A 121,896-nucleotide genomic window follows, 5' to 3' on the forward strand; every position below is an offset into this window, starting at 1 on the left:
GGTAGAGAAATAGCTCCTCCCCAGGTTTGGAAGGACTTAGCAATGGCAGGGAAGAGAGGTATGCTTTTAGGTCCTCAAATGCTTGTTGGCATTCGGCCATCCACTCGAAGGACTTCTTCAATGTGCGGAAGAAAGGTAGGCATTTGTCTATTGCCCTTGACACGAACATGTTCAGCACCGCTACCTTGCTGTTGAGGCTTTGCACTTCTTTAACATTCCTAGGTGGTGCCACCTCCATTATGGCCCGGATCTTGTCTTGGTTGACTTTAATGCCTCTCTGAGACATCATAAACCTTAGGAATTTCCAGCCATTACCCCAAATGCGCACTTGCTTGGATTGAGCTTCATGTTACAGGAATAGAGGGTGTCGAAGGTCTCCTTGAGGTCCTCCAAATGATGATCTTCCCGTCGGCTTTTCACTAGCATGTTGCCCACGTAGACTTGAACATTCCTTCCAATTTGATGTGCAAACATCTTGTTCATGAGCCTCTAATACGTTGCTCATGCGTTCTTGAGACTAAACGACATCACTTTATAACAGAATAAGCCTTGACTGGTGATGAATGAAGTTTTCTCTTAGTCAACCTCGCCCGGTCTGATCTAGTTGTAACCAGAGAACGCATCCATGAAGCACAATAACTGGTGTCTTGCCGTTGAGTCCACCATGATGTCAATCCGTGGGAGTGGGTCCGTGAAGTCTACATACATCCTTCACTTTCCGTTGGCCTTCTTAACCATCACCATGTTAACTAGCCAATCAGGATAGTATACTTCCCTTATGAACTCTGCATCCTGCAACTTACAGACCTCTTCTGCTATAGCTTTGTCTCATTCTTGGGCAAACATCCTTTTTTTCTGATTGACAGGGGGAAAAAAGGGTGATACGTTCAACCTATGAACCATAATTGAGGGGTCAATCTCGAGCATGTCTTCGTGGCTATAGGCAAAAACATCCTGGGTCTCTCTTAAGAAGGTCACGAGCACTTGGCGAACGGGTGGACTGGTGAGGGTGCTGATCCTGGTCGTCCGCTCAAGTCTGGAATGATCAAGAAGTATCTCCTTCAACCCTTCAACAGGCTTTGCAACCATCTGCTGCTCCTCTATGCTAAGTGTCTATAAGTGGTCGTCCATCTCCAACATCGCTATATAACACTCGCGTGCTGCCACTTGGTCTCTAAATACCTTTCCTACACCATACTCGGTGGGGAACCTGATCATCAGGTGATAGATTGAAGTCACGACTTTCCACGAGTTAAGGGTAGGTCAGCCTAATATGGCGTTGTAAGCAAACGAGCAATCGACGACAAGGAAAGTCACATTCTTGGTGATCTATTAAGGTTAATCTCTTAACGTCACAAGTAGTGTAACTGCCCCTATAGGGTATACTTTTGTGCCTCCAAAACCGACAAGTGGTGCATTAGTCGATACAAGCCGTTCTTTCCCGATTCTCATCTATTGGAATGCCAGGTAAAAGAGGATATCAGCAGAGCTTCCATTATCGACTAGAACCCGATGGGTTGTAGTCTCTCACTCGTATGCTAACAACGTCAAGGTCGTATTGTCCTTGATCTGCACTAGGACCTGATCGATCGGGGTGGTTAATGGGGTGAAATTCGTAAACCTTCCAGTGGGCGATTTAGAATGCCTATCCTCCTGTCAGTCTCTAGTTCTAGTCGTCTTTCGTTCTCTATCCTGCCAAGCATCTTCCTGCCTATCCCTCTTCTTGGGTTTTTCCTCTCAAGCCAGCAATGCGTCTTCTGTATTCATGCACTTAGTGGCTCAATAGAGTACATTTGACATGATTTTTGGGTCATTTTTGTATAAGGAAAAAAAAAAAAAAAAAAAAAAAAAAAAAAAAAAAAAAAACCTACCCCTTCAGCAAGCCTTTGGTAAAAGCAGCGACACGTATCTTGTCATTAGCTTCATCTATTGAAAGGGCTTCTTTGTTGAAGCGCGTTATGTAGGACCTCAGTGTCTCATCCTCCCGTTGCTTGATGCTCATCAGGCACACAATGGACTTCTTATACCTATGCCCCCCGATAAAGTGCGACACAAACTGCGCACTTAACTCTTTGAAGGTACTAATGGAGTTGGGTGTCAATCTGCTGAACCATACCCTTGCGGGACCTATCAGTGTAGTTAGGAAAGCTCAGCATATGATCTTGTCCGGAACACCTTGTAAGTGCATGAGGGTTTTGAACGACTCCAAGTGATCCAAGAGATCCTTAGACCCGTCATAGGCTTCTATTTGTGGCATATGGAACTTTGATGGAAGGGGGAACTTCTACTTGATGGACCAACTTGTCGAGGTCGTTTGACACCCGTCCCTTGAAGGCGTTCATCATGAAGTTCATCCTCTCCTTCGTCATGCATCTCTGCAACCATTTGTGGTGGTGTCGTATCTGCGATGAACGGACGGTTGGTGTCTTGTCGCTCTTGTCTGCTTAGGGCATTACTGCCCTCTGATCCTTCTCGGTCCCCTCTTTCGGCAGTGTGTTGAAGGCTAGTTCCCTTTTCCTCTTCTCCTTGATTATTGGGCTCAGCGTTCCTTTGGTGCAGCTATTCTTCTAGGTCGTGGTTTTGCTTAGTGAGGCATTCCACAGTCGCAGCTAGGGTCTGTACCTGCCTTTCAAGGGCAGTAATGCGTGGTTCCTCTCCTTAATTGTTGTTGGTTGTCATCGAGCGAGTGAGTACCATACAACTCTTTGTCTGGGAAGTGGTAATATGGCCACTATCGTTCTTTCCCACAGACAGCGCCAACTGATGATGCCAAAAATTGCCAGTGAGTCGCACGATCCTCACGTGCTCTAGACAGAACCTATGAAACAGAAACAAAGAAGACCTTACAAAGAGTACAGGGTGGAACCAGTCAAATACCCTCCGAAGGTTAAATTTGAGAGAATTTCTACAATTCTAGAGTGCCAGAGTTGGGAAAATTACGCATCCTTTGATTTGTGAGGGCTTTTGGGTTTTTATAGTAGTGTAGAGCTGACCTTCGTTTCATGGTGGAGAAGGCGTTTCCTTGTAGAGAAGATTGTCATTAATACTCGTGTTTTATGGGATCCTTTCATTGTAGAGATTCCTTTGATTAGGGTTGGGCATAGAATACAAGATATTTCCATGTATAGACATTCACGAGAACCAAGCCAGGTCACATTGGGACTGTCAGTTTACTTGACCCGTCAGTCTTGTGGTCCGTTGTTGCTTTGCTTCCCATGAATGCGAGGCAAACGAGCCTCGTCGTCGTCCACCTGGTAGGTGCCGTCGGCCTATCAAAGGTCCCCCGTCACCATAAAGCTGATGACCATTAAAAAAAAATAAAAAATAAAAACCTTATGCCTTGCATGTTGAAAACGTCCCCATCAAGTAAAAAAATCTAGCGCTAAAACGTACATTATCAGTAAGCAAACCATCAAAGGACAAAAACTTACTGTCATCAACCAAAGTTGTCATAAGACCACAATTAATTCCTCCCTCAATTTTTCAATTATACAACATTTTAGTCTGTTTTACATGTAAAAAAAAGGAAAAAAAAATTAATTAAAAGCAATAGCAACAGAGTCTTCAATCACATTTAGCAAGACATGGTTTGTGCTCTTTATGTAAATGGATGATGTTATCACTCACCAAGTAACAACTGCAATAACAAGTACACTGAAGAAAACCCAATGAACTTAATACTTTAGCTCAAAGCATAAAGAACCTGGAAAAGAAAACAAGATAAGCGAGGATTAGTGCTACTGTTTCACCACTAATAAGTTCTGGTTGATAGTGGTGGTGGAGTTGAATAAATAAGAAAGAGAATGTGTTTTTATTAAGTATGAAAGTTCAAATAGTGTAAAAACACCCCTGAACGTTTAGACCCCCAATTTACAAATTAACCAGTTTAAGCTTTATGTCAAACAACTAGTGTGTGGAAAATGAACAAAAGCTATAAAACAACAATCTAAGCCAAATTAAAATCACAACTCACAGCAGATAATAAAAGGCAAAGATAAAAGGGAAGGAAGATGCAAACACAAGAACAACACACGATGTGTTATCAAAGAGGAAACTGAAGTCCTCGGCGTAAAATCTCTCCGCCGCCCTCCAAGCGGTAAACAATCCACTAAAAAATGTAGTTGGGATACATGGATAGCAATAGACCCTCCAAGCCTAATCTACCCAGTGCACCTAAGCCCTCCAAGCTTCTTGCTCCAACGAGGTTGCGCTGAACCTATTTCTTTTCTAGCTTCCCAGATTCCGCTACTTGACCATAGCATCAACCAATGTAAATTGGTTCCTTCCTAACTGCTTCCCAAAACACCAAACAGCCCTCTCACAATAATGGATATGGTGAGAAAAAGGTTTTGGTAAAATGCCTCTCAAGGATTTGACAATGGAGAGGAAGAGAGTTGAGGAATTTGAAGAGACTCTTATGTAAAGATTGTAGATGAATCAATCTTGTTTTACTCTAAGGTTTCTCTCTCAAAATTCTCTCTAGAAGTTCTCTTTCTTTTGTGGGTATAAGGGGTATTTATACTAGGGTGAGAAAAGAATGTGAAACGTCAGGTTTTTCAAAACAGGGGTGGCTCGCGGCTTGGACTCGCGGCTTGACTGAGTCGCGAGTTCCAGCCGCGCGATAACAGAATGGTCAGTTGTCCTATTTTGTCCTGTAGTGCTCCAGCTAGCATGCCGCTTCAACTTCTGGCATGCTTGGCACGTGTGCTGCTTCTGGCGGCTTGCAGCCGCAAGTCACCCGCGAGATCAAGCCGCGAGACTCTGTTTTCTTGCACACTCTTGAGCATTCAACACTCTATCTCACTCACTACCCTTACAACAAACTCACCTAAATACAGGGTTACTAATTGCTAAAATACAAGCAAATTTGGTATGGAATAAAGCCAACAAAATGGTTGATTAATTTCAACCTTACAAAGTACTAAAGAAAGAGTGTGTGGTCTGAAAGTAGCGGAAGCAAAAGAGATTGCTTCAAACACCGAATTCTGGTCTGCCAAATCCTAACTGGTACAAACTTTTTAACTTTTGCTCCTACATATAGGAAAAATTGTAGGACCAGCGCCATTTCAAGGACCTCTATGGCTAGCCAATTCTCATTGGACCAAGTCACCAAAAATTCACAAACAGATAGATTGAAAGATATGAAAGGTTGGGGTGGGGGAGGAGAAATTATACTGTTTTTATGTAGACCACGTCACTTGTCTATCATTCCACTAAAAATCTTCTACTTGTTTAAAATTACTGAGTTAGTAATTAATTTCTGTTTAAAAAAATTTTCTGACTCAGCAATTTTAAACAAATAAGAGTCTTTTAGTGGAATAGTGAACTACGTCACTTATCCACAATAAGAACCTTATAATTTCTCGTGGAGGAGATTGTAAATAGCAATGTTTCCGAGACAATAATTTTTGTAATAATTTTTTATTATAGTTGAACTGACAAAATTTTAATGATTATTATTTTATTTTAATACCACTTTTTAGCTATTATAAAAAAAAATGTAATTTTTTTTTGTCTTTATATGTATATTTTTGAAAAATGATTATTTTTAGTCTCATATTACTTTCAGTTTCATTTTTATTTTAAATTATTTAACTTTTAAGTTTTTAAAAATAAACTAATTTTTTAATTTTTTGTTTCAAGTAAATAATTTATCAAAAATAAACAATTCTCGAATACAGTACATGTAGCTTGTATTACTTTATTTTGATGAGATAATCCACCCCTTCAGGGCTGGCTCAATAGGTGATGCAATTGATGCAATCACCTAAGATCCCCAAATAAAAGAAAGTCCTCACTTGTAAAAAAAAATTATATATAATATATTTATCTATATATTTTAATTAAAAAAAATTTAAGCACTTTTATTGGTCAATAAAATGCATTAAAAAGACTTCATTGTATCCTAAAATGCAAAAAATTAAAAATTGAAAAATAAAAATAGTCAAACTTCAGCTAACAAAATTAAATTTTAGGAGACAAATTTATTAACTCATTCTTGAAATATGCTAAAATCAAAATTAATACCAAACAAACTCATTAATAATACAACGTAATTATATTGAAATATGCTAAAATCGAGATTATAAATTTCAAAAACAAAAGAAAAAATCTCTTATCTCTCTAACTCTCCATCTATATTCTTACCTTTCTTTTCTTCATCTTCATCTTGATTCTTTTCTTCATCTTCATCTTCATCTTGATCCTTGATCTTTTTCCATAAACTTTTCCCCTCTCTGTCTTTCTGAATATGAAGACTTAGAGTCATTTATTTATTTATTTAACTTAAATTGTATATATTTTTAGTTTATTTTATTGATGGGAGTCCCATCATGGGACACGTTTTTTTGCCAGCACCATTTTCTACTTAAGACATGTTTTTTGCTTTAAAACTTAGCCATAAGATGATATTACAGGCCGCCTACTGGCCTGCTCACATGAGTGACATCTGCACTACACAGCTGCATAGTGCACAACTGTGCAGTGCAGCCCATACTCCATAGTTATTACTTAACACGGTTTCTCACTTTTTTTTTTTTTAATGAACACGATTTCTCACTTTATCTATTATTATAAAAAAAATTTTGATGGGTGTAAGGGTGAAAGGCCAGGGAGCCCATACCTATGTATATGTTGGGGTAAGGGCCCAGTCTGAGGAAGAACTCATCCTCGGCCAGGCAAGGCCGAGGACAAGGGGAATGGTCTGCCGTTGAGAATGACACTCCGGACCATTCCATGGAAGATGATAAGTATTAAGAAAGAACATAAAAAAGGAAGGCATGGAAATATCTAAGAGAAAGCTGCTACTATTGCATTAAATGCTCTGCAACTAACTGAACCATGTTTTTCAGTCTTTACAACCACTCCCAAAGACTTTGGGGAGGGACTGATGGGACAAGTATTAGCACTATCAATCTAAATCTACACGTGGACGATGGAAATGAGAGAAAGATAGTTTAAAATAGAGAAGAAAAGAAAAAAAAGGGGGGGGGGGGAACAAAATCTAGAGACCAAACTTGTAACAAAGTATTACCAACAACATTTAAGAATCAACCTCCTCGGGTAAAATCTGAGGACGTCTCTTCCTAGTAAACCTATGTTGTCTTTCTTTCTTTATCATCAAGACCTATTAGTCGATCATCTGATTCGCTAAGGTCCAAGTTTCCAACCCATTCTCTACAAATTCATTGTATTGGGCTCATTGGACCAAGACTCCATACATTTTGGGCTTGGGCCCCAAATTGTGACCCTACAATTGGCGCCGTTTGTGGGAACCTGGTGTTTTAGCGAGTTGAATGCTCAACATACCGAGGTGATGCAGCGATATATTGACCATTAATGAAGGAGACCATTTTGGCCGTGGTGCATGCTACGCAGAGGCTAGCTCCATACGAAACTATATTGGGGGCTTTTAATATCAAATATATACCTCATGCCTCGGTCAAGGGCCAGGTTCTCACGAACCTGGTGGTCGAGATCGTTGAACCCTCGCCAGATGAAATGACAGAAGCACAACACATAAATGCAAAATTAGTTGATACAGTCTCGCTGCGTGGGATCCTAGCTTCGTACGGAACTATATTGGGGGCTTTTAATATTAAATATATACCTCGTGCCTCCGTCAAGGGCCAGGTTCTCATGGACCTGGTGACCGAGATCGTTGAACCCTCGCCAGATGAAATGACAGAAGCACAGCACATAAATGGAAAATTAGTTGACATGGTCTTGCTATGTGGGATCCTTTGTCCAGAATGGTACATGTTGATGGCACTACAAATCAAAGGTGATCCAAAGTGGGGCTAGTTAGGCCATCTCTTTAAAATGCTTAAATAGAACCTAACGCATGCCTGAGTCCTCGGACCAGATGCTTGGGGGAAATTAACACTAGGCCATCTCTTTAAAGTGCTTAAACAAAACCTAAAGCATGCTTGGGTCCTTGAACTAGATGCTTGGGAAAAATTAACACTAGGCCATCTCTTTAAAGTGCTTAAACAGAACCTAAGGCATGCCTGAGTCCTCAAACCAGATGCTTAGGGGAAATTAACACTAGGCCATCTCTTTAAAGTGCTTAAACAGAACCTAACGCATGCCTGAGTCCTCGGACCAGATTTTTTAGGGGAAATTAACACTAGGTCATCTCTTTAAAGTGCTTAAACAAAACCTAACGCATGCTTGAGTCCTCGGACTAATTGCTTGAGGAAAATTAACACTAAGTCATCTCTTTAAAGTGCTTAAATAGAACCTAAGGCATGCCTGAGTCCTCGGGCCAGATGCTTGGGGGAAATTAACATTAGGCCATCTCTTTAAAGTGCTTAAATAGAACCTAAGGCATGCCTGAGTCCTCGGGCCAGATGCTTGGGGGAAATTAACATTAGGCCATCTCTTTAAAGTGCTTAAATAGAACCTAAGACATGCCTAAGTCCTCGGACCAGATGTTTGGGGGAAATTAACATTAGGCCATCTCTTTAAAGTGCTTACCAGATGCTTGGGGGAAATTAATACTAGGCCATCTCTTTAAAGTACTTAAACAGAACCTAACGCATGCTTGAGTCCTCAGACTAGATGCTTGGGGGAAATTAACACTAGGCCGTTTCTTTAAAGTGCTTAAACAAAACCTAAGGCATGCCTGAGTCCTCGGACCAGATGCTTGGGGGAAATTAACACTAGGCCATCTCTTTAAAGTGCTTAAACAAAACCTAATGCATGCCTAAGTCTTCAAACCAGATGCTTGGGGAAAATTAATACTAGGTCATCTCTTTAAAGTGCTTAAACAGAACCTAAGGCATGCCTGAGTCCTCAGACCAAACGTTTAGGGGAAATTAACGCTATGACATCATTATAAATATTGAACAGAACCTTAGTATACGATGGTCCCCTCGGATCACTTACTTTAAATTCCACATTTTTTTATGGTTGCACTGTTTGCAGTATAGAGTACACAATTATTTTCTTGATTATTTCTACATAGTTAACTTATTTAAAGCTAGCGGTCGGGTGCCACTGTCGGTTTTGATAAAGTCAGGGAGACAACTTTCTGTTACCGTCAACAGCATCAATTCTAAGTCCTATTTGAGGGAAAAATACCAACACACCCATTCATGAAATAATTATTGCAGAAAAGGAAAAATTCATAAAGTAAAAGTGCAATCCTTTTTTTATTATTATTAAATAAAGGAAAAGTACATTATACAAAGTGGCTTAGGCAGGCTTGTTTCAAAAGCTAGCTATAAAAGAGAAAGCTCATAGGAATGGTAGATCCACAATCTTGTTCTAGCAGCAATCGAGCCAATATGGATGGTACCGGCGATGAGAAAGAAGAAGAAGCGGAAACGCTTGATCCACAATCTTATTTTAGCAGCAATCGAGCCAGTATGGATGGTACCGGCGATGAGAAAGAGAAAGAGGAAGAGGCAGAAACGCTTGATGGACCCCTCTTCTCCTAACTACAAGATGTTCTGCTATCAAGGTCGAGAAACAGGAAACTTGTCTATCCTTGTCCTTGTTGATTCGCCTAATCAACCTTGGGTCGTTTTCACATCTGTGCACACATGGTATATGTCGCCAGGTGAGACCCAGACTTTGTCTCACCAAAAATCTGATGCGATCTACACCTGCTTTGGGTCTTAGCTGAAGGAGGAGGGACTTCTTTCTTGCTCGGTTGAAAGGAAGGAACGTCTTTGGCCTCTGCTTCCCTTGCCTTAACTGCATCATCCTAGATCTTGGCGGCATCCTTGGTTTCTGAGGAGGGCTTGGTTTCCTTGCCCTCATTCTTGTCCTTAACCACCTCACTCCCTGGACTTTGATCACCATCTTGGCGGGGTCCCTGGGAATGCCTAAAGGGTTAAGAACTTGAGATTCCTGCAGAACTCAAGGATCTGTAAATGAGGAAGAACAATTCCCCCAAAGGTGTCTTATATAGAAGCCAAAATCTAGTGGAAATTAATTCGTCCGAATTTCAAAGAAAGAGTTACGAGCAAGATAAATCCCGCTCAATTTCCAAAGAAATCCTCAATCGTTGGATCTACGTCACTTCGTAAAGACATTAATGAAGGCACGCCCCGTGTATCGAAAACGTCAGGAACGCGACTTGGATAGACTAAAAGATATCTTGCAATCAGAAGTGGTGTAAAATGGGCGCGAAGGGGCTACTATCACATCGAGATCCTTCTTTCCTCCTATGGAGAAGAAAAGGAGAATCCCGAGAGGCTATTGTGGGGGTGAAAGACTAAGGAGCCCATACCTATGTATATGTTGGGTCAAGGGCCCAATCCGAGAAAGAACTCCTCCTCGACCAGGCAAGGCCGAAGACAAGGGGAACGGTCTACTGTTGAGAATGACACTCTGGACCATTCCATGGAAGAGGATAAGTATTAAAAAAGAACATGACAAAGGAAGGCATGGAAATATCTAAGAGAAAGTTGCTACTATTACATTAAATGCTCTGCAACTAACTGAACCATGTTTTTCAGCCTTTACAATCACTCCTAAAGACTTTGGGGAAGGGCTGATGGGACAAGTATCAGCACTATCAATCTAAATCTACACGTGGACGGTGGAAATGAGAGGAAGATAGTATAAAATAGAGGAGAAAGGAAAAAGAAAAGGGGAAACAAAATCTGGAGACCAGACTTGTAACAAAGTATTACCAACAACATTTAAGAATCAACCTCCTCGGGTAAAATCTGAGGACGTCTCTCTCTAGTAAACCTATGTTGTCTTTCTTTCTTTATCATCAAGACCTATTGTTCGATCATCTAATTCGCTAAGGTCCAAGTTTTCAACCCATTCTCTACAAATTCATTGTATTGGGCTCATTGGACCAAGACTCCATACATTTTGAGTTTGGGCCCCAAATTGTGACCCTACAATGGGTATTATTATAAATTATTATACCAATTAATAATTTAATGTGTATCATATCAACTTATATGTATTATAGTATACTAATTTATTGAAACATGTATTAAATTAATTTTATTTGTGCAGGTTTAGACTTTAAAGTGGTCACAGTTTTAGAAAAATTGCAATAACCAGGTTCTATTATTCTACTATGTCACAAGAAAGATTAAGTGGATTAGCTATATTATCAATTGAAAAAGAAATGTTAGAGAAACTTAAATACAAAAATTTACTTAGTAATTTTGCATCTTAAAGAGTAAGAAAAATAAATTTTAAATAAAAAATTTAATATATATATTATTTGATTAATATTTAAATATAAAATAACCCATGTAAAATTTTCGCCTAAACCCAAAGTTGTTAAGTCTGCCCTGCACCCCTTTAAATAATGGTAGAATTGACGTGCTTGTGTGTTATTATTAAAGTGCCTAACAAAGTGGACATTGGCATTGCGTGAGAGTTTGTGCTTGTCCTTTTTTTTTCTTGGAGAAACATAATTCATTTTTTTTTTTTATGGGAAGAAACATAATTCATTTAATTAAGAAAAATTAGTAATATCAATTTGGTCAATAGTAAGAAAAGGTGATGAAACACCCTTTATTGTACAATAAAATTCAAAATATATAAAACATGTTAAGCCAAGTTATAAGCTACTTATTATCTTCTCTCTTTAGATGAGAGTAACGTAATACAATAAAAAATCTAGCACTAAAATATACATCATCAATAAGCAAACCTTTGGAGGATAAAAACTTACCGTCATCGACCAAAGCTGTCACAAGACCACAATTAATTCCACCCTCAATTTTTCAATTATACAACATTCTAGTCCGTTTTACATGTAAAAAACAAAAAGGAAAAAAAAAATTAATTAAAAGCAATAGCAACAGTCTTCAATCACAGTTAACAAGACATGGTTTGTGCTCTTTAATGTAAATGGATGATGTTACCACTCACCATTTATTTCAATAAAAAAATATTTTAAAAAATAAAATAAAGACTTATAATTCGATTTTCCAGAGACCTCTATGGCTGGCGAATTCTCATAGGACCACGTCACCAGAAATCACAAACGGATAGATTGATAAAAAATTTAGATATGCAATATCAATATGACATGATAATATTACACTTTTTCTTTTTCTTTTTTCTCTATTTCTCTGGGTGGAGAGAGAGAAAATGTCTATTTCTTCTTTTTCTTTTTCTTTTTTTGTGTTCAATGTTAAAGATATGTTGCGGGTCCGAGTAAGGTTATTGACATAATAATTTTTGCAATATTTTTCAAAATAGTTGAACTTATGAGATTTTATTGGTTTTCACCTTAACACACTTCTCATACCACTTTTTAATTATTTATAACAATTTATCATCTTAACAGTCGTTAACTTTTTTATAAAACTTTTTGTGTCTTAAACATATTGTGTGGCTTGTGTTACTTAATTTTATGATCCACCCATGTAAAAAGAAGAGAATAACACTTTCATTTTTGTTTTTATTGGTTGGTTGGAATCAAGAGAGAAGGAATAGATTAGGCAGCAAATGGGTGTAAAAATGGAAAGGAGGGAGTGACTGATGATATGGGTTCCTACTTTTATTTTTTTATGAAGATATGGGTTCGTACTTTGTTTTCACCTGGAAGGCATGCATTGGCTTTTGGTTTTAATGAACCTATTTATTAGAATATGTTTTCTTGTCTGTTTGTGCTGATTTATAAATACTAGATTCAAAATACAAAATCGGTAAGACTTATAAAAGACACTTAGGTTCTGTCATTAAGTTCCTTTTTTAAAATTTTGCTATGTAAATTTTTTCTTATGGGATGAAACCTTATTTTTTAGTTAAGTATTCATATGGCAGAATCTTAAAAGAAGAATCTAAGGAACTGCACATAAGGTATTGTACCTAAATTTTGTCTATACAAAATATGTCCCTAAGTCTCCCAAATTAAGAGTTAAAATTTAGAGAAGTGTTACACTGTTACGTCCATAATATTTTCACAACAAATCTTAGGTGGTAAGTTGTTACTGGTTCTAATTTGAACCCGTCATTTAAATTACTTTTTTGTCCATTAATAGCTATTAGGTTCTAAAGACTTAGGATTTTATGTATTTAGAACTCTAATTTGTATTATTGGCAAACCATGATCAAAACAATGTGTTTAGAAGTGTTTTTAGTCTAGCTCAAAGTTGTGCATTTATGTAAAGTTGGAATCGAGTTAATGTAGGAAAGCATTATGCCTTTCGACCTGGCTCGATCGATCGAAGATTAGGCTCGATCGATCGAAACTCGAGCAGAATGATTTTCTGCAGAATTTTCCAACTCAGCCCTAGGTGTTTTAAAATGTTTTTAGGGTTTCTTATTTGTCCTAAGTATAAAAGGCAAACCCTAGCCACGTTTTAGTGTTGCTCATATTGCGGTTTGTGTAAATCTCTTGTGAGATCTAGAGGAGCTTTCCTTTAAACAAACTTAGGGTTTTCAAGGAGAAGATTTATATACACCTTGATGATCAACTTAGTTGCTGCCATTGAAGTTTAAAGAAAACACAAGCGGGTGTGCTTGTATCTGGTGGTGAATCCAAGAAAGAAGGAGTCCGTGGATTCGGAATTTGCACGAGGTCGTGTCAGTAAGTTCTACTGGTTGGTAGCAATAAGAAGTCGAGCGTGGGGGCTTGTAAATCTTATTGTATGAACTTCGATTCTTCCAAGATAGTGGATTCAAGTTTACCTTGAGAATAGTTAGGTCAAATCCTCCCCAGGTTTTTACCGGTTTGGTTTCCTAGGTGATCATATCTTGTGTTATTTATTTTCCGCTGCTTTGCTTGATTTGATCTTTGTTATTGTGATAACCTAGACTTGTTAAATTGGACTAAGTAACAACTTTGCTAATTACCTAGGTTAAATCAATTGGTTTTAAGGGGTCTGAAAACCATCAATAGCAACCAATAACAACTTACCATTTAAGATTTGTTATGAAAATGTTTTGAAAATATTATGAACAAAGCATTTCTCTAAGACTTAACCATAAGCTCTAATATTTGAGAGGTACCGTTTATGTTACTAATTTATTACTCTTATTATTTATTTATTTTTTTAATAATCTTTTCAATTGTTAAAATACATAAATTTTTCTAGCCTTTATATTTCTCTCTCATACATATTTAACTAGTCATTTTTTATGCATATAACGTATGACTAAGAAAAATTTATAATCACCACCGCACACTCTTAGTGTAATAGTTGCTCCACAAGTATTAGTTCTTATAGGTGGGAGAGCAAGGGCCGAGGTTCAAGTCTCTAGGAAAGAACTTCATACATATTTACACTTATATTAGGCTAGAATGGATTTCTATCTCATATTAAAAAAAATTATAATCCCCTAATAAACATGTAAATTATAAATAAATAAATAAACATTGAACTATTAAATATATTTATACTTATATTTATTATATAATGACATATAAACCAATGAATATAAAAACATATCACTTCTTTTGTACTTCCTTTACTAACCAAACAAAAAATATTTAATCTATCAAATATATTCATAAGGGCATAAATATCAAAAACAATTACTTACCTTTCTTTTGTTTTGCATATCAAAGAAGTAAAAAATGATTTCTCTTTTGATTTTTTCTCTTTTTCTCTTTGCATCCAAAAACTTATTCCTCATTCAGGAATAAAGACTTCCTGAGTTGGATGTGAAATAAGATCACATTTAAAATTCTATATGTTTATCTTGTTATTTAAATTCTTTATACGTATTTAAAATTTTAACTGTACACATGAGAAAGGTTTTACTCTAAACCTTCTTTAATTTTTTTGTCACTAAAATAAAAATCCAACTAGCCTCTAAACGCACGCTGCTCTTTCTTTATTTATATAAAATAATATATTTGTATTTTTATAAAAATAGTTCCACTCCATTAATTAATGTTAATTTGCTCTTCTAGTCTTCTCCCATCTTTGTCCATCGCTTGTCTTCAACTTTTATATTATTCTTATCCATGCCCTTAAGGCCTTAACATTGGTGTGGAAGTTGCTTGATGGTTACATCATTACATTCTCAAGAACACCCTAAAACAAATAATAAAGATGCATGAAAATTTGACTGAGCATATTGGATTATAAAACATAAATGCTACTTTATCAATGAAGATAAAATTTTGTACAAATCTATAGGCCAAAACAAAAATGTAAAGATTCAAATGTGGCAACAAAAATATTCAAAGGAAAAGGTAATAAATAAAAACAGAATTTATTAAGGCAAGAAGATAAAATACATGGCGATAGCAGGGGAGAAGCCAAGAAGATAAAACTATGTTCGATGGTTATGTGATTTGAGTCCTCAAGAACACCCTACAACAAATAATAAAGATACATGAATTTGATTGAGCATACCTAATTATAAAACAAAAAAAAAATGTTACTTTATTAGACAAACTTTTGTAAAGATCCAAATGTGGCACAAAAAAATTCAGAGGAAAAGGTTATTAATGAAAACAGAATTTTAAACAGTCAAATATTTATACTTAGTAATCAGTAATCACCCTACATGAGTTTGGCATAGGTTAGACAAAGTATTTTTCTTCCCTAAGAAAAGGATATAATAGGGATGCCCCAATTGGCATTGCTAATTTCTAAAATTACCTGAAATATTGTAGCACATACTCTTTTATTGGACACTTGCATGTGCAAATTTGAAAATTAAATGCTTTTCACATGTGATGGTCAAATTTGCTAATCAGGCCAAAATTATCCACAAGTTTGCTTTGGTTTTGAGATATTAAGCTATTATTGATGCAAAATATGTGAAAGATGTTTGGTAAAAAGATTAAAGGCTTGAGCCTTCCACCAATGTTGCAGCAGAACTATGGGCTTTGCGAGATGGAATAAATATATGTATTGATTTAAATATTCCAACTGTGAAAATAGAGTTAGATGCGAAGCTTGTTGTGGATCTTTTAAAGAAAGTAGATAGGAACTTGAATGGCAATGATGTTATTGTGGCAAACTGTAAAGAAGAACTCAGGAAAGTTCTAAGATTCATAATCAAACACTACTTTAGAAAAGCTAACAAATACGTTGATGCGTTTGCTAGAAGAGAAGCTTTACTTTTCCAAGACTTTATTGGTCAATGAAAATCCATTTTCTACCCCAAAAAAAAAAAAAAGACTTGAGCCTAGAGCTATAAGCTATTGATTATGAAAAATATTTTTTATGCTGTTATGAAAATTCAATAACAGATAACTTTTCTTTTAACTCTTTTTATTTTATAGATACAATAAATTTTCAAGTAACTTTTCTTTTAACTCTTTTTATTTTATAGATACAATAAATTTTCAAGTACGACATATGCTGATAATGATTAACATCCACTTATTTATTTTTTGACACAATAATGAAGAACTTGCTAACCTCAAAGGTAAACCAAGTTAACCAACTACTCTGCTTTTGTTTTTTTCACCTTTAAATAAGAATAGGCGTGAGGTTTTTTGTTTTTTTTTCAATTTTTAGTGTGTGTTTGGCTCCAAATTAAAAATCCATCTTATTTTACTATTTAACTTATTTTTGCTATTATTTATAACCCTACTACATTTATTAGTACTATTTATGAGTCCTATTGTATTATTTCAGCTAACTTTTACCTTCATCTACAGTACTTTTAGCGAAAAAATTTCAATTTCAATAAAATAAGCGAATTCTAAACAGAACCTTAAAGAATCTTCTTTCATTTCATTGAGATGGACCACCCTTAAGTCAGCCTAGATCTAAGTCTTAAACAAAGGACAATGATTCACAATGCAATAGTTTTAGCTTTTTAAAATAAAATAAAATAAATTTTTTTGTCGTTAACTATTTTAACTAATAAAGTCAATGTGACTTATAATGAGTTCAATTAATAAAGTATTTTGTCGTTAAATGAGGAATCTAAATTTATATTCTTCATCAAAATTATCTAATCTCTTAACATGATAATAAAAGACAATAAATCCTATGATAAATAACTCACCCTCTATACTTCACTAAAATATAAAACACACCCATTATATATATTTCACTAAAATTCATTTCAATCCTCTTACTTTTTTTTTTTTTTTGTTCATTTCAATCCTCTAACTTTCAAGTTTATTTAATTAAGGTTTTTTTTTTATCAACTTTTGTTATTTGTTGTGGTTAATTTTTCAATTTTTTAAATTTTTCTTCAATTTTTTTTAATTAAAAAAATTCAATTAATGATTGAAAATTATTTTCTAGATTTGTTTTTTCAAAAAATTTTAATAAAAGTTGATGAAAATGTCTTAATTGAATAAATCTGAAACTTAAAGAACTAAAATGAACGAAAGTAAAGTTAGATGACTGAAATAAATTCCAAAGAAAATTAGAATAAGGGTTTTACATTTTAGCCTAATAATAAATGTAGGGGCACGATTTTTGGGGCTCAAGCCCAGCAAGCGGGCGATTCTGGCCCAAAAGTCCCTCAACAATGAATTTGTAGAGAGTAGGATACAGAACTAGTTCTTGACAGAGGAAACGCAGTTACGATCATGCCATGCAACCAGTTGGACGTAAGAATACCCCTTCGAACTCTTTGGAGTAATGGTCCCTGGGGCTGTTTCTTATACTTCTATCTCTTTTCTCCTTCTCTATCTTTCTCTTCCTTCTCTATCTTTTTCTTCCTTCCGCTTCCGATCCCTCTTTCCATGGGGATCTTCTTCTCTTATATAGCATCCTTCTTAAGATCATGACCCTACACTTGTCAGCCATCTGACCTTCCACTTGAGTGCCTGTCCCGTAGGTCATCCTTTTTCTTTTCTGTGAGTTGCACTGGCCAAGATGATTTGGCCTTTCTGTCCCTTCCACATTAATGCGGCTGGAAAAGTAGTTCCCTGGCATTTAATGCGGCAGTTGTGGTTGCCCCCCTTCCTGGACGCCATGCACCATTCCTTCGTATTGAGTAACCTTTCGTTAGGTAGGAGGTGCGATTTTGATACTCCCTTGGCGAGTCCGAGGAGATACTCCTCCTCGGACGCCCCTAAGCAGGCCCGGCCCATCATAGTTAGGATGGAATATCCTTCGCCCCCTGCCTTTTCCTTCTTATCGTGGTTGGGCTTGGTACATGAACTACGGCCCAACATCCGCTGACAGATTTTATCCCCCACAATAAAAAATTAAAATCTCTTAGTTTATATTAAATATTTAGTATTTACAGTCAAGTTTGTCTTCCCCGAGCCTAGGAACACACAATGAAGGATTAAATTATATTAGTTTCATGCATGCGCTATGCATTATGCATGCATGCTAACAGATTTTAACACTTTTTGTTCACAATAAACAACTATTTGGAACTTGGAAGTAAAATAGTTTTGAATGATTTGTTAGTTATAACTATGGATAAAATGAGGGGCAAAGAGTTAGATATATTTAAGATATTTTTTCAATTTAACTATTTTATATATTTTTTTTATAATTCTATTCCATTTTGTCCTTTAATCATTTGTGAAAATAGTTTTTCTCCTTAATTCTATTTTTTGGAAAATTAATATGAACTAAACAATAAGGGTCATTTTGTAGATAGTGGAAGTAGACACCAAAGAGCCGATTCTCCAAAAAAAAAAAAAAAAAGAGCCATATTCCCTTTTTTTTTTCAGTCAAACCTTTAAGAGTTACATTTATAGATAATTATGCTTATTTTTAAATGTGTACGTGCCTACGTGAAGGATTATACATATGTAGGGGTTTAAAAACTAGTAAAGGGGTCTCCCCATCATACCATGAAAGCAATTTGTAATTTTCACATTAAAAGAGGGAATTCAATTTGCAGTGGTTGGTCTTCGTAGTACTGAAATTTGACAAATAAAATAGTCATGCAAGCAATAAAGAGGAATATTTTACTTATTTATATATATATATATATATATTGATGTCGTATCTTATCTAGTCAGTTTCATTTCCCATCCCACATAAGAGTGAAAACCATATACAAATAATAATAATCTCTTCAATACAGGAACGGAACTAGGATTTTATCTTTAGGAAGGTCAAATTATAAACATTTTTTTTTTTAATGTAAACTATATTTATATAGTATTAACAAAATATCGACTAGGAAAATGCTAAAGCTACAACTAATTATACTAAAAACTTATAAACTAATGTAATAAAGAATTGTACATGATTAGTGCTACATCAAGAGCATAATATATAGATTAAAAAAAATACCAAAACTTTTAAATGTTACTACTAAATATTTACAAACTAATGTGATAATGAATGTGAGTGGTGCTACATTAATAATATAATAAATAAATTCTTTAATTACCTTTTTTTTTGTGTTTTAAAGATTGATGCATACTCTTTCCATCCCAATTTGTTTGTTTTGTTTCAAAAATTAACTTTTTAAAAGAACATCATTTATTGTCTTGTTTGAATAAAAATGTATTAGTTTTCAAAATTACCCTTAACTAAATTTATCAAAAATGATTTTGGAAATAAAATAGAGGCATAATAGGAATATTAGTAAATTAATGGTTTTTAATTTTATAAACAGAACAATATTTTGAGACATCCTAAAATGGAATAGAAGACAAAAATTAGGATGAAGAGAGTACGTTTGTAAAGCTTGTATAGTAAAATATACTAGTTGTGTAATCATTCTAATTAAATAATCAATTAAATAAAAGATACAAAATAATTGTTTTTATATTATTTTCATTCTTCTTTTTAAAAATCTATGTATAATTATGATTATTTTTAAATATGAGCGATGCCTACGTAAAGGATTACATATGTAGAGGGTTAAAAAATAATAATGGATCTCATACCATGAAAAAAAATTGTAATTCATGTAAGCATTAATATAGAAGAATATTTCACTTGAATGTACCAAATACTTTCTCCACAACTGATGTTCACCCTCATATACAAGGAGTGTGGAATAATCCACTAGATAGACTTAACATATAATGATCTTATCCATAACAGAAATAAGTTTAAACCATCCAAACATATCCCTTACATGATACATCCACATCTAGTAATTTACTAAGACATGCAAGGTTTTGTATTACTGCATTTTTCAATATATATGACCTTATCCACTTCTGAATTCATATTTATGGTGATTGTATTTGATAGATACATGCAACACGTACATAACCAAAGAAGGTCTTACTTTGCCTCAGGTCCTGCACTGACTTGGGTTTGAATTTTTAAATCATTGTGAGGACTCAATTAATTGTAGTTGAAAATATAGGCTCATACTGTCATACGTGACTGTCATGAAAGGAAAATTGAGCCGGTTTGATTTTTGGTATATATATATATATATATATATATATGAATCTATGATGGGCCTGAATCATGTTTTTTTTTTAGAAGGCCTGAATCATGTTTTTACGTTTTGAGTCTTTAGTCATACAAATGAAACTGATTGAATTGAAGTATTGAACACGACAACTCGAAAACAGGCTCATACTGTCATACGTGACTGTCAATTAATTGTAGTTGAAAATATAGGCTCATACTGTCATACGTGACTGTCATGAAAGGAAAATTGAGCCGGTTTGATTTTTGGTATATGGGATATATGTATATGAATCTATGATGGGCCTGAATCATGTTTTTTTTTTAGAAGGCCTGAATCATGTTTTTACGTTTTGAGTCTTTAGTCATACAAATGAAACTGATTGAATTGAAGTATTGAACACGACAACTCGAAAACAGGAGAAATCTAAACAGTGTAAGGTCAGTGGCGGCGCCACCTTATGGCCAGGGACCAAACCTGAAATATATATATATATATATAAAATTTAAAATTTTATATTTATTTACCTTTAAAAAAAATTTGGAACTACCCTGAATTTTTTTTATGCTAATAAAATTAAATTTTGGTCTATAATTTGAGCAAGTTAACAATATATTAGGGTCTTTCAAGTAAAAAGGAAAAACTTAACAAAAAAAATTTTAACTAAAATATGAAGAAAAAAAAAATTATAATAAAACTAATACAGGCTAGACAGTGGCTTGATTCCTTCAACTAAGTACATTACCCAATATAACACAATTTTCAACCTTCTATTATTTTTTATTATAGTATTATTTTTCCTCATCAGACATATATTACTTACTTTTCATTTTTAATTATTTTTTTCTTTTTTATTCTTAACCACACACGTCTTATGTCTTCTCGATTTTTACCCTTCATACTTTTAAATTTTATCACATTTTTATCTACACTTTTACATCTACGTTCTGCCTTTCTCCTTATTCGTAACTTTTGTATCTTCTCCCAGTACCAGTGCAGTAGTGCCTCCTCTCAAGTTCAGTCTCAAATTTCTCAATATAATTTTTTTTTAGCTGTACAGGTACCTTTGTTCATTTCTTTTCTTTTCATTTTTTTTCCTTTTGAGGTTTTTTGGTTTACAGAATGCAAATTTGTTTTGGTTTTAAGAGCAATTTTTTTTTTTTTAAGCACAAACTTCATGCCGGCCAAATCTTGAATTTCAACTGGTATTTACCGAAACACCCGAAATAGATTAGAATGACCCGAAATTTTTTCCTAAGTGGAATAGGATGGGTTACTGTTCCGGTTTGTTTACTAGCACGGTATTTTCCGGCCGTTACAGCCGGAACGGAATAGAATTAATAACATTGAATCAAACCTAATTACCTAAAGACTAAAAAAAAATAAGATTGTGTAATTTATGCTTTCTAAACAAAATTCTTGAAGTTGTCACTGTGTAAGGTTTTAGATTAATTTCATCCAATAAAAACTAATGAATACTCAAGTCGTACATGATGATCCCAATGTTCTTTGTCACCATTCTAACAATTAATAAAACCATCACACAAAGTCGTGACTAATTAATACTATACCTTCAATAATTCACAAAGTAGGGCCAAGTTGTTGATAAATATTGCATGTGGAGTAGTAATCGAAGAGTGCGATTGAATAGTTGAATGTAAAGAACTCTTAGAGGGTATTTAATTCACTGGCCGTGATGTTACATTATATTGTAGCATTAAATTATGAAAGGTATGAGATTAAAATGATGTGATATGTTTTGTAATTTTAAATTATGATAATGTTAGAAAAAATAAAATAAATCAAATATCTTAATGTCACATCATTGTAATATGTATTACATCAAGGACACATTAAAGTGAAACAAATGCTCTCTCGATAAGTTCAGTGAGAAAAATTCAGCATTACGTCTGAGTTTTAGTATGTGAACACAAAAGCTTGAACTAGGATTGCTGCTGCGATAGCAACAGATTTTGAGACCTTCAAACACGAACTGCACTATTACATCAATTCAAGCTGGACGACTCAAATTTGTATACAGAAACTGCCAGACTTCTGTTGTTAACTACGACTCTTCCATGCAAATCTCAATAAGTTCAGTGAGGAAAAATCAGCATTAAGTCTGAGTTTTAGTATGTGAACACAAAAGCTTGAACTAGGATTGCTGCTGCGATAGCAACAGATTTTGAGACCTTCAAACACGAACGGCATTATTACATCAATTCAAGCTGGACTCCTCAAATTTGTATACAGAATCTGCCAGACTTCTGTTGTTAACTACGACTCTTCCATGCAAATGATGTTTACATCATCCATTGAAAATTTTTCCAGGAACACGAAGCCTTTTCTAACATTGTATCTCACTCGGATAATCCGAGTTATGCTTTATCTTTTCCAATATAATGAAGAGAGAGAGTGTGTGTGTGTGTAAGGAACTAATGTGATTCGACCTTAGTGTCCTAAATCTACAAAGAAAAGTCCTTAATGGTTACATTCTTTGATTATATGCTCTATATGTTTTACAATGAATCCATTGAAGATTTACAATGTTTGCACTGCAATTTAGATTATGATTATTTTGCTTTCATCACTCCCAAGTAAGATTAGATACAATAAACCCAGACTAAATTTGTATAACAGATTTATGCCTTGAATAAGATTAGACCTTGATGTCTTTAATTGATTAATAAAAATTATTTATAATTTTGATTGTCTTATGTGAAATGAGCTTTAAAATGAAGCTCAAAGGTTGATTGTCTTATGTGGTGTGCGAGGGAAGTGGTGCATAGTCAAATTTCAATGTATAGTTGAAGTCTTGGGTTCAATTAAAATGTTTTCCAGGAATCTAGCCAAAGTTATCCTCCTTTTTCTTTTTGTTTTGTCAAAAAGCATTCCAAGAAAAGAACTGGTAACTAGTACTGTAATCGGATATTAAAAATCTAATTAGTAATTAGCGAAGGATTAAAATGTTACATGGTTTGGTTGTAATATCCTCGCTGCTATAAGTCACCAGTGGTCTACTGTTTTGCCTAGAGTTCTTTGCGGGCCAAAATGACCCATTAGCATGTTTTTTTGAACTATTTAGCAGCAGAGCACTGTTTCGGAACTATATAGCAATATACCAATTTTTCTGGTACTCGAGCTTGGTGAGCTCGAGTACCATGTTTTTTATTGGTCAAACATCTTCTCAAAAAAAACGCCGCTATAGGGCCCGAAAACGTCACTATAGGGCTTAAAAACGCCACTATAGGGCCCCTTGAACCTGTTATGGGACTTATAAAAAATTTTGCAGGAAAACGCCGCTATAGGGCCCAAAAACGTCACTATAGGGCTTAAAAACGCCACTATAGGGCCCCTTAACCTGTTATGGGACTTGTAAAAAAATTTTGCAGGAAAACGCCGCTATAGGGCCTGAAAACGTCACTATAGGGCCCCTTAACCTATAGGGGGCTTAAAAACGCCGCTATAGGTCCCGAAAACGTCACTATAGGGCTTAAAAACGCCACTATAGAGCTCCTTGAATATGGGGCAATAGTGGATAAAAAAACATGGTACTCGAGCTCACCAAGCTCGAGTACCAGAAAAAGTGGTATATTACTATATAGTTCCGAAACAGTGCTCTGTTGCTAAATAGTTCAAAAAAACATGCTAATGGGCCATTTTGGCCGTTCTTTGCGCAATTTCCAGCGGCCCAAACCAACCTCACCTTCTCCGTTGTAGAAGTGGCATTAACATGGTCACACCCAACAATAGTGAAATTTGTAAAGAGAAAATTGGGCACAAAGAGAGTGAGGAAGGTTGTAAAAATGCCTAGTAATTAATGAAAGGGTGTCATTGAAATACTAATATCCATTGCAAATCAACTTAATTCCTTATTTCCTGACCGATTTTGAATGGAATTCATATTTGTGCTTAATTCCCTCATTTCTGCAAGGGATTGAACATTGTTGGCTTCTTTTTTTTTTAAATATTATTCATTTACGGAACTATTGGCTTTCAGTTCCAAACGAAAGTCAAAGAACAAACTCACTTATTTTGAGTGGATCATTATTGTGGAAGCAAATGTCGAATTAATAGTTTATTTGCTCAATCACACTCTTAGTTAGCAATCTTGTGGTGGAACCTCTTCTCACTTGTTACAAGAGCCTCTTGAGGACCTTCCCCAACTTAGCTATTGAACATATCTTTTGGGAAGCCTACTAATGTGAAATGCCTTGGCTAAATTAGGTGCTACAACCTACAAGTCTGCTAAGTGAGCATTTGGAATGTGTTTATCTACCCCACGTCTACGTTTGGCATTTTAAACTGAGGGACCCACGGTTACAGTGCTCTCCAAGATAAACACCCACGACTTCAGAACAAACGCAGAAATTTTTGGTTGAGCACACCGTTTCTATAAAACTGGGCATGCTAAAAATTCTAAACTTATGATTTTTTTAAAAAATAAAATAAAATAATTAATTTAATTTCCTTTTCTTTTCATTATTATTTTCTTTTTTGGAAGGACTTTTTCTTCGTGTTCTTCATGCTCTTCCCAAAAAATAACTATTCATGTTCTTCCCAGATAATGACTATTCATGTTCTTGAAATCCAGCAAACCCATCAAAACAGTGAAACCAAAACCAAGACAAAAGCTACCAATCTAAGATTAAACCGATCAACCCATTGTTAGGGTACTCTTTTTTTTTTTTTTTACACCTAATTTTATTTGAGTACCACCTATTTATTTTCAAACACCACTAATAAGTTATTGGATTTTTCCAAATATTTTTTGCTCTATTATTATATTAATCACAAATGTTTCATATCTCATTATCTAAATTGGGTTATGATTTAAAATATCACAAAAAAAACCCAAAAACTCATATTTTATCCAATTTTATTATCATTATTTAGCTAAGCCCAAAACCGACCCTATGAACCCAATAAACACATCCTATTCTATTTAAAACTCAAGAATACTTATGCTTGACAATATTTGATCCCAACTCTTTACGACAGTCAAAAGTCCATTTAAGACGACTCTTTTTGGATCCAACCCTAACCATAAAGCCACGAAAAACAAACTGGAGATGCCGGGTTAGTTCAGGCCGGGTCAAGTTAGTCGGGTTGGTGGTTGAATATACATAGCCCTAACAAAAATAAATTGTCTAAAGAATGTAATTGTAACACAAGTCCAAAATGCGAGAATTCACAAAGTAACATAGTGCAACCTTGTGAATACAGAAGCAGCCCACCTATGTCAAGTATAAACCACAACGTATTCAGTTAGTTAGAAATTAAATTCATGAAGATTATCACTATTTAAAACCAAGGACTGTCTTTGAAATCACCATCAAAAGATAACACAAATGACATTGAGAGAGGGAGAGGGGTTTGAGGGAACATATACTGCAGATTAGCATCAACAACAACAATTGTCATACTTATTTAGCCCACGTTAATTCACGTATTGTCTACCCAAAATTAAGTAAAAATAAAAACAAAAAAGGAAGATTGGTCCAACATAGTATATGAGAATGCATACACCTGCCACACTATGGGCCTCTCACTTCATTTTTGCTTCCTTAAACAGAACATGACGATTCACTCGAGGGTCAAATTTCCGAAATTCCAGCTTCTCAGTCATCTTAGTTGGCTTCCTCTTAACGTAAAAGAACCCAGTCCCAGCAGTTGAGACAAGACGAATGAAGGTTGCCGCAGCCTTCTTCTTGTTACCCATTCCTAACTACACTAGAGAAAACCAATTAAATAAGTATCAAAAAATACATATTCATAAGAGGTAACAACAACAACGAAAAAGCCTTAGTCCCAAATTTTGGGATTGGCTATGGATCCTCAACAAGATTAGTTAGGGCCAACCACATGTATTCTTTTTCCCCATTCTATTCTATCCGAAGTCATAGCCTCTATTACTTCCTTAATTGACATGTTATTTTTAACTACTAATACTAAAGTAGGTCCAACTCCCATGTATCTATGTAAAATATGTAATCATTACATGCAAATTACTATTTCACCACACCTGGTTTTGGGCAAAAATAGTCAAATACCACATTTTGGGGAAATTATTGGCAATCTAGCACTATTTATGAAATATATAGGAATGTACCACTTTTTTGGTACTCGAGTTTCACAAACTCGAGTTCCTAGGGGTTTTGCCACCATGGCACAAGCTGAGTTGGACTGTGGGATTAAAAAATGCCAGATGGTACTCGAGTTTCTGGGACTCGAGTACTGTGTTAGAAGTACCCGAGGCCCCTAAACTCAAGTCTGGCTCGGGTTGCATGGTAATAAAAACACAAAAGATTGAACCAGTCCAGTACTTGAGTTTAGCGGACTCGAGTACTGTGCTAGACCGTACAATGATGTCTTTAAAGCCAATCCATCATTTTAAACAGTCCATGCAAGATTGAATACTGTGGACAGAAAACTCGGACTTAAAACAGCTCAGGTAAACAAGCAGGCTTCAGAACATGGCCTGAATTGGTGAATAGCCAGTTGAAACTTGAAACTACTGGAATCAACAAGTGAACAATTTACATATTAATATATACCAATAAAACCAGAGAGCACAAAATAGACCTTTATGTGGTAAAGGCTTATAATCAAATATTCAAAATCAAGAGGGTCATAACATCACATTCACATTTTCTGTTTTTATTTTCCTCAGCAATGCAAATAATATATGTCGTATAAAATTGGAAAAAGTTATGTGCAACAGATAAGAATCACAGATATCACAAGAGTGAATTGTCTATGGAATGAAATTACATTTTTTTTTTCAACCACACAATAATCACCTATGACCTATCAAATAATCCAGCCACATCTTTCATGGTCAAACTTAAGAAAACATAAAAATCTAAGACTATACTCAAAAACCCACCTAATAAAAACGCAATTTTTAATAGACAACACCATGTATCATATCATATCATACAAGTTACCAACAAAATGTTATGGTAAATCACAATTTATTATTACCCAATCAGGGAAAAATCATAGTGAAAAATTACCCTGGTAAATCATAAATCTTTAAACATTTTGCTCCTGTAGCTTAGGAAAAAACTCCAACATAGAAAAGACAGAAAAAGAATTACACAAACATGGTTACATATGCATATGCCCCCCCCCCCCCCCCCCAAACAAGATATTAAAATCAAAGCAAGTGGCATGCAATATCCAGAGGAAGGAACCAAATGCCACATCGCCTAAATTGTATAACTGAGAAACTTGAAACGATTCTTGAACAGTACTCAAGTCCACTAAACTCGAGTACAGGTCTAGTTCAATCTTTTGTGTTTTTATTACCATGAAACCCGAGCCAAACTCAAGTTTAGGGGCCTCGGGTACTTCTAACATAGTACTCGAATCCCAGAAACTCGAGTACCATCTGGCATTTTTTAATCCCACAGTCCAACTCAGCCTGTGCCACGGTGGCAAAACCCCTAGAAACTCGAGTTCACTGAACTCAAGTAGCATTTGGTACTTGAGTTTGTGAAACTCGAGAAACAAAAAAGTGGTACATTCCTATATATTTCATAAACAGTGCTAGATTGCCAATAAGTTCCCTAAAACGTGGTATTTGGCTATTTTTGCCCCTGGTTTTGACATATAAGTTTAACAAAATATTCCTCCTCCCAAAACTTTGTCCACTCTAACAAAAAGCTCGATGGAACACATTGTGCAAACAAAACCATTTTAAACTTCACAAAGTTAACAATTTTTTTAGGTCTGAAATCATTAATAATCAAAAAAAAGCTTTGAAACATAGGTTTGATAAGTGATGCAGAAAGAGAGAAAATCTTCCCAAAAAAAACAAAATTAAAGATATGCTCCAAAAGCAAGAAATCCAATAGGAAGTCAAAGATATAGGCATGTGACCAACAAAGCTCTCTTCACCAAAAAGATTCAGTTCACTTCCCTTTTTTCTAAGCATCATCATGTTTGTGTTTTGGATCAGTGGACTGTGAGAAAACTAAAAGAAATTGAAGGAAATCAGCCGGTGAGATTTCTAGTACTGCTTGTAAATTTGTAGAGAAGAAAAAAGAAGCAAGAACTATATAGGATACAATAAAAATAGAGATAAGCGCTTAGAGTAGAATTTTTCTTTTTTAAAAAGTCTTCTTTGATGAGTTTTGGAGGTTTGCTTGAGAATAGTACTCCACAGCAAATAGAAGAACTAGAAAAATCACTTTGAGTGGGTCAGCATTATTAAAACAAATTACATCTCTTTTTTTCATGAAATCATAAAATAAATAATAAATAATAAAAAATAAAACCCTTTTACTATTATATAAATCAATGTCATAACCTTCAAATCAGATTTCGCACAGTTCAGCATCCTACAAGAATTTGATTATCCCGCATTGCATTTTTAGGTAGAACTAGGCAGAATATAGGCCATTACCAATTGCCAACCACCTAAATTAGAGATTTTGAAGATGCTAACAGGAGACTTCAAACAATCTGCTTCTTTTTTTAGTAATGCCTCTCATTTTGCTAGTAACCCGTAATCTCTAATGCTAGTTACGTAACGCTAACCAAGCCTTAGTCCCAAACTTTGGGGTCGTACGGATTCTCAACAATCTAATCAAGATCAGCCACATATATTCTTTTTCGCCATTCTATCCTATCCATAATTGACACGTCCTTTTTATTTTAGGTCCTCATTTTCCTTTTTCATTTTTCTTAATAAGCAAAAATCATGATCACTGCACCATCAAAGCAAAATCTCGATTGACAAACAATGGAACTCAATCTGAATTCAAAATATGAATAGATAATTTCCACTTGACACTCCCAATTCAAGTTGCTGAAAACAGTAGCAGCAGCAGAAGCAGAAGCAAAAGCAGATTTTTACATTACTTAATAAATCAAACAAAACTCAGTTGAAGTTTTAGGAGCTTCCTTTTTCAGCTTTCGGATTCAAAAAGCAATAACTTGATTAACAGTTGAATCGCAAAGTGAAATTCATCAAAAAAAAAAAAAAAAAAAATTTATAGCTTGAGTTTAGGAGCTTCAATCTGCACAAATTTTTTTCAATTTTCATATATATTCAAAAAAGCAAAAACTTTACAACGACGAAGACAAAAAAATTGAAGAGAGAATGAGAAATTTCGTAAACGTACCTTGTAAATCTTCGTGAAATTTTGAAAACCCAGCTAAAACCCTAATGAGAAATTAGGCTGCTAGAGCTAAATACTCCACTCAGCCTTTTTTTTTTTTTCAAATAAATAAAACAAAAAGAACTAAAAATGGTGAAATGACAAAAATGACCTCAAGAGGTGAGCTTATTACCCAAAGTGCCCCTAAAGCTCATTCATTTTTGTATCATAGTCCAAGGTGTTTGTTTTCTCAAAGTGAAAACCGGATCAGTTTTTGAGTGAAAGAAGTCGGTACCCCTAATTCTTCGCTTTTTTTTTTTTTTTATTGAAATTATTTTGATTTTATAGTGGTTTATAAGCTCACAAGTTCATTTCTATTTTTTTTGTTAAATTTGTGAATTTGGAATAGGGCAAGAGAAATTGGAATTGGAATTGGGGATTTTAGGATGGCGAGTGTGAGTCCGAGTAGCGCGGCGGATCCGAGCGGGGAGCCGATCCCGACATCGGCGGTGCTGATGGCGGCGTCGAAGCACATAGGGTTGAGATGCGAAGCGGAGAACTTGGACTTCCTCAGGTGCAAGAAGAAGGATCCTAACCCTGAGAAATGCCTCGACAAAGGCCAACAAGTCACTCGCTGCGTTCTTGGCCTGTACGTCTCTCTCTCTCTCTCATTTCCTTTTATTCTTCTTATGTCATTTCAATTTGTGCTATTTGGTTGCTTTGTTTGGGTGCTGAGACTGAGAGAAATGTTGAAGAAGATGAAGAAATTCATATGAGTAATTGAATTAGTGTTGGAATTTTTTTTTTTTTTTTTTTTTTTTTTGGGTTTTTTGAGCTAGACTGTACTTGGAGGATAACAATGTGGGTAAAATTGACTTGATTTTGAAACACTGTTTGTTTCGGCAATAATGTTTTCTGAGTAATTTTTTAACAAGTATTTTCTATAAAACTTGATAGTATCCTTAAATTTATTTAGCTAAATGTGAGATAGAGTTATTTTCAAATACTGGAAAACACGAAAAAACTATTTTTACACAAAGTTTTCCATTGTTTGTATCGAAACAAACAGAACGTCAAAGCCGAGGTACGCAATTAACTTGATTTGAGGTGGACTTGACTTGATTTTGAAATTTGAGGGACTTTGATTTTGTGTTAAAATTGAAGAACGGAATAAAGTGAGAAAATGTGCTAGCATTACTGAGTATTAAAAAAACTAAAGGGTCAATGAGCTCTAGCTCAAATGATATCTCCTTTGCTTGTAAAAGCAAGGTCCATGAAACCAAAGACCTTACCCTCCACCTTGTGAAGTTTCTTTGAACCTTTTTTTATTCTTTCATCTATCTATCGTGTCCTTGGTTTTTAAAAATATTTTATCTAACTATCAATAAAAGAATAATAATAATAATATATATAGAGGTGGAAACAGGGTTTTCAGTCTCTAAATCTTATTCTAAAGTTTTGTTGTAATTGTTTGTGTTTCCTTTTGAATTAAAGTTCCTTGGTCTATATTGTTAACGACATCCCAATGCAAACCATTCATTATTAAATGAGTGGTTTTGGTTTTGTTATGCCTTCAGCCTTTAATCAAAACAGTGTCTAACACTAATTTTGGCATCTATATAAGCCATTGATAATGTGGTGAGAGATAAACTGCAATTCAATTTGAATGTATACATTCTCTTATGGTTGGAAACAAGAAAAGGCAAGGGAAGGTATCATTATATGATCGTGTGACTTCTATTGTTTGTGATTCCTTGTGTTTTGTTGTGTGCAAGTATGCAACCCTTAACTTAGTGTCTCTTTAACTACATCCATGAAGGAAGAATGTTATGTTGGTATTCAGGCTATATCTTGGGTATAAGTCAAATTTTACAATGTTTCTTCTTGAATAATATGATTAAATGATAAGGCTGTCTCTCTTTTTGGTGTCCTGAGACTAAATATCCTTAGGAATTGCAAAAACATTTTGCACGTAGCTTCCCTTTGCTAAATTTGACTGCAGATAATCCCCTATAGGTTCACAAGGTGAATTTTCAATCTATATTGATATTCAGAACTTATTGTTGTTTAACCTCATGTTTCAATTCTATCTTCTTCTTCTTCTTTTTTCTACTCAACATTTAATCTTTGATCTTCAACCTTTTTCCGTGTACTATCAGTCATATAATGCATAGCATTGTAGGCAGAGTTCTTTCTTAACATTATACTCTTCTGGAAAACGTCCACACCTATTGAGGGAGATAACATTTTAGGGAGACTCCAATTGAGTAGTTAATGTAATATATAGGGTCACCACTTTACCCAAAAACTTAAAGACTGGTTTTGGGTCCAATTATGTTATATTAACAACTCATTCTTCTCAATAGTATCCAATGTGGGACTTCACTACTCAACTAACCACACTATTCACACATGAATATTCTAACACCACCAAAATAAACTCTCGAATATCTTTGTTTGTTAGTTTTGGGATGGAGATTTTGTAATGTTGAAATCTTAACAACCAATATTTTGAATGAGAAACCCAGATAACACATTTGCAATAGCTGTGTTATTAGTAATAAAACATCACAATCTAGACCATGATCAAGTAGAACTTGATCATGATGACATGACTTGATTAAGGTCAGCTGCCCTGCTTTTCTGAATAAATAGCTGTGGCTTTACTTTGCAACCACATGCCCATGCTTTTGATTCAGTTAATGCTTGTTGTAGCTCATTGTTGGAAATTCTTGTGGCTTGAAATGAAATTGTACAATGGTCACTACGTTCAAATGAGCCTCCGTTAAGCCTAGTAGGATATTTCAAATGGTAACCCCTTTGCAATAGTATGTTGAAACTGTAGATGATATTTCTTGAATTAATAATCTTCCAAGTTTCTTTTTAAGCTGGACTAGTATGTTTAAATTATTCCCATTCATTAGAACATGACATTGGACAACTCAACTATTCAAATGAGCCTCCATTAAGCCTAGTAGGATATGCTTTCAGGTGTAATTTTATTGGCAAGCAACTACTTGTTAGTTTTTTTGACATTCATTTTCATGTACTCCATATAATTCACACAAATTACATAATTCATTCTTGAGGCCACATTATTTTTTTATGGTTCTGTTATAATTTATGGAACTTCTATGTAGTATTCTATCAAACTATTTGCATGGAACTTTTTAAGATTTTGCATCAAACATGCACAGTGGTATGCTTGTTGCATTTTTAATGATGGGATTGTTGGCCCTTGCAGGCTGAAAGATCTTCACCAGAGGTGCACAAAAGAGATGGATGGTTATGTTGGATGTTTGTACTACTATACAAATGAGTTTGATTTATGTCGCAAAGAGCAGCAAGAATTTGAGAAAGCATGCCCTTTGGAATGAGAAAATAAGCCTAATCCCATGCGCACAATAATATAGGCATATTGCATTGAGCAAGTGCTGTTGTTGCACACAGTTTTAATGGAACTTGTCTGTCGACATGGATATTTGTCACCCATTTTGTATGTTCAGTGTTCAGATTTTTCATTGGAAATGTTTCCAATCTCGACAATGTTGCCCTCTTTTCAAGCATAATTATCGATGACTACTTCTCAAGAGTTCAATCATTGATGACTACTTTTGGTAACAGCCCCCTTCTTTTGTTTCTGTTATTCAGGGTGAGGCTTGTTTGCCTGTGTAGTTTGTTTTCTCTCTTAATAAAATTTAGGGTTCAAAAAAAAAAAAAAAGGTAAGCATATTTTATTGGTATTGTGCTTGAGAATGGCTTACAAGGACTGGAGCACCAGAACTGCATCAGAATGTAGACTAATGCCTACTGTTTCACAATATTAAGATCTTATTCTTATGCTTCCATAATATGATCATATTGGAGCATTCTAAGACTGTTCTTTAGCTGTAGAAGCAATGGGAACGTGGCAGGTTACAGGTGATATAACATGTCATCATTGCTACCTCGTAGAGAAATCAACCGTGTGTTGTTTCTACGTCCAATGTTGGAATGTCACTTCAGGTCAAGTAGACAGCTACCTCACATTTCAACAATAGCCAAGTCATGCAGCTATAACTCCTGCGAGCCATAAATCTCATCGTGTCTCAATTTGATCTTTAGGACAAAACTACAAAACCAGGGCAGAGCCATCTCGTCCAACCTTTTGTTCTGTTCTGTTAATTTGGGCCAATTTCACAGACAGAATTATAATCTGAGGTGTTATTATGTGTATCAATACATAGAAAATTCCTCTCGCATGAGGGTAGACACCACATTAATGGGATCTACTCTCGTAATAGAGGCCACATGTAACATGTTACACAATATGAAAATAAGAACTCCTTTAAATGTTAAATGGGGTAGCTTGATTCATCCGATCGTAGGTCTAATAGGAAGAACATTCTTTGGGCTGGCAGTGGCAGGAGCTGTATCATGCTAATATACAGCAATTTAGCACAATTTTTGGGTCTTCAAAAGAAAAATGCTACACATTATTTTTTTGCCTGGACACTTTTCCCGGCCTGCTTATGTACAACTTTTTTAATCTCTGCTTTTCTTGGTACAATTATACTTCTCAACTTATTTTTAAGCACAAAAAACCAATGAAAATAAACTCTCCTGAGTCCCCACCATATGAACAATGAAAGGCAACAAAGGCGCCAATGATATACAAAATTACTAAGTGTGCGTTTGGGAAGCGCAAAACATCTACATCTGCGGTTTTTTTTTTTTTTTTTAAGCCGTGATTGTTGACTTTTTCCGTGAATAACGTACACTGTTCACGAGACCCACAAACTTCTCACAGTACTATTCACATTTAAAAATTATTTTACTACAATGTTTTCAATTGTATCCAAACGGACCCTAAGTAACGAAATAGACCTATGCATATCAAAAGTACATGCTTCTACGGTAATGCCTTTTACCACAGATGAAATTTTGGCATGAACATATAAACGTTTATGCACCTGGAACCTAGTAGTTTCATCTAGGACACCCATGTAACTAGAAAATGAACCACCACAGCCAAAGATCAAACCATGAGGATGGGCACAGCGCCAATCACCACATATATAAGGGATAAATCGTTAATTAATTCAAAAAAATTTATGCGAAAATAAATTTTAAAACTAAAAACTACAAGTTGCAATTTGTACAATAAATAATCCATTCCCACAAAGTTGCTAATGGTGACTTACGGTCAAATGGAAATTACTTTGCACCCCAAATAAGGTAATGGTTTTCAAAAACCAAAGCAACCATAGAAATGAGTTAATGCTCCTTCAGAAATTACAAGCACCCATTTGACTAACAAATGAAAGGGTTAAATCTGACAAAACACAACCACAGGATAACAACAGTCATAATATTACCAATGTGCATGCCCTTCCAAATACGAAACTAATTCTTCTTCTAGCCAAACTAATGTTCCGAATTCGCTTTGAACCAGTGAAAACACAACATGAGAGCAGCATGCGACAACCATCAGCGAGGACTGCACAGAAAAAATAAAGAAACAGTCGCCTTTCTTTAATGAACCATTGCTGATTTAATAAAGAAAAATTATCTTTAGATCTTCAATTAGGGAACAGCAACAGATACTGTCCGTTCAAATGGAACCTCAAGAGATCCATATGTAGAGCCATTTTTTTCAAAATAATTTAGATCTAGAAACTGACACGAAGGCAAAACTTTCCAGCCCTAAATGGCAATCATAACCCCAATGAATAAGGCCTACCTTATTGAATTTATTTAAAGATTCAAACATAGATTACCAAATACAACAACATAAAGACCAGATATAATGATGATACAGAGTGTATTAAAAGATGTGCATTAGAGAGAAGACTATCATTAATAGAATCTGAAAAAATATAAAAGGCTTCCTACCTGTAGGATCGTGACCGAGACAGACTGCGATTATTGCCCCTTGGACTTAATGACCTACTCGGTGCAAAATCCCTCTCATCTTGGGGACTCCGACCATTTTCTCTTGGACTTGGGGACCTCCTGTACTCCCTCTCATCACGTGGAGGAGGTGATCGTGAAAATGACCTAGATCGCACGGGAGAACGATAATCATCCCTAGCCACATGGTCCCTGTCTCAGTGGCAAGAGGCACACATTAATTTATAAAATAAGAATAAAAAAGGATAAGAAGGAAAACCAAAGCTGATAAATCAGCACATAGAACAAAACTACATATATCCATACTGAATAAATCACACCAACAAGAATCATCTCTACTTTTCACAAGCAGAAACCTGTCCAAATTGTCATATCCATAAAGCTTCATCAACAAAATTAACTTCACACAGTCAATGAGATTAAAAATGGGTTTTTGTTTTATCACTTACATCCTCTTCAAAATCTAATTGATCAAAATATGGCCTTTACCTGCACCTTTCCAGGATTTCGGAACAAAAATATGACACTTGATCCAAACAGTGAAAGTTAGGCTCTATAATGATGCAGTGGATGATCAGCATCTGATAACTTCATAGCTTTCTTGGCACCAACTTTCTAAAACCTCAAACTATCTTTTTCTTGGACAATGTCCTCATATCTCTATCAGTAAAAACTTTGAATTGCTTCCCTTCTTTGAAGAAGATTTCTTTCTTTGGCCAAATATATGCTCTATTGTTTCTTTCTTAACTGGATGGTATATGCAAAACAAGATATCAAACTTAACAAAGTTCTTATGAAAAAAATATAACTTGAAAAGTTTCAATAAGAAGGAAAGTATAAAGTACTCTCATGATTCGAATCATCTCTTCTTCTTTTTTTATAATCATGATTCGAATCATCTCTTGAACCAAATTTATCTTAGTCAAGTTCATTCAAGAGTAGCCAGCCTCACAAACCAAAAGTAGGACAGGAAAGCCCATGCAAGTTGTAGAAAATAGCTGGGGAATGGGAGATTATAGATAATACTTATGGAGAAACTTTGATAGAAATGTAAGCAAGTTGCCCATCACTTTATGCTCTCTTTTCTTGTTAATCTTTTTTAACCCAGAAGTCTTTAAAGTCTCCCCTTTCACTTTAATATCTGCATAAACAATGCCACTGGCAGATATTATTCATTGGAACACATGTGACATTACCTCTAAGATAACAACCTCCGTACATCAAAAAGTCACAACAAAGGATGGTCATCAAGGTTAAAGGACCGGATATTAGTTTTTAACTTTCCAAGACATCAAGCAGTAAACCTGCAATATTTTCTCAATCTCACACCAAAAACCAAAAGGAAAAGAACTGCAATACTTGGTTGTTAAAATTTCTTATATAAACAATTTTGCAACATCAGAAGATAAGCTCACTATTATACAGAAGCTTATTAATCCTGATATACTAACGTCCAATGAAACCCAAAAGACATATGTCAGAAATTGTTCATGTCAAATGTAAACTTTCCTTCAAAAGTATAACAAAGCCATACAATTTCACCAAGAAACAAAAACAAACAACAAAGAAAAACATAACAGGTAACAATCTACCAGAATTCATGCAAAGGCATACAGAAACAGTGTTCAGATAGCAAAATATAAACTAACAATTTTGACTCATAAGTGCTACCAATAAAAATATCAAGTATATTAGTTTTAAATTCAAGCTGTATATACTGATTCTCCACCTGTGCCACTTAAATTTATTGGCTACACAAATCAACATCAGATAAAAATAAATATAATGAATTCACATCCATGAAAATTGAGATCTAGCAGATATTCACATACCACCCTTTTTCTTACTTAATGAAATCAGTATTACAAAATCAGATGAACATTTAGATTATAATCTCACAATACAACTAGGTATAATCTATTTAAATTCTCAAAGAAATTGAATTGGTCAAACATTACACAGCCAATCCCAAGCATAGGAAAGTGTAAGGGTTATATTGAGTAGACAACCAAAGGAACACAGATGGTCAAATGGAAGGTTTTGCTGAGTTCAATTAATTATATTACATTAGCAATAACAAAACGATCGTATTGAAACGCTATTATTCACAATATTCTGAGCTTCTTGTTCAAGTTTTATAGGCAATCTCCCATTACTACTTGATATATAGCAGAAGCATAGCCATTTCTCCATGACTCTACGGAGCAATTTAAGTTTTTTTTTTTTTTTAATTCAATTCAATTGTTACACTAAGCAGGGGAAGGGGAATTAGAACCTTGGTTCTCCTCATGGACTCTATTTTTGCCTGGACCCGACAACATATGAAATAAACAATGCCACATATGCATACCCATTGAGTTATAACAAATAAGATGATGTGCATACCTCACCTCAAGGAACATTTAAAAAAGAACTATGATCCAAACACACTGGACTAAAGTAATAAGAGGAGAAATGATAACATTTTAAATTCCTAATTATAGCGAAAACTCTTCTAACAGATAGAATGCAAACCTTGAGTCACGCCTAACTGGAGTTGGAGACCTTGAGTCAGCTGTGAGGGGAAAAAAGAAGAATCAGGATAATTTAGTAGAGATTTTAAAGGTAACTTCATAATCTCATTTCACAAAGAGCTACAAATATACTTTTACAACTTTATAAATGTATAAAAATTAAATGCACAAGTGAAAGGTCAAACTGACAGCGGTATCGACGTCGAGGGGACCGTGGTGGAGTTCTCCTTCTACGGCTACCTCCATATCGATCACTACTTTATTATGGAGAGAAAAGAGGAAGAAATGAAAAACAGGGTCAACAGGTGATTGATTAAGTATACTTTTTTTTTTTTTTGATAAGTAATAAGTTTATTGATATCAAATAAGGAATACCCTAGTACATAGTGAGTGTACAAGGGGTCAAACAATAATAATAATATTCTTATTGATGCATAACAGAAGTGAACCGAATGTTGTAATACCTTACACGGGTAGTTGTACGCATTTCTTGAGGAGTTTTTCTGTTCTCTTCAGCAAACACAATTCTTATCTCCCGTCCACCAATAATTGTATGATTCAGTTGTTGTTTTGCTTCCAAGGCATCTTCAGCATAACGGTACTTCACAAATCCAAAGCCTCGTGGCTCCCTAAAATTACAAAAGAACACAATTCAACATCATGATTTTAAATTATGATAATAATGGAAGCAAAAATTCAGCAAATTAGCAAGTAAATGAATATCCATTTCATAAAATTATTTCCTCAATGAATTCTACTTCTTTCAACACACATAAACATCAACAGTAAGAAATTAAGGACTTCTAACATTGAACTAATCTATAATTTTACCAAATTCCATACTTGTAACCAATATCTTAATATGACACATGTTTTTTACTCTGGACATGTAGAATTAAAAATACATAGCTGCAGTATTCATTCTTTTTTTTTTTTTTTTTTTTGATAAGTAACTTAAAAGTATATTGAAAAAACACAGCCCCGTACATAGGAAATGTACTAAAAAGGCAAAGACATCAAGAAATCAAAGTACAATGCTCAAGCAACCCAGAAAGGGAAATACAAGAAAGAGAAGGTAAAACCAAACACCATTCAAGAAGAGTAGGAAAGAAAAAAGACTTAAACTCAAGAATGGACCGTTCATGATCCTCAAAGCTTCTCGAATTTCGTTCCCGCCAGATACACCACATCAAACAGTGTAGCACAATCCTCCAAACAACTATATTACGATGCCGCCTGAAATTGCAAGACCAGCAATCCAACAAATCCACAACCCTTTGCGGCATCACCCAACAAATACCAAACAAACAAAAGATCATACTCCAAATCTCAGACGCAATAGGACAGTGAAGGAGGAGATGATCTACAGATTCCCCACACCCTTTGCACATATAACACCATTCAAGAACAACAAAGTGCCTCTTCCGAAGATTATCAATAGTTAGAATCTTGCCTAAAGCCGCAGTCCAAGAGAAAAAAGCAACCTGAGGAGGAACCTTCGATTGCCACACCATTTTCCAAGGGAAGGGAATGACAGTAGAATGGGATAGAGAATGGTAATACCCACTCACCTTAAAACCTCGACTACAAGCTGGCTTCCAACAAAGTTTGTCAGCACCAACACCCCGGACCTTTGTGGAATAAATTAGGACCAAAAACGAATCCAAAGAAAGCGACTCTTGGTCATTCACTAAGTGACAAATGGTCATTCACTAATATTAAGTGTAAAATCTACACAAAAGTAATAAATAGGTTGCTGTTTTACAATCCAAAACATGAGGATAGCATCTCGATACAATCTATTCTAGGCGTATGCACGTACTTTCTCTCACACAGTTTCACAGCTCCCATGAAGAATTATAATACAGATATAACTAAGCTCACAATCAACACAGCAAAGGATTCAATTTCTCATGACCTTAGCGCAACAGCAAGTGCCTACCACCAAGCAATGTGTCACAAGTTGAAGCCTGGGAGTAAGGCTGACTACCACCAACCACCCAAGTGAGGAGCTCGTACACTGAATTCAACCCTTTTTTCTTAAGCTACACACACCCAATGAGCCTTAAACCATGACCTCAGGTACAAGGTGCCAAATGAGCTAGAGCTCATTGGCAATTCAAGTCAGGGAATCAGCCTCTCCAAAAAGGTTAAGTCTGACTACTGACCACCTCTCTCAAAACTCAGAGAAACTGACTTTTTTTTTAAGTTTCAGACGCACCCAGTGGGTCAACTTCAGGTAGGAGGTGCCAATTGAGCAGAGCTCATTGGCAATTCAAGTCGAGGAATCATAATCTCCAAAATTTTGGGGTAAGACAGACTACCAACCACCCCTCTCAAACCTCAAAGAAGCAGAGGCCTCATGCACTGAATTCAACCTTTTTTTTAAGTTACACACGCATCCAATGGGTCCTAAACCATAACTTCATGTAGTAGGTGCCAATCAAGCTAGAACTCATTGGTAATTCAATTTCCCATTATCTAACATATAAAGTCCATAGAAGCAACCAGTTTTGACATGCAACACACACACACAACGAAACTCGAAAATAAAAAATCAACCATGTGGGCATGTATAGTAACAAAAATCAAGCATACCCAGTATAGTAATTCTTCGGAAGATACACATCCTTCACCTGACCAAACCGCTCGAATGGACCCCTCAGATCTTCAGGCCTGAAGTAAACACCATAATTTAAAACCTAAATATTCCAACTTTTTTTCTAATAATCCAGAACCAATTCATCAAATTAGAATTAGTATTAAAAAAATTTGAACATAAACACAAACCAATTAAGAAATTCATGAAACTATTAAAAAAAATTAAAATTATTGAAGGAGTAGAAAAGACCTAGCGTCAAGGGGGAGATTGCGAACGAGCAAGCCAGAAGGAGCAGGAGAGCGACGCTGGTCTCTGTACGACCTGCTTTCACGGTAGCGATCGCGAGGCTCGTCGTCGTAGTATCGCTTGCGGCCACGCGGCGGGGTTCTGCTACGGCGGCGAGGGCTGTAGCTTCTGCTTCGGCTTCTGTACCTCGCCATTTTTTTGCTTTGCTTTTTTTGAGGGGAAACCCTAGAAGGAGGAGAAGAGCAGAGAAAGCAAAAACCCTAACCCTAGAGGAAGAAAGAGAATAGTGAATTTGTTGCGTCGTGTGGGTTTCGAAAGTTTTGGAGGGAGAGAGGGATAAGGGTTAGCAGACACCCGGTACGCTTTCTTGCTAGTTAAGAGTCTGTTTGGGGCTTTTAAAGTCTTTTTACTCTGATTTTTTTTAAAGATTTTCCATCTATGCTCGTGATACTAGGTTTTTATTATTAGACCAAGACATTAATAAGTATTTAGTATAAATCTCTTATACAACCATTAGAGACTTTATCAGTTTAGCTAATTGGAATCACTCTTTAATATTTGTTTGATTGACTAAGTTAGAACATTTGCATTGAGATTATTAGAGCTTCGAACGTGTCGAGTGGAGTTGAGATGTATATTAAAAGTTTAAATTTGTTCCTTTTTTTTAACCTAAACTCATTACCAAGCAATATTACATGTTAAAATTTGATTCATTTTATTGTCAAACAAACTTAAACATGTTAATAAGTTAATTAATTTATTATTTTTCAATATATAAGGTCCGTTTGGATACCGCTTATTTTGCTAAAAACTGAAAATACTGTAGCAAAATATTTTTTAAATGTGTTAATAGTACCGTATGACCCATTTTTAATGAAAAAGTTGCTGAAAAAAAAGATTTGTGTGTCCCGTGAATAATGCACGGGACCCACTGAATAGTGCCATTTCAGTGGAGGTGAAAGCTTGTCAAAGAGGTAGTGAGTCCCATGCACAGTGCACGGGACCCACTGACAAGAGACATCCCACATTCACGTGCTTCTCAATTTAAAAAAAAAGGAGGAAAACGCAAACGCTTGGGATTTCATTGCTATCCAAACGTATACATAGTAAAACTAATACTATAATTTACTCCCTTCACAAATTTATAATTTTTTTTCCTATGAACAGACTATTTAAATTATCGATAAATATAAACATATTTATATATGTGTATATATATGTAGAGAGAGAGCGAGAGAGAGAGATGAATTGAGCCTCGCATTCACAAATCTATATCTATATATCTATATATAAATTTAAAAGCTGAAAAGTTATTGTTATTATTCTCTTGTTGAGCTATATTGGCATAGAAATTTAGTCTACCTCGATCCATTTCAATTGTCTTCGGTTCATTTCTGTACATTCGATCTACTTTGGTCCATTTTGGTCTATGCGGTCCATTTTGGTCCATTATGCTCCCTCTCTTTCATTCTTTCCTGCAACTCTACTTTAGGTTGATTAATTTGTATGTTTTTTAAATATTTTTCTACTTTGAATTGCTTTGGTGTTGTGTTTCCAAACTCCTAAGTTTCTCATTACAAGTCCTCTTTCTCCCCTTATAGCTTGGTTTTTTTGAAAACCCCTTATAGCTTGGTTTGATTTATGTTTAAGTTAATCATTAGTTTGGAAGTGAGAACTTGAGTTTATATTAAAACAAAATCTACATGGTTATATATTTGAATGTGCCTATCAATTTTGAGTAACATCAATTATAATTACGTGATAAATTTTAATTATCATGATAATTTTTCTAAGAGAATGAGAAATTAGAAACTTACCAAAAGAAATTTGGAAAATATAATGCATAATCTAACAATAATTAGAATTATATGGACCACTTTAAAAAAGAATAATATAAATAAAATATCAAAATAATAAAGTTTTACATTTGTAAAATTAGGGAGATAGAATTTTTTTTTTTTTATAAATTGTATAATTTTTAGGGAGAATAAACTATTGTTGAGATCCAAAATATTACAAGTATTGAAATCCAAAACTAATGGGCCCTTAAAGATAGGAAAGGTCCAATCCGTGAGCCAAAGCCCATTTAAAAATAGAAAGAGGGAAGCTCAAGCTCATGAAGGAGCGAGCCTTGGGCCTTAGGGAAGAAAGAAAAGGCAGAGGAAGTTTGGCCCAGCCTCTGTGAGAAGAGTTCCCGATGAACCTAGAAAGAGACTGGACCAAGATACTTAAGAGCTGCTAGAACCAAGGAAGAAGATCCTTGGGAAGTGTAGGAAAGAATCAGCTGGGAGTTGGACAGCTCAGGGAAGCATGCTCATGGACACAAGGAACGAAGATAGACATGTCCCAGCAATTGCCTATGACTAAGAAAAAAGTTGGTGACTTAGGAATCAACACTTGGTAAAAAGAAGCCTGGTACCTAGGGAAAATTTGAGAAGTGAACTATGAAGGAAGGTGGCTGGGGATCTTTCAGCTAGACAGGGGGAAATCTGCCTGTTTAGAGAAAATGACAAAAGGTGAGGCAACCAAAAGGGGTTCTGAAAAGGTCTCTCTAGTAGCTTTGAAAAAAGAGATTAAAAAAGTCAGCCCCTAGGACTCCCCCAAAAGAGGAAGATCAGTTGGAGACTTTTGGGAGGGAAACCTTAAAAGAATAATGTAGTGAGAAAATGAGGAAAGGACCAGCCACCAATGTTGTTGACACAACATTGGTTCTGGTACCCAAAGCAGCAAATAGAGGGAATCAATAGCACACAAAAAACCCTAGGAATGTACCATAAAAAGGGGATCAAACCCTCAATAAAAGGCATTCAAAATCAGTTAATCAAAGTAAAAAGAAGCATTAGAAAGAGTGATTAAACCTCATAAAATAGAGAAAAGAGAGAAACGTTGTGAGGGATCGTGTGATAAATGTTTGAGGATACACTTGGATTTAAGGGGATTCAAACTTCACAAGTCTTGGAAGCCTACAGAGAGCTATCTAAATTTGTAACTTTTGAACTTAATTGAACCTCGTGGCATATCCCAGCAAAAATAAGGACTAATGTATTAAAAGACTTGATATAATGACATACCACTTTACTTTATGAGGATCCCTAACGTCCTTACTTATTTTTTCTTTATTTATCTACTGTTCCTCAACCATTTAATTTACAATATGTATATATTTGCATGTATGAATGTGTATGTGTTGTCAGACCCATGTTTTGTGCACAACTTGGTTCGCAATCAGTCCAATATAATTGCAGTGAACTAAGCCCAATCCACCAAACAACAAGTATAGAACTCTTTGGGGTCTAGGATCCTCGTTTCCACTTGGGCCTAGATACTGTCTAAAATAAAACCCACAACTATCTACAAAAACATTTAGAGAGTAAATTTTATATACCACATCTCAAAATAATTATATATTCTCACACGATGCGTGAGTCGACGACTAGTACATTATTATGTTCAAGTTTGACTTATTTAATAGTTGAGCTTAACTTGTTTACTAAACTAACAAACATAAACAAGAATTTTTCCGAGCCAAGCTTCAGTTACTTATAAACAATTAGGTTCATTTATAGCCCTATAGATCAGCAAGCAAAAGAAAAAACACCAAAAACCACTCACATATCATCATGCATCACTGTTCAAAAAATTGCAAAAGCTATGATTCTCTTATAAGTATATAAGTGAATTGTAGCTTTTCTTTTCTTTTTTCTTTTTTTTTTTAATTTTTATTCACTCCATTGTCTCCATTTGAGACAATTCTCAAAACTTAGGTAATAAAAATTTAGCCAAATAAACAATTTTAATAAATTATTTTTCATAAAGTACGCTATTTTAATATGCAATTAGGTATATCCATTTGCCGCAAAGAAAACATAATTATTTGGTGTAATAATGACTTCTAGAACCAAACGTTTATTATATAGTATTTTTAAAGTATACAAAACAAATACATACTATTAGGTTTAAACTTGGAAAATTCCATTCAAATGTAATTGTTAAATGTGTTTGTAGTCAATTCATTACAGTACATTGAAGTTGAAGAGCATCTGCACATGAAGCAGTTCAAGAAAAGCAAGTTTGTAAAGATTCGACTGCTCTTCGATCAATCGAGAATCAAGATTATTGACTTGTTTTAAATTCAGAAAGTCGGTTGTGCCGAGGTTTCCATACCCTACTGACATTAAGTACAACACAAGCACTATTACAATCAATTGGAAAAAGGGATAGAGATTGTATTGATGTGAACCCTGGAGAGATATCATCCAAGCCAAACGCCATAAACTTAGAGAATCAAATTGAGAGATATTCAAGATCGTGTTGGTGCAATCAAGTGACTAAGCTGAAATCACAAGATCCCAGTTGTTCATGGGGCCAATCAAGTACTGTATTCAAGAGGTAATTGGAGTCAACCATAAGTTCCAATAGTGAAACAAGTGTGTGTCATCCTGGAACATCCATAGAATTGAATAGTTTAGTAGTTCTAAAGTTGTATAAGGTTTTTGCAATAAGTTCGATCATGTACTAAGAGCATCTCCAATAAATGAGCAAAAACTAAAATCCTTTCTAAAATAGATAGTAAAACCAGAAAGCACAATTTCAACTTCCTCTCCAAAGTGCAAAAAGTTTTTTGTTAATGAATCATCACTCTCTTGATCTAGAGTGTTAGTACTATTCATTATCAAAAGAATTTTTAAAAAATGTACCCCAATTGAATAAAAAAGTCAGCCCCATCTTCTTCCTTCTCTCTCTCATGTAAAGAAGTTGAAACAAATACATTAAAAAATAAATGAAAGTGATTATTTTAAATGAGACAAATAAATGACAAAAAGTAAAAGTTACCGTTTACTCTCTAAATAGTAAAAAAATTGTAGGGACAAAAGTTTTGTATTGGATTTGTAAATTTCTCTTATTACATTAATTAAATTACTTATGTGCTTGTCTAGGATAAGTTACCCCTTTCATTGGTTTTTTTGTTGGAAATGTTTTCCTTGATTTTTCTCGTGTACATAACTACATATATACTTGTCTTATGCTTTGTTTATCTGTTCATGCACGCACTACTCTAAGGGTCTAATTGAGAACAATTTATTTAATTTTTTCGTGAAAAGTATACTAAAGAATATTGTAATTTGAAAAAAAAAAAAAAAAAAACGTGAGAGATATGGAAACAAACAAAAAGCCTCGAAAGTCTTCAGTTTCCTTGTGCATAAAGCGAATATCATGCAGCATGAATCATGGTGTCTCCCAATGTCCTCCATCAGTAAAGGAAATGCATGTATTTTTAATATCATACAATAGCACATGCGTATTTCATATGCATATATAAATATATATATATATATATATATTTTATAATATAAGTTAACAATTTACAAGTTGCTTTTTTTTTAAAAAGCGAATTCGTGAATAGGGAAATGCACTAGATAGAAGCCGTTGAATGCAGAATAATAATATTCAGGTAAAAGGGAAATACTGTCTTTTCAATCCACAATGAGCGATTGAGGGCATCATAATAATATGTCAATATGATTGCTAGTTTGAAGAATCTGTAATGAGATGGGTTCGATTAAAGTGATCTTGTGTGGTGGAGGTGTAGTATCACATGATGAGTAGCGTTTTCATTTATTTATTTGTCTTAAAGGGAATAGCCGAAATTGTGAAACTACGGTCTACGGCTCATAAAAACACACGGTGTCTAATAAATGTTACTTTTATCCCAACTACTTCGCCTTATGTTTAAGTAGGGACAAAATTAAAAGACAATTCAATAAAAATATAACTTTAACTCATATTAAAATATAACCTAAAAAATAGGATTATCCTCCTGTTGATTCTTAAATTGTTTTATTCACTTATAATTTAAAAAAAAAAAAAAAAAAAAAACCTTATCGCACGCGCATGTGATGAGGCTAGTAAATGTTACTCTTGTCCTAAATGTATGTGTGCGCGTGCGCGCGTAATAAATAACATGTTTTGTTATTCCGTGAACTTATGCTTTATTTGTTTTGATGTAAAATATTTTTCAGAATTTTTTTAATCATTTTTAGGTGTTTGTTTGTAGGTGAAACATTGTCAAATTCGTAAAATATTTGTTATTGACCCTAAAATCGTTTATAAAAAGTTGTAAAATGTTTTGCCTTTAAAAATTTGGTAAAACATTTTCAAAAAATAGACAATGGCTTCTCTTCTTCCATTTGGTCTCTAGGTCATCAGTCAAGTGGTCGAAGGCACTGCTCTTGTGACTAGTGCCGATAGTTCGGTGGCTAGAGACACCCCTCTTGTGACAAGTGCCAGTAGTTTAGTGTTTGGAGACTTTGTTTTGGCGATCGGTGCCAATGATCCAATGTTCGGAGACTCCACCCCACGAATTTGGTAAAACATTTTCAAAAAATAGACAATGGCTTCTCTTCTTCCATTTGGTCTCTAGGTCATCAGTCAAGTGGTCGAAGGTAGTGCTCTTGTGACTAGTGTCGACAGTTCGGTGGCTAGAGACACCCCTCTTGTGGCAAGTGCCAGTAGTCTGGTGTTTGGAGACTTTGTTTTGGCGATCGGTGCCAATGATCCAATGTTCAGAGACTCCACTCCACGAATTTGGTAAAACATTTTCAAAAAATAGACAATGGCTTCTCTTCTTCCATTTGGTCTCTAGGTCATCAGTCAAGTGGTCGAAGGCAGTGCTCTTGTGACTAGTGCCGACAGTTCGGTGGCTAGAGACACCCCTCTTGTGACAAGTGCCAGTAGTCTGGTGTTTGGAGACTTTGTTTTGGCGATCGGTGCCAATGATCCAATGTTCGGAGACTCCACTCCACGACTGGTGCTGACGGTTTGGTGTTTAGAGACTCTGCTCCGTGATTGGTGTTGGCGGCCTAGTTGGCTATTTGGTGTCTAAAGATGCTGCATCGCAACTAGTACCGGAGGTTCGATAATCGAAGATACTTGTTTTGTCGACCGATGTTGGTGGTCCAATCATCGAAGATAATGCTTTGACATTGATCAGGGCCAATCCCATCGCTAGAGTCATTGCTCTAATTGCCTGTTCTAGCGGTCCAATCATTAGACCTCCAATACTAGTGACTTTAGTGTTGAGCCCTCGATTTTGGTGGTTTGCTTGAAAAATTTTACTTGTCATATCAAACATTTAAAAATATTTTGCTAGCAAAATATTTTACATGCAAACTATTTTACATTTAAAAATAATTTATTTTGAAACAAACGGAGCATTAAATTCTAACTTTATTATTGACTCATGTAAAATTGATGTTGTATTGATTCTCAAAAAAAAAAAAAAAATTTGATGTTGTATTAATCATAAGTTATTAGTTTAGCAAATTAAAATTAGTTTTGCACCATATGAAGAGGTTAGAACTTAAGAGCTACCGGCTCAAGTTTTACAAATCTTGAAGTGGATGGGCATAGATGAGTTTCATAAATAAAATAAACTGAAATAATTGGAAATGAATAGGAGAAGTAAATATAAAGATTCATACTTTTGCTAAATTGTAACAAATTTTTTTTCTTCCCTGAGTTTACAGAAATTAAGAGATAGAAAAAATAAAATAAAATAGTGATCATGAAATGAACCGTATGCCTATTAAGATTATCAATAGTAACATGAAATTATTTTTAGTTCTTTTATCTTCAAAAGCATTTTAATAGAGGCTGTTTGTCCTTTTGCTATATATGTTTTTTTTTTTTTTGGCTGAATATGTATTTTAATTTTTAAAGCATCTTTTTTAACGGTATCAGGAATATCTCAAACTTTCCTATACATTTTCACCAACGAATTTCTATGAGTCTTGTATTCTATATATTTTCTTCTCACAAAAAAGGTCCATTATCTCATAGAATATTGACTTTAAAGAAAGTCGGGGGAGAAAAAGTAGGAAAAAAGAAAGGAATCTGGACAAAGACAAGACAACTATTAAAATCTGTTATTTATTTTTGGTGGCACAGCTGATCTTCCAAGTTCAATCAACTGTGTCAGACTTGAAAGACTCGCAAAATTAAAATAATAAATAAAAAAGATCCAGTATGATTGGAGCCACGTCATCACGATAGGTTTTATTTGACAACGAGGTTTCACCCTCCAATCTCACTTCTCCACGTTCTCTCACCAAAAACGCAACCACCACAAACAACCCCGCGAAACAAAACCCAACCGGCCCAATATTAGGCGCGTGGGCCTCACCACCCTTTATGAACAATCATACAGATAAATTGATACAACGATTTTGATTAAGGTATATACCAAAGTGCACCCCCAAAAGGACTAATTGAGTTTTGTTCAATTCAGCCAAAAAAAAAAAAAAAAAACTTCAATTGTTACCTCTCTCCCTCTTTTTTTTTTTTTTTTTTTTTTTTTTTTTTTTTTTTTTTTTTTTTTTTTTTTTTTCATAAAAAAGGTAACGAAAACTAATAAATTTATATATTTCTTTAACTAAATGTTATGTGAATTTTTTTTTGATTGATTGTAATAAAAAACACGGTCTTCATTAATGCACTTCATCACACACATTAACATTAACATATATTTTTTTAACCATCTATAACGATAATAAGATGTTAATACATTGTTTATTGTAAAGAGAACCATAGCATTTGCATCATACTTAACAACCCACCGTCCACGACAATAAAGAGGATTATGACTTTGTGCACTAACACACCTCTGCATTTGCACATTCAAGGCTTAGCCTTTGGATTACTATTTGTGTAGAAAATATTCTCTTTACTACTATAATGAAAGAAGGGCTCAAAGGCATTGAAATCCACTCCCTTACCATTGGAACCGCTAGTAGACCTTCTCTTCCTACTTGACACACTCACTGAAGCACGTCTATAAACTACTTGCCTTCTTGGCTTACAGCACTAACTAAAGGCCAACATAACGCATTGCCCAACCATTCTTTCTTGATTTCGTTTTCATATTAGGCATGCTTTTTATATTTTGACATCATTTTTATATTAGACATGCTATTCATTTTTTTGTAGTAATACGACCGCGTCACCATATTACTAGATAATAGACCAATATGAAAAGTATGACATAAGCTCGATGCCAATTGTTAATTATCATTATTTCGAAACACTCCTATCCAAAAAAAAAAAAAAAAAATTTATTTCCAAACACTAATCAATTTATAATATTGATTATAAGAGATCTTACAAAATTACAAAACCTTGTTACAAGCATACAACCGCTTCAAACAAGCCTCAAAACGAAAAACCCAAACGCGCGTGGTCCTCACAACCTACCTGAACAACCATAGTACTGGGCCATGCAATAATTTAAAAGAATGTCGCCACAATTACCTCATCTCATTTTCTCAATTTTTTTCTAACAAAACTACAAAACCCTCTGAGCCTCAAGTAGCAGCGACTCTTCGTCGATCGTCTCTCGTGCTTCACCAACCAACCAACCAACAAACTCAACCACCGCCTCCGATCGTTTAGGGTTTCGTTCGGTCCCGACATGGAGCCGCCACGTGTAATGGAGGTGCACCCGGCGATGACCGAAGAAGACCCTACCTCAGCTCTGTGGGACTTCGGAGACCTCCTCGACTTCACCGTTGACGATCATTTCTCTATGTCCCTAGATCCCGATCAACTTCCCTCGCCGCCGCCGCAACCGCCGCCGCCGATTATCGACCAGAGTCTCGATTTTTCGCAGGAGGATTCGCAGGTGGATACGGATCCTCCGGGCCCGAGTTCCGGGAAGATCCGGAAACGGGATCCGAGGCTGACGTGTACCAATTACTTGGCGGGTCGGATCCCTTGTGCGTGTCCGGAGATGGACGAGAAGCTCGAGATGGAAGGGAGCCTCCGGGGGAAGAAGCGGTCCAGGATAGTTCGGGCCTCGACCCGAACCGCCCGGTGCCAAGTACCCGGGTGCGAGGCCGATATCAGTGAGCTCAAAGGTTATCATCGAAGGCATAGGGTTTGTTTGCGCTGCGCTAATGCGAGTGAGGTTTTTCTTGACGGTGATACCAAGAGATATTGCCAGCAGTGTGGAAAGTAAGCTCCAAATTGCAATTTCTTCTTTTTCTTTTTCTTTTTTGGTTATAATAGGATTTGAAAGCGAATGAGTTTCTTTTTTGTGCATGGGGATTCGATCCAAGTGTCTTATATAATAACTGATAGATTTTACTGAGTTAACTGAAACTTATGATTTAAATTTTTGTATGCTTTATGATCTTTCGGATTCTATTACTAGCTGAAATTACATATCACCTGATTAGCAATGTGAAATGCAACCACAAGGGCGGTTTTGAAGTGAATATTTGATTGTATACTAGTTTGTTGTTATACTTCTATGGATACTTGATAAATGTTTGTAGTTTGGTTCTTACTTCTTGTATATTGTGTGAGCTTGTCCATTTCATCTATACAACCAATGATGAAGGGCTTAGTTTAAAGTGAATTGCTTTAGTTGCTTATACTTGTGTTGGGATGCTGGTAAATGGTTGTTAATTTGAGGAAATGGATGTGTGATTTAGGTTGAATTGGTGAAACTTGTGTAGATTGTTTCGGTGTATGCTTTTTTTTTTTTAGCTATTGGTTTCTACTTATGCGCAATATGTTTGGCAGGTTTCACATCTTATCAGATTTTGATGAGGGTAAACGGAGTTGTCGAAGAAAATTGGAACGCCACAACAATAGACGGAGGAGAAAGCCTGCTGATTCTGGAATTGCAGATGAGAAGGAACCTCAAGGGTCCTTGCAGACTGAAGATGGCCCTTGTGATGATGAAACGGGAAAAGGTATTATAGATTTGATTGGTGCAACTGGTGGAGCAGAAAAGCTGCATATTCTTTCTTGATAAGACGCTTTTTGTCTATGGTGTAGATAGTTTATGCTTGAGCAGCCCCATAACTGAAACGGAAGCATTCTTGGAGTCTGAAGATGGACAAGTTACTACCCTCTGCTCAGCTCTCGATTCTCAGAATATCCATGGTGATGCATCTTTTACAGCTTCTGGTGAAACCCAAATGGATGGAGGAAAAGATAATTCCAAATGTTCTCTGTCTCAGTTGTATGACAACAAGAATGACTACTCATCTATGGTGGGTCTATGCTAAATGCTATGGTAGATGCATTGCCATTTTTTACTTATTAAAAAAAAAAAGGTTTTTCGAGGAGCTATCCTGGAGATATACTGATTCAATATATGATTGTAGTGTCCAACAGGTCGAATCTCATTCAAGCTGTATGATTGGAACCCGGCAGAATTCCCTAGAAGACTCCGGCACCAAGTATTTAAAGGATTATTATTACAGTTTAGTATTTAATATAGAACAGATCTTTTTGTAGTCAGAGATGCGAGGAATGGATTAACGTGTGTTTAAATGTATTTGCAGATATTCCAATGGTTGGCCAATATGCCCGTTGAGTTGGAGGGGTATATCCGCCCTGGATGTACAATATTAACTGTGTTCATTACAATGCCAAAGTTTATGTGGGCAAAGGTAATGATTTAACTGGATGCTTTCTTTTTAATTCTTGTAGGGTCATGATGAAATATCATTGTTAACTAGATAGATGTCTGTCTAATGATGCATGCTTCATATGTGCATATATGTACTCATTAGTTTGTGTTCATGTAGTTCCTGGATAAATTGATTTGTGTGGACATGGTGATTGTGAGGCCTTTGGAAACTGTGTTAACTGTTGTTTATATACACACCCAGATACCCATGACCATATCCTTTCACAGTTGTGCAGTTTTAAAAAGTTTCAATTCACTTTCTCTCTCTCTTCCCCCCCCCCCCCCCCCCCAAAAAAAAAAAAAAACCTTCACATTTGAGGCTCCATCATTTCTTAAGTTTCTTGATTGCCATTGGGGAATGACTCATGGTCTAGTTTGCTTCTTAAACTAAATGTGCTGCTACTATTGTTCTAATCAGCTTGACCAGTAAAATAAGGCTTGATTTTATCGTGTAAAATTCTATAATGTTTCTTTCATTGTTATTTGATAGAACAATATGATGTGTGGTGTATTCATCCATATATACAAATTCACATGCAACACAAAAGAACTTTTTCGGGTTCCTTTTTCATACATTGCGGGGCAATATTTTTCTTTTCATCATTTCACATGTGAAACTAAATTCATCGTGCTACCTGGATAAAAAAATTTGTATATCATGCAACTGTCTATAGTATTGAGTTTTATGTGACCAATAAAATGTGCAGTTGGCAATCCTTATCAAGTATACTAAGTAATAAGACAGTTGTAGTCAGTTTGTCACCAATTATATCTACTTGATCATATTATTCTGTTCCTTTTCCATTAAACTTTCCAGTTATCAGCAGAATTTGTAAGATTAAACTTAAAGTTCTTTAATGCATCAACAGTTATTTGAAGATCCTGCATCATATCTACTTGACTTTGTTGCCCCTGGAAGGATGCTATCTGGAAAAGGCACTATACTTGTTTTTATGAATGACATGATTTTCCGGGTAATGAAAGGTAAGTTGGTGCCCATATTTGTTGCTACATTTGTATCATTATAGTTATGGAGTGGTGTGACAGCGCATGAAGGTAGATTGGGTGTAACTTAAACCTAACCTTATATATATATATATATATATCAAGGTTATCGATTCCGTACCATACCGGCTAGCAATCCGGTACGCTTGACCCCCCTATTTCGTATCGGAAAAAATACCAGCCGTACCGGCCAGTTTTGGGCAATACCAGCCGATACTGGACGTACCGGCCGGTACAGAAAAAAGTTTTTTTTTTTTTTTTAGTTTTGTAATTTTTGAATTTTTGTTAGGACAAAATAGTAACTTATTTGCATTAACTTATTAGTATTATTTGTTTTCTTAGTATGCAATGGTAACTTTTAAACTTTCTATTTTATTTTTTTATTTTTTTCCCTTTTAATTGATACTAAAGTCTAACACCATGAATAATTAGTTCTGAATTGAGAAAATGTTTTATGGTAAACTTTTATATTTATTATAATATATATATATATATATATACACAGACACATACATACATACATAGATATATATATATATATATATATTTATTTATAAATATAAAAAATAGCGGTAAACCTGAAACGGTACATCGGTATTGATCGGTATCCGAAATATATCGTACCGGTGACCAAACCGGTACGGTATTGACATCCTTGATATATATATATAATTTTATGGACAAAACTTGTGTGCAGTACTTTAGGTGCTGTTCCTTAGGTTCCTCCCTTAAAATTTTACTATGTGGCTACTTAACAAAAAAACACACTTCCATCCTATGAGAAAAATGCTACATGGCAAAATCTTAAGAGAACCTAAGGAACAACATCTAAGTATTGTACCTAAGTTTTGTCCTAATTATATAATGAAATGCTTATGAGTTTCCAAAATTATTTTTGGGGGTTTGACCCATATCTATGCAATTATCCTATATAAATGATTTTTAATTTGATTTTTTTTAAAAATGATTATTATTTTTTGAATTTTTAAAATTTTAGCATTTACTACATAATCAGCCCATTTAAACTCATACATGTAACTATATTAAATAAGATTTTAAATATAAGATACTCTTGTTTGCCCTCAAGATTCATATTGTTTGGTCTTTAAAATTCATTTAGCCCAAATGCCACCTTAATAATTTAGCTCTTTAGATTTCCTATATAATACTTGGGTCAATTTTGGTTTAATAATTTAGTTGAGATAATTTTAGATCTTAAATTCTCTAGATATTTGTGTTATCTTATATTAAAAATAAGACTTTGTCTATTGCAACCTGATCCTAAGATTCTTTTCAAGAACTGTATTCTTCAGTTTCTCTATGGATTGCTATGTTAGAGTTTTTTTTATATGTTTTCAATCTTTTTTAACATGATTTGAGCATTTAATGGGTGCAGGTGGAACTTCTGTGATGAAACTTAAGGTGGAGGTGCAAGCCCCAAGGCTTCACTATGTTCATCCTATATGTTTTGAGGCTGGAAAGCCTATGGAGTTCGTTGCTTGTGGAAGTAATTTGATACAGTCTAAGTTTCGGTATGATATTGACAGCATAGGACTTATGTTTTATCATAAAAATTTATTTGCTGAATATTCATTGCTATGTTAGTTAATGCATGATTAATATGTATGAATATTCTCATTTGGGGACTGGGATGTGGGATGTTTTGATCTACTCTCTGTGTGGCAACTTTCCTCCCTTCCCTACCAATAGTAATTGAACAATCCACTTTTGGAGGTCAAATGCATATCTTTCTCCATTATTGGCGGTATCTTTCAAAACATGCATAAATCCCTTTATGTCTAATAGTTGCATCCTACTAAAACGAGACCATAATGAGTGGCCAGTTGCCAAATTCACAAATTATAAACTTTTAACATAACCTTCCAAATTTGCCTATTAAAAGTAATCAACACTTAAATTGAGGCACACACTTTTCTTTATATAAAAGGTATTATAGGAAAATTATGTTTTGGTTTTTGGAATTGACACAAATTATGGGACATGAAATATTGGCAACCAAGCCACTCATTATGGGACGGAGGGAGTATCAATCTAATATTTGATGCATTAAATGTAATTGGAGTGGAGGGCAGATTTCCCTGATTTCACTTTTGGTGGGGCATATTGATACAAGCTATATGATCCTTCTGAGAATCCAATTTCTTTTGCAGTTGTTTAGAAGCATTCAAGCACTCCTTGTGTCAGGTTGCATGAGTGACATGGGATAGACCATAACCATAGAGCTCTGCCATTGAATGATCGAATCCCATATATTTAGATTCAACATCAACTTTTCCTCTGCCTAGTGGTAACGGCTATGTTAATTGACCCCAATCACCAAATATATGAGTTTCAGACTAGAGTTCTCTAGAACAACTGCACCAGAATTAGTGTAGGAAAACTCCCTGATAGGTTTCGACATGTTCCAATACACTAGTGTTTGACATGGAACACATTTTCATAGATCACGGGCAAGAAAAGTTCAACCACTTGATGGACTCTTTCAATTGCCCTACATAGGCTCTGTACATATGTTAAATCAGTGACCACTCACCACTCATCTATTGGACATTACAATTGACATACTAAGTTCTCTCTGCCGCTGCTCTTGAGTTGTAACACTTGCCAGCAAAAGCTTTATAGACAAGGAGAAAGTGCTTCAAATGATTCCCTTGGTGAATAGGTGTGATAGGTCAGCTAGAAAAGACTTATTTATCAATCAAATGAACAAAAATAAATAAATAAGAATAAAAATGGGCAGTGTTGATTTGGCTTCTTGTATTTTCTTGATGCAAATACCTTTTAGAGTTGAATACATTTATGGAAACACCTGACTTTTAATTATGAAAAAAAAAAAAAAAGAGTTGAATACATTTATGATTGAAACAAGCATGGTCGTGCAGAATTGGATGCTTGAGTTTTGCTCAGGCACATCTGAAAAAGTCTAAACTTGGCTTGAATCTGAGTCAAGACTAAAAGTTTTTAGCTTGGCTTGTAGGGGTGTTGATCTGCTTGTAAGCTGTTTAGTCTCATCTCAATCAATCTTGAAACTTCCACCTGTGTAACTTCTAATTTTGTTCATTAATTTTTTTTTTCAAGGAAAAATCAAATGATATTACTAATCAACATCTCTTGAGTAGCAAAAGATGAATCAACTAGCATCTCTTAAATATATTAGGCCTATGACATGTATCTTACTATGTACTTTTATATTTTTAATTTGGTTATTGCTAGTGTTCCTATGAATAAGACATAGGAACTAGGATGCACAGACATAGACACGTGTACGGGTACGGGTACAATACGGAGACACAAGCAATTTTTGAAAAATTATAACATGATACAGTAGATAGGATACTGTTACGACATGGATATGATCCAAATATGGCACCCCAAATGAAGTGTCCGTGCAACCTAGTTTTCATGTTCTCCCACATATTTAAATGACACAAGATTTACTGCATGAATGTCAAGACTTGTCAACATGCATGGGTACGACACGGCACCCCAAATGAAGTGTCCGTGCAACCTAGCATGGAACCCTTCCACTACTGCCTCTAAACTTGTGCTAGGCTATGGAGTGAATAAGTTTAGAGGCAGTAGTGGAAGGGTTCCATGCTAGGTTGCATGGACACTTCATCTTGTGCTAGGCTAAGGAGTGAATAAGTTTAGCCTAAGATAGTTTCACCTTGGGCTCGTTTAAGAAAACGATCTTGAGCCTGGGTTGTTTTGATTAGTCACAACTGTGATATGTCAAGCTCAGTTTGAGATTGAGTTAAAACCACAACTTTTTCAATATTAGTGAGCCATACAAGTCTCCTACCCCGGAGCTGCTTTTAGCATATCTGAAGCTTTTAGTACAATTGGAAGAACATAATAAGTGATTCTCTTCGGACAATATTATTTGTGTCCTTGTATATATACTAGGTACATTGAATTTTAACTTGCCATGATCATGTATATATTTGTTGTCAAGTTTTCTTATACTAGGGTGATATTCTTGTTTAACTGCCAATGAGCTCTGGCTCAAATTGCACTTACTCTTCCCACAATAGTGGATAGAGGGTGAACTTATCAAAAAAAAGAAAAGAAAATAGTGGATAGAGGGTGAGGTTGTGGGTTCAAGACCCATTTGGTGCATGTGTAACATACCAATAAAAGAAGTTTTTGTATTTACATGTTAGGATGGTTTTGTTCCAGGTTTCTTGTATCTTTTGCTGGAAAGTATCTTGCACATGATTATAGTGTTGCATCTAAGCATGGTCAGACTGATGGTGATACTGCTTCTAGTTTTAACCATCAGTTGTACAAGATATGTATCCCTCAAACTGAACCAGATCTTTGTGGTCCTGCATTTGTTGAGGTAGGTATTCTGGATAACTTTTAGATTATGCTGGATTTTTTCTATCATTTTATACAGGATGTTTCTTGTCCATACTAACATACTTTCGTAAAAGGCATATTTGATGTGTCATTCAAATTGGTAAAAAATAAAAAATAAAAGTGGGTTGGTTATTCTTTCTGGAACATTGCAACTGTTTCTAGTTCCTGTCTGCATACTTCTGTTGCATGTCCTATTTCTTGGGTATGTTTAACTTTGGAAAATGTTTTTGTTTATGCGGGGTGATGTTTTCGTATGTTGTTTAATTTGGTTATGGAATATGGAGCTTTTTTAGAGTACACACGAAGTTCACCAGAAAATCAGTTTTATCATTATGGCACTATTTTGCTTAGATGCTGTGTGTTGCTTCTGTGTCTATAGTTTTTTTTCTTCATTTTTTTTTGATAATTCGATGGTTACAACGGCGGAGGGGGGATTTGAACCCTAGATGTCTCAATTGGAAACACTAGGAAGTGCCTACCAGTTGAGCTACAAGACTCCTACCGCTTCTGCGTCTATAGTTAATACAGTGGTGAGGATTATTCTTTTCTTGGGACTTGGTACCAGTATCAAATATTTTGCACCATCACTTCCTAGATGTTGTGGTAGCATCAGTCTATGCTTGTTGATCATCATGTTGATCATCAGGATCTGCAAATAGGTGTAGAAACAGAAAACAATGGATTTATAGTTACAAATACATTTTGTTGTCTACATTAACATTTCAAAGCATGATGGACATGGTTTTTAATTGTTAACTCTGAACATTTTTATTCTGAACAAAGTTTCTCTCCAAACTACAAACTCCTCATATATCTCTATATTGAGTGTGAATTTTGAAATTCTAACCATTAGATTGCATGTTCTTATTATATTCTTCATACATGTAAAATTTCAAGAAGATCAAAGATCAATTGCTATTTCATCAAACAAATGTTAAAATTTCAAATTTTTATGATCTCAAAATTGTGTATAAAAAATAAGTTTATTGATCAAATAGTAAATAAAATCCAATTTGAACAAAATTTGATATGCATGTTAAGAACATAAGGAACATGAAATTCAACGGTCAGATTTTCAAAATTCACACAAAAAAAGAGATATATGAGAAGTTTGAAAAGTTTCTCTCCAAACTAGTTTGGAGAAAAACTTTGTTCTTTTATTCTAACGTTCTTTCTCTTAATTTATTTTGTAGGTTGAGAATGAGTCTGGCTTATCTAACTTTATTCCAATACTAATTGGAGACAAAGAAATTTGTGCTGAAATGGAGATATTGCAGCAGAGATTTGATGCTTCTCCTTTTCTGAATGAATCAGAGTTTGCAGCTATTGGTCCTATGTCTGACTTGCGTGAGGTTTCTGCATTGAGACAATCGACATTATCTGAATTTCTTTTAGATGTAGCATGGCTAATTAAGGAGCCTGCATCAGAAAATTTTCAGCAGTTTATCACTGCTTCACAGATTCAAAGATTTAATAGTCTTTTGAGCTTTCTGATGTGTAATAACTCGACCACCATTTTGGAGAAACTGTTACAGAAACTGAAGATTGTGATAAGCAACATGGAATTTAACAGTGTGGCTAAAGGCACTTTTGATGCTGATTTGAGTTTACTACAGAAATACCTTGACAATGCGAGAGCTATTCTTTGCAAAAAACATAAGAAAAGTGAAAGTTCAATGCAATCGGGAGCTGTGCCAAAAGGTGATCATTTTTCTGAAAGCCGCTTTCAAGAAAATATGCTCTTGGTTCCAATCAACAGGAAGGTGAGGACTTAGAATTTTAAAGTTTCTGCTTTTGCTGATTGTGAATCCAGATTTAGAGTTGAAGATTTAAGAGCTGATGAATTGCTGCATTTCTCTTTTCTTCATACTAGCTAACAATACGAATTTATCTGGGGATTGGATTTATGACTTTCTTAATATAAATATCTCAGCAGCATGGCCAGTGACTTGCTCAATGGCACTTCAGCTCTTTGTAAAAACAAGATGGAGGATGCATAATTAGCAATAGTAAAAAAAAAAAGCTGGTCACAATTGTGTCTGGACATGTGAATTTAGCATTTCTGAAATCTGGAAAGAAAGGATAAAGCATGGTCAATGTGAACTTGGAGCTTATAAGGTTTTAAAAATTGTCGCAATTTTGTATGTTATATGTCAACATAAATAAGCTGTCCGATTCTGTTTTTGCAATACACCTCAAAGGGTTGAAGTCAAGCAATTAATGCTAATGCTTTAGCTACTTGTTAAAGCCTTTTTTGGGACCCCCCCTCCCCCCTACTTAGGGTGGGGGTGGAAATCAGTTCTTTTTAGTCTATCTAATTTGAAATTAACAAAAAAGTATTTTTTTTTAACTAAAAAAACAAAAAGTATTTAACATGTAATATTTTAACCATCCAGTTCTTGATTAATTCTTTGTTATGAATTTGCTATAGCGAATATTTTAAATCTCTTCTTATTGACCATAGGTTTGCACTGCTTTTTTGATATGCTACTGGTGTTATATGTTAAGAGCGGTCTTGTTATCTAATTGATGATATCTGAAAACTTGAGAGACATATCCATGATACTTGCCTTTCCAACTGGCATTTATATCTTCATTCAGTTGATTAGTTGGTGCTTTATTTGCAGGATATGGAGATAATCACAAATGATAAGTTGGGGGTAGAGACATGTTCAGCTTCTACTTGTAGAAGTGAGACTGTTCCCCTGTTGAATAGAGAGGTTATCATGAATGTTAACCCTGCATGGCCAAGAAAGTCATGTGGTCGCATTTTTTCTGGGGCAATCTTGGGCTCTCGCCCTGGTATATTTGTAATTGGCTTTGCTGCTGTTTGTTTAGGGATGTGTGCCGTTCTACTTCACCCTCACAAGGTTAGCGAATTTGCAGTTTCTATTCGCAGGTGTCTGTATGATAGAATCTAGAGAAATATTGGATGTTAAAGTCTGTTTCAACCAAAATAGGGCTGACTTCCATCTGTAAATATCAATTGTAAACCAACACTAACTAAACTGTTCAAAGCTTTGACATGTGAATGTGCTCATTGCGTTGGAAGCTTGATATCTAAGTTCAAATTGTCACATCTGCATCAGTCGAACGTTTTTGTTCGTTTGCAGGTTGAGAGTGGGGGCACTATTAGCTTGGGAATAATGTAATTCTATGTATTTTCCTCTTAATTTTGAAAAAAAATTCGATTTTTCTTTTTGCTGTAAGTCTGTAACATTGAGTATTTTTGGTATCAATTCATTATTTTAATATATTTTTATTGCTAATCTTTTTTACATATGATATTTATGTTTAAGTTTAATTGCTTTAACAACAATTGAAACAAAAACCAGAAAAACACGAAAGTAAATTAAAATAAAGTGCACAACATTTTATTTTTGCGGCTGTCCGCGACATGCTGTACTAACATCAATGATCAATTATCAAACGAGTTGCAGTTTATAGTGACAGTCACGCAGTTGAGTTAGTTTTATCTGTTGGATTGGATTGTTAGCTGTTAGGACTCAGGGATTTGTTAGAGAATCAGTTCTGGTTTATAGTTAGAACTAAGCCCTGATTAATTAGTAGATATTTTCCGATTTGAGCTTTACCTTCCTCATACTTGTACAGATTCTATAATAATGAGAACATAATAATTCTCTCTCTTTAATTCTAATTCTTGCTCTTGCTTCTGTAATTTCTTCAACCTCACATTTTATATAAAGAAAATAAAATAATTATTAAATAATTAAATTCTCCATTTTTTTAACCCTTTTACGTTTTTTGAGGCAAACAGTAATTTATCTGTATCATATTTTCTCATTTTCAATCATGAATATTCAGGGAGCAGATATGGAGGTGAAAAGTCTGGCTGGATCTCAGCCGCTCATTGTATTTGTGCAGATGGACTATCAACCAACCATTTGATAGGGATGGCAGTTCTTATTCCTTGCTGATAATTTAAAAATCAGATCCTTGACAATGGGAAATTCAGTTGTATCAAGATTTAAAAGCAATAATAAATTCCATGACATAAGATTAAACAATTAAAATTGTTGCCCCTTTGGACAATTGTTTAGATTTGGATCACAAATGGGGATAGACGAAACTTGCAATATCGTTTTCACAAATCAGACATTGCTCGATGTCCTCATATCGTCACTATTTATTTCCACGAAATTGTCCAACTTTCCGAAAAAATCAAATCAAGTTGTCCTTATATCGTCACCATTTATTTCCACGAAATTGTCCAACTTTCCGAAAAAATCAATGTCAATATCGGCTTTGGTGCAATTCAAGTACTCCTATTTGTTTGGACTCCCTTTCCCTGTAAGAGCCTTTCTCTGTTATAGAGTTTGTTATTGGATCCTAAAATTTTATTCATCCATTTTAAATGAGTGGTCCAATTCGAGGCTTATGAATCGGTTTTCTTTTTCTTTTTTTTCTTTTTTTTCTTTTTTTTTTGGGGAAAGAAGGTAGAAAAGTGTATGGATAAGATTTTAGAAATTTTATATATATATATATTTGGAGAGAGAGACATTTTAGAAATTACATCAAAACTCTATATGATCTTATCTATTTATACCTAACTACTTAATGATTTCTTCATACTAATTGGGCGGGCTATTGAGTATGGTGTTAAATTATCCATTCAAGCTAATACATTTTAGGTTAAGTTGCATATTTGGTTCTCAATCTTTGACATTTGTTCCCAAATCGTTCTTATTTTTTAAGATGTTTCAAAAAGTTTCTTATAATAATCTTATATATGAAAATTCTAATGTAGTAAATTTAATTCTAGAAACCAAGGTCACATTAATGACGTGGAGTCTAGTCTATGATATGACATGATGTCTGCATGCCATATCAACATTTTCCAATTATTAGCTGATGATAAGGATATTTTGATACAAATTTTTGAAAGTATAAGAACTAAAGGGAAACATTTTAAGTATAAGAATGATTTCTAAACAATGATAAAAGGTTGAAGACCAAAAAACTATACAAATTACTGTTCATAGTTATACCATTCATTTTAATTTGCCAAATGCTCCAAATGACTAAAAGTTTTTCAGCCAAATCTACATGGGATTGTTTGGTTTGTTTTAGGTGTTTTAAGGGGGTTAAACTTTATTTAGTTGAAATGCTTTGTAGTGTTTTGAGTTTTTGTCAAATTATAGTGAATAGTATTTTAAAGTTATGAATTTATACCGTATGAATAGTGAATGTCCAACTTTCCAAAAAAAAAAAAATAATAATGTCATTATCGGCTTTGGGGCAATTCAAGCATACGTTTGGACTTGGAGTTTGGACTCCCTTTATCTATTTAGAGTTTGTTACTTGTTCCTAAAACTTTTATTCATCCATTTTAAAAGAGCAAGTTTCCCAAAAAAATCAACGTCGTTGTCAGCTTTGGGAGAAATTGTACCGCCCTCATGGTGGACTACGTTATTTGTCCACCATTTCAGTAAAAGATTTTCACCTATTTAAAATTGCTGAGTTAGTATTTAGTTTTTATTTAAAACTCCACAATTTTAAACAAGTAAGAGTCTTTTACTGGAATAGTGGACCATATCACTTGTCTACCATGAGGACTTTATAATTTCTCTAGCTTTAGGGCAATTCAAGCATTCATTTGGACTCCCTTCTTTGTCATTGGTTCCTAAAAATTTATTCATCAATTTTAAATGAGTGGGTTTAATATTTTCACCTCATCAATTAATACCATATTTAATTATTTAGATTATTGATTGCTTGAACAAATCCGCTTTAAAGTGTATGAATAGGATTTTTTTTTTTTTTTTTTTGGGTTGTAAAGAAGGTAGAAAAGTGTATGAATAAAAATTTAGAAATTACTTTTCTTTTTTAGAGGGAGATTTTAGAAATTACTTGAAAACTCTAGATGATATTATTCATTTATACGTAATTACTAAATGAACTCTTCTAATGGGCGGATATATATATATATGAGAATCAATATGACCTTGGTTAAATACTTAAATTGTATATTTGGTCCTCAATCTTTGACATTTGTTCTCAAACCATATTATATAAAGAAAAATACTAACATAGTAAATTTAATTAAGGAATCCGAGACCAAATGTTAATGATGTGGAGTCTATGATGTGACATGATATTTGCATGTCACATCAACATTTTTCATCTATGATCTATCAAATGAATAATAATATTATATAAGGAAGAATACTAACATAATAAATTTAATTCAAGAAACTGATACCAAATGTTAATAACGTGAAGTCTATGATGTGACATGATGATTGCATGTCACATCAACATATTTCACCTATCAAATAATGATTAGAACATTTTGATACAATATTTTGAAAGTATAATGACTAAAGAGAAACATTTTAAGTGTAATAAAGATGATTTCTAAACAAATCAAAGGTTGTCGACCAAAAAGCTCTACAAATTACTGTTCATACTTTATAAAATCCAAAGTTTAAAAATACCATTCATTTTATTTTGCCAAATGCTCCAAACACTAAAAAGTTTTTCAGTTAAATCTACATGAGAATCTTTGGTTTTTTAGGGATAAGACTAAAGAAGCTTGAAAAACTTTGTAGAGAGTTTTTGTCAAATTATAGTGAATAGTGCTTTAAAATTATGAATTTATAGAATACAAATAATGAATTTAAGAGCTTTTCATAAAAGCTCAAAATTTGAGCTTTACTCTTAAATCTGCTTCAAATTCTAAGAGCTTTTAAGGGGTGTCCTTAAGAGTTCTGGCATGGATTCTGGTCAATTTCATAAATGGTGGTGCATGCCTACAGGCTACAAGGTCAGAGGTGCCGGCTGCAAGAAATTGCTGACAGCAAATATGTATGGGAAAATAAGATTTTGAACTTGCAGACGATGATCAATAAGATTTTGAACTTGCAAAAAAAATAAGATTTTGGCTTCTTGGACTTAATAATAATAATAATAATAACCATGAAAAAGCGATAGATTTGAAAAATAAAAAGTATACCATATATTAAATAGATATTAAGCAATCGATAATTGTTTTTGTTTTTCTTTGTTTTGTGTTTTTTTTTTTGTTTTCCCTTCCTGAGGAAGACTAGGAAGTCAACCTCACCTCACCTCACCTCAAAAGAGAGATCTCTGATTGCTCTTGTTTTACATTCTTGTTTGGTAGCCAATTGTCTAGATTTATTAAGTTAACAAAAAATTCTTGCGGAGCTCAGGGTCCCTAGCGTATAGATTTATCAAGTTTTAGATCAGGTAACATTCACAATCAACTCTCTAAAGTTCTAATAAAAGTTAGGGCTAATATGTTATTGGCAAAGCCGCTAAACAATGGATGCAATTGATGCAATTGATTAAGGCCCCCAAATAAAAGAAGACCCCCACTTGTAAAAAAAAAAATATATATATATATATATAAAATATATTTATCTATACATTTTAATAACAAAAATAAATTTTTTTAATCTTTTTATTGGTCAATAAAATGTATTAAAAATGCTCCATTTTATCCTAAATTGCAGAAGATTAGGAAGGAAAAAAACAATGCACAGTCTCACTGTCACACTCCACACTGACAGTGCGCACTACACAACTTGATACTTTATAGAATAATAGCCTGATAGGACTCAACTATTATTTTATAATCTAAAAAATTTGAAATCAATTTCATGGCTACTTTAAAAAAAAAAAAAAAAAAAAAAAATTTCATGGCTACTTTGCAAGTGCAAGAGATGTCCGCATATAGCTATTAGCTTGCCCCCACCTACACGGCTACACTAGCTACTCACTCACTAACCCAGTAACCCACCCATACGGGCCACACCCAATGTATACCCACTCAAATTAATATACATATATATATATATATTTTATATTTTATGCAAGCTTTTACTTTATGGATTATTATAATTATCACACTAACTAATAATTTGATGTATATCATATCAACTCAATTGTATTATAGTGATGCATAATTTATTAAACTATGTAAAAAATTAATTTTTATTTGTGAAGATTTAGACTTTAAAGTATAAAGTGATCACCGCTTTAGAAAATTTGCAATAACCAATTAGTAATTTTTCATCTCAAAAAGCAAGAAAAATAGATTTTAAATAAAAAAAATTTTCATAAAAATTATTTATTGAATATTTAAATATAAAAAAGATCTCACTTAAAATTTTCGTCTAAAGCCTCCAAAGTTGTTGAGTCGGCCCTGGTTATTAGTTGTTTAAACAACCGATTTCGGTGTTTAAACAACATTACATATATTTTCATTTTTCATCTACACATATTTTCAAAAATTAAAATTAACTATACTAGAAATTTCTTACCAAACAGACCCTTAATTTTGCTAGAAACCCAATTTTCACCATGATATCTACTTCGGCGTGAGCCTTTCTCCACCCTTTATGTGGGTTATTTTCTGTCTCTTTTTTTTTTGGTGGTGGGCCTTTGCCATCCTTTGTAGTGGTTTTCATTGTCCCCTACATAGGTCTTGAGTTAGTCTTATATGGTTGTCTCTTTCGTTGGTAGGTAGTCATACCCTCAAATGCTTTTAGGGTGGCATCGGTTGCACTGATTGGTCTGGATCTAAACTTGCTTTGCTCCTAATGGTTGGATCTCAAGGCTAGAGTTCAACCACTAGGGTCGTTGCCTAAGAATACTTTTTAAATACATCTTTCACCAAACTCACTGTTTTTCTTCTTCTATATACCCATGCCAAAATCTACAAATCAACTTAATATATTATTTATACCAATACCCTCCCATGCGGATACGGCCATACCCAAACCACCGGGTCACCGTCAACACCTCACGCTGGAACTCATCTTGTCAAGAACTACCACTTTGCGGTGTCGCAGCTCGCAAGTCCCACCACCTAGACCCTAAATCACCATTAAGCCAACTAGCCAAGACACATGTGGTACCCTAATATATAATATTATTTTTAACGCATGCATGCTAGCTAGCTGTGATACAATTTGGCTGCTATACTATTAACCTAATAATAAATTAATAATAACCTTCACTAGTGACCACATTCAACAGGACCACATTTGACCTAATTTAGCGTGAGAAAAATGTTCACGTTTTCTGCGTTATTACTATCATAATTGCATTAACAAACATAGACACAGCTATACATAATTCTTTCAATGATTTAATCTTTCTTTTTGTATAATGTTTTGGTTAGGTGAACAAGTTGTTGCTTATTTATAGAAAGAAAGAAAAAAAGGGTTCACATGATGAGACATGACACACACACGTTCATATATTTATTAGTGATGGGGTTTTATGATAAGCTTTACTTAAGTCTGCATGTCGTTAGGCTTTTGGTTCAAAGCTTGGCTGTACATGTATGTTGTAAGTAGACAAATAATTGACTGGTTGGGGTCCTAAGGTTGGATGAAATTAGAGGAAACATTTGTCATTTGTGATTTTTTTTCGCTGGATCCACATCAGACTGACGTTAGAGATTAAATATCTTCATTGTATCTACTCATCATGTTGGGTCCAATGACAGCTAACACTGTCCCAAATCAAGATGATATAAGCATCAAACTAATAGTTTTTTATTTTTTATTTTAATGATTCAATAGTTTCAAGTTTCAACAAGGGAATGAAAAATTTAGATTTTAAATGTCTTTGTTGGAAATATCTAGAAGTGTTAACTAGTTGAATTATAAAATTCTTGACAACAAAAAAACTAACACTTAATTTATTAAATATCTTTCCAAAAAAAGAAGAAGCTCTTTTTTACGTTAAATAAAAAATCTATATTTAAATCCATCCATATCTGGATTATTTGGTAAAAAAAAATTATTATGAAATATATTATAAGTTTTAAATCTTATAGTTAAAGATATATTTTTTTAAAATTGTTATCCTAGATTATTTGAATTCAACATGTTATTTAACGTGGGTTCCGGTCAATTTAATTAGTAAAAACTTTTATTGTTGAATAAAAGATGCGAGATCAAATTTTGCCTACGTCAAGAGTCTAGCTTGGAGCTGAACTGGTTTGTATTTCTTAGTATTTTCAATGGAGAAATTTATGATTCAAATCCTTCTACACTGTTGTTATTATCAAATTATCAAAAAAATCAAGATATTAATAGAGATGATATCTAATATATTGTGTAATCAACATGGGGGTGAAAGAACGAGCCATCATTAAAAAAAATATATATATATATATATATATATATAAAAGAGAATGTTATGATAATTTTTCCTTTCCCAGAAAATGTTAGTGCGGGATGAGTAACAAACAGCTTGTGCAGTTGTGCCTAGTTGTTGTTTACTTTTATAATAGTTGTTATTTTTTTATTGAATACCTTTGACTAAATAATTTGTCTTTTGTCCGTAACGTTGGCTGCATAATATTACTACCAATGAAAATATCATAAGTATACCTTTAGGATATTTCAAATATGTTAATAGATTATTTTAAGAAAATTTTAATATTACTTTTTTAGAAAATATAAAAGTCGTAAGAAAAAGTGAATTAAAATTTTCTTTTTTGATAAAAAATTTCTAAAAACAGTTCTTAAACCAATGCTTTCAGGATATCCGTTAACTTTTTCCAAATACCATTTATAAAACAAAAACCAAAAAACAAAAAAATCATTGGTATATTTTTCAAATGATAAGCTTCTAAAATAATGGAAAGAAATGGTGTGAAGCCAAGTTGCTGAAAGATACAAATGTTTTGTCTGTGGGAGTATTGGAGGATTTTCAAATGATGATAAGCTTCTAAAATAATGGAAAGAAATGGCGTGAAGCCAACTTGCTCAAGGATATAAATGTTTTGTTTGTGGGAGTAATAGTATTCAAGGGTTTTCAAATGATAAGGTTCTAATTACTTTAAAGAAAAGAAAAGAAATGGTGTGACTTTTGAAGCAAATTGCACAAAGACATGATGTTTTACTTTTATTTGTGGGCGTCAATGGCGGAGCCACTTGATGACCAGGGGGGGCCTGGGCCCCCAAAATTTTTGAAAAAAATAATTTTTTTTTTAAAATATTTTAAAAATTTTGTGAATTTTTAAATAACCTTATCATTTTGGTCCCTTATACTTGATAATATACATATATATTTAAGAAAGTCTAAAAATAAACTTAATTTTCATTTAAATAAAATACAATCCATAAATACATATGTCAACAAATTACAATAATTAAATATTCATCATCTTTAAAATGAACACATAAGTATTTTAACAATTATCTCAACAAATAAAAGGGAAAAAATTGAGTTATAAAGCATTGTAAATTACTATTTTACATTTCACACACACACAAATTTATATATGGCCCCTAAAAATAAATTCCTAATTCCGCCACTGGTCGGCGTCTTTGTTTTCCATCAATCAAGCTTCCAAAATAGTGGAAACTGGGAAGTAACGGTTTGAACTTGCTCAAAGATATGATGTTTTGTGGGCTTCTTCTAGATAGGCTGGTCTCTTTGGGAGGATGAATGTGGGGCCGACTTTTGTTAGGCATTTCCTTTTCTATGATTTTTTTGAGTCTAAAGACTAAAGTTGTTCCATTATTTATTTATGCCCAATAGCACTTATTTTATGACTAATATTTGTTTCACACTGATTGTTGCATACAATCGTAACACACAATTTTTGCATTAAACAATTTCATTTCAAAATTTTATGAACCGGAAAGTCACGATTTCAGTGCAAAAATTGTATATATATAATTGTGCAACAATTTTTTATTTATTAAATTTTTAGAAACAACTAGCATGCACTAGTATTTTCGTACCCTTTTTTTAAAGTACTGCATTAAAACAAATGGGTAAAAAAAGTGGGTTTGTAGCTCTTATTAAGACAATGTAATCATATCAGCTAAGACTATAGACTAAGAATCTAAGATGTGGAATCCTCCATCCACATCGAAAAACTGCTAACATGTTTAGCAATGTTGTGAACTACGGAGTTCTCCTATCTACAAGTATGTGAAAAACTAACACTAGCAAAAGAACCTATTAAAATTTTTGTCTCCTCAATCAGATGACCATAGAAGGCAAAAGATTCTTTATTGCTTCTCAAAGGTTTGATGATTATCTCTAAATCACCCAGTGGCGGCTCCAAAAATATTTTTGAGGATGGTCATTAAGAAACTTAAATTATGCAAAATATAATAAAAAGACAACTTCATATATTGACAACACAACACACACACACTCACTCACTCACATGCAAACACATAAAGTTTTACAATTTCCTTCTACGAAATTTCTGATTTTGAAATCATCACATGATAGTCTTATTATTAATGTTGTAAGCTACATCTCTTTTAAAATTTTTCTTAGATTTTTTTATGTAAGGACCTAATATATTGTTAAGGAGACTAAAGTTCAAGGACAAAATTTGGATACAAACTAAGTTGTAGCACAAGGCTACAACTCTCACTAAACAAATTAACATTGCTACATATTTTGCAAATCTAACCATTGAATTGCATGTTCTCTATATTCTTTAAACACATGTCAAGTTTTATGTTAATAGGATGTTATTTACTATTTGCTCATAACTTTATTTTTTATGTATAATTTTAGACTACAAAAACTCGAAATTTAAACATTTGATTGATGACATAGTTATTGATCTTTGATCTTCTTTAAATTTTGCAAGTATAGAGGATATAAGAATAAAATGTAATTAAGTAATGGATTTGTTAAAATTCATAATCAATAAAAAAAATATTAAATGGAGTTGTAGCCTTTGTTTACAACCAAGTTTGTTGTCAAATTTTGTCCAAAAGTTTAGTTATGTTGGACCTAAAAAAAATTTAGGTTTGTCACTAAGTTTTTTTAAAGATAAACAAATCATAAATTTTTAAAAATTATACATAATAATAATTTTTTCTAGGCTAGGGTGGTCACAAGACCACCCTGAACTCTATGTAGAGCCACCAATGAAATCACCCTTAAGAATGAAAGAAGAAATGCTGATATCTTGAGCAAAAGGCAAAGCTTCAACATCATCAATTGATCAAGGGAGAACAATCCTTTCAAACATAGAACCTATGACCAACCCCAGTTCTGGAATGAGGAAGATTGTGGTGAAGAACTTGTTAATATAATAATATTATTATAATAAACCTTTATTTACTATAAAGGGGCATGAAAGTATATTAATAGAGATTACATTTTCCTTCCTCTTATTTTTCTTTCCAACCAAACAAAAGAGCTGTTCATCCTCCAAACCAAACACACATAAATGGAAAATAAAATATTTTCTATCCTCCCAGTTTTTCTTTTTCTCAATATTTTCCGCTCACACTTTTTTACACTCTCAATATTTTTCATCCTTAGGGTCCATTTTGTTGGAAAGATGAAAAAGTAGGAGGATAAAAAATGAGGAGAGAATGGATAGAAGAGATTTTTATGTTTGGTAATAGTTTTTGTTTTCTATTTTTAAAAACTTGTTTTTAGAAATATAAAGAAAAAACAATTTTCTTATATTTTTGAAATACAAAACATGTTTGGTTAGTTAAAATTAAAAAGATAGCTTTTTGAAGAAAAAATTGAAAGTACTAAAATACGTTGTTACTAGGATTTGAACTTTAATGCTAACTTATTAAATGAGACAAATTCATTAAATTAAATGCTTTTTTTCATTAACTTTTAAAAATTAGAAACTGAAAACAGCCTTTTGCATGTTTTCAATTTCCTTCACAAATTGAGTTTTGAGAACAATTTCTGTTTTCTGTTCATTTTGAGTTGCCAAACAAGTTTTTTAGTCTCAAAAATAGAATTTTTTTTTTTTGGAAATAGAAAATAAAGGGAAAAAACGATTACCAAACATACCTTGATAGTTCCTGGGTGAAAAATACAAATAAGAAGAAATAGATAAAAATTTGTTCAAAGTGGAAAGGTAATTTCGTCCAAAATGTCGAGGAGCTTTTGCTCCTCATTTTCACTCTCATTTTATTTGGAGATAAAGTTTTGATGGACCCCGAGAGAAAACAGCCAGATCCTACCAATTTTCTCCCCCCTTCTCCTCCCAACCAAGCACCATTCCCGATAATTTTCTCTCATATTTATCACTCACATTTTTTCATCCTTCCAAAAATCACACGCCAACTAGACATGTTCTTAAATCAAACATAGTGATAGTGTGAGGCCGAAAGCAATAATATATTTTTGACAATTTTCTTTATCTGGCCGGTAAATGTGGACATGAGAAAAATCAAATCATGCATCCAATTTTTTTAGATGAACAATATCCTACTGTCGATTATTTTATTTTGTAACATACCAAATGGAAGACATCAATAGTTTGAATGTGTGATTTCTGCTTTGTTCATTAATAATGACAACTACAAGCGATTTTTATGCGTCATATATATAGTCATTGATATTGAGAGTTTTGGTTTGGACTTTGAAGTTTGGGTACAGGGACAGAGTCATAGAAGTAGCAATTTAATTTAATTTTTTTTTAAATTCTTATCCCCTTATAAAATTTAGAAAATTGGCACAAGGAACTAAACAAAACAAAAATTTATCATCTGTCCCATTTCTTTATTTTTTCTTTACTTTGCATTACTACACTGTGAGATCGTGCATGTGATTATTATTTTTGAATCTTTATGAATTTCAAAACATGCTTGTTATTTTTTTTAATAAAAAAAATTAAAAAGATTGCATGTTTTAAGTTGTTTGGATTTGATTGTTTGTTACTGCAAAAAAAAAATCATCTTTTTGTTTTTTGTTTTTTTGTTTTTTGTTGAGAATACTAAGTATTTAATACACATACGGGGAGAAGGGAGAATGTCTTAAAGAAATTAACAGTGGTGTATATCAAAAAAGGGCTAACTCTTGGATACACAGCACATGCTTTTAATGAGCGTGATTAAGCCGTACTTGAGGGTGTATCATATTATAGTGTGATAATCCCATAGACTTGCAACAATGTTGTTTAGTTGTACCTAATAGATTTTCTTGGTTGAGGCTTTAGCTGCCTGTCTAGCGGTTGTTTTTGCGTAGGAATTGTGCCTAGCTAACGTTTTGGTTGAGGGAGATTGTCTAAGGGTGGTCTTGGCTTTAAGGGGTCCAGTTGGCTGTCACACTTTGTATGGGCATATTGTTGAGGATACTCACCGTTTGGCGAGTCATTTTCAGTCTTATAATTTTAGTCATGCACGAAGGCGTGGGAATTTGTTAGCTCGCGCCCTTGCAAGAAGAGCAGTTTCATCTGCAGATTTTGATGTTTGGGTAGAAGAACTACCTGCGGAGTTGGAAAGTGTATTCCAAACTGATTTAATTTAATATTATGATCTTACATTTTTCTAAAAAAAAGAAAAAAGAAAAAAGAAAAAAAGATTTGCTTGGGTGTTTTTGTTCCCATATTTTACTTGGCAACATTAACTAATTTTTTAACTTGGAAAAAATTTATAGATATGAATTTATTTTATCAGTAGATTTGGGAAAACCAATTACATTAATTTTTTAATTTGGAAAAAATTTATAGATATGAATTTATTTTATCAGTAGATTTGGGAAAACCAATTACATTATTTTATTTTTTGTAAAAGTAAAAATGTAAATAGGTAGAAAACATTTGTTGACTTTCTGTAAGTACTAAAATATATGTAAATTATTTGTTTAAAGTTTAAACTAATGGAGAAAGAAGGTAGTAGGTGTGAAAAAAATTAAGTACTCCGTATAAGAAAATAAGCAAATAAGCCTATACAATCAACAATTGAAAATTTTTACTAAATATTCGGTTTTTGAATTTTATTCAGTTACAACCTTACAAAGCCTCTATTGTAACTTATTTAGTTACTAGCCGTATGCTCGAAAGCTCTTCTATTTTTTTAGATAGAGGTTAATAATTTGTATTTATTATAATCTATAATTTAGAAATATTTTTATTTTTATTTTTTAAACAAATAAAAAGTACAAACTTTAGACATAAGTAATAACTATAATTTCTTTTTTGAACGTGAAGGGAAAAAAATCCTAAATTTTAGGAATTCTTTTTTTTGAATTCAAAATGAAATTTGTTAGTTGACATTTATAATCTTATTTCTAAATAAAATTACCATTCATTAATGAGGGCATTTTTGAATCACATAAAAATTCAGTTGAAAGAACTAAAGAAGGGAATTCTCTTATATATAGTATAGATATAGGTGTTTTTGTTTGGAGGTAAAACAGGGTAGATGAAAAACTTTGGAAAAAATAGAAAGGAAAACTTTTTTTAAGTGTGTTTGGTTGGGTAGAGAGGAATGAAAATAAATGGTGGGACCCATGTGTTTTCTCCCTGGGCTCATCAAAATGTTTTCTCCTCAAAATAGAGAGAAAACTGAATGGGGATAAATTTTTTCTTAATTGACAAAAATGCCCATATGCACATAGGGGTGACAATTCATGTTCGCGTATCGGGTTCGTGTCGTGTCAATTCATGTGTATTCGACGATATAGGTCAACACTAAGTCACTAACCCGACATGTTTATTAAATAGGTCAAGATTTTTCAACCCTAACACGACTCATTTATTAAACGGGTCAGTTATATCGACTTGTTTATCAGATTTTATCAAAATGAAAAAAAAAATTATGAAAAAACAAACAAATAAATATTTTTAATATAAAATTCAGAACTAACGAATAATTGTATTACAAATAATCATTTAAAACTAAAGTATATTACAAATAATCAATCACAATATGTCAAAGAAAATAAACTACAACAACTAATAAGTTTATATACCTAGAGTTTGAAGGGTATATATATATATATATATATATTTTTTTTTTCCACTGGGCAGTAGTAGTGCCATTGCCCTTTTTTGTTTTGTTTTTTGTTTTTTTGTTTTTTCTATTCTTTTTGTTTCTTTTGATTTTCAGTACCGTTGCCCTTCTTTTTTTTTTTTTTTTTTTTTTTTTTTTTTTTTTTTTTTTTTTTTTTTTTTTTTCTCTTGCCAGTAATATTGGCTCTTTTTTTGGGATATTATTTTTATTTTTTAATAAATTTAGGTGATTGCTCTTTTTTTGTGTGTGATTATTTGTCATTTTTTCTTTTGTTTTAATTAAGCATCATTTTTTAACAAGAGTATATGAATAAATTTATTCAAACCCATTTTTTCCATCATTCTACTTTTCCACTTCTAACCAAACAAAAAGGAAAGAAAATAAAATATTTTCTATTCTCCTACGTTTTCATCCTCCAACTATTTTTTATCCTCTCACTTTTCCACATTTCCAACCAAACGGACCCATAGTCTTTTTTTGGAACTTGATTTTCTGAAAATTTAGCTCCAATGTGAAACTTGATTTCATCAAAGTCAAGTTTTATACAATTCAAAGAAACATGGAACTCTAATTTGAGAAAATTGAGTTTCACATTTGCCACATATAATTCAATTGCATAGAGCTTGATTTTGACGAAATCAAATTCTACTTAATTCGAACTCAATTTTGAGAAAATTGAGGTGAAAAAAGCTACTATCTCTATCTTAATTTGTTTGTCTTGTTTAAAGGACAAAATTTAGGTACAATACTTATGTGCTTTTCCTTAGGTTTCATTCCTAAGATTCAGTCATGTGACTGTATTTAACTAAAAATACACTTTCATTTTATGAGGAAAAAAAAACCACATGGTTGAATTTAAAGAAGGAAATCTAAAGAATAGCACCTAACTATTGTACTTAAGTTTTGTCATTGTTTAAAAAACTCAACTTTTTAAGGGAATATTATTTATTATCTTATCTGTTGTATAAAAATTTATAAATTTCCAAAATTACCCTCATTAATTTAAACTATAGAAAAAGGAATGGCATTGACTTTTTAAATAAAGAAAATGGTAAGATATAAATTTTACTTATTGATTTTAAAAAGAGTACTTCATTTAGAAGAGGCTTTATAACAAAATAATTTTAAAACCGAATATTTAACCCCAAAAAAAAAAAAAAAAAAACACTCAACACTTGCTTCCATAACGTTTGACTGTCTTCTATAAAGAAAAGAATACAAGCCAAGAGCGACAAAGTGCTAGTTCCTTCGATTCAAAAGCAAAAAAAAAAATTTAAAAGGAGTTTCATAAACTTCCCTCATGCTTCATGCTTGACAATTGACATCAATTATAATATGTTAGTGCATCCTTTGATTCTATTGACTTCTTCACGTTGCTTTGGTGTGGATTTTACTTAACTTAACTAGTAAAGTTTTTAATAGTTAAATAAGAGATTTGATATTCAATTTTTGCTTACCTCGAAAACTAATTGGTGTCTTGTTTTGATGATAAATAATACAATTATCAGAAGCGGACGTAATAGGTTAAAACTCTATAATTTAAATAAATAAAAAATGTGCGAGGAAAGCGTAAAAGAAGTCAAAAAAAAAAAAAAAAATCACCAAGCACTATTATGACTTTCCTATGATCTTTTTAGCAAAGATAATTATAGACCATTTCAGCTTCCTAATAGGACCTCATCAAGAATTTTCTTTTCATTGCTCCAGTTGGGACATTAGCAAGAAAAATGGTCCTAATAATGATACTAACTTTTCTTTTTTACTCGTCAACTAATTAATAGTCTCTAATTACCTTTTGCACTGTGTGAAAAAAGTTGACAATTGGCCAACATGGAAAATTGGCAATGTCCCAACAATCATTGCATTGCCGGCCATTATATTAATAGAAAATTTTAAGCACAGATAAACTTTGTAAGCTCTATTTATAAAGGGTTGTTCCAAGACCATAAATTATTTAATGATTTTTTTGTCGCAACTTTAATATGACAGATTGTAAGTGATTAACCATCACTTACATGTGAACTTACTATTTTTATGTATGAACCCACCCTTTTTTTTTACCATTAATCACACTTTGTCCTGCTGCTTGAAGGTGTGAAAAATTTAGTGGTCTTAGATTTTTTCTTTTAGTGTGCATTTAAATACAACTTATTTTGCTGAAAACTGAAAACACTGTAGTAAAATAATTTTTAAATGTGTGAAAAATTACTGTTTACTTTTTTTTTTTTTTTATTGTTGACAGTGCACCAGGCGCTGATCTTTAAAAAAAAAAAAATAAAGAGCTGAAAATGTGCAAGGAGAACAAACGTGGACGTGAATGTGCTATCCAAACCAACCTTCATTATTAAAAAAATAAAAAAATAAATAAATAAACATACTCATCAGTCCAAATAAGAACCACGTAAGCAGAGATAAATACTGTAATAAAATAATTTTTAAATATATAAAAAATTACTATTCATCTTTTTTTTTACTGTTCATACGATTTGGTGACAGTGCAGCAGGCGCTGGTCTTAAAAAAAAAAAAAAAAAAAAAAAAAAAGCTGAAAATGCGTAAGGAGAACAAACGTGGACGTGAGTGTGCTATCCAAACCAACCTTTATTAAAAAAAAAAAAAAAAAAAAAAGAAAAAAAAGAAAAGAAAAAGAAGGTACCCATCAGTCCAAGTAAGAACCACGTAAGCAGAGATAAACAATCAGAAGTAATCATGCATTCTAGACAAAAAAAAAAAAAAAATTCACATGCAAATTGGCAAAGTGCTTGCCCAGTTTCATCAGATCTCTGATTCCCTACTCCATTTTCAACAGTCTGAATATTGGTTGTATGTATCTTGTTTAATCACCACGTCAGTGCCAGCCATATCCCACATGCAATTGTATTCTATGTTTCTTTTACATCTTTCTAATTGTTAACCAAATTTTTTGTTTATCAATCGGTGCTATCAGACAAAATCTAAAAAAAATCTAGTTGTTTACTACACGTATAAATACCTCAGAACAAATCCATATCTTTGCTCACAACAAGTCCTAGTCCTCGACTCCTTAGTCCTTTCCCACTTTATTTTTTTTCATACTATTGTGGTGTTCTGTTTGGAGAGAGAGAGAGATATGGCAATTGGACAAGTTAAGGATGCTGAGAGTAGTGATGAAATAAATGGCCTTCAAGATTTGGAACAGCCATTCATCCAGCAAGATAATATTGTTTCCCATAAAGATGATAAAAATGTTGAAGGTGGATCCATTGGAATGGTTTTGCTCAGTACATGTGTTGCTGTTTGTGGCTCTTTTGAATTTGGATCATGTGTAAGTATATTTCACTTCTCTCTTATACGTCTCCAACAAAAAGCAGCTTAGGAGTCCAACTTTTTTCCAAAATGTAATGGCATTCCTGGTTTAAGAGAGTTTCTGGGGTTACTAAATCTGTTTCTTTTTTTGTTTTTTCTTTTGGTTAGGAACCAAAAAAGAAAAGAAAAAAAAAAAAAACAAAAAGAATAAAAAAAGATATCAGGTTTGTTTAGCTTAAGTTATTATTTTGGCAGGTGGGCTATTCAGCACCCACTCAATCTGCAATCACAGAAGAACTTAATCTTTCCGTAGCTGAGGTAGGGCTTCTTTTCCTCTCTCTTTTAAGATATAATATCAAAATTATATGAATTGCTACTAATTTATTGAATGTCATATGACAGTACTCCATGTTTGGCTCCATATTAACAATTGGAGCAATGTTTGGTGCCATCACAAGTGGTAAAATTGCAGACTTTGTTGGTCGAAAAGGGGTATATTAAACTTGAAACTGATTAGCTAGTGCTCAACTTTTTCATCTCTATTGCACTTCATACATTTTACAAAGTGATGTGTCACACCAAAGAAATTTATTTATTATTTTTGTTTTTTGTTTTTTTGTTTTTCTTGACTGAGATAGAAATCTATTTTAGTCTAATCTAAGTGTGTACGTGTGTGATACTCTCTCTAGGAGATTTAAACCCTAGCTCTTTCCCCCTACACCCACACCCACACCCACACCCACACCCTCACAAGCACTTATATATATGGAGTAGCAATCACGCTAAATGTGTGCGGTAGTATTTATTATTGTTGTTGATCTGGCACTATAATCACATTTATTGTCATATCATTTTGTAAGATTTTTGTAGTGAAATTGGTATTAGTTTTATCTTTTTCATTGTACTAAACTTTCTGGAGATTTAATGGGAGCAGGCAATGAGGATGTCAGGTGTTTTCTGCATTGCAGGATGGCTTGCTGTATATTTCTCTAAGGTATGCACTGTCATCTTGCTGAAATTACTAGCTGTTATGGTTTTTTTTAATTATTATTTATTTTTGCACGGCTTTAATATAGGGAGCTATTTCACTTGACATGGGAAGGTTGTTCACAGGATATGGAATTGGAGTTTTTTCTTATGTGGTAATTATTTAATATCTACATCCCTTTATTATTTTGTCACCTTGTAATGATAAAATTTCGAAATTTTAACAAAATTTAACTAAGTGGATTAACAGGTGCCAATATTTATTGCTGAAATTGCTCCAAAGAATCTGCGTGGAGGGCTTACAACATTGAATCAGGTGGGAGAATTAATCATGAAGATTATATTCTTTATGAATCTTGCTAACTGATTGAAGATAAATTGGTCAATATCTTAGTTCTTTCCCTTTTCTTTTGCTTGTTCTGCAGATCATGATTGTCACTGGATCATCAGTTGCATTCTTAGTAGGATCAGTCATAACATGGAGAGCACTTGCTTTGACTGGTAAATTCTAAAATTTAAGTATTTTACTCTATATGGATACAGAAGTGTGTGTGTTGAAAAGAAAATTCTAAAACTTTACTAAATGAAGTGTTGGCTTTGATTTGAAGGGCTTGTTCCATGCATATTCCTTCTTGTGGGTCTATGTTTCGTTCCGGAGTCTCCCAGATGGCTGGTGAGTATTTTAAAAAAAAATGTAAGCAATTTTGTTTTCAAATTAGATATGAGATTGAACAAGAAATGAGACCAAAAGAATGTTATTCTTTGCAGGCAAAGGTTGGCCGTGAGAAAGAATTTCAAGTTGCGCTACGAAAACTTCGTGGCAAAGATGCTGATATTACTTTTGAAGCTGCTGAAATTAAAGTACTTCCCTTCATAACACCCATGTAAAGCTTGCTAATGTAAATTTGTATGTCTGAGGAACTGACTCCTTATGTTTCTTGGCAGGATTATTTTGAAACTCTTAAGACACTTCCAAAGGCTAAAATGCTGGATTTGTTCCAAAGCAGACATATTCGCTCCATGATTGTACGTGTCTTTTTTATATCTATAGAAATGTGCATTTGGATTAGGTTATTGTTGAAAACTTATATGCTTATTTACTGGAAGTTAATAAAATTTCAGTTGTACATAGAAGAAGTGAGACTTCAATAAATTGTACATATGCAAATAAGTAGAAAAATTAAAAGAAAAAAGCTGATCCAAACTTACTGAAGTATGTTTAGGCTGGTTATCTGAGAGGCCTTTTATGTTGTACTAATACTTGCTGTTTAGTGACTATTTTCAGATTGGAGTAGGAATAATGATATGTCAACAATTCACAGGAATAAATGGAATAGGTTTCTATGCAAGTGAAATCTTTGCAGAAGCTGGTAATTCTGTGTTTCTATACACTTCATTCCTTATGCCCTTTTTTTTAACGCGTCTTTTCTCTTGAAACTTATTTCTAATCCTTTCATATCACTTCATTTCTTTGGAACTTATTTTTTAATTGAATTATCTAAACTGCAGGGGCTTCTCTGGCCAAAATTGGAACCATAGCTTATGCCTGTATTCAGGTATAATTTCTACCACTGTCCTCAAAGTCACATCATTAATTCTTAATCCAAACTCAGATTATCTGATATTGATTCACAGGTTCCAATAACTATAGTGGGCGCAATGATGATTGACAAATCTGGAAGAAAGCCACTTATTTTGGTAGATAATGTTATAGCATTTATTTTTGAAACTTATGAAAATTAAATCAGAGGGAGAGTAGAGTAATGAAAATTGTTTTTGTGTATGAAGATTTCTGCAACTGGGACATTTCTGGGCTGCTTTGTAACAGGCACTTCTTTCTTTCTCAAGGTAAGCCATCAAAATTATCCCTGTGTATTAAAAAGTACTCTTTTATCTAGTTGTTTCTTTTACATTTTAGTCTGAACTTTATTTTTTGATCATTATGAATCAGGGCCACAACTTGTTGCCTGAGTGGGCACCAATATTAACTTTTGTTGGAGTGCTGGTAAATTAACCATTATAACTGCAAATTTGTGTAGAACATGATCACCTTTTTGCCACTCCAAAATAAATATGGATTTTTATTTTATTGATTTTATTTTATTTTTTCATTTAAATCAGTTTTTCATAGTATTTTTCTCTATTGGAATGGGAGCAGTCCCTTGGCTGATTATGTCTGAGGTAACTTTCTACATTTTCAAAGTGAATTTGTATGTTTGTTTAACAAATTAGCATTCAGTAACATGATAATTTCATTGAGCTTATCTGAAACCTATTGTTTTGCAGATTTTTCCAATTGAATTGAAGGGGGCTGCTGGGAGCTTGGTGGTGCTAGTGAACTGGTTGGGTGCTTGGTTAATTTCATATACATTCAACTTTCTTTTTACCTGGAGTTCCTCAGGTAAAGAAAAACAATAAGTCTAATGACAACATTTTTCATAATAACTGAGATGACAGGTTGTTATCAGTGGTGATCCCATGTGAAAGTGATGTTGTGTTAATTATAACCTGCCACCTCAAGAAATTGTGAAAAAAATTTGTGGATTTCTTTTGTTTGTAGCATTGTTAGCACCAAACAAGTGCATTGTAAGTTTGCATTCTTGTATAACTGACACTTCTATGTTTGATTTTTCTTTTCTAGGCACTTTTTTCCTCTACTCCGCATTCTCTTTGATGGCTGTTCTATTTGTGGCAAAGGTAGTTCCAGAAACCAAAGGAAAAACACTAGAAGAAATTCAACAATGCATAAACTCCTAGAGAGGGAGAAGGCTACAAAATAAGAGAACGAACAACAGCTGGAGAAGCTCCTTGACAATTTGAGTTGATTGTGGCTCAAGAAGTATCATCTTTATTTGGTGTTGAAAATCCAAGTTCAAACGTGGCAAGAAGATACTAAACATTTTATTAACAAATTCTTTGGGCACCAAGTGATGCGGGAGACGCAAGAAGATTTTAATTTAGTATTATTTATGTTTGCAAGTCAATTGTATTTTTTATGTTTTAGGTTCTAGTAGTTTATTAGGTTATTAATATTTTAATTTGGAAGTAAGGTTATTTTTGTAATAAAGCAATTAGAGTTTCCTAGCCAATTAGAATTAGGGTTTAGTCATCCTTTATAAGCAACCTATTGTAATCCTTGAGGAGATAGTTGATATTTTGATGAATGAAAAAAAATGGTTGTTTGGTCTTTCTTTGGTCTGGTACTGACTCTAGGTCTACCCTAGGTGCTGACTTCTAGTGGTTTTCCCGTTTGGTGCTGACTCCAAGTAAGGCCTAGGTGTTGACTCCTAGGTCATGTCCCTTTATTGTTGTTTTAGTTTTATTCTGGTTGTCCTACGTCATATTTGGTATCAAAGCAAACATTGATCTGTTGAAGCATCACCGCAGGAAAGAACCAAAAAATATCACCAAAAAAAAAAAATTAAAACTTTCACTGCCTTGTTTCTCATCCCATCAAACCACAATACCCACACAAAAGCCAACCACCATAAAGGAAACCAAATCTAGAAAACCCATAACCCACTCCACCAGAACAATATCGCAAGAATTCGTTAATACCGATCTCACCTCGTCGTTCGAAAGCCATTGCCCACAACTATCACAAGCTGCCAAAAGGGTTAGCCACCACAACCACAACACCGTCGGAAGGCTCAGCCTCGCACGCCGCTAGTTCTACTGCAATGCCAAACCTGCATCTATCCTATCTCATGAGGTAACCCATTGGCCTGTCTAAATTCCCCTAGTCCCCTTCTTTAGCCATTTACATGACATACTTGATCTGATTAACCTTATACTTATCTGACCAAGCTTTTTGTTTTTATTATTATTATTTTTTTTTTAAAAAAAACTAGCGCATTTGTCTCTCAAAATTCTACCTAACCCATTAGCCACTCAGACACAATTTTACCCGGCCCAAATAAAGAACCCAACATAGCCCATTATAAATTTAGCTTAATCCAATAAACCAACACCCAATTAAAAAAAAAAAAAAAAGTCATCCTATTGCAAAACCCACAGCCCGATCCTTTTAACAAGCCCCAAGTCCAGCTTATACAACTCCAGTTTTCCTTTAAAAGTAGAAGACTCGGCCCCCACAAAAAAAAAAAAAATATCAGAACATCAGTTCAACTTTCGATCTCTGTGTGTTGTGCCCCTAAGTTTGAGCTAAAAAAAAAAAATGACTTCCTTTCATAGTGAACTTTAGAAGCAGCTTAAGGAGGCTGGGAATAGACTCCTTAACCCTCCTTCCTCCATTGATGACCTCTTTACTCTTCTTGATGAAGTTTAAAATTTGTTAGTATATGTGGAGCAAGTACCATCCAAATCAGTGCGAGGTGCACTTTTTCCCTCAGTAAAGGCTCTAATCAATAATAAACTTTTGAGACATGCTGAAATGGATGTGAAGATTTCAGTTGTATCTTGCATTATCGAGATTACAAGAATAACAGCACCAGATGCCCTATATAAGGATGAGCAAATGAAAGAAATATTTCAGTTGATTGTGACAGCATTTGAAAATATGTCTCGTGTGTCTACTCGCTCTTATAAGAAGGTGACTTCAATTCTTGATACCATTGCGAAGGTCAAGTTATGCTTGGTGATGTTGGATCTTGAGTGTGATGCATTGGTTGTTGAGATGTTTCAAAGTTTCTTGGAGATAGTTAGGTCCAACCATCCACCTGCTGTACTTTTAGCCATAGAAACAATTATGAATCTGGTTATAGATGAAAGTGAAGACATTTCCTTGGATCTTCTTAGTTCACTTTTTGCTATGGTAAGAAAGGCAAATTAGAATGTTTCACCTATTTCATGGACAATGAGGGAGCAAATAATCACTAGGATTAATGCCCAGCTAGAAAAGATAATGGCACCCACTCAAAAACTACCCAACAAGTTTGAGGGTGCACATGATGTGAAAGTTGAAGTTGTTGAACGTGCTTTTGATCAACCCTCCACCTTCCTTGAAGGTCTACATCTTGGTGAAGTTGAAGAGGTTAAAACCACAGTGCTTTCTATGGTTCATACGGTTCAAGACGAGTTTATACTAATTCCACACATTGATTTTGTTATTCCAAATGAGTTTGATGTGGTGGAATTCAAGGTTTTTCTTTTCCCTGTGCTCCTTAAGGTGATTCCAGACTTGAAGCAAGTGTTACTTGTCAGCATCATAATCCTTCAATGCTTTAAAACTCGAGGTCGAGTTTTCTTCAACCAGAGGAGAATGATGCGTGAGACCCAAGAAGATTTTTATTTAGTATTATTTATGTTTGCAAGTCAATTGTATTTTTTTATATTTTAGGTCCTAGTAGTTTATTAGGCTATTAGTATTTTAATTTGGAAGTAAGGTTATAGTTGTAATAAGGCAATTAGGGTTTCCTAGCCAATTAGAATTAGGGTTTAGCTTTTTCTCAAAAAAAAAAAAAAAAAAAAAAAATTAGGGTTTAGCATTCCTTTATAAGCAACCTATTGTACTCCTTGAGGAGATAGTTTATATTTTGAAGAATGAAAAAAAATGGTCGTTTGGTCTTTCTTTGGTTTGGTGCTAACTCCAGGTCTACCCTAGATACTGACTCCTAGGTCATATCCCTTCACTTTATTATTGTTTCAGTTTTGTTCTGGTTGTCTTGCGTCACCAAGTAGATGAAATTTATAGGCAAAAAAAAGAAGGAAAGATAGATGTAATGGAAATTGTGGGTTGGACAAAAGTCAGTAGAGCCTATCAATTGTAAGAAAGATACATGAGAATGCTTCATTGCTTCTACTCGTGTAAAAGAAAGCAAAGGTTGTTACTATTTTTATCCAATATATTTATGAAGAGAGTTTTAAGTTATTTGCTCAGTAATCTTAGTAAAATAATTTACTAAATGCTATAACTACCTGATGCATGAGTTGTTGGTACAAAAGTTCAATTGAAAGTTGAAACTAAAAAGAAAATCAATTAAACAGTAATGATGAGTTTTGGTCATAGCAATGTACCAAACCAGTTCTATTTTTCAAGAACTCAAATAGTTCAGAGGTTGATTGAGGGATGAGGCTTTGAAAAAGAACTAGATGTCTCAGGTTCAGATTTCATTCTTTTTGGCTGTTGATACACTTAATTTGTGGGTGATTATATGTATAATAATTAATAAGATTACCCAAAAAAATAAAAATGTTCTTATTTTTCAAGTCCCCTTTTAGTTCTTGAGCACAAGTCAATGCAACTGACCTGTGTAAATAACCGTAATAATGTACCCTACTTGCCAAAAGATAAAAAGGTCAAATCACACACCCTTTACGACTTGTATTATAGCTTTGTGCTAGTGGTGGGCTAAGCTAAGCCAGGCTGTTAACTTTTGAACATTTTGAACTCGATCCATATTTTATCACAGGTTTCAATGCTTAAACAAATATTGATTTTCAAAATATCATTAACAGAATCTTGAATAGTGCTTGTCGACACAACAAGACAATAATAAATACGGTGTATATCATTCTACCGATGTAAACAATAATACTTTTTGCAAAAGGACATCCCACTATATAAAAAGAACATACAATAATACCTTTTGCAAAAGGACATCCCACTATATAAAAAGAACATTTTACTATGCAAAATGGCCCATCATTCCACCGATACAAATAATAAACGCATTAAAATAATATTGCATCTCAATTCATAAAAATTCATTCCAACTCATTTCAAAATCACAACTTTTTACATTGTGCAAATTCTAAAAAAAGGATCAGGCCGAAGCCGGCCCATCTAGCATGTTACAGATATTAGCCTAAGCCCAAGTGGGCCCAAACAATTACAGATCCTGACAGACCACATGGGCCTAAAGGCCCATAAGCGATAACGAGCTTGACAGACAGACAGAATTCACATTTATACAATCCAACACGTTTCGCTCCAATTTCCCACACAAAAAAAAAAAAAAAAGATTAATTCATTTTTTAATACAAAGTGCCTCTTTTTTTTATTTTTTTTATTTTATAAAATTACTATTTTTAACTCTCACACAGAGTTCAAATACGCAACAGAACTACCATTTATATATATATATATATATATATAAAGAATCTGAAATCATTTTCAAACTCAGTCTGATGTTTGTCTTTTTGTTGCTGGATTTCAGGTGTTGTATGTGTTTTGTTAAGCTAGAGATGAATTGGTGGTAATAGAAGAATGCATTTCATCAAATGTAATTATGAACTGTTCAATTCTTAATATACTGGACAAAAGTGTTTGGAGTTCTACCTGTATAATTATTTTCCATTTTTTTATATTACAGGGAAGCCACATTAGGATGTATAATGTGAACAAGGGATGGGAAGTTCAGAAGGACATTCTAGCGAAAAGCTTGAGATGGACCATTACGGATACATAACTATCACCAGAACAGCAATACCTTGTAAGTTTTCAGTGATTATTAAAATAGAAAGCACTGGGTATAATATTGTTAGGATGGAAAATTTATTCACCTGTGCAAGTTTAAATGTCAAAACTTAGTAATGTTAGGTTGTTTGGGTTGGATGGAGGTTTGCCTTTTCTTCTATTAATTCGGCAGAGAAACTTTCTGTGAACTCTTAGCTGATCAAGTATGATGCAAATGGGAAAAAGTCTTATTTCATTTAGGTGTTCATATCTGGTATAAATTGAACTAATTTTTTTTCATTTCAAGCAAGGCCCAACTTAAAATGTTGTTTCTGGTATAATATAGATTACATTGATGAATTTTACTGGATTTGTGGTTTGGCTGTTTTATCTACATTCTACACTTGTGATTTTGTTATTTATTTTCTTCCTGGTCTTCTAGATCTAATAATATATTGTAAGATATTGACAGTTTTAGGATCATGTTTATTTTATTCGTCCTCATAATTTATTTGTTGTGTAGTGTTAATCTGATCCTTTTTTACTTTGTTTTTAATGGAAAAACTGCAGGTCTATGCTAGTATGTCACCAATGGTACATATTGTTAATGTAGGATCTGCTACAATCAATTCTTCTGTTCTTTTTTAAGTACCCTCTGAATTTACCTCTATTTTTTTCTAAGAGAATTGGAGTTATTAGAACGCCTAATAAAGTAGCCTTTTAGTACTTTTATGGATTATTGTCTCTCATCTAAATGCACGGTATGCACCCTTTCATTTGCAGGAAATTCATGATGGTTTGGATTTTTCTGTTGGTGACAATAATGATGAATTTGGGATCATGTTTATTTTATTCGTCCTCATAATTTATTTGTTGTGTAGTGTTAATCTGATCCTTTTTTACTTTGTTTTTAATGGAAAAACTGCAGGTCTATGCTAGTATGTCACCAATGGTACATATTGTTAATGTTGGATCTGCTACAATCAATTCTTCTGTTCTTTTTTAAGTACCCTCTGAATTTACCTCTATTTTTTTCTAAGAGAATTGGAGTTATTAGAACGCCTAATAAAGTAGCCTTTTAGTACTTTTATGGATTATTGTCTCTCATCTAAATGCACGGTATGCACCCTTTAATTTGCAGGAAATTCATGATGGTTTGGATTTTTCTGTTGGTGACAATAATGATGAATTTGGGATTTTCTCTGTAAAAACTGCAAATGATGGGCGAGAGCTTGTAGCTGCAAGTAGCAATAATTCAATATATGTTTGTTTAGGGATGTGTGCCGTTCTACTTCACCCTCACAAGGTTAGTGAATTTGCAGTTTCTATTCGCAGGTGTCTGTTTGATAGAATCTAGAGAAATATTGGATGTTAAAGTGACGCGGACACGAGGTACAAGCCCTCAATTACATGCACTTATAGGAGGAAAAGCAAAAAGAAGACGGTTCAACTTATGGCCTTATGGATGGAGCCTATTAGTTATTGGGCTTGAGATTAAGCAAGTCCGAACATTTAATAATTAGGGTTTCTTGATGCATTTTTATTATTAGCTATTTAAACACTTTTTTCTAATTATTGTAAGACAGTTTTTGAGAATTATTAAAAAAACGTGTGTTTTCTTTTCATTGGTGTCGACTCTAGTTTTGCTTGGTGCTGACTCCAAGCATCCCTTAGGTACTGACTCCTAAGATTTATCTTTTGTTCTATTGTTAGTGTGGTTGTAGGGCTGACTTCCATCTGTAAATATCAATTGTAAACCAACACTAACTAAGCTGTTCAAAGTTTTGACATGTGAATGTGCTCATTGCGTTGGAAGCTTGATATCTAAGTTCAAATTGTCACATCTGCATCAGTCGAACGTTTTTGTTCATTTGCAGGTTGAGAGTGGGGGCACTATTAGCTTGGGAATAATGTAATTCTATGTATTTTCCTCTTAATTTTGAAAAAAAAAAAATCGATTTTTCTTTTTGCTTTAAGTCTGTAACATTGAGTTTTTTTTGGTATCATCAATTCATTATTCTAATATATTTTTATTGCTAATCTATTTTACATATGATATTTATGTTTAAGTTTAATTGCTTTAACAACAATTGAAACAAAAACCAGAAAAACACGAAAGTAAATTTAAATAAAACACAACATTTTATTTTTGCGGCTGTCCGCGACACGCTGTACTAACATCAATGATCAATTATCAAACGAGTTGCAGTTTATAGTGACAGTCACGCAGTTGAGTTAGTTTTATCTGTTGGATTGGATTGTTAGCTGTTAGGACTCAAGGATTTGTTAGAGAATCAGTTCTGGTTTATAGTTAGAACTAAGCCCTGGTTAATTAGTAGACATTTTCTGATTTGAGCTTTACCTTCCTCATACTTGTACAGATTCTATAAACAACGACAACATAATCATTTTCTCTCTTTAATTCTAATTCTTGCTCTTGCTTCTGTAATTTCTTCAACCTCGCATTTTATATAAAGAAAATAAAAAAATTATTAAATAATTAAATTCTCCATTTTTTTAAACCCTTTTACTTTTTTTGAGACAAACAGTAATTTGTCTCTATCATATTTTCTCATTTTCAAACATGAATATTCAGGGAGCTGATACGGAGGTAATAAATCTGGCTGGATCTTAGTCGCTCATTGTATTTGTGCAGATGGACTATCAACCAACCATTTGATATGGATGGCAGTTCTTATTCCATGTTGATAATTTAAAAATCAGATCCTTGACAGTGGGAAATTCAATTGTATCAAGATTTAAAAGCAATAATGAATTCCATGACATATGATTAATTTAACAATTAAGATTGTTGCCCCTTTGGACAATTGTTTAGATTTGGATCACAAATGGGGATAGACGAAACTTGCAATATCGTTGTCGCAAATCAGACATTGCGAGTTGTCCTTTTTTATATATATATATATATATATATATATATATTTTTTTTTTTTTTCACGAAACTGTCCAACTTTCCCCCAAAAAAAAATGCAAGTTGTCCTTACATTGTCACTAATTTTTTTTTTTTTTTTTAGAAACTGTCCTTACTTGAATTGTCCTTACATTGTCAATATTTATTTCCGAGTAATGCTACAGACACAAACTATTCTACAAAGATTTTATAAATTGCTGATGTGGCATACTCCACCTCATCTTTTTAAAAATCAAAATACCACATCAGATATTAACAAAGAAAATTAATAAAAGAAAAAAGAAACCCAGATTTGTTTTTCTTCTATACCCTCTCTTTGCGCCTTCCTCTCTTCCTAAACCTAGGCCTCACACTCCGACTAGCGCCTCGCACAAAAGAAAAAAAAAAATTGTCCCATAAAATTCTGTCAGATGGGATTGCAACACTTTAAAAATAAAATTGTCACATTACGGAAAACAACAAACTTATTCGTTGAATATGAATGAATAATCACTAATACCACTTGCAATAATTTCACTACTGAATCTCTTTGAGTGACGAAATTATATGCTTACCTACCAAATTGATTTGTAATCATATAATATATATAATTTCCTTGTTTCTATAGAATGAATACTTTTTGAATAGTAGAATGTTGGCCTGTTTGATTGTGAATGGGTTTAGGAAGAGAGGGAGGCGTCATACATTTGAGGCAGAGAGGGAGGCGCAAAGAGAGGGTTTAGAAGCAAAACAAAACTGGGTTTTTTTTTTTTTTTTAATTTTCTTTGTTAATATCTGATGTGATGTGGTATTTTAGTTTTTAAAAAGTTGAGGTGGAGCATGCCACATCAGCAGTTTGTAAAATGTTTGTAGAATAGTTTGTGCCTGTAGTATTACTCTTTATTTCCACGAAATTGTCCAACTTTCCGAAAAAATCAATTTCAATTTCAGCTTTTGGGCAATTCAAGTACTCTTATTTGTTCTTTCTCAAAAAAAAAAAAAAGCACTCCTATTTGTTTGGACTCCCTTTCCCTATAAGTGCCTTTCTCTATTAGAGTTTGTTATTGGATCCTAAAATTTTATTCATCCAGAATTTATATATATATATAGATATATATTTATATTTTCAAGAGAGACATTTTAGAGATTACATAAAAAAATCTACATGATCTTATCCATTTATACTTAACTACTAAATGATCTCTTTGTCCTAATTGGGCAGGCTAATGACTAATGAGTATGCTGTCAAATTATCTATGCAAGCTAATGTATATTTGGTTCTCAATCTTTGGCATTTGTAAAGATTTGTTTCCAAATCGTTCTTATTCTTTAAAATGTTTCTTATAGTAATCTCATTCTCATGTATGAAAAATACTAATGCAGTAAATTTAATTTAGCACAACTCGCAAATGATATGACATTGTGTTCACAGGCCATGTCAACATTTTCTATCTTTTTTTTTGAGGAAAAGGTAAATGAAACTTTATTACTGGAAAAAACAAACTAAACAACATCCTCCAAATCCCGTGGAAGTTCTTCTATCCACACATCGGTATCAGCAGATAAAACTGCTCGTTCTAGCAATGGCATGAGCTAACTTATTACCCTTTCGATTAATATGCAAAAAATTACAAATAAAAGAAGAAGATAATAGTCTAATCTCATCAATAATATGTCCATACAAAGTCTGCACTTGCCTAGTATCGATAATGGCTTGAATAACTTTCAAAGAGTCCTCTTCAATCACCACATTATGAAGGTTGAGTTCCTGAGCAAAGCAAATGGCCCTACGAGCTACCAAAGCCTCCACCACATCAGCCGAACCTGAGAGCCTCACTCTCTAACTTAACGCAGCCATAACAAGCCCAGCCGAGTCCCTAACAACCACCCCTAAGCCGATGCACCTCTGTTCTAGAAATAAAGCACCATCAAAGTTTACTTTGTAAACACCCGAATCAGGTGGCTTCCAACGCAAATCCATACTCCGAACAACCATCCGCAGATTCACCGATTGCGTATCCCGATACTCTTGCAAAAGCTCTGAAGCTCGGCGCATCACCATCTCAGAACCCCAAGTTTTCTGCCCCTCCCTCACTCTGTTTCACCTCTCCCAGATACCCCAAGCAGCCATAGCGAACAAGGCAATCAGATTAGAGGATCCATGCAAGCATAAAAATTGAAATAGATCACCAAAGTTTGAAAAATGATGAGCACGAAGAAAAGAAAACCGAGCAGCTGACATCCAAATGGGCTTCACCACATCACAGAACCACAAAGCGTGAATCCCATCTTCACCATAGTCACCACAAGCATCACAAATTCCAGAACTCAATACCCGACGCCTGTGCAAATTACATTTAGTGGGCATCGACTCACGGACAGCGTGCCACAGGAAATGTCTCACTTTGTTAGGGACCTTCAGCTTCCAAATACCATTCCATAACCCCTTTCCAGCCTCCACATCCGACGAGCTAGGCTGATCCTGATGCTGTGTTGCTACCAATAAACGATACGCGCTACGGACTGAATACACACCATCAGCCGTGTGAGGCCATATCAAAGCATCAGCTGCCTCATGATTGCTAACATGGATGTTTTTGATGGCTTCAGCTTCCCACAGATAGAAGTTCAAATCAAGAAGCTCCTCATTCCAGAGATTAGTACCAAGTAGCAACAAATCATGGACCATATTCAGAGAAAGGTCCCTCTGTGAAGATAAAATCCTACCCCCACCATCAAAAGGCAGCTAGCGATCACTCTAGATCTTAATATCTCGCCCATCCCCCACCCTCCATCGAGCACCTCTCAAAACACCTTCCCTAGCTTGTAAAATGCTTCGCCAAGTGAAAGAGCAACCCGGAGAGGCTACCGCATCAAAAATATCAACATTTTCTATCTATCAGTTGGCAATAAGGATATTTTGATACAATGTTTTGAAAATATAAGAATCGAAGTGAAACATTTTAAGTATGATTTTTAAAGAAGGATAAAAGGTTGAAGACCAAAAAGCTCTACAAATTATTGTTCATACTTATTCATTTTAATTTGCCAAACGCTCCAAACGCTAAAAAGTTTTTCAATTAAATCTACATGAGATTGTTTGGTTTTGCTTTAAGTGGGTTAAACCTCATTTAGTTGAAAAGCTTTGTAGTGTTTGTCAAATTATAGTGAATAATATTTTAAAGTTATGATTTTATACATTATGAATAATGAATTGTCCAACTTTCTAAAAAAAATCAATTTCATTATCAGCTTTAGTGCAATTTAAGCATACACTCTCCGAAGCACAGAAGCCTCCCAGTCTACCTATGGCCATCTTCTTAAGTTTGCTAAATCCACTCTAGTTACCAATAAATGTATTGCCTTCTCCCATATTCGTAGAATTGGCAATAAAGTAGCTCATAACCTAGCTAAACATGCTAGTCATGTTAGAGGTTTGTCGGTGTGGGTGGAGGATATTCCACCACACCTATATGATGTACTCTTTGCTGATCCCAACTGATATTTGTTTTAATAAAAATAGTAGTCTTCATTCTCAAAAAAAAAAAAAAAAAAAAAAAAAAAAAAAAGCATACGCTTGGAATTTGGAGTTTGGATGCCCTTTATCGATTTAGGGTCTGTTTGGATAGAACTTATTTTGCTGAAATTGAAAACTGAAAATACTGTAGCAAAATAATTTTTAAATGTGTGAATAGTGCCGTAGGATCCATTTTTAATGAAAAAGTTGTTGAAAAGTGGAATTTGTGGGTCCGTGAACAGTGCACGGATGCACTGTTCACCGTAAAAAAGTCAACATTTGTGGTTGCTGTCCATGAAACAGTGCATGAACAGTAACCGCATTCCCTGAAACACGTGAAAACCCAAAAAAAAAGAAAAAAAAGAGGAAAACGCAAAACGTGCAAACACTGAAACGCAACGCGTATCCAAACATCACCTTAGAGTTTGTTACTTGTTCCTAAAACTTGTGGGTCCGTGAATAGTGCACGGATGCACTATTCTCCGCGAAAAAGTCAACATTTGCGGTTACTGTTCATGAAACATTGCATGAACAGTAACCGCATTCCCTGAAACACGTGAAAACCCAAAAAAAAAAGAGGAAAACGCAAAACGTGCAAACACTGAAACGCAACGCGTATCCAAACATCACCTTAGAGTTTGTTACTTGTTCCTAAAACTTTATTCATCCATTTTAAATAAGCAAGTTTCCCAAAAGAAAGCAATGTCGTCGTCAACTTTGGGGCAATTCAAGCTTTTCATTTGGACCCACTTTCTCTGTGAGAGCATTTCTCTATATATTGGATCCTAAAATTTTATTCATCCATTTTAAATGAGTGGTTTAATTTTTTAACATTATCAATTAATACCATATTTATTTATTTAGATTATTGATTACTTGACGAAATCCAATTTAAAGTTTTTTTTTTGAGAGAAAAATCCAATTTAAAGTGTATGAATAGGATTTACTTATTTTATTTTATTGTAAAGAAGGTAGAAAAGTGTATGAATAAAAATTTAGAAATTACTTTTCTTTTTTAGAGGGAGATTTTAGAAATTACTTGAAAACTCTAGATGATCTTATTCATTTATACCTAACTTCAAAATGAACTCTTCATAATGAGTGGGCTAATGAATATGGTGTCAAATTATCCATGCAAGCTAATACATTTTAGGTTAAATTGTGTATATATATATATATATATATATTTTGAGAATCAACGTGACCTTGATTAAATTGTATATTTGGTTATCAATCTTTGACATTTGTTCCCAAATCATCCTTACCTTTAAAATATTTCAAAAAGTTTCTTATAGTAATATTATATGAGGAAAAATACTAAGACAGTAAATTTAATTCAGAAAACTGAGGCTACAAGTTAATAACATGGAGTCTATGATGTGGCATGATGTTCATATATCACATCAACATTTTTCCATCTATGATAAGAACATTTTGATACAATATTTTGAAAGTATAATGACTAAAGAAAAACAATTTAAGTATAACAATAAATATGATTTTTGAACAAATAAAAAGTTGAAAACCAAAAAGCTCTACAAATTACTGTATATGATTTTTTTTTTTTGATAGTCACTGTGCAGTAAGATTATGAACTTGCAGAAGATGATCAAAAGGGAGATGAACCCTGCAGGTATTAATTGCAATGACATTCCACAGTTGCCTCGCCCATCATTTTCATGCCGACCAATAATTCAGTCTCTTCCCCAGCTGTTATCTACCCACAACTTCACTGCACTATTCAATATAATTTGATAGACACTTAAAACACTGCATAACTTTTTAGATAAAGCTTTATATCTCAAAAAATCTATACATTTATATCCCCCTCCATCCAAGGCTAACTTTACTCTATTTCCCTTTCTCACTCTTTATCTCCTCTCAATCCAAACGGACCATTAATACTTGTTATAGCATTGCTAAATGTTCATTATATTGTGAAAGCTCTAATAAAATTCTACTTCCTATAGGCAAACATATGCACCTAATATGATGGCGCGGATGTGTGATTATAAAGGAGAATGATGCTAGGATACTACCAAAGAAAAATGCGAAAGATACTACAAATTTTACCACATAACCTTTATAATTAAACTGATCAAATTGGTGGATATCAATAACATAATAAATGAATGTCAATATTACTTTTTTTATTTTTTAATTGATGACATATTGGTTTTTTAAAGATGTAATAAGATTAGTAGTATCTCTAGCATTAGTCATGTTACAAATTTTACTACATAACCTTTACAAACAAATATGTTATAAATTACCAAAAAAAAAATCATTATTATGTTATTAAAATAAGAAACAATACTAAGTAAAAGCAACAACAAAAAGTTGAAAAAAATAACAAAACTATTACAAATTTAACTATAAAAAGCTTACAAAATGATTTAGCAAAAATATGGTTAGTGGTTAGTGCTACTTCAATAACATAATAAATGAATGTTTAAATAAAAAATAATACTAAGTAAAAGCAACAATAAAAAGTTGAGGAAAATACCAAAACTATTACAAATTATACTATAAAAAGCTTACAAATTGATTTAGCAAAAATATGATTAGTGCTACTTTAATAACATAATAAATGAATGTTTAAATACTTTCTTGTGATTAATGACCTCTTAATTTGTAAGTTTTATGTGGAGTTTTAGTTAACTTAATTACTAAAGTTTTTTTGTAATTGAATAAAATACCTGGGATTTGAACTTCAACTGCACTAAAAATTAAATCCTTAAAATCACTTGTCAACAGTGAAAAGGCATCCTAGTTTTCCATCTTTAACTCAGTGGGGATAAACTTTGGTTTGACAAATGGGTCTGGCAAATGGGTATTTAATTTTCCATAAGGGTGCATTTGGTTGGGGTGAAAACAGGGAAAACTAAAAATAGAAAGAGGAAAATAGGGTGGAAAATGCTGTTTTCCACTGTTTGATTGGGGAAGGAAAATAGGAAAGATAGAAAACCCGAGGGAAAGTTTTCCCTCCCGGGCCCACTTTTTTTATTCTCCTAAATCGGGAGGAAAATGTGGAGAGAAAAGTGCTGCGAAAGCACTTTTACACAAATACCCTCTCTCACCTACCCCTCATTCATGACCTAATGACCCTCTCACCTACCTCTCATTCATGACCTGATGACTTTTGCTTATAAATCATCCTTATCACTTTTGCCTCTTCTCATCCTTACCTTCAAAGCACACCAACGTCCAGGTTCTCTTTTTTTTTTTTTTTTTTCAACGTGACCCCGAAGTGGAAGAATATATATATATATATTTTGTAACTTTTACATTATAATAATATAAATAATAATAAAAAACATATATATATATATATATATATGATATAGTAAATTTTATATTATTTAATGAGTACAAATAAATCTATTTCTTACCTATTATGTAACAAGGGTATAATAGTCAATTTATATAATTTACATTTTCCATCATTCCATTTTTCTCTCTAATCAAATAAAAGAGTTTTTACTACCACGTACCCTTGGTATGGTGGTCACTTCACAAGTATAAGTGTTTGTGGGGTGTGGGGGATAAGGGCCGGTATTCAAGTTTCCAGGAGGGAGTTTCACACACATATACACTTAGATTAGGTTAGAGTAGAAATTCTATCTTATATTAAAAAAAATAAAAGAGTTTTTCACCCTCTCATTTTTCCATCCCTCCAACCAAACACACAAGAGGAAAAACCAAATATTTTCTATCCTCCTATTTTTCCATCCTTCCACAATTTTCCATCTTCTTACTTTTTCACTCCTCCAACCAAACCTATCCTAAAACTGTGACGAGTTAAAGACATTTGCATCTGGGTTCCACCGCCTATCATTGGCATTCACAAAAAGCGGTGCATAGCTTGCCTTTTTAACAACGTCACTGTTCTTTTCAATCCCAAAAAGGAATGCGGCCTGAGGCCTCAGCCAGTCCTGCTAAAAGACTTCCTTTGCCAGCATCTATCCCAGTTACGGCATATTTAACTTAGGTCTCACGCAGTGGAGGTAAACTTTGGTTTGACAAATGGGTCTTGGCTTCCCTATCTTGTGACTTGTGAGTTTGACTTCTTGGACTTAATAGAAATAAAATAATAATTATGAAAAAGTGATAGATTTGAAAAATGAAAGTATATTGTATATTAAATATATATTAAAAGCAATCGATAATTGTTTTTGTTTTTTTGTTTTTTGTTTTCCCTTCCTGAGGAAGTCTACGATGTCAACCTCACCTCACATCTAAAGAGAGATCTGATTTCTCTTGTTTGGTAGCCAATTGTCTAGATTTATCAAGTTAACCAAAGGCCCCTAGTGTACAGATTTATCAAATTTTAGATGGGTAACACTCACAATGACCTCTCTATGCTTCTAAGAAAAGTTATCAAGTTTTAGATGGGTAACATTCGCATTCAACTCTCTGTAGTTCTAATAAAAGTTTTGCTAGAAACCCAATTTTCACCATGAGCTCTATTTTGGCGTGACTCTTTCTCCACCCTTTATGTGGGTTATTCTCTGTTTTTTTTTTTTTTTTTTTGGTGGGCCTTTTACATCCTCTGTGGTGGTTTTCACTGTCCCCTTCATGCGTCTCGAGTCAGTCTTATGTGGTCGTGTCTCTTTCATTGATAGGTAGTTAGACCCTTAAATGCTCTTAGGGGGTGGCATCGGTCCAAATCCGATACTGATTGGTCTGGATCTAAACTGTTTTGTACATAATGGTTAGATCTCAAGGCTAGAGTTCTAACACGAGGGTGGGTTCCTACAAATAGGGGCGGAGGGAGGCGGGGCAAGTGCCCCCTGAACTCACAGAAAGTTCTAAAGTAATACTGCTAAAAGGTCTTATTTACCACTCCTGACATAAATGACAAATAACTTTCTATTTATTGTACAGTACATGATTACATGCCGTAACTTCTCACACATTAACTCTTACATAAACTTTTTCCATGGCAACTTTTCTTACACCACCTGCACTCTTACATAGGATCCGTTTAGGTTGAATTTATTGTTGCTGAAACTGAAAATTGAAAACTGAAAATACTGTAGTAAAATAATTTTTAAATGTGTAAATAGTACCGTGGAACTTATTTTTAATATTTTTTAATATATAAACAGTGTATGTACAGTGCATAAACAGTACATACACTGTTCATTACAGTATATTTTGTCTCCCAAACTCAACAAATGCGGACAAAAGAAAAAAAAAAAAACAAAGGAAAATGCAACACTAAAACGTGGATGCAGGATTCCTTGGAATCCAAACGCCCTCATAATCTCTTATATTAAATCAATGGGTTTCACCTAGTAATGATAAAAATAAAACAACTTGTAAAATATCTCACTTCTTTACTAGGATTAAGATATTGCACCTAATGTAGTTGTTATGAATGACTGAGATTTAAAATTGTAAAAAGTAATTTTAAATCTCAATCATTGAATAAAAAAATTGAAGATAAAAAGTAAAATTGGTAAAAGAATACTGTAAGAGGGAAAGAGGTTAATTGCACCTTGCACTAGATCCTAATCCTTTTACGGCTACTTTTAAGCACACCTCCCATCAAAATTTTTTTTTTTTTTTAATCTTTCTTTTGGTATTAGACCCTTTCAGTCTGAAACCTAGAGTTTCTATTAAGTTTATAAAACCATTCAAGCCATTGAGTTACCTGTAAATATTCATAGGTATATTGCCATACTTTTAATACTTTTACATTGATTTATTTATTTTGAAGAATCAAATTATATTTTTAATCTTGTCCCTTTTAACTAAATTCCTTACTCTGCCATTGCTTACAAATACTTTTAAAATACATTTCCACCAAACTTTCTCTATTTTTCCTCTTCTATACTCTATTAAAATATTTCCCTTTTTTTTTAAAAAATCTTTATATCAAACAATAATTTTATCACAAATCTGTACAAGTCAGCCAAAAGATTTCAAACCTCAGTGAGACAGTGACACCCATGCCAAAATCTACAAATCAACAACATAACCCAATCAACTTTTATAGTTTATAGTTTATACCCATACCCTCCCATACGGCCATACCCAAACCACCGGGTCACCGTGAACACCCCACGCCAGAACTCATCTCATCAAGAACTACCACTTTGCGGTGTCGCAACTCACCATTAAGCCAAGACAGATGTGCTACACTAATAATTTTTTTTTTTTTAAATTTTTTTTAAAGCATGAAGTGACACAATTTGGCTGCTATACTATTAACCTAATAATATATAATATAATAACCTTCATCAACAGGACCACATTTGGCCCAATTTAGAGTGGGAAAAATGTTCACGTTTTCTGCGTTCTTACTATCATAATTGCATATTTGCATTAACAAACACAGACACAGCTAGATATACATATTTATTTCAACGATTCAATCTTTCTTTTTATATAATATTTTGGTTAGGTGAACAAGTTGTTGCCTATCTATAGAATGAAAAAAAACAAAAAAAGGGTTCACGTTACACACACGTTCATATATTTATTAATGATAGGGTTTTATGATATGCTTTACGTCTACGTGTTGTTAGGCTTTTAGTACAAAGTAGGCAAATATTGATTGATTGGGGACGTCCGAAGGTTGGATGAAATTAGAGGAAACAATATTTGTGATTTGTTTCGTTGGATCCACATCAGACTGACGTTAGAGATTTATTACCTTCATTGTATCTTCTCATCATGTTGGGTCCAATGACAGCTAACACTGTCCCAAATCAGGATGATATAAGCATCAAACTGATAGTTTTTTTTAATAATTCAATAGTTTCAATAAAGGAATGAGAAATTTAAATCCTAAATGTTTAGGTTGGAAATATCAGGAATTGTTAACTAATTAAGTTATAAAGCTCTTGACAATAGAAAACTAACACTTAATTTATTAAATATCTTTCCAAAAACAAGAAGAAGCTCTTTTTAAGGAAAAAATTGGCCTTTGTCCTTTTTTAAAAAAACAATCTAGCATTTTGCCCTCTTTCCCAAATTAATTAAGGAATCGCTTCTTTTTTAAAACTCGATTTTCTTTTAACCAAAAAAACATTATCTTAACAAAAAAAAAAAAAAACTCGATTTTCTCAAAATCAAGTTAAGCCCTATAGTGGCGTTTTTAAAGAGCCTATAGTGACATTTTATGAACCTATAGTGGCGTTTTGTAACTCGATTTCCATGAAGTCGAGTTATAGATAAAAAAAAAAAAAAAATGCATATAACTAGATTTCATGGAGATCGAGTTACAAAACGCTACTATAGGTTCCTTAAAATGTCACCATAAGCTCCTTAAAACGCTACTATAGGGCTCTAGAATTTTTTTTTTTTTTTTTTTATAACTCGATTTTGAGAAAATCGAGTTTCAAAAGAGGGCAAAATCGAGTTTCAAAAGAGGGACATTTCCTTAATTAGTTTGGAAAATGGGGCAAAATGCTGGATTTTTTTTTTTGAAAGGGACATTTGCCCATTTTCTCCATCTTTTTAACATTAAATAAAGAATCTATATTTAAACCCATCCATATCTGGATTAGTTGATAAAAAAAAATTATTATGAATGAAATATATTATAAGTTTTAAATCTTATAGTTAATGATATATTTTTTAAATTGTTATCCTAGATTATTTGAATTCAACATGTTATTTAACGTGGGTTCTAGTCAATTTAATTAGTAAAATTTTTTATTATTGAATAAAAGATGTGAGATCAAATTTTGGGCAAAATTTGCCAAACAATGAAAATTCTGAAAAATTTTAGCCGGACAGCACACGTTCAAACTTATTTAGTTAGTTAGACTGTTTTTGAAAGTCGAGTTTGGCAAACTCGACTTTGGGTTGGAATACAGACACAATAGTGGCGTTTTTTTAGTGGCGTTTTCTATAAATGCTGCTATAGCCACTAAAAAAACGCCACTATAGTGTCTGTTTTCTAGCCCAAATCGAGTTTGCCAAACTCGACTGTCAAAAACAGTCTAACTTACTAAATAACTTTGAACATGTGCCACGCGCCTAATTTTTTCCTAGGAATACTCTGTTTGGCAATTTTTTCCTCAAATTTTGCCTACATCAAGATATTAACATGATGTGAAAGAGAGAGCTCTTTACCATCAAATTAAGAGTCTTATAGCTCAACTGGTTGGTACCTTTTAGTATTTTCAATGGAGAAATTTATGATTCAAATACTCTCATCCTATTGTACTATTGAATTATAAAAAAATCAAGATATTAATAGAGATGATAACTAATATATTGTGTAATCAACATGCATGGGGCGAAGGAACGATCTATCATAAAATATATATATATAAAGAGAATGTTATGATAATTTTTCCTTTCCCAGAAAATGTCAGTTCGGGATGAGTAACAAACAGCTTGTGCGGCATGCGCCTAGTTGTTCATTTTTATAAGAGTTGTTATTCTTTTATTGAATACCTTTGACTAAATAATTACTCTTTTGTCCATGACGTTGTCTGCATAATAGTACGTCCAATGAAAATATCATAGGTCATACTTTAGGATATTTCTCAAATATCATTTATAAAACAAAAAATCAATGGTATTCTTTTCAAATGATAAGCTTCTAAAATAATGGAAAGAAATGGTGTGAAGCAAAGTTTCTGAAAGATACAAATGTTTTGTCTGTGGGAGTATTGGAAGATTTTCAAATGATGAGATTCTAATTACTTGCAAGAAAAGAAATGGTGTGACTTTTGAAGTAGATTGCTCAAAGATATGATGTTTTACTTTTATTTGTGGGCGCCTTTGTTTTCCATCGATCAAGCTTCCAAAATAGTGGAAACTGGGAAGTAAAAGTAATGGTTTGAACTTTGGAGGCCAACTTGCTCAAAGATATGATGTTTTGTGGGCTTCTTCTAGATATGATGACTGTGGAGCCGATTTTTGGAAGGCATTTCCTTCTCTATTATTTTTTTGAGTCTAAAGACTAAAGTTGTTCCAGATATGTATATATACACACATACACACACATATATATATATATATTTTAAAAAAAAAATTATGCCCAATATCACTTATTTTATGACTAATATTTGTTTAACACTATGAGTTGTAATGCTTTGAACTGAAATCGTGACTTGAAGTCATAATTTCAGTACAAAAATTGTGTATATATAATTGTGCAACAATTTTTTTATTTTTTAAAATTTTTTAAAACAACAATGTGCACTAGTATTTTCGTACCCTTATTTTAAAGTACTATATTAAAAAAAAAAAGGGTAAAAAAAGTGGGTTTGTAGCTTTTATTAAGAAAATGCAATCATATTAGCTATAAGACTATAGCACTAAGAATCTAAGATGTGGAATGTTCTATTCACACTGAAAAACTGCTAACATGTTTAGCAAAGCTGTGAACTACAAAGTTACCCTATATACAAATATTTGAAAAGCTAACATTAGCAAAAGAACTTGTTAAAATTTTTGTCTCCTCAATCAGATGACCATATAAGGCAAAAGATTCTTCATTGCTTCTCAAAGATTTGATAATTATCTCTAAATCACCCTTAAGATCATGAAATAAGAAATGCTGATATCTTGAGTAAAAAGCAAAACTCTCATCCTCCAAATCAAAAAAGAATCAAAAAGGAAAAGACGAAAACGATTAAGAAATTGATAGTTCCTCAATGAAAAATTCAAATGAGAAGAAATAGATAAAAATTTGTTCAAAGTGGATGGGTAATTTAATTTTGTCCAAAACGCCGAGGAGCTTTTACTCCTCATTTTCACTCATTTTCTTTGGAGATAAAGTTTTGATGGACTCCAAGAGAAAATAGTAAGACCTTACCAATTTTCTCCTCTCTCTCTCTCTCTCCCCCCCCCCCCCTCTAACCAAGCACCATTCCTGATAATTTTCTCTCATATTTTTCACTCACATCAAAAGTCACACCAATCAGATCCAATTTTTTTAAATAAAAAATATTCTACTATCGATTATTTTATTTTGGAACATCCCAAAAGGAAGACACAATAGTTTGAATGTGTGATTTCTGCTTTGTTCATTAATAATGACAACTACAAGCGATCTTTACGCGTCATATAGTCATTGATATTGAGAGTTTTGGTTTGGACTTTGAAGTTTGGGTATAGGGACAGAGTCACAGAAGTAGCAATTTAAAAATTTAAAAAAAAAAAATTCTTATCCCCTTATAAAATTTAGAAAATTGTCACAAGGAACTAAACAAAACAAAAATATATCATCTGTCCCATTTCTTTATTTTTTTTTCTTTACTTTGCATTACTACAATGTGAGATCGTGCATGTGTGTGTTATTTTTGAATCTTTATGAATTTCAAAACATGCTTATTAATTTTTTTAATAAAAAAATTAAAAAGATTGCATGTTTTAAGTTGTTTGGATTTGATTGTTTGTTATTGCAAAACAAATCGCCTTTTAATGAGTGCAATTAAGCCGTACTCGAGGGTGTATCATATTAGAGTGTGATAATCCTATAGACTTGCAACAATGTTGTCTAGTTGTACCTAACCGATTTGCTTGGGTGTTTTTGTTCCCATATTATACTTGGCAACATTAACTAATTTTTTAACTTGGAAAAACTTTATTGATATGAATTTATTTTATCAGTAGATTTTGGAAAAACCAATTACATTATTTTATTTTTTGTAAAAGTAAAAATGTAAATACGTTGAAAACATCTGTTGACTTTCTGTAAATACTAAAATATATGTAAATTATTTGTTTAAAGTTTAAACTAATGGAGAAGGAAGGTAGTAGGTGTGATAAAAATTAAGTACTTCGTATAAGAAAATAACCAAATAAGCCTATACAAACTTACAAAGCGTTTATTGTAACTTATTTAGTTATATAGTCTATTTTTGGAACTTGATTTTTTGAAAGTGTAGCTCCAATGTGAAACTTGATTTCATCAAGTTTTATACAATTCAAAGGAACATGGAGCTCTAATTTGAGAAAATTGAGTTCCACATTTGCCACATATAATTGAATTGCATGGAGCTTGATTTTGACGAAATCAAGTTCTACTTTGAACTCAATTTTGAGAAGATCAAGGTGAAAAAAAGCTACTCCCTCTGTCTTAATTTGTATGCAAAATTTAGGTACAATACTTATGTGTTTTTTCTTAAATTTCTCTTCTAAGATTCAGCCATGTGGCTATATTTAACTAAAAATACACTTTTATCCTATGAGGAAAAAAAACCACATGGTTGAATCTTAAAAAGGAAACCTAAAGAACAGCACCTAAGTATTGTACTTAAGTTTTGTCATTGTTTAAAAAACCCAACTTTTTAAGAAAATATCATTTATTGTCTAATTTGTTGTATAAAAATTTATAAATTTTCAAAACTACCCTCATTAATTTAAACTATAGAAAAAAGAATGACATTGACTTTTTAAATAAAGAAAATAATAAGATATATATTTTATTTATTGATTTTAAAAAGAGTACTTCTCTTTTTTTTTTTTTTTTTTTCTTTTTCTTTTTCTTTTTTTTGGAGAAAGAAAAGAGTACTTCATTTAGAAAAGGCTTTATAACAAAATAATTTTAAAACCGAATATTTAACCCCAAAAAAAAAAAAAAAAAATACTCAACACTTGCTTCCATAACGTTTGACTGTCTTCTATAAAGAAAAGAATACAAGCCAAGAGCGACAAAGTGCTAGCTCCTTCGATTCAGAAGCAATAAAAAATGTTAAAAAGAGTTCCATAAACTTCCCTCATGCTTCATGCTTCATGCTTCATGCTTGACATCAATTATAATATGTTAGTCCATCCTTTGGTTCTATTGACTTCTCTACATTAATTTAGTGTTGGTTTCACTTAACTCAATTAGTAAAGTTTTTAATAGTTTAATAAGAGATTTTGTGTTCAATTTCTGCCCACATTGAAAATTAATTGATGTCTTGTTCTGATGATAAATAGTATAATTATAAAAAGCGGATACAATAAGTTGAAACTCTATAATTTAAATATTAAAAAAAAATGTGCGAGGAAAGCATAAAAGAAGTCACAAAAAAAAAAAAAAAAAAAAAATCACAATCACACAAGCACTATTATGACTCTCCTATGATCTTTTAGCAAGGATAATTATAGATCATTTCAGCTTCCCAATAGGACCCCATCAAGAATTTTATTTTCATTGTCCCAGCTGGCCGGGACATTAGCATGACAAATGGTCCTAATAATGATACTAACTTTGCTTTTTTACTCGTCAACTACTTAATAGTCTATAATCTACCTTTTGCACTGTGTGAAAAAAAAGTTGACAATTGGCCAACATGGAAAATTGGCAATGCCCCAACAATCATTGCATTTGCTGCCCATTATATTATCAGAAAATGGTAAGCAGAGATAAACTTTGTAAGCTCTATTTTATAAAGACTAGTTGGTACTATAAATTATTCGAGGACTCTTATGCTAGACTATAAGTGATTAATCATCACTTACGCATAAACTCATTATTTTCACTCATGAAATTCTGTGGTCTTACATTTTTTCTTTTATATATATATTTTTTTAGAAATTGTACCCATCAGTCCAAGTAAGAACCACGTAAGCAGAGATAAACAATAAGAAGTAATCAAGCATTCTAGACAAAAGAAAATTCGCATGCAAATTGCTTGCCCAGTTTCATCAGATCTATGGTTCCCCACTCCATTTTCAAAAGTCTGAATATTGGTTGTATGTATCTCGTTTAATCACCACGTCAGTGCCAGCTTTATCCCACATGCAGTGGTATTCTATGTTTCTTTTACATGTTTCTAATTGTTAACCAAATTTTTTGTTTATCAATCGGTGCTATCAGACAAAATCTAAAAAAATTTAGTTGTTTACTACAAGTATAAATACCTCAGAACAAATCCATATCTTTGCTCACAAGTCCTAGTCCTTGATTCCTTACTCCTTTCCCACTTCTTATTTTTTTTCATACTAGTTTGGTGTACTGTTTGGAAAGAGAGAGAGAGAGAGAGATAGAGAGAGATATGGCAATTGGACAAGTTAAGGATGCTGAAAGTAGTGATGAAATAAATGGCCTTGAAGATTTGGAACAGCCATTCATCCAGCAAGATAATATTGTTTCCCATAAAGATGATAAAAATGTTGAAGGTGGATCCATTGGAATGGTTTTGCTCAGTACATGTGTTGCTGTTTGTGGCTCTTTTGAATTTGGATCATGTGTAAGTATATTTCACTTCTCTCTTATACGTCTCCAACAAAAAGCAGCTTAGGAGTCTAGGAAAAAAGTTGTTCTTTTTTCCAAAATGTAATGGCATTTCTGGTTTAAGAGAGTTTCTGGGGTTACTAAATCTGTTTCTTTTTTTGTTTTTTCTTTTGGTTAGGAACCAAAAAAGAAAAGAAAAAAAAAAAACAAAGAGAAAAAAAAAAGATATCAGGTTTGTTTAGCTTAAGTTATTATTTTGGCAGGTGGGCTATTCAGCACCCACTCAATCTGCAATCACAGAAGATCTTAATCTTTCTGTAGCTGAGGTAGGGCTTCTTTTCCTCTCTCTTTTGAGATTTAGTATCAAAATTATATGAATTGCTACTAATTTATTGTATGTCATATGACAGTACTCCATGTTTGGCTCCATATTAACAATTGGTGCAATGTTTGGTGCCATCACAAGTGGTAAAATTGCAGACTTCACTGGTCGAAAATGGGTATGTTAAACTTGAAATTGATTAGCTAGTGCTCAACTTTTTCATCTCTATTGTACTACATACATTTTACAAAGTGATGTGTCACGCCAAAGAAATTTATTTATTATTTTTGTTTTTGTTTTGTTTGTTTGTTTGTTTTTTTGTCTGAGATAGAAATCTACTCTAGTATAATTTAAGTGTATATGTGTGATGCTCCGTCTTGGAAATTTGAATCTCAACTCTTTCCCTCACACTTCACGAGCACTTATACTTGTGGAGTAACCATCACGCTAAGGGTGTGTGATAGTATTTATTATTGTTGTTGATCTGGCACTAACACATTTGTTGTCACATCATTTTGTTAGATTTTTGTAGTGAAATTGGTATTAGTTTTATCATTTTCGTTGTACTAAACTTTCTGGAGATTTAATGGTAGCAGGCAATGACGATGTCAGGTGTTTTCTGCATTGCAGGATGGCTTGCTGTATATTTCTCTAAGGTATGCACTGTTTGCATATGTTAATTCTTAAAGTAAGAAACAAACACTGTCATCTTGCTGAAATTACTAGCTGTTATGGTTTTTTTTAATTATTTTTTATTTTTGCATGGCTTTAATATAGGGAGCTATTTCACTTGACATGGGAAGGTTGTTCACAGGATATGGAATTGGAGTTTTTTCTTATGTGGTAATTATTTAATATCTATATCCCTTTTTTGTTTTGTCACCTTGTAATGATAAAATTTCGAAATTTTAACAAAATTTAACAAAGTGGATGAACAGGTGCCAATATTTATTGCTGAAATTGCTCCAAAGAATTTGCGTGGAGGGCTCACAACATTGAATCAGGTGGGATAATTAATCATGAAGATTATATTCTTTATGAATCTTGCTATCTGATTGAAGATTAATTGGTCAATATCTTAGTTCTTTCCCTTTTCTTTTGCTTGTTCTGCAGCTCATGATTGTCACTGGATCATCAGTTGCATTCTTAGTAGGATCAGTCATAACATGGAGAGCACTTGCTTTGACTGGTAAATTCTAAAATTTGAGTATTTTACTCTATATGTATACAGAAGTGTGACTGTTGAAAAGAAAATTCTAAAACTTTACTAAATGAAGTGTTGGCTTTGATTTGAAGGGCTTGTTCCATGCATATTCCTTCTTGTGGGTCTATGTTTTGTTCCGGAGTCTCCCAGATGGCTGGTGAGCATTTAAATAAAAAATTTAAGCAATTTCGTTTTCAAATTAGATATGAGATTGAACAAGAAATGAGACCAAAAGAATGTCATTCTTTGCAGGCAAAGGTTGGCCGTGAGAAAGAATTTCAAGATGCGCTACGAAAACTTCGTGGCAAAGATGCTGATATTACTTTTGAAGCTGCAGAAATTAAAGTACTTCCCTTCCTAACACCCACATAAAGCTTGCTAATGTAAATTTGTATGTCTGAGGAACTGACTCATTATGTTTCTTGGCAGGATTATATTGAAACTCTTAAGACTCTTCCAAAGGCTAAAATGCTGGATTTGTTCCAAAGAAGACATATTCGCTCCATGATTGTACGTGTCTTTTTTATATCTATAGAAATGTGCATTTGGATTACGTTATTGTTGAAAACTTATATGCTTATTTACTGGAAGTTAATAAAATTTCAGTTGTACATAGAAGAAGTGGGACTTCAATAAATTGTACATATGCAAATAAGTAGAAAAATTAAAAGAAGCTGATCCAAACTTAATGAAGTATGTTTAGGCTGGTTATCTGAGAGGCCTTTTATATTGTACTAATACTTGCTGTTTGGTGACTATTTTCAGATTGGAGTAGGAATAATGATATGTCAACAATTCACAGGAATAAATGGAATAGGTTTCTATGCAAGTGAAACCTTTGCAGAAGCTGGTAATTCAGTGTTTCTATTCACTTCATTCCTTATGCCCTTTTTTTTAACACATCTTTTCTCTTGAAACTTATTTCTAATCCTTTCATATCACTTCATTTTTTTTGGAACTTATTTTTTAATTGAATTATCTAAACAGCAGGGGCTTCTCTGGCCAAAATTGGAACCATAGCTTATGCCTGTATTCAGGTATAATTTCTACCACTGTCCTAAAAGTCACATCATTAATTCTTAATCCAAACTCAGATTATCTGATATTGATTCACAGGTTCCAATAACTATAGTGGGCGCAATGATGATTGACAAATCTGGAAGAAAGCCACTTATGATGGTAGATAATGTTATAGCATTTATCTTTTGAAACTTATGAAAATTATATCAGAGGGAGAGTAGTATTTTGATGCCTAATGAGTAGTGAAAATTGTTTTTCTGTATGAAGATTTCTGCAACTGGGACATTTCTAGGCTGCTTTGTAACAGGCACTTCTTTCTTTCTCGAGGTAAGCCATTAAAATTATCATTGTGTATTAAAAAGAACTCTTTTATCTAGTTGTTTCTTTTACATTTTAGTCTGAACTTGATTTTTTGATCATTATGAATCAGGGCCACAACTTGTTGCCTGAGTGGGCACCAATATTAGCTTTTGTTGGAGTGCTGGTAAATTAACCATTATAACTGCAAATTTGTGTAGTAAAACATGATCACCTTTTTGCCACTCCAAAATAAATATGGATTTTTATTTTATTGATTTTATTTTATTTTTTCATTTAAATCAGTTTTTCATAGCATTTTTCTCTATTGGAATGGGAGCAGTCCCTTGGCTGATTATGTCTGAGGTAACTTTCTACATTTTCAAAGTGAATTTGTATGCTTGTTTAACAAATTAGCATTCGATAACTTGATAATTTCATTGAGCTTATCTGAAACCTATTGTTTTGCAGATTTTCCCAATTGATGTGAAGGGGGCTGCTGGCAGCTTGGTGGTGCTAGTGAACTGGTTGGGTGCTTGGTTAATTTCATATACATTCAACTTTCTTTTGTCCTGGAGTTCCTCAGGTAAAGAAAAACAATAAGCCTAATGACCCAACATTTTTCATAATAACTGAGATGACAGGTTGTGATCAGTGGTGATCCCACGTGAAAGTGATGTTGCGCTAATTATAATCTGCCACCTCAACAAATTGTGAAAACAAATTTGTGGATTTCTTGTGTCTGTAGCATTGTTAGCACCAAACAAGTGCATTGTAAGTTTGCATTCTTGTATAACTGACACTCCTATGTTTGATTTTTCTTTTCCAGGCACTTTTTTCCTCTACTCTGCATTCTCTTTGATGGCTGTTCTATTTGTGGCAAAGGTAGTTCCAGAAACCAAAGGAAAAACACTAGAAGAAATTCAACAATGCATAAACTCCTAGAGAGGGAGAAGACTACAAAATAAGAGAATGAACAATAGCTGGAGAAGCTGCTTGATAATTTGAGTTGATTGTGGCTCAAGACGTATTATCTTTATTTGGTGCTGAAAATCCTAGTTCAAACGTGGCAAGAAGATACTAAACATTTTATTAAAAAATTCTTTGGGCACCAAGTAGATGAAATTTATAGGCAAAAAAAAGAAGGAAAGATAGATGTAATGGAAATTGTGGGTTGGACAAAAGTCAGTAGAGCCTATCAATTGTAAGAAAGATACATGAGTATGCTTCAATGCTTGTACTCATGTAAAAGAATGCAAAGGTTGTTACTATTTTTATCCAATATATTTATGAAGAGAGTTTTCAGTTATTTGTTCAGTAATCCTAGTAAAATAATTTACTAAATGCTATAACTACCTGATGCATGAGTTGTTGGTATGAAAGTTCAATTGAAAGTTGAAACTAAAAGGAAATTCAATTAAACAGTAATGATGAGTTTTGGTCATAGCAATGTACCAAACCAGTTCTATTTTTCAAGAACTCAAATAGTTCAGAGGTTGATTGAGGGATGAGGCTTTGAAAAAGAACTAGATATCTCAGGTTCAGATTTCATTCTTTTTGGCTGTTGATACACTTAATTTGTGGGTGATTATGTGTATAATAATTAATAAGATTACCAAAAAAAATAAAAATGTTCTTATTTTTCAAGTCCCCTTTTAGTTCTTGAGCACAAGTCAATGCAACTGACCTGTGTAAATAACTGTAATAATGTACCCTACTTGCCAAAATATAAAATGGTAAAATCACACACCCTTTACGACTTGTAGCATAGCTGTGTACTAGTGGTGGGCTAAGCTAAGCCAGGCCATTAACTTTAATAGGGGAAATGTTAACTTTTGAACATTTTGAACTCAATCCATATTTTATCACAGGTTTCAATGTTTAAACTTTAAACAAATGTTGATTCTCAAAATATCATTAATATTAATATTGAACAGTATCTGCCGACACAATAAGACAATAACAGTATATGGTATATACCATTCCACCGATGCAAACAATAATACATTTTGCAGAAGGACATCCCACTATATAAAAGAAACATTTCACTATGCAAAATGGTGCATCATTCGACCGATGCAAACAATAAATGCATTAAAATAATATTGCATCTCAATTCATAAAATTCATTCCTAAGTCATTTCAAAATCACAACTTTTTACATAAAGCAAATTCTAAAAAAAGGATCAAGCCGAAGCCGGCCCATCTAACATGTTACACATATTAGCCTAAGCCCAAGTGGGCCCAAACAGTTACAGATCCTGACAGACCACATGGGCCTAAAGGCCCATAAATTACGAGCTTGACAGACAGACAGAATTCACAGTTATACAATCCAACACGTTTCGCTCCAATTTCCCACACAAAAAAAGAAAAAAAGAAAAAAGATTAATTCATTTTTTAATACAAAGTGCCTTTTTTTATTTTTTTAATTACTATTTTTAACTCTCACACAGAGTTCAAATACGCAATAGAACTACCATTTATATATATATATATATATATAAAGAATCTGAAATCATTTTCAAACTCTGTCTCACTCAGAATCTCTAGGGTTTTCAAGAGGTAAATTGCGCTATTTTTCTAATTTCACTTTCTCTCGCATTCCTTTCCTGTTTGGTTGCCGCGAAAACGCTGGAAATGATAAACAAACTGTTTTTTTTTTTTTAATAATTTTTTTAAAGATTGAAAATTTGCATATTTTGAATCGTGTGCTTATCAAAATTGAGTGATTTGAAGTTTAAATTGTTTTGCAGAGGAATGAATAGTGAATTTTGGATATAAAGTTGTGATTTTTATATTTTATTTTCTTGCATATATTTTAGCTATTGAACAAATCACTGATTGAATGAGCTATGGTTGTTGTTAATTATGGTCCATATGTTCAAAATTTTGAGGATTTGGACCAAATGAATGTGTGCATTATGTTAATTATAGAGGTGAAGTGCTTAGTTTTGCTTGATTGTTTGCTTCATTGCTTGCAAGATTGGTCATTTTGGATAGAATTCTTTGTTCAAGAATAGGTAGTAGTTGCTTTCACCATTGAAAAACCATGTGGGGGGATTTGTAATTGCAAAATTTGATGTGGGTGTGTGATGGGTCATGGGTGTATAGAAATTCTTCCTAAGGTTTAAAGCATGTTGTTTGTAGGATCAAAATGGTCATGACTAAATTGTGGTGAATTGAAGGCCAATACGGTTGGTAAGCGTTAATAGTCAATGATGAGTAGGTTTGTCAAGGATACCAGCAGTTGTGGTGGTGAGGGTTCCGCCAAAGGATCTTCTGCTAGTGAAGGACCTAGTCAACCATCAAATCACCTTGATCATGAAATTGCCCATCTCACAAAACTTGGGTCCGAGCCCCACGAACTTTTGACCCGCGCTGCACCTGGGAGGTCGAAGTTGCCCATTTCAACGGTTAAAATGTTGGTTGCTCGTGAAACTAACCACTCAGGTCGAGGGAGGTTTTCATCGGCTGATGGTTGTCATGTATTAAGTCGGTATTTACCCATCACTGGACCTTGCAGGGTGGACCAGATGAACAGCCGTGCTTATACTTCTCAATTTTCAGCTGATGGTTCTCTTTTTGTTGCTGGATTTCAGGTATTGTATGTGTTTTGTTAAGCTAGATATGAATTGGTGGTAATAGAAGAATGCATTTCATCAAATGTAATTATGAACTGTTCAATTCTTAATATACTGGACAAAAGTGTATGGAGTTCTACCTGTATAATTATTTTCCTTTCTTTTATATTACAGGGAAGTCACATTAGGATATATAATGTGAACAAGGGATGGAAAGTTCAGAAGGACATTCTAGCGAAAAGCTTGAGATGGACCATTACAGATACATCTCTGTCACCAGATCAGCAATACCTTGTAAGTTTTCAGTGATTATTAAAATAGAAGGCACTGGGTATAATATTGTTAGGATGGAAAATTTATTCACCTGTGCAAGTTTAAATGTCAAAACTTAGTAATGTTAGGTTGTTTGGGTTGGATGGAGGTTTGCCTTTTCTTCTATTAATTCGGCAGAGAAACTGTCTGTGAACTCTTAGCTGATCAAGTATGATGCAAATGGCAAATAGTCTTATTTCATTTAGGTGTTCATATCTGGTATAAATTGAACTAATTTTTTTTCATTTCAAGCAAGGCCCAACTTAAAATGTTGTTTCTGGTATAATATAGATTACATTGATGAATTCTACTGGATTTGTGGTTTGGCTGTTTTATCTACATTCTACACTCGTGATTTTGTTATTTATTTTCTTCCTGGTCTTCTAGATCTAATAATATATTGTAAAGATATTGACAGTTTTGGGATCATGTTTATTTTATTCCTCATAATTTATTTGTTGTGTAGTGTTAATCTGTTCCTTTTTTACTTTGTTTTTAATGGAAAAACTGCAGGTCTATGCTAGTATGTCACCAATGGTACATATTGTTAATGTTGGATCTGCTGCAACAGAGTCAGTTGCAAACATAACGGTATGTGCTACAACCAATTCTCCTGTTCTTTTTTAAGTACCCTCTGAATTTAACTCTATTTTTTTCTAAGGGAATTGGAGTTATTAGAATGCCTAATAAAGTAGCCTTTTAGTACATGTATGGATTATTGTCTCTCATCTAAATGCACCCTTTAATTTGCAGGAAATTCATGATGGTTTGGATTTTTCTGTTGATGACAATAATGATGAATTTGGGATTTTCTCTGTAAAATATTCAAATGATGGGCGAGAGCTTGTAGCTGCAAGTAGCAATAATTCAATATATGTTTATGACCTCGAGGCAAAAAGGCTTAGCCTTCAAATTCCAGCACATATGGTATGGCATTTTATTGTTAGGATAAGACAATGGTCATTGAACCTTTTGAAGCTATAAAAATATGGCAGGACATTAATAGGAGGCATATTGGTGTTTAAAATAGAATAGGAATTTCACTGAATGAGAATGAGCTTTATATATTTAAGGTCAAAACACTATTTTGGTCCCTACATTTTGGTAACAGTCAATTTAGTCCCTATTATTTTCAACTTGCAATTAATTTGGTCCCTATCGTTGGTCCCTATCGTTAACTTTTAACGGAAAATGCTTATGTGACAAACGTATTGCACAATTGGCATATCTAATATTAAAATATTAAATATGAAGCTGATGAGTCTAAATTTTATTGACACTTCAGTGTTTAACTGGCAAAAAAATACACATCAGAAAAATAAAATAAAATAATTAAAAGGATGAATTTAAGGAATTAAATAATATTTCAATTTTCTATTACTTTCTTCAGAACAAAGTGCAACCCAGATACACACAACCAACTCAAAGAATCAAAATACCTTACACACAAAACAAATCTTCACTTCTCATTCCCACGCTTCCCATCTCCACCACCTCGTAAGTTTATATTGTTTTAATTGAAGTGAATGAGTTTTGTTGCTGAAACTAAGCAACTAAGCTTTCATTTCCAGATTGGTAATGTTAAGAAAAATGATATTTGTTTTGATTTTCTTGAGAAACAAACTTGTTTTTAGTATTGAATTTTCCAGAAAGCATATAAAAAACTTGTTGTTTAAGTATTTTTTTGGGTGGATTTGTGTGAATCCGGGATTCAAGTCTGGTTCACGTAAACTTGGAACTACACAATAAGATCGTTATTGTTTTATTAGCGCTGAAATCAGATCCTCACAAGCCTCGATTGGATCAGATCATGAAGCAAGCAAAGGATCATCGATCTTTGGCCCTGGCATATGCACGCTATGTGTGCCAAATCTCAAGCTTGAAGGCAAGAAGCCCATTAGGAATTCCACAGATCTTTCAAGGAATTGCATCGATCTTCTGGCTAAACCATCTTTATCTAAATCTGATGTGCTATCCATTGACGAATCGGTGTTGTCAGATCTGGTTTTTTTAGGAGGGTTTGGATTTGATTTGCGTATGGTCCATGATTCCTTGAATTGGAATGAAAAATTGTGTACTGGGTTGGTGTTTGGTTGCCAAGAAAGTCCAAGAAAAACTTGAAATATAATTTAATTAATTTACCTTTTAATTTTTTTTTCAGATATGTATTTTTTTTCCACTTAAACACTGATGTGGTCAATAAAATTTAGACAGATCAGCAACTTATTTATTCTTTTAATATTAGATGTGCCAATTGTGCAATCCGTTTGCCACATAAGCAGTGTCCGTTAAAAGTTAATGAGGGATCAAATTGATTGCATGTTGAAAATAACATGGACTAAATTGACTGTTACCAAAATGTTGGGACCAAATTGACTGTGACCCCAAAATGTAGGCACCAAAATAGCATTTACGCCTATATTCAACCCTTCCTTCACCACAGGGGTAAGGTTGGAAGCTGATTCTCTAATATCCCCCTTGGATAGGAGGCAAAGGTCTGGAACATTTGAAACCACTATTAAGCTAAAGCCGTAGGTATGTGCAAAATTTGGCAAAATTGGACTCACTATACCAAAATTAAATACTTTTAAAAACCTAATGCAGTTATGGACTTAATTTTCACTCGCAAATAACTTCTCAATTCATTTGTTTTTATGGACTTTCAACTGCAAATCATTGCTAGTTGAATTGTTCATAAATTGTGAGTTTTTTCACAAACATTGAATAGAAGATTAGGCTGTTTATTTGAGCTTAATGATGCAATATCTAACTCTGGTTAGGGCATAAAAAAACATTTACAACATGTTGAACACTAATAGTCTTTAGAGCAACTAGGTATGACTGCAATGTAACTTTCATAGCAAATTTCTTGCTTCCCCAAGCAAGGAAGTTGTAACAAAATTTTCTCAAAAAGATTTAGAAGTAAGATTATTTGCTGCCTTGTGGATTAGAACTTAATAATAATAATTGCATCTAGTCTGTATTTCAAAGTTTTAGTCCAACTTCCTTTTTTCTCACTTTCAAATTCATATGCAAAAGGATCATGATGTTGTCCTTAAAATGAGCTTATGCTATTTGTCATGTGCTTGTGGGAAAAGTTGTATATAATTGTGCTTTATATATCTTGTACCCAGTTTTGGATTTAGAGTCGTCAACATCTGATTTCTATTTCCTGTTGCAGTCTGATGTTAACACAGTATGCTTTGCCGATGAAACTGGCCATCTCTTATATTCTGGAAGTGATGATAATCTCTGTAAGGTAAATTTATACTTTTTTCTTGTATAGAGTCAGCCAACAACCTTGACTTCATATGCAGGTTAGGAGCTTTCTCAAACAAATAATTGTGAGGTCCGGCAGCTTCTTAAAGAAGTTTAATTATGAGTTTGCTAGAAATGAATAGCAAATTTCTTCACAAGGGGTTACTTGGTTCTGTGTGTTTCTGTCTTATGACGAATGTGAAAGAAATTGACTATTCATTTACACCTCTTAGAAGGTTATGCCAATAAGTTTTTACCTAAGTATCTTTGCATTCTCTGGATTATATAAATTTCTGGGGGTTGATATCGCATTCTCTGCTTTATTATTATTATTATTTTTTTATGGTTTCTTGCTGAAATTGATAAGGTTGCTGCTTCGCCCTCTGCTAATAAGCTTAATTGGTCTAGAAGCTTTTTGCTTATATATTACCTTCTACAGGTGTGGGACAGGCGCTGCTTTATCACGAAAGGACAAGCAGCTGGTGTCTTGATGGGACATCTTCAAGGCATAACATTCCTTGACAGTCGTGGAGATGGGCGTTATCTTATTTCAAATGGAAAAGACCAGACCACTAAACTCTGGGATATAAGAAAAATGTCCTCTACTGTTATTTAGTAAGTCTGAATTACTGTTTCTCCTATGTCCAAGTTTAATTTTTCTTTCTTATGGTTCCTTTTAGTTTATGGATTAATTTGCCCTTAATGCTCTGTTACTTGTTACCTCATTGACTGCAATAACCTCCTAGGAATAAGAATAATGCAAGGCTGTTTCTGTTTCCTTTTACTATTTTTTTTTTTTTTTTTTTTTTTTTTTTTTTTTTTTTTTTTTTTTGAGAAGGGGGGACGGGTGGCTGGGTTGAAAGGATAGAAAGTACAAATTCAGAATGCACATTGTTTTCAGAATGAGATAGTGAACTCAATTTGCATAATTCACACATAACGCATCCCATGCATTGCTTATTGTTAGAATTGTGCGGTTAAATAATTAAAATTTACTGTTTTCCAATAGCTTAAGCTTTTAGGAGAATTGGTAGTTTAACATGGTATAATGATTAAATTTACCATTTCCCAATAGCTTAAGCTTTTAGGAGAATTGGTAATTTAACACTAATGAAGAATTTTGCTATGCCATCTGGTCATGTAATAAGAAAGCAAGAACATCTTACTGAGAGTGAAGCTTTTTCAGTCATAACGACCTTGATGCTACCACTGGATGGCTATGTGCCTATGCCATTTTTATCCCACATGTTATCAGTCATCACCTAATGGTCCTAATCTTAGTAGGATAAAAGTCTAATGAAACTTTTGGCAGCTGAACCAAGAGTGTCCCTTGTGAATATTTTGTTAATTTAAAATAAAATTTGAAGTTTTAGCTATGATTCCAAGACCCTTATCCTATAAGCGTGTCCACCCATGTTTGAATTTTGTTGCAACATGATTCTCCATTTATTTTTTGGCTCATATAGTGCAAAGTTCAAAGGGTGCTCCGATTTATTTTATTTTATTTTAAAGTGACTACCTTTATCTTTTCATTATTACTTTACTATATTTGTTTCATATACATACAGATGATGTCAAAAACATAGATAAATACTTATGTTTAAATAACATATATTCAAGAAGACATTGATATAGCCATGTACTTCCATTCACACACTGTTTGTGTTGAAACACATGGTGTTTGTGTCCACAAATCATAAACATTCCAGGATCCTCTGCCTTTTTCCTTTTGCTATTTGACTATTTACTTCATTTTTGTGCACAAGAGTCTCCACATTGTGATGAGACTTCAAGATGCACCATTAAGTATTAACCGTTTATTTTTCTTCTCATCATTGTATGATGATTCAGGATATAAAATTATAAATTTTTAGTCATTGTAAGACACTGTCAATTGAAGATTGATTTTTGGAAAATCCGTACTTCATGGTGATGAATTAATGCTTTGACACTTTGGCTGTGTCAGTTTGGTTCTTCATGTTGTGCCTCCATTTTTTAAGGCTATAATGTGGCAAAAGGACTTACACACACACATTTTTAAATGGGGGAGTGGGGGTTGATTCCTGGGCATCTTCCTTGGAAAATCCAAGAAATTCCATTTGAACAAGGTAATTGGAAAATTATAACAAAAAAAATTCAAAATTGTGGTAATGGATACTGAAATTTAGGGTGAAAACTTTATGCCTTAGCTTATATATTGGGCAAACATTATGAGAAAAGTAAAGTGAAGAAGGTCGATCTTTGATTTTTGGAACAGAGTATAGTTCCTGTAGTTACTGCATAGGACCTAATCTCCTCATGCTCATTTCTACAGAACCTTTTCAATATTTTTTCATGCATATAATCATTTGGGAGCATGTGGTTTGTGTCCTACAATTTTTGTTCTTGTATTTTCTTTTTGTGGATGCATCCAACTTCTATAACTTTTGAGTTGGAATTATCCTCTTCTTTTTTTTGATAATGAGTTGGAATTATCATTTTATGTGAAATGACTTAGTGATAAGCTGAACTGACTGGGTTTGACCAATGAATCCATTCTGGTTGATCTAAGTTTGGCCTGTATCCTATGCAAGTCTAAAATAGCTTAGTATTAAATATCAATAATAATTTTTTGTCCTTCAACTGGCAGTCCAACAACTAGAGATGCTGACTGGGATTACAGATGGATGGAGTACCCTCAAAAAGCAAGAAAATTGCGGCATCCTCGTGATCAGTCATTGGCTACATATAGAGGCCATTCAGTCTTACGTACTCTAATTCGTTGTTACTTCTCTCCCACATATAGGTAATCTACTCTTCATATGTCCTAGTGATACAATTTTGCTTCATCTAATGTGTTTATTTAAGATGTGTCCATTGATTTTGCTGAAATATTAGAATGAGTTTATTAGGCTGGAGGGAGGGGAATAGAGAGAGAAAAGAGGAGGGGGGTGGGGGGGGGGGGGGTTTCTTTGCTTGAGTCATGTGAACACAGTGAACCTTGATGTTATAAACACACTGCTGAATCTGTTTGCTGTTACAATTTATGATGACTGGGTATGCCCATATATTACTTGCTGATTTCTAGTGTGTGAGTATTAGTTACATTGGAACTTAAAAAAATAAAAATAAAAATAAAAAAAATCTAAAGACCTTTTTTATTAAAAATCTTTTTTGTGTAGGTAACACATGTACCCAATGAGGAAGTGTCATTTGATTAGAGTTCACATGCAGCAAAAAATCGATTTATTGATTTGAGAGAATTACTCTACTACACTGGACGCATTCTAGAACAATTCCTAAGGAGTTACAATCTAAAATTTAAAAGTTGAACAAGTTCTTCAAAAGATTCTAGAACAATTCCTAAGGAATTACAATCTAAAATTTAGAAGTTTAACAAATTCTTCAAAAGAGTAAGAACTAGGCTCGTTTAATATATCATTAAAAAAAAGGCTAGCTTAATATTCTCATCCGATCGTATAAAGTTCTCAAGAATTGTGATCTGAGTGAAATCACTTGGAGCTGTATTCCTTCGAAAGTACATCATTCCTTTCTCTCCCAATAATCCACATAAGACATAATGGAGTATCCTTTCAAAGTCACTCCATATAGCCATACCAGATTTCCTTTGCCAACAAGTGTGAAGATCCACCATCTTCTTAAGCATCACCCATTTAATCTCAGATAAGGAAAAGTCAACTGCGCAGAGTACTCTTGCTACCAACTAATGGAGCCAAATTTGATCTACTCCTTGTACATAAAATACCAATCTACTACAATAATTCCCCTCAAACAGAGATTTTCTGCTATCAGAGTCGTCTGATCATGAACAATTGTTTGTTATGTCTTATAGCAAACTTGAGCTTGGTCAAATGTTTGGCCCAGGACACTGCCATCTCAATGGTCAGGGTTTACTAGTCTACCAAAAGTTTAGTCAAGCTAGAAACCTGAGTGGATTGTCCTAGCCAAAATTTGTGGTGGTAAAGTTAATAACCCTTTATTATATTTTTTAACTGTTTAAAATTTTGTGAAGTTCATATTTGAGATTATGCTTAGTTTCTGGTTGACAATGGAATTAACCCAGATAATGATTTCTAGTCTTAGGGCATTCTTTATCTAATTTATCAATAGTAATGTTGAATAATATGTTCATTATGTATATGACTTCTTGCAGCACTGGTCAGAAGTATATCTACACTGGATCTAGTGATTCCTCTGTTTATATATATGATCTGGTATGTACATGTAATTTTTTTTTTTTTTTTTTTTTTTTTTCTCTTCTTCTTTACCCCTTTATCAATATCTTGTTCTCTTGCAACGTTCTGTTAAAAATAATGAATGCACTAATGCATGTGTTGAGGGAAATGAAAAGTATAATCCTCCTATTTTAGTCTTGTACGTCGGATGCATTCAAAGGATAGTTTTTTTGTTATATCTTTGGTTTTATTTTAAATTGGTTAGAAAAAGATGAACTCCATTAAAATTCCAACCATAATATGATTTTCCTTTGATGGGTAGGAGATATCAGTTAGCATTTATTGTATTATGACCATGGACAATGGGACATTTGTTGATTTTAGTGGAAAACATAGTAATTTTGATCAAAGGGGTCTTTTAGTTATTTTGGTAATGCTGGTTATAACTTATAGGCTATCCATTCCTTATGATTAGGAAAGGAGTAAATGAAAAAGGTCTCAGTCTTTCTGAGTATACTTCTTGAAATTTGCGTGTGGTGACTTTTGAAATGCCTCCATGTCCATATATGATGGAGCCATCCAGCTTGAGAGTTCCTTTGTGGCAAAGGAGTTAGTGGTTGCATAGGTCAATGTAGAAGGCAGGTCACTTCCTCTGGAAGAAACGCTCTTTCTTTTGCAGCTTAATATATCTTGGAAGTCTTTGTGTGTGTGTGTGTGCTCATGCGTGCTTGAGAGAGAGAGAGAGAGATGTGGCAATGATTGATGCACCTGAGCCATGGAGTGAAAAGAAGACCTGAACTGCAATACCAACATCATCATTTTGGCACAAGCAATGGGGCTTTTGTCATGAATCTATAATTTCAGAGAAGCCTGGGGTGTGCATTCTGCAGTTCTTGCGTTTTTCAGGAGTAGACCCCAAGAACTTTCCAACAAGTGAAATGCTATCTATTGACTATTTACCCGACTTTAGTTTTTCCACTTGCTACTTGCTCACCCTTTTTTATGCTCTAACCAATATCATGTTCACCTCCAATTTTATGCTACAACTCTTTTTCCTTGTTGGTGCTACCCTAAATTATGGTAAACTTTTTGACCTTTATAGGTGAGTGGAGCTCAAGTTGCAAGACTCGACTATCATGATGCACCTGTAAGAGATTGTAATTGGCATCCTGTCTACCCTATGATCATCAGCTCTTCTTGGGATGGTGACATTGTCAAATGGGAGTTTCCTGGAAGCGACGAATCCCCACCGATCAAGCGTAGGAAGAGGCGACGCAAAAACTATTTGTGAAGATGGCTCTGTCAAGTCTTTTTGTTGGTTAGACTGCAGTAGAGAGTGTGGTCACTGTAAGAAAATATATGGTTTCTTCTTGTATATGCTTTTATTTTGGCTGTACACAACTAGTAAATGTGTAAAAAGTTTTTGTTGCGCATGGAGAAACAGGAATAGAGAATAGTTTAGACCAACACAGTTTTTTTGATGGGAGGACCAACACAGTTGTAATTGTAAGAATTGGACAAATTATGAACTCAGTTATTCGAAGTTATTCTTCCTAATTATGAGCTCAGTTAAGTTGCACTGGAAATATATCCTTACGAGAATTGATTTGTTGTGTACAAGGTCAGGCTGATTATTTTTCCATTTAGGCATCTCAAAGTTCGATGATAAATGCCAAGAGTTGCATAGCTCAACTAGAACCTCGGTGTTTTCAATAAAAACGTCGGCTATTCAAATTGTTGTAACTATTAAATTATAATAATTATATATATAAAAAAAAATGATAATATTTTGGATGGCTTAACCCAGGAAAAATGTAATAGTCCAAGCCGCAGGTTTGATTGGATCGGTACTGGGTAACTGGATTGCTCACCCCTGAGCATGGGCTGATCTTTTATAAGCTTTGATTGGGCCAAAGCTTCCAGGGCCTTATACTGTGCAAACATCTATCATATCTTTCTTTTTTTCTTTTTGGATAAATGAAAACCTCCACCATCTAAATTCACAAGTGCTTTAAAACCCAATTAATTAATATATAAACTAAGAATGAGAAGAATAAAAAAAAAAATGAGAAAGTAACATTACTCCAATCATACCTTAATAAATTGTATATTTTTTACATTTATTAAGAAAATTAATAAATTGCCTTTTTACATTTATTAAGAAAATTAATAAATTTTCTTTTTATATTTATTAAGAAAATTAAAGTTCGAATTCCACTTCTTCTCTATTTATGTAACTACCAATTAACAACAACCAAAAAAAAAAAAAAAAAAGGAGTGGGGGATGGAGGGGGTGAGGCGAGATTTAAAGAATTCTTTGTATAACATTTTTTAATAATAACTTT

The 121,896-nt window shown here is 33.5% G+C and overlaps 7 protein-coding genes and 1 non-coding gene across 14 annotated transcripts; 5 read left to right on the forward strand and 3 right to left on the reverse strand.

Moving 5' to 3' along the window:
• Positions 1–25,603: 25,603 nt before the first annotated feature.
• Positions 25,604–25,933, reverse strand: LOC126689195 (uncharacterized). Its single transcript, XM_050384276.1, has one exon. The coding sequence runs from the start codon at positions 25,925–25,927 to the stop codon at positions 25,754–25,756; it is 174 nt and encodes a 57-aa protein (XP_050240233.1). The 5' UTR covers positions 25,928–25,933; the 3' UTR covers positions 25,604–25,753.
• Positions 25,934–29,442: 3,509 nt separating this feature from the next.
• On the forward strand, positions 29,443–32,916 carry LOC126689194 (NADH dehydrogenase [ubiquinone] 1 alpha subcomplex subunit 8-B). Its single transcript, XM_050384275.1, has 3 exons — positions 29,443–29,602; positions 29,725–29,964; positions 32,560–32,916. Exons 2-3 carry the CDS (start codon positions 29,762–29,764, stop codon positions 32,690–32,692), a joined length of 336 nt encoding a protein of 111 aa, XP_050240232.1. The 5' UTR covers positions 29,443–29,602; positions 29,725–29,761; the 3' UTR covers positions 32,693–32,916.
• A 1,578-nt stretch (positions 32,917–34,494) lies between these two features.
• On the reverse strand, positions 34,495–40,943 carry LOC126689196 (serine/arginine-rich SC35-like splicing factor SCL28). 2 transcript variants are annotated; one of them, XM_050384278.1, is made up of 7 exons: positions 40,572–40,943; positions 40,319–40,396; positions 38,185–38,349; positions 37,910–37,974; positions 37,722–37,761; positions 35,190–35,399; positions 34,495–34,794 (listed from the first exon to the last, which is right to left on the reverse strand). In XM_050384278.1, the coding sequence occupies exons 1-7, from the start codon at positions 40,760–40,762 to the stop codon at positions 34,785–34,787; spliced, it is 759 nt and encodes a 252-aa protein (XP_050240235.1). In that variant the 5' UTR covers positions 40,763–40,943; the 3' UTR covers positions 34,495–34,784. The 2 variants fall into 2 exon arrangements, with proteins under 2 accessions (XP_050240235.1, XP_050240234.1); XM_050384277.1 differs by having other exon boundaries at positions 37,910–37,977.
• An 8,933-nt stretch (positions 40,944–49,876) lies between these two features.
• Positions 49,877–87,776, forward strand: LOC126689197 (squamosa promoter-binding-like protein 7). Of its 2 annotated transcripts, none has more exons than XM_050384280.1 (11): positions 49,877–50,576; positions 51,150–51,322; positions 51,408–51,625; positions 51,740–51,814; positions 51,920–52,027; positions 52,917–53,031; positions 54,449–54,584; positions 57,253–57,415; positions 58,629–59,198; positions 60,063–60,334; positions 87,149–87,776. In XM_050384280.1, the coding sequence occupies exons 1-11, from the start codon at positions 50,035–50,037 to the stop codon at positions 87,168–87,170; spliced, it is 2,394 nt and encodes a 797-aa protein (XP_050240237.1). In that variant the 5' UTR covers positions 49,877–50,034; the 3' UTR covers positions 87,171–87,776. The 2 variants fall into 2 exon arrangements, with proteins under 2 accessions (XP_050240237.1, XP_050240236.1); XM_050384279.1 differs by lacking the exon at positions 87,149–87,776 and adding an exon at positions 61,261–61,550 and having other exon boundaries at positions 60,063–60,305.
• LOC126689200 (sugar transporter ERD6-like 16) lies at positions 76,980–109,144 on the forward strand. 2 transcript variants are annotated; one of them, XM_050384284.1, is made up of 18 exons: positions 76,980–77,488; positions 77,725–77,787; positions 77,872–77,961; positions 78,404–78,463; positions 78,546–78,611; positions 78,707–78,772; positions 78,882–78,957; positions 79,065–79,129; positions 79,225–79,317; positions 79,402–79,482; positions 79,742–79,826; positions 79,966–80,012; positions 80,092–80,154; positions 80,245–80,304; positions 80,408–80,461; positions 80,578–80,637; positions 80,743–80,913; positions 108,867–109,144. In XM_050384284.1, the coding sequence occupies exons 1-17, from the start codon at positions 77,294–77,296 to the stop codon at positions 80,872–80,874; spliced, it is 1,356 nt and encodes a 451-aa protein (XP_050240241.1). In that variant the 5' UTR covers positions 76,980–77,293; the 3' UTR covers positions 80,875–80,913; positions 108,867–109,144. The 2 variants fall into 2 exon arrangements, with proteins under 2 accessions (XP_050240241.1, XP_050240240.1); XM_050384283.1 differs by lacking the exon at positions 108,867–109,144 and adding an exon at positions 81,098–81,645 and having other exon boundaries at positions 76,992–77,488; positions 80,743–80,857.
• Positions 104,833–109,531, forward strand: LOC126689199 (sugar transporter ERD6-like 16). 2 transcript variants are annotated; one of them, XM_050384282.1, is made up of 18 exons: positions 104,833–105,395; positions 105,643–105,705; positions 105,790–105,879; positions 106,298–106,357; positions 106,479–106,544; positions 106,640–106,705; positions 106,815–106,890; positions 106,998–107,062; positions 107,158–107,250; positions 107,335–107,415; positions 107,671–107,755; positions 107,896–107,942; positions 108,022–108,084; positions 108,193–108,252; positions 108,356–108,409; positions 108,529–108,588; positions 108,694–108,808; positions 109,052–109,531. In XM_050384282.1, exons 1-18 carry the CDS (start codon positions 105,201–105,203, stop codon positions 109,165–109,167), a joined length of 1,455 nt encoding a protein of 484 aa, XP_050240239.1. In that variant the 5' UTR covers positions 104,833–105,200; the 3' UTR covers positions 109,168–109,531. The 2 variants fall into 2 exon arrangements, with proteins under 2 accessions (XP_050240239.1, XP_050240238.1); XM_050384281.1 differs by having other exon boundaries at positions 104,835–105,395; positions 107,893–107,942.
• A 1,110-nt stretch (positions 109,532–110,641) lies between these two features.
• Positions 110,642–121,171, forward strand: LOC126689201 (LEC14B homolog). Of its 3 annotated transcripts, XM_050384286.1 has the most exons (10): positions 110,643–110,787; positions 111,373–111,824; positions 111,981–112,100; positions 112,632–112,709; positions 112,872–113,045; positions 115,300–115,377; positions 115,816–115,991; positions 118,006–118,161; positions 119,530–119,590; positions 120,654–121,171. In XM_050384286.1, the coding sequence occupies exons 2-10, from the start codon at positions 111,441–111,443 to the stop codon at positions 120,840–120,842; spliced, it is 1,416 nt and encodes a 471-aa protein (XP_050240243.1). In that variant the 5' UTR covers positions 110,643–110,787; positions 111,373–111,440; the 3' UTR covers positions 120,843–121,171. The 3 variants fall into 3 exon arrangements, with proteins under 3 accessions (XP_050240244.1, XP_050240245.1, XP_050240243.1); XM_050384287.1 differs by lacking the exon at positions 112,872–113,045 and having other exon boundaries at positions 110,642–110,787; XM_050384288.1 differs by lacking the exon at positions 119,530–119,590 and having other exon boundaries at positions 110,642–110,787; positions 120,654–120,885.
• On the reverse strand, positions 120,297–120,441 carry LOC126690647 (small nucleolar RNA snoR134). Its single transcript, XR_007644692.1, has one exon. It is a non-coding gene; the product is annotated as a small nucleolar RNA snoR134 (small nucleolar RNA).
• Positions 121,172–121,896: the final 725 nt, after the last annotated feature.

The sequence above is a fragment of the Quercus robur genome, chromosome 6 (genome assembly GCF_932294415.1).
Source record: "Quercus robur chromosome 6, dhQueRobu3.1, whole genome shotgun sequence".
Classification (NCBI taxonomy): domain Eukaryota; kingdom Viridiplantae; phylum Streptophyta; class Magnoliopsida; order Fagales; family Fagaceae; genus Quercus; species Quercus robur.

Coding starts and splice junctions, on each gene's coding strand:
- LOC126689194 (XM_050384275.1), top strand. CDS start 29,762: ATGGCGAGTGTGAGTCCGAGTAGCGCGGCGGATCCGAGCGGGGAGCCG. Junction 29,965..32,559: donor ACTCGCTGCGTTCTTGGCCT/GTACGTCTCTCT, acceptor TGGCCCTTGCAG/GCTGAAAGATCTTCACCAGA.
- LOC126689196 (XM_050384277.1), bottom strand. CDS start 40,762: ATGGCGAGGTACAGAAGCCGAAGCAGAAGCTACAGCCCTCGCCGCCGT. Junction 40,397..40,571: donor AATCTCCCCCTTGACGCTAG/GTCTTTTCTACT, acceptor TGTTTACTTCAG/GCCTGAAGATCTGAGGGGTC. Junction 37,762..37,909: donor CCCTCGACGTCGATACCGCT/GTCAGTTTGACC, acceptor TTCCCCTCACAG/CTGACTCAAGGTCTCCAACT.
- LOC126689197 (XM_050384279.1), top strand. CDS start 50,035: ATGGAGCCGCCACGTGTAATGGAGGTGCACCCGGCGATGACCGAAGAA. Junction 51,815..51,919: donor CTAGAAGACTCCGGCACCAA/GTATTTAAAGGA, acceptor ATGTATTTGCAG/ATATTCCAATGGTTGGCCAA. Junction 60,306..61,260: donor TTCTACTTCACCCTCACAAG/GTTAGCGAATTT, acceptor ATGAATATTCAG/GGAGCAGATATGGAGGTGAA.
- LOC126689201 (XM_050384286.1), top strand. CDS start 111,441: ATGATGAGTAGGTTTGTCAAGGATACCAGCAGTTGTGGTGGTGAGGGT. Junction 112,710..112,871: donor AGTCAGTTGCAAACATAACG/GTATGTGCTACA, acceptor TTTAATTTGCAG/GAAATTCATGATGGTTTGGA. Junction 115,378..115,815: donor GTGATGATAATCTCTGTAAG/GTAAATTTATAC, acceptor TACCTTCTACAG/GTGTGGGACAGGCGCTGCTT.
- LOC126689200 (XM_050384283.1), top strand. CDS start 77,294: ATGGCAATTGGACAAGTTAAGGATGCTGAGAGTAGTGATGAAATAAAT. Junction 79,483..79,741: donor GACATATTCGCTCCATGATT/GTACGTGTCTTT, acceptor GACTATTTTCAG/ATTGGAGTAGGAATAATGAT. Junction 79,827..79,965: donor TGAAATCTTTGCAGAAGCTG/GTAATTCTGTGT, acceptor TCTAAACTGCAG/GGGCTTCTCTGGCCAAAATT.
- LOC126689195 (XM_050384276.1), bottom strand. CDS start 25,927: ATGGGTAACAAGAAGAAGGCTGCGGCAACCTTCATTCGTCTTGTCTCA.
- LOC126689199 (XM_050384281.1), top strand. CDS start 105,201: ATGGCAATTGGACAAGTTAAGGATGCTGAAAGTAGTGATGAAATAAAT. Junction 107,416..107,670: donor GACATATTCGCTCCATGATT/GTACGTGTCTTT, acceptor GACTATTTTCAG/ATTGGAGTAGGAATAATGAT. Junction 108,253..108,355: donor GCACTTCTTTCTTTCTCGAG/GTAAGCCATTAA, acceptor ATTATGAATCAG/GGCCACAACTTGTTGCCTGA.